The sequence below is a fragment of the Salvia splendens genome, chromosome 4 (genome assembly GCF_004379255.2).
Source record: "Salvia splendens isolate huo1 chromosome 4, SspV2, whole genome shotgun sequence".
NCBI lineage: Eukaryota > Viridiplantae > Streptophyta > Magnoliopsida > Lamiales > Lamiaceae > Salvia > Salvia splendens.
The window spans coordinates 1,654,446-1,767,705 of NC_056035.1; the positions used below are offsets into that span (position 1 = coordinate 1,654,446).

Consider the following 113,260-nt stretch of genomic DNA (forward strand, 5'->3'; position numbering starts at 1 on the left):
ACATTTTATTTTGATATTATTCACGGGTTGGGGGTCTGCCTAAACCTCCCGCCCACAAAGGACGTCTTTGTTAAAAAAAACGTTAATGTATCATTTTCAACAATCTATTAGTTATTTTTTCCTCGTTGAATGTATCATTTGCACAAAGTGATAATTTTTTGGGTGCAAGTAATTTCATATTTTCAAGTACTCCTAAGTGATTACAAGTTTTTAAATTTCGAGATAAACTATACAAATGTAAACAGTAATATTTTTTCATTCCCAAGATCTATTGCTTGCCATTGACATTATTATACATTATCCTTTGTATTGGTTTTGCTAGCGATTGCAATTCTATTTAGATTTTTTTTTAATATCTTTATTTTTTTTTATGTGGGACGGAAGAATAGGAATTGAACACACTATTAAGCAAAGAAAAGGTGATTTCATTACTTCAAAGCAAGTTGCTTAACATAATTTTGTCAAGGAATTTACATAAGCATTCTGTTATATTCTATGAAGAAAACAAACCATGTAGACAAGAGGTTTTTATATGTTGACAAAGATGCATAATTTCAGCCTGTCATAGTAATATTCATATCCTAAAATTCAAAATCTTCTTGAACTTGAGAACATGACTTCTGCATTCTAACGGCACTGAAGCTACTTCTTGACGCCATTATCTCGTCCAACGAAAGGCGTTTCTTCGGGCCCGATTCGGGCCTCTGCTTCGGGGCGCTATACGACCTCAGCTTCGCCCTAAACGATTGTGTGTTCACCATGTAGTTAGGGCGGTTCGAGTACGGCCTAAATAAGCCGTCCCCGCACACGCTCTTTGGCGGCGTGACCGGGATGTGGGCCCGGCCCGAGCACGAGAATCTCGGGGTGTTCTGGGCGGTCCGGAACTTGTAGTCCTCCGTGACGAATCCCCAATCGAAATCTTGTGGGTGGCGGCAATCGGGGATGGACAAGCGGGCCGGGACCGGATACGGGAGAGGCGACGATACTGCTTGGTAGCATTGATCGTCGCCATACTCGGACATGGACCCGTTCATCCTTCGAGACCTCGATCTCGGGCCGCAAGTGTCGATTTCGACAATTTTTGGGCTATCATCAAATGAGTTAACAGAAGGGTCATAGGAACCTGCGACCCTTCTGCTGTAAAACTCACCTCGATTTTCATCAAATCGGCTCTGAAAAGTTCACCAAAAGGGAAACCTTAGTAAATCGACATAATCGCTTAATATCTCATAAAAATTTATATCGGGCCGTGTTTATTCTTACCACAGGCTTTCTCGGTTGTGTCTCGAGTTGGTACCGGTAGTCATTGCCGATCGAACGACGGGCCCGTTGCGATCGTACAGCGGCTTGGGCCCGAAACAGAGCTTGCATGCTATGAAGTGTTGCAGCTGCACGCTTCCTCACAAGGTAACCTCTAACTAGAGCTTGCAACTTCACCAGCCCTTTTAGGGCCCGTAACGCTTTTCGGGCCTATTCAAAATTCCAAAATCAGACAAATTAGCAACACAAAAATCCAATTGAGATACACCAAAAATAGCAATGGTTTTAGAACAAAAAATTCAAACTGCAAGAATTCAAATTTCAAAAATTGGAACTGCCTAGACAATGATGCATGAAGATGACAGTCAAATAAATGAAATAATCAGAATAGGACAGCACATAAACATTCTGTTTGATTACAGTGTTACTAATTTTGCTTATATTTCAAGAAACCAACAAAATATAAACAAAATACTGTATCATATTCTCTCAAGCATTTAAATCAGTATAACAACAAATAACACCAACCAATTAAATTTTGTTGGAACATTCCAAAATATCAAGAAATCAGTACAAACATTTGAAAATAAAATAACATACCAAAAATCCTCTAAACACAGTTTGAATCTTGGCAGCAGCCAATCTCTCTCTGCCACCTGTATACAAGCCTCCTCCTTTCCCTTGGCTGGTCAGCCGGACCACCGCCACGGCGGCCTGAGCGGCGGCGACGGCAGCATCAGCCGCGGCGGCCGTGGCCGCCGCGACCGCTATAGCATGCTTATTCTGGTCCTTCTCAGTGCCGCCAATGTAGGATCTCAACCAAGCCGAGTCGGCCGCCGGAATATCCACCGGAATCTGATTGAATCCGCCGGAATCCTTGCCGGACTTGGCAAAACTCCACCTTTTCTTCTCTCTCTTATCGCCGCCGTTGCTTTCAACGTTTTCTTTATCTCTCTTCATCCCAAGAAGCCCTTTGAGCCACTTTGTAGCCTTCCCCATTTTCTTTTTTCAGTGTTTTAGCTTCAAACAATGCTGAATTGTACAAAAATGGCAGAATGTTATGTAAAGATTGAATCTTTATGAGAGAGAGAGAGAGGGACACTCAGAATCTTTACTTATAAGCAGAGGCAGAGCATAATACAGAGGTGTGGGGGGGAAATGGCTTTTACAAATGGCATCAAAACCTTAAACTTAAAAAATAGTGAGAGAAATGATAAAGATTGGATTTTTATATTTGGGTTTTTCGTTTTTTTTGCATTTGTGATTTAATTTTTGAAAATAATTATCCTCTCTGACCCGACCTCGTGAGGAACGGTATTACAAGACAAAAAGGCATCACAGAAAGAAACGATTTTTAAAATAGCAATAATCATGATAAAATTCAAATAAAATTAGAAAATTTGAAATGCAATAATCATAGTATTGAACAACTTGAAAGCCCAACCAATGAGAAGCTCATGTTCAATCATTTCTCTCACAACTACATATTCAAGAAGACAACTCAAATGTTCCTTAAAAGTCACTCAAACAGATAAACACACCTTTTTCAAATTCAAACAGCCACTCAATATTTCCAACCAGAAGCCCACAAAACATATAGAATCTCTCTCTCTTACAACTTCATGGAGCAACGTGCGAAAAAATATGAGAAAAAACACCAATATTTGTAGATCTTGTAAACTAACATTAATATATGGACAGACCCCTTTTCATGTAAAGTAAACAGAAATCGCTAAAATAAAGTCTTTAATTGGTTGAATCTGACCAAAACTAGCAGTGCCCTTATCCCATATCACTTTCAGCTTTTATGTAGCCTTTTTTCGAAGCTTTTAAATAGCTGGAATAAATAAAGAAATCGGTGGTGGAGAAAAAAGGGTCTCTGTTCTTGAAAAAATAAATGCTTGTTTTTTGGTCTTCAATAATAAAAGCACTTACCACATTAAAGCATTGAAATCTTGATGGGTTCTTGCTGAAAGAGATGGGTATTTTGAGAGGGTGTAGTTTAAATTTTGATTTTTGGGGTTGATTTTGGAGAGGAATCTGTGCCTCTTTATAGTGCCGGAAATCAGTATTGGGATGTGGTTGTTTTGGTGGAGTTTTGAAGAATTGTCAAATCTTTTAGAAATGAGAATTATAGTGTAATTAAGAGTGGTATTAAGGTTTTGATTTGAATGTGGCGATGTAACGACTATTTTTCTGAAATTTATGGAGTATTTTATTTTGTTATCTCTTTATGAAATGTGTAGATGCTTATTTGTGAATTTTATTACCTTCCTATGTGTGTGTTCTAAATTAGAATATTTTAATTTGATGACTGGTATCATTGACAACATGGATCCTTGTTATATTTCGAGGAACGAAACAATACAAATGGCGCGGGGTAATGAACGTCACTTAAGGCCATCCACAACGTTGTTCCTATATCGTTCCTAAATCGTTCCTTAAACCACCATTTGAGGGTCCCACTGTACTTATTTACTTCATTCCTTAACTAAGGAACGGAACCTGCAACCCTCCGTTTCTTATCCGTTCCTTAAATTACTATTCATTAAATTTCATTTTTTATTTTTATTTCCAACCCAATTCAATTTAAATAAACACACTTTAATAAAAAACAAACACACTTTATTAAAAAACACACATTAAAAAAAATTAAAACTTAAACTTAAAAAAAATAAAAAAAACACACACTTCAACGCGGGAAAATAAAAAAAACTACTCCGCCGGCGAATCATCCTCCGGAGGCGGTCGAGGTTTAGGGGGAGTCGGAAGGCCAAGTTGTGCTACCATAGCAACAATTCCGTTCCACCAGGCCGTGAATTGGGCATACGAGAAGCGGGAAGGGTCCGCCATTGTGGCGGTTATGTACGCCACCATAAGTGTGTCCGAGCCTCCCCGCGAGCCCGATCCCGAGGCTGACTGGCTTGATTCGCCTCGGCCCTTCCTCGCTCTAGCCGCCTTCGCCGCCTTCGTCCCTTGCGGCCGACGGCGTCTACGGCTGGATCCCCCGTATTCGCCGGGCGTTGGATCCCCCGTACCCCCAAACACCTACGGTTCACCCTCGCTGGCCACACCGGTGTCACCAGACGAGTAGTTGCCGGTCGCCGTGTGCTTCGTGCGCTTTGAGGTTGATCCCGAGCTCGAGCGGACACCGCCGGCCCACCTTTCCTCGTCCTTGACGAGTTGCCAAATATCAACATATTTGAACTATAGCCCGGTGTCCTGGTAGAAGACGCGCAAAGCCGCCCTCAGAATGTCGGCGCCCGAAGCTCCGCTTTGGTAGTTCGCCTCTTCGGCCGAGTAGATGCCGCAAAATTTTTTGACATGTACGTCGACTCGGCCAAAGTGAGCACGGAGCATTGTATATTTGCGCTTCCGGGCCCCTTTCGGCTTAGTCTGGTGGTAGACATCGCGGACCTTTTCCCAGAAGCACTTGGCGGCTTGTTGATTCCCGACGATGGGATCGTACGAGACGGTGAGCCAGGCGGTGCACACCGCCTTTGTTTCTTCGTTGCTGTACGGATGCCGGCCCAGATCCTCCGGTTCCTCCTCCTCCGCCTCAGACGCAGCCCTGGAGCTTTCACCGCCTCGGCCTCCTCCCTGGGTGGGTTCAACAGGGATATTCTCCCGAATCTGGGACAAACCCTGAGAAAGCCGCGAGCCGGGTGGTCGTGCGTAGGCATCCACATCGAAAGTGGGTGGTTGGTACCCACCCGGCGTCGCCGACCCCTGGGTGCCCGGCGTCGACGACCCAGAACCACCAAGTGTGTTGTACATGGTCTGCCAATCGCCGAACGCGTTGAGATCCCACCCACCGGAGCCGTCACCGCCGTAGTTGCCGTCACCGGACATTTTGTGTAGAGATTGAATATGAAAATTGGAGAGGAAATGATGTTGGTTGTGTGTGAAATGAGAATGAAGTAGGAGTGTTTATAGAATAAGAAAATAAAAATAAAAATAAAAATAATAAAAAAAAGTTAAAAAACGGTAATATTACCGTTATAAAAAAAATTTAAAAAATCAATTTTTTTTTAAAAAAAATAATTATTGCGTCAGCAGGTGACGTGTCTCACTCGCGGGTCGGCGAGTGGGACTCACGCACGCCGCGGGGAGCGCCACTTCGTCGAAGCGCGTGGCGGCACAGACCGTGCCGCGTTTCATTCCGTCGGCACCCGGCACGGAATTGGAACGGAACCGGGACGAAACCATGCGCCGCAACGCGTTCCGGGGCGAAACCGTTCCGGCGGAACGGCACGCGGAACGCCGGCGGCCCGTGTTGCGGGTGCTTTAATAGAGTGAAGCTGCCCGCGTTGCGGGTGCTCTAATAGAGTGAAGGAGGATGGGGAATCACTCAAATCACTCCATACTCTGCCCATCCGCAGCCAATGAAAAGTAGCCGTGATGCCCACACGCTACACGTGCGAGTGGACATCAATTTTTCCAATTTTTTTTTCTTTTCAAGTGAAATTTTGGTTTTTTACAACTATTTATTTCCTAAGATCGATTACAAATATGATTTAGTTGAACAAATTTGGATGCACTTTTGTCATGATGGTAAATAATAAAGATTTCAATTACGTAATTTTGACCTCCAATAATGTATAAGGATTTTAGAGCATCCACATCCGTGCTCTTACCAATGAGTACGGATGTGGGCCCGGACCCACTTTTACTCCCTGCTCATAGGCAAGAGCACAATACCAACATCCGTGCTCTTCCGCAAGAACAAGCTCAAGGGTCCCACCATTCTATTATTCAATTTAAATAAAAACATTTTCGCAATATTAAAATGCATTAAAATTACCCAGAATAATATTACAAATTATAAAAAAATTAAAAATTACATAATTAAAATCCTAAAAATTAAAATTACATAATTAAAATACTAAAAATTGAAATTGAGAGAGTTGTTTGGTGTATAGTGTCATTTTTTATGTTTGAAATGAGAGTATTTATAGATGAAAGTATGAATTTTGGGGTAAAAATAATGAAAAAATAAATTAAAAGTGTGGAAAATGGATATATTTTATTAGGAAGTGGGAAAATATTTTTTTATTAAATCTGAATTTTTCAGCATTTTTTAATTTTTTTAAAATAATAAAAAAATTGATAAACCAACGGGCCTATCAGAGCATGCCACGTCGACGCCCCGTGCTCTCGCCGTTGGCACGGATGTGCTCTATGCATAGAGCAGCGCCCTGCAGTCGGCAAGAGCACAGCGGCGGACAGGGCTTGTCCTTGCTGACGGCAAGAGCACGTCCGTCGACAAGGACACCGCTGTGGATGCTCTTAATTTGATGAATTTTGTATTTTAATGGATTTTGTATTTTTAATTAAATTGCATATTTTAATTTAAATATGCTATATAATGAATATAAGAATAAGAAATAAATGAGAAATACTAATTCTAGCATAAGGTAATTGATGAAAGGTTGTAGATGCGAATGTTATATCTTTAAGAATAATGACAAAAATGATGTGTGGTCCTACTAATAGATAGATAGTAATTAACTATTGGATTAACTACTGGATAATAAGATTAGAACATTCGTAATAAGAGTTGTGTGACACGTTTTAGTAAGATGGACTAATCGATTTCCTTCCGAAAAGAAAAGCTTGATAATATATTCGTAAGAGAACTACAAATTTTAATTTTTGGATATTGCACTGATATTATCCACATGTCATATTTTTTAAAATATCACCATATGTACATAAACATCGATATAATCTTATTGAAAGAACTTTTGCAATATTTAAGACTTTTCCAAAAAAGGTCAAGTTATTGGCTCATCATATTTTATTTTATGTTATATTATTATTTCTTATTTTGACTATTTAAGATAATTGCAAAAAAAAATGAAAAGATAAAATATTTTATTTCAGTTCAGAATTATATTTCATCCATCTCACTTTAGGAGTCTCATTTGAGTCCGACACAGTTTTAAGAAATGTAAAGGAAAAATTAGTGAAAATATATTGGAATGTGAATCATACATATTAGTTTTATAATAAAATGAGAGTAGAAAAATATTAGTAAAATGTGGGGCTTATTATCATTTATGTAATATTACAATCGGGACTCCTAAAGTGGGACATCCCAAAAATGTTAAATCAGGATTTGCTAAAATGGGGCGGAGGGAGTATAATACACTAAAAATAAAATAAAAAAAAACTGTAATTTAAATAGCAATGCCTAAATTTTTTAAAATTAAATGTTGGGAAAATGGAGTGTATAAAGGGGAAACTCGTGAACAAATTTATGCCAACTTCAAGGTTACAAAATTAAGTGGCTGTGTACTATGGTTATGGTATGTTTGACCAGTTACATCCAAATTTAAATACCATATTAATCATGATGTTTGTTAGGGCCTTATGGGATAATCATTTGGAATTGGATCCCCTCTATTATACGGTGGGAATAAAAATAGATGATGATAAATATATATAAGTTGTATTTTTATAATTCAAATTTGTCCATGCGTATTACTTACTTTAAAATGAGTTAACATGCTACTTACATAATCATCTTTCTGCGGTAATTTAGAAAAATAATATCCTTTTATCATAAATCTAACTAAAAATCGTGATTGAATTTTCTTCTTTCAAATTTATGTCAGTAGTATTTAATTGAACCCAAATTGGGCCGACTACTCATGTGTGGTTAGGCCCACAATGGGAAAAAAAGATTGTTCGGTGATGTACGTTATTCTTCAGTGATTATTAATGTCTCACTATTATATATCGGCCCAATTCCATATAATCTGTTGTGTGAATATCGATTTTTACGCCACTATGTTTATAAATAATTACTCAATAATCTTTTGTGATTCATGGATCGTGTGATTGAAAAAATTACAACATTTTAATATGGAAATTATACATATTTCATTAAAATATCAATTATAATAAAACTAGTTGGATTCAATTTTAAATTTTGAAGCAATTATTATTGGTGAACAATCAGATTTTGGATCGTATTTTGCCCAATCCATTTTTTATCCGAAAATCCAAAACGTTATGATGAATGAATTTGATCCGACCTATCAGATTAGAAAATCCAAAATTACATAAACACATATAAAATTACATAAATAAAAAAAATTCAAATTTTTTGAAAATCTGATATCAAAATGTGAAAATCTAATACCAACAACCCTTAGACCATCCACAATGCCACCCAGCGGCATTGGGCGTTCTATTGCAGTCGCCCAGCGGGCGAATGGAGAGAGAAACCGCGCAGCGCTGGGCGGTCGCGTGGCGCTGGGCGGTCCGCTCGGCGCTATTGCAGCGCCCGGATCGCCCAGCGCACCGCCTAGCGCGAATTTTTTTTTTTTTCCGAAACACTATATATACGCGCTTTGCTCGTCATTTTCATTCGCACCACTTGTTTTAACGAGTACTCTCTATATCTTAATTTCTGTACAAGATCAACAAGGGAAATGGATCTCAACAACGAGCCTAGTTCCGGGAGTAGCGAGTCACAAACTCCGTCGATCCCCGTAGGAAGTGGATGAGGTCAGATGTCCGGGTACTACAACATGTACCCGTGGCAGCAGATGTATTCCGGGATGCCAACGGGGGGGAGTCCGCAGGGGGGGTTTCCGGCGGTACCGGGGTGGGCACCACCGGGATGCAGATGATGCCCGGGGGGGTACCGCCGACACAGGGGACTCCGGGGGTAGTACCGGCTACACAGTGGACTTATGGGGGGTCCCCGGCGACGGCGGGGGATGTCTATCGCCCCAGTTTAGATTTTTCGACTGGTTCATCGCACACATCGACCCAAACGCCCAGAGCGGGTGCGTGGCGCCCCCGCGAAGAAGGGCAAGAAGAAGGTCGGCGAGTCGTCGCAGCCGGGTGAGGATGAGGTACGGAGGAGGTGGACGGACGAGGAGAACGTCGCGCTCTGCAAGGCGTGGGTGAGTGTTTGCGACGATCCTCTCGTTTGGAACGAGCAGAGGATCGTCAACATGTGGGGCAAGATAGCAGCAGCCAACATGAGATTTTGCCCGGAGGGGAGGCCACGCAACGGGGAGGATTGCCGGAAGGCCTGGAACTGAATCAGGGGTGCGGTCTCCCGATTTTCGGGTTTGTACACCAACGCACTCCGCATGATGAGCAGTGGCCAAACGGAGGATGACTGCAGGAGAATAGCTAAGAAAGCCTTCCCACTGAAGGGGGTATATAAGGACTTCACCTACTGGAACTGCTATCTTGTGCTGAACGAGTCCGAGAAGTTCCGAGTAGGTGTCGACTCTGGCTGGCCGAAAAAGCAACGACTGAACTACACCGGCGATTTCAGCGGCAGCAGCGGTGGTTCCCACGACCTCCCCGAGACGACGCAGGAATTCCCCACGCCGCGTTCGGTCGGTGGCCGACCTCGCCCGATGGGGCGCAAGCGCGCTCAGCGGGAGGCGAGGGGGAACGCCGGGGCTTCCCAGGAGGTCCAGTCGGCATCCCCCCTTGGCCAATCCACCGAGGATCTCAAATTCTTCGCTCGACCCCAAACGCGCGCTCAGTTGATCAAGACGATGGCCGAATGGCGGGTGGCGACAGATCCCGTGGAGAAGAGCGTGCTTCAAACCTTGCTCATGAGCCTGCAGGACGAGTTGGAGGCGGCACGGAGGGAGACCGGCGGCGGCGGTGGTGGCGGCGGCAGCGATGGTGGCGATAGCGACAGAGGCGGCGACGACGGAGACGAGGAGTGAATTGGCACTCCTTTTTATTATTGTATTTTTTTAAAAAATTAATGTATTTTTTTAAATTATTGTACTTTTTTAAATTTTAATAGTATTATTAAACTTTTCCCGTATATGTCTCGTAAATTAAATTTCGTATATTGTGTGATTGTTAATTATTTCATTTTGTATATATTTGTTAATAGTGATGTGGATATTATGTGGCTAGGCTATGGCTGGGCTATTGCTGGGCTATTTGCTTGTTTTGATGATGTGGCAGGAGGATTTTTAGTACTGATGATGTGGCAGTGGCTAGGCTATGGCTGGGCTATTGCTGGGCTATTACTATTGTGGATGGTCTTAGAATTGTTCAACACAAATGTTTAAAAGGGTTGTGACCAAAATATATTTTTCTCGCCTTAAAAAAATCCAAATCAAATTTTATATTTCAATTTAATTTAGATCGGATTTTTAAATTTCAAATATTTTGGTTGGCTATTATGTATTTACAAATACAACTATCTTTATTAAATTTTTTGCAATAGGTGTGTTGGTAAAATAGCATTATTTTAGTCATAATAACTAGGGGTAGGAAAAAATACTAAAAAATACCGTACCAAAAAAATGCTGAAAATACCAATTTTCGGTATACCGCAATTTTTGTTGCGGTATCATACTGTACCGGAATCTTTCGGTATGGTAAAAATATCAATTTTCATATAAGTGGTATACCGAATATTCGATATATAATGAGGATTAGGTATATATCGAATCCTTGGTGCATACCGAAAAATCGGCACGTGTTTGAAATGTTATTTACATTATATATAAAATAGAATTAAAAAATAAAAATCTCTAAAAAAATCATACTTTTAAACATTTTGTGTATAAAATAGATTTTTTTAAATAACGGTGCGTAATACCGCAATAACGGTAAGGTAACTGTATCGATATATCGAAAATTCGGTATGATATCTGTATGATATTTTATCATATCACAGTTTTCGGTAAAGTACGCAGTATGACGTTCTCGAAAAAGTGTACCGACCCACCCCTAATAATATCGATAAAACTTGTTCAATGCATCAAAATTACACTATTAATACTAGAAATACGTTTTACTAATTTCGTGGAAAATGAATGTTCGAAAGAAAAAGTTGGAAGTCAACACAGTCACAATAATTAATAGTATTAATTATAAAGAACTTTAGTATTACTATAATTTATGGAAAATATATATTTGTCATCATAGTATACGTAAGGTAAAAAGTTAGTGAACTCTAAACTCACAAGGAAAAAACTAATTTACTATATCACCCTTTTGCGGAAAAACCCAATTCTGATTAACGGGATTCAAATACCAACAATACCCTTGAACAGTATAGATTCCGAGTAATCCGACGCGTCAATTTCCGTTTATACCCTTATTATGGAACTAATTAGGAGTAGCGAAAGAGAGAAATATAAACAGTGGTGAGCACTAAAATATAGAAATAAACAAATATCTTTCCCATTACTTTCAACTCAAATCGCCGCTGTTACTTCAACCGGCGAAGCTCCTTTACCCCTTCAATTTCTCTAGATTTCTCTGTCTAGGGTTTATCTAATAGATCTATCACTCTTTTTTTCTCAAATTTTCGGAATTTTGTTTGGATTTCTAGGGTTATTTGTTCGGTTTTGGTATTGATAGTTTAGGGATTTTGGGGTCCGAGGAGCATTCGGAATACTGCGATCTGAGTTTGGATTGAAGGTAACGGTTCTACGAGGCAAATTTCCTGGTGTTTTGGGTTTTTACCGATCGTGGGTTTAAGGCTTTGGATCGGTAGTTAGGGTTTTGGCTGTTGGTGTCGCTTGATTAGGGGTGAGATTAGTTTTTTGATAGGATTAGGTTTTTGAGGTAGAGATATGGTTGAGTCGGATTGTTTGAAGTCACCTCCGCCAGCAGAGAAAATGCAGCCGCCAAAGCAGTGGGTAGTGGCCAAGCCCTTGTCGCTAGCTGGTCCCATTGATGCGGATATTCAGAGGAGTAGGGAGTTGGAGAAGGTTTGTTGCACTATTTACATACTGCCTGACTTCAATTTGTTGTGGCTGGTTAAGCCTTGTGGGATTATCATGTTGTTTCTGTTTGATTATAGTTTTTGGTGGAGTCGGGGCTTTACGAGAGTGCGGAAGAATCTGCCAAAAGGGAAGTGGTTCTTGCGCGACTTAAGCAGGTAATGTTGGAAATAAACGCTATCAATGCAGCTTCAGTTAATCTAATGTGCATTGGATTATTTTCCATAGAACTATTAGAGTTTTCCTCTAGAGCAAGGTATTCCGTACTGCCATGTGTATTATAATTGTGGTGCTATATTTAGTAAAGGTAGTAGAAAGGACTTTGGGTGTAGTGTACTATTTAAATCCCTGAAATTGTATTGTAGTTCTGGTTGTACATAAACAATTGCTCTGGTAGATCCCTTCAGTCATAATCAGACTTTCTAGGATTATTTCCTTTGGGCCTATAGCTTTTGAGTTGTATTTTGAATTCTTGAAGAACTAGAGTTAGTGCAATATTTGTTGTAGACCTGTAAACTGTTTACCTGAATACAGTTGCAACTTGTGGTGCAATTTGACTGGTATGGTGTACTCCCTCCGTCCCACAATAATTGTCACTCTTTTCCATTTTGGTCCGTCCCACAATAATTGTCACACTTCATTTTTACCATAAATGTTAAGTAGGTCCCACATTCCACTAACTACTTCACTCACATTTTATTATAAAACCAATATAAAAAAGTGGAACCAACATTCCACTAATTTTTCCAACTAACTTTTCTTTACATTTCTTAAAACCCGTGCCCACAATAAGAGTGACAATTATTGTGGGATGGGGGGAGTAGTGGTTTAGGAGCCCCTGGCTAGAAGACTGCTTACCATCTAAAGTAGACTAAATTATACACATCAGTGAAGGGTTCTGGCTTTACAAATGGACAGAAGTAGATGTTTATGTATTCAGTTTGTTGACAAATATAAGTTTTTCTTGCTTTAATAAATACTCCCTCCATCTACCATTAGAAGTCCCGATTTACCATTTTAGTGCGTCCGCCATTAGGAGTCCTAGTTCACTTTTACTATAAATGGTAGGTAGACCCTACATTCCACTAACTCATTCCATTCAAATTTTATTATAAAACTAATATATTAAAATGGGTCTCACATTCAACTATCTTTTTCCATCCACTTTCCTTTATATTTCTTAAATCCCATGCGGAACTCAAATGGGACTCCCAATGGCAGTCGGAGGGAGTAACTTAAAAGTGATTCAAGCAAATTCCCAATCCATTGTTCCCCCTTTATAGCAGTACGGACCTTGTAATGTCTGTAGGAAGAAAAGAGATGAAATCTAGTAGCTGTGGAATTTTCATATAGTTGATTATTATCAACATGAGTTGATGCAAGTTTATATTTCCCAGATCCAACTATTGGATGTTGAATAAGGCATTACTTTAACATCTAGTTTTAAGTTTGTTGATACAGGTTCCTGTGATAATTTCTAAGTTTCCTTCATTAATAATCCTTATTCCAAGGTTACCTTATTATATTCTTAATTCTCTATTGTAGATTGTGAAAGATTGGGTGAAAGGGCTTACCCGGTTGAGGGGGTACACCGATCAAATGGTGGAAGATGCCAATGCTGTTATTTTTACTTTTGGTTCTTATAGACTTGGTGTAAGTAGCTTACATACATTATTGGATATTTTCATCATCTACAACATGTTATTTACACTTGAAGCTGGAGTATTTTCCTTTTGCTTCTTTTTATGAGATGTCTTGGTGTAAGGGGCTTGTAACTTTTGAAAATGTTTGTGAAAAATGCCGTATTTTCAACTACAAGTAATTGAATGCAGTTTGCTTGAGTGGCTTTATAAACATAGCGATCAATTGCAGAGATTAAAATATAATAATTGCAACTATCAGAGGTTTGAAGTTTAATATATCCTAAACCAATTTGGGATTAAACAATAGTAAGATCTTACTCAAAATTATGCTGGCTGTGTATCTGATGCATTACAGTTAGGGGTATGTTATTATTTATTGATTTTTATTTGCATATTTTATCATTTTGGAATTCTAGATATTATATAATGTAGATCTTGGTAGTGCTTTTAATCCTTAAATTACTTTCTAATTGATCTTCTGCTTCATGTTTTTCAATTTATATATTGAGGATTTGGGTGTCTTTTGCTAAGTTTTGGTTTATATAACAGGTTCATGGACCTGGTGCGGACATTGATACATTGTGTATTGGACCATCCTATGTTAACCGGGAGGTACAGTGTCAAGATTTTACTATCCTGGAGCTGGTCTTTAAATGTATTGTATGAGCTCATCGGAATATTTTGTTTACAGGAAGACTTCTTTTTTGTACTTCATAACATTTTGGCTGAAACGGAAGAAGTTTCTGAACTTCAACCAGTACCTGATGCTCACGTCCCTGTTATGAAATTCAAGCTTGATGGAATATCAATTGATCTTCTGTACGCAAGTATTTCACTGTTGGTTGTTCCAGATGTGAGTGTTTTAAGTTTTATGCATCAAAATAGTTACAAATTTCTCATTTGTGCATGCTTTTAATACTACAGGAATTCTAAAAATAGGCCTTTTGCTTCCTAATGTAAAAAACCAGGCTTATTACATCAGTCAGACAAGTGTGATTCTGCTTGGAAAGTTTTTTTTTAATGTCATTCTTATGTGGGTGACTGTGCTATTGTTCCAGAAGTGTTTAGTTTATTTTTAATGTCATTCTAGTTACATACTTGCTACCACAAGATGAATTTCATTCTGATTAGTTTAATATGAATGTATGCAGGATTTGGACATCTCAAATATCTCTGTGTTGCATGACATAGACGAACCAACTGTTCGTAGTCTTAATGGATGCCGAGTAGCTGATCAAATCCTCAGAGTTGTTCCAAATGTTGAGGTACCTATACTAATAAACATGGATGTGGTCTACCAATCGCCTTATTCTCATATCTTATTATCATGCAATCTCAGAACTTCCGGATTACTCTGCGATGCCTAAAGTTCTGGGCTAAGAGACGTGGTGTTTATTCAAATGTAAGTTGTGTTTTCTTTAGAATACCTAATGTAGCACAGTTGCCATGAAATAGTTGGTATCTGTTAATGCCTGCAATGTATCCCTTTCCTTTCATTTCAGGTGATGGGATTTCTTGGTGGTGTGAACTGGGCTATTCTTGTTGCTCGATTATGCCAGTTTTATCCAAAAGCCAATCCTAGCATGCTAGTTTCTCGGTTCTTCAGGGTGTATACAATGTGGCGCTGGCCAAATCCTGTGATGCTTTGTGAAATTGAGGATAATGAACTTGGATATTCTGTATGGGATCCTCGTAAGAATCCTTGGGATCGAACTCATCTCATGCCAATCATAACCCCTTCCTACCCATGCATGAATTCCAGTTACAATGTTTCATCCAGTACTCGTCGGGTTATGGCAGAACAGTTCCAGTTTGCTAAAAAGATCTGTGAGGTAGGATACTCTTGTACCTTTTTTATGCCGTCGTTTTGCAGTTTAATATTGGTCTCTTACAACTGCCGCCCTGTAATCATATGTCTTTGATTTGCATCCACAGGATATTGAGCTGAATAAGTTGCGATGGAATGCTTTATTCGAACCATATTTATTCTTCGAGAGCTATAAAAATTATCTACAGGTCGACATCATTGCTTCTGATCTTGATGACTTGCGATCTTGGAGAGGTTGGGTTGAATCCCGTCTGAGACAGCTAACTTTGATGGTAATGTTTCTCTTGTTTTGATTTCCTAGAAATTTCATTATTGTGGTTATTTTTATGTATTTTACAAGAACCCTGGGGCTGTTTCGTAAGTTTCATCGAGGTTTTTCTTCTCCTATTTGTGGTTTCCAATGGACATGTGCAGATAGAGCGCGATACAACTGGGAAGTTACAATGTCATCCTTACCCACATGATTATGTTGATTCCTCAAAGCAGTGTGCACATTGTGTCTTTTTCATGGGTTTACAAAGGAAGCAAGGAGAGGCTATTAAAGAAGGCCAGCAGTTTGATATCCGTCAGACTGTTGATGAATTTAGACATCAAATAAACTCATACATGTACTGGAAGCCTGGGATGGATATATATGTTTCTCATGTTCGTAGAAAGCAAATTCCCTCTTATGTATTTCCAGAGGGCTACAAAAGAATTCGACATACGAGATCAATAAGTCAGCAACAAGTGGATAAGAATTCTAGTGAAGGTAATGAGGGCTGCAGGACAGACTCTGCTGAGAGGATCCCAAAACGAAAGAGGAGCTGTGATGGATCAGAGCTGGAGGGAAGTCCTGAGAAGAGACCCTCCATTAGTCCTCAGAGGCAGGTTTCAGCCTCACCGGAGTATATTTGTTCGGGAGATTCATTGAGAGGCAGTTGCACTCCGGTATTGGAAACAACAAAGGGGAGCCCATCGGTGATTGTAGAATCTATGCCTAACAATGAAATGGCCAAAGTAGTCCCTGTGGTTATGGAGGATGTGCAAACCAGATGTAATGGAAATGTCTTGCAATTTGATGATTGCAATAAAGAGATGAGTTCAATCCCAATGCAGATGCAGTCAAGCCAGGGGATGCGATGTACAGAGTTTTCTGATGTTACTAGCATCTCAAGTTCTGGCACTGCTCAATATATGAGTAACAGTACGGATACGGAGATTGATAATGAAGGATCTTTACTAATTAGATCAAGTGAGGTTAGTGCACAGCTGCTTATGGATAATGGATGTCAGAATGGTGCTTCTGTTCTTGTGAATGGACTAAGAGAGAAGCTACAGGTTTTGGATATAAGTTTCTTTGTTCATTTATTTTAATATGCATGAGCTATGCTGTTTTGTACTTGAATTTGATATGATTTATGATGTGCCCATTTATTCTGACACAGTCTTGGGTTATTGTTTATTTCAAATTCAAATTTTTCATGTGCTGAAGTTATGCTAGTCTTGACTAGTGTTAGTATGGTATCTATATTCTCAACATTTCTAACAGTCACATGTGCATGATTTTCCATGAACCACATTGTGGAATTCTATTGAATCATTATGTTATATATTACTATTATTTTGTCATTTATTTGCATAACAGATTTGATACTTGTTTGCTTTGTTTTCACATGAAGCCTGATGGGCCGCTCGCGATGGTTCTCAAATCTGGAGATGGAGTTGGGTCAGAACCTGTTGAGAAGAATGTCATGAGGCATGTTTATTGAAATTTTAAAATTACATATCCCTTTTAATTACCTCTATACAATACCGTCTTTATGCTACTCTGGCTGTGTTACTTTTGTCTATTAATGCAGCAACAGGCTGAGCCTCACTTCAACTGCCTGAATGTAAAGATGATATGAAGGCTTTTCAATTCACTGCCTAAATGAAGGTTAAGTTACCTGGATTGGTGTCACATGACTGAAAGCCAGCAGCTCGGGTAAGTACCATATTCATTGCTGGCTTTCATATGTTTCTTAATGTTTCCAGGCATGAAATCTAGGAAGGAAACCGAGTAGCGTCAATCTGAGGAAAACCACCACCCCCTGGACATTTTGAATTCCTTATTTATAGTTTTTCGGATTAGAGGGCTCCATGGTGCAAAGTGATTCCGTTACCTCTAGAAAGGGATTGATCTTATACCGACTTCGTTAACTATGTGAAGATTTGTATTTGCATGGTTGTTGAAGGTTCTGCTATATTATTATACCGTTACCAAAGAGAGAGAGAGAGTTCGTTTGTTTGTTCTAGAGAATTTTTTTATGAAGTGTTAGGGTGTGGAGTATTTCATTTCATTGTTAGTTGATAAGGATTTCACCTTACTTTCCTTGTAATTAATCCTCTAGAATTGAATCTGTACATCGATAACATATGAAGACTTGTTCGTCATCTTCTGTATATCGTTTTACTTAGCACGGCTACTTGTGTGTTACGGGCCACATTCCACCAGACGTCAATATGTTTCTGCCAGCCAAAGTCCAGAAACTCGGCCAACGGAAGCCACACGATGGGGAGTTTATGTTTAAACATAAAGGTCTAACTTATCCCACATCTTCCTTTACTTTTACATAATCTTGCAATTGAGAATCATTGAGAAATAAAAATTACCCCTTCAGAAAGTTTTCATTTATAGGTATTCAAACAAACAGATATCAACAATCAAACGGAACTTTTTTTAAAAATTACATACAAAACCAGATGTCCAAAGCAGAGAAGAAGGTCCAAATTTTTTACATACAGGCTTTGAGTTACACCTTCACTACAAAACCCAGAAATGGCCAAATGTTTCAACAGCATAAACAGTTATATGGTCTCCAGAAAAAACACAAAAAAATGAGTCCGAGTCCGAAAAACGTTGATGCTAAACACAAAATAGACATCCTCGCTACATTTAATTGTTCATGGAGATCTTTCCCTGTTTAGGTCCACCTACAATAGCAACATCGATCCAAAAATGGCACCCGTTAAAACCAAGCTTCGATGGATATCTCACTTATGATTTTTTCATGACAAGGAGTTTGATGTCAGTAGGGAGTAGAATGCTCACGAGACAATGCAGACAGTTCTGAGCTTTTCAGCACGCGAAGCCTTTTCACTGTTGAGACGAACATGCTAACAATAACAGAAAATTTTCATAAGTATGAAAGTAAGCATTTGGAATGTAACCATAAATATTCATTTTCGAAGGCAATCACAAGATCTCTATGAGTTGTTAGTCACATTAATGTTGCAATGAGATTGGTTTGAAAATATATACCAAAGAGTTTCAGACAATAACTTGACAATGTTAGAAGCATTTGTCTGATTCAAACACATTAAAGAATCAAACAAAAGCAAAGGAATTTAAGCTGCATAAGAATCCAAGTGAAAAACATTACTCTATATCAAATCTGCTTCATCTCATACTATATAAAACTAAATTAAATCAAGCCAAATGTGACAGAGGAATAAACACAATAAACAAAATTAAGGGATACTATCCATGGATGCAAAGATGCTTACTGCCAAGGAACATCACCAACAAGCATCCTGTCACCTTCATGATCCTCATACACGAGGGTATATTCTCCGCTCCCGTCCAATAAGCCTCCGATCTTCTCCACTCCATCGCCCTCGTCTTTGATCCCACCACTGCACAATTTCTTCTGCACTGCAAATGGATCAAACAAACAACAAGCTCATTTGAATCATTCATTATTCAGTTGTAGCATTGCTCAAACCGACTTGTATTAGTTTGAACAAAGGCCGACCTGCAAGAAGGCCCCTGAAGAGCTCATCAACTGCAAATGACAGCTTTTCATAAGTATTGTATGATTTCAGATCAACTTTCCTCCCAATGGGGATACCATCCATGTTGATCTTCACAAAGGGGGTTCTTGGGCAGTTTTCGACAGTCGAAACCTTTCTCGGAGCACCATCAGGTGAGTCTGAAGCTTGTTTGGAGGAACTGCCGCTGGCAATGTTTTTTCTGAATGAACGAATTGGAGGCCATCCCACCACTGACGCAGGTGCAGTTCTTTTTTTGCATCATTAGGAAAAGGATATAGTTAATCAATCAACTACTCCATATTAAATCCAAAGCATGAAAAATCCATTTTATAATAACACAATTCCAACATTGAATAAAAAGATCATGGGATATTGCCAATAATCTTGAAAATGGTTTGCATCATTAGGAAAAAAATAGAGTTAATTAATCAACTGTGATAAATCCTAAGCATGAAAGATTCAATTTTTCATAATACTACAATGAATTACAAGATCATTAGCCAAGAATCTTGAAAAATGGATAGGGTTTTGATCCTTTTCACAGAAGGGGAATATGGGAATTCAAGGAGAAAGGGAAAGCACAATAATTCAATAAACGAGGAAGGTAAAACAAATCTGGTAAATGCATGGACCACAAGATACATGAACAATTAAATGCAGGGAGAGAGAGAGAAAAGAGAAAGAAAGTGAATATACTCTTGCACAAAAGGCAAAAACTACAGGCAAAATGGAAGATAAAGGTGAGAACACCTTTTCTGAGCAGTGTTGTGCACAGCTGTATTTGCTACTGAAAATGCCTTAGTTTCTGCTGCTGCTGCTGCTGCTGCTCTATTGCTACAGAGCTGTGAGGATTCCCTTCTGACAGGATGGAGATATGAAGTTTGGAGGTGCTGCTGCTGCTGCTGCTGCCATGGAGATGGAGGTTTCAAGACTGTATTTTGAGGACAAGGGCCTAGAGAGAAAAGTCCATCTCTCTCTCTAGAGATGGTGGCGTAGCTTTCTTCAAAGCTCCATTCTCCTCCCGGTGGAGCAAGCCTTAGCTCAAGCTTTTTCTCCTCTGAAGTCCCATGGCTTCTTTCCACTGCGCTTTTACCCACCCATTCTCCTCCTTTCGCAATCAAATCCAGCAGCTGAGGACACCCTTCATCTTCCCTTGAATAATCCTCCATTAACAGAGAGAGAGAGAGAGAGAGAGAGAAGTGTGTGTGTGACTATATGAGAAGCTATGCAGACGAGATCACAACAAGCAGTCAATAACACAGTAAAGATCGGAGCTTTAAAAGGGATTGGAGAGAAGGGCTTAAAGTAATGAGAGCCCACATTTGAGAGGAAGCCACAACCGATCTTCTTCGAAGACAGCACGATGAAAAGCGGCTGGTTGCGGACTTTTGGCGAACAGAGCGTCGTCAAGGACAAGAAGGGAGCTTTTTGGAGAAAAAGAAATGATGGAAATGGAAGGAAAGGGGCCTCAAGCGGAAAGAGATGCAATATACAATCATGTTTTGATATATATATATATATATATGGCACACTTTTGAGCGCAGTGAGGCTGTTGATTTCTCTTTCCCTCTCTTGAAACCTTTACAGAGACATGAGAAAGGGAAGACAGAGAGAGAGGAAGAGAGGAGACAAGAGAAATACAAGTAGAGAGATTCTCTTGTAAAGAAGTAGGTCTATAACAGGAAACGGAATTAGAACGAAATGCACGCAACCAACTATGTAACGTTGTCTGATGCGGCAAGCAAAAGCGTGCTGACTTTCACCTCTATCTTCAAGACAATACTCCAATTAAAATATATATAATGACAAAACTTCCTTAGTAATTCAGCACAGTACCCTAAGAACATGCTTACTTATCTTGATCACGACTCCAACTTTAACTACAAACAAATTCAAGATTAATGAATTGGGGATATAATTGAGCTAGTATTAAACCACCCCTTTTAATTTTGTGGTAAAAAGTTAAAGATCTTTAATCCCTTCTACTTTGATGCTATCACATTTACCCTCCAAAAATGGGTTAATAGCTCAAATACGATGCTACCCCCCATAGTTCCCAACATCTTAAATGCTTGCCACTCTCTCGTATTTTGTTGCGCATCTTAAATTAAAGAGTACTGCTAAATGGTCATATTATGGCCAACATAAAATTAAAATATTAATAAAAAAGTGTAGATTTATTGCTGATTAACTTTAATTTATTTCATCTAGAAAGTAGCGATTTGTTTTGGACTATATTATCCTTGAACATTAACACCATAAATAACAAAGAGAAATGTAACCATCTTTTCAATTCTTTTATGTTGATTTCATATCCCTTTTTATATTTTATTTACTATTATTTTGTATTTTTATTTAAATTTAGTGTAAAATTAATTTTAAATTATACTATAAATATCTAATGATATTATAATTTCAATTTTTACTAATTATTTTTGTTCTCCTTTATATAAAATAAGTCAATTATTAATAATTAGTATTTACATAATTATAACAAAATATATGTAAATATTATACTAGTATACATTATAAAAAAAGTAATTCACGTTTTTAGAGGGGATCATGTTTCAATATTAAAAGTGTACTTAGAAAATATCTTATTCTGGAAACATAAATTATACAATTGGAAATTACTTAATTGAACATCCATTAAATAAATTAAAATCCAAGATAATTTATAAAGCTAAGTTATGACAAAGACTCATATATAGTTTATAATCAGTTTAAAACATTCAACAATCAATTAATCGAAAATGAGTAATATACCGAGATAAGTAAATTAATCATAGTTCAGTTTCAACTTTGATCACTAATTTAATTACATGTTTCAATGAATATAATTTATAAGTAATTTATACTATAATTGTTTAATTCAATGTTTACAACAAAAATATTATTAAAGATATTTTTTAATACAACTAAGTACGTTAATTCGTGTTCTTAAAAAATAATCTTTTTGTAGTGTATGAATCATTATAGTTGTGAATATCACCATTTTAAATTTATAAGTCAAATTAATTATCGATAATTTAATTTACTATTACCCGTGTATCTTGTTAATTAGGAAATCAATTTTAGTAGTATGTAATATTTTTATTGAGTTATATAATATCATATCATGCTATAATACTATTGTATTATGTAAAAATAAAATATTACTACTATAAAACTTAGAGTAGTCTATCACATGGCATCAACTACCAAAACTCATCCATTAAGCTCATTTCATCCCTCATTTCTTACAATTAAATAAAAATCTACTCTATAGAAAAAACATAACAAGTTAGGAGTTTAATTTTAAATTAAAACTTATATAGACAAAATATCATTACATAGCACCCCCATCCCCCATCACACGTTAACTATGATGTCACAACCAATTATTGATTATCTCACAAATTAATTCATAAAATATTTAATATTTATATATGATATCACAACTTCTTTAATCTTACTTTTAATTCGATCTTCATCTTGGTCATTTTAATAGTACTATTAATTTGATTGCATAAAATATTTTTATTAGGATCAAAGGAAATGAATGGTTTGTGGAGAGAAAAGAATATGTTAGTTATGAAGAAAATAAGAGCTCTTAATAGTATATACCTTCCCCGTCTCCTAAAAATAAGAATTTTTTAAATGGAACGTGTTTTAATGCAAAATTAAAAATAAGAGATAGAAATAAAAATGTGTTAAAGGAAAATAGATATCATAAGAAATTTCCTCAAATAGAAAGTTTCTATTTTTCAGGAACGGCGGATTAAAAAGGAATATTTTTTTTATTTATGGGGACGGAAGGAGGAATTTAATCAATGATAGTTTTATTATCAATAGTAATAATACTACTATTATTCAATCTAATACACAAATGATCATGTACCTTATAATAATAGCAACATAATTAATAATAACAATAATAATACATTGAATTATGTAATAAGAAATTTTAGTATACAAATAAATAGTATAATGGTTATGAAGCTATATTACTATATATTTCAATGATTAATAATAAATATTTATTGTTATAAATAAATTCAATCCGTATAAATTTTTAGTTTCTCAAATTTAAAACAAACAATGCATGTGGCTGCATAGCATAATTATTAACTGGATAATACACGTAATATTTAAATAAATAATACATTATATAAAAATATATTAGTAAAAATAAAAACTGAAAGAAGTTGAAAATAAAAGAAATATTAATAATGGATTATGGAATTGAAACTTACTTAGTGCAATTAAGTAGAAGGGTAATAGTGTAACATTGTTTGAGCATTAAATAAGGTCAGTGGCGGATCTAGGGGGGGGGGGGCAGGAGGGGGCGGTCGCCCCCTCCGTGCGACTATTTTCCCCTTATCGGGACGTAAAATTACCATGTCCGCCCCCTCCGTTTGCCTCCGGCGTCACCCCGAACAACGAAAAGAATAGCCATGTCCTCACTCAATCAAGCTAATACTATATATTCCGCCCCCTCCGATTCCGGATCCTGGATCCGCCACTGAATAAGGTAATTAAATGATTCCTATTCATAATATTTATATTTACTAAAATCCATAGCTGCATAGCATTTCCCTAAATAAAATGAGTCATTATTTTTAAGCAGAAAAAATCAATTTTTTTAATCTTTGTATACCAAACATGTGAAGGTAAAATTGAGAGAGAGAGATTTGGAGGCAGTGTAATAAAAACATGCAGATGCTATGATATTGTCTGCTAGCTACTCTCCTCCGTCCACAGCCAACTAGAGCTAAAGATACGGTGTGTGCACGGCCTACGGTATGGGTCAAAAGTCAACCATTGCATTTACACCATCTTTTTTTTTATCAAAATGACAATCATCATTATTCATTCCATTTTTTTATTCGTTTTACTAAATCGTGGTTGTGGGAAATGGAAAAAGTACGAAGCCAACTTGGTTCAATCGTATTCTAATTTTTGGTTTTCACATTTGATTAATATTCCAAATTCATTATTCCATTACAATACATTTTGACGTGATACGGATTTTAGTCATAGTCATTTTTAGATTGTGCTTTTTGTATATGGAGAAAGAATCCAACTTTGTTTAATAGTTACTGTATTGGTTTTGTGATAAATAGGGGTGTAAAATGAAAGTAAAATGTGAAGAAAAGGTCAAAAATGAGAAATTTAAAAATATTGTGGGATATTTAAAATAACAAAGTGTGCGGTTTTGGGCTGAAAATTCTTATGAAATTGTTAGGACTATTAATCAATCTCGAACCCATTATCATCGTTATTTATGTGTTACCTATCATTTTTTTATAAGTCGACAGTTGAAGATTCAACTTTTTTGGTTATAAATTTTTATAGCAACTACTTTAAATATGAAAAATGATTTCACTTGGTTTGTGGGCCTACAAGAAGTTGGGCCAAATAAGACTAATATAAAGTACTACTATTTCAATACTATTACTGTGTGCAGTAGTAATTAATTGTATTAATTGTTAGTGCTATGACTCTTTCATACTCCCTCCGCCTTGCGGTAGGGGAGACATTTTCTTTTTCGGCATGCGATTTTAAAAAAATTATATTAAAGTGGATTAAGTAAATAAATAATAAAGTAGAAAATGAAAAAAATAGAGAGATGAAGAAAGAATAAGTAAGAGAAAGTAAAGTAAATGAGAAGAAATGTGTTGATTTTTACTAAAAAGGAAAATGACTACTATTATAGAACGTACCAAAATGGTAAAATGATTGTACTACTGTAAAACAGATGAAGTATTTAATAGGTTCCCTTGCTTTTATGAATTTGTCTCCTATTTATCTCCGTGTATTTTCATTTTTTATTGATTGGTTCTAATAGTTCTGATTGGTAGAAAAGCACTAGCAATTGAGATTATACTAGAGGCAGTGTAATATCAAACACTATTTTTAGTCCAATAGGTAGGCTTGTTTGCTTATTGTTCCCCTAAAGTCAAGCAACTTGACTTCCACCCTATTATAAAGTGTCATCACATAAAAAAATATATAAAAACATTGATAAATTTTATTTCCATTAGGTGAGACATTTCTTTTCAATGCATTATTGAAGAAATTAGTGTTTGTATAGTTAAGTGGAGAAAGAATAAAGTAAATATTAGAAGAATTGATTTTTGTCAAAAAAAAAAGAGATACGAACGGAGAGGAATAGCCAATCTCTGAAAGAACATGAAACCATTATGTTTCAAAATAAGTACGAGAAAGGGTTGGGGGCAATGAAGTAGGTAAGTGGTTGGATTTTATGTGTCGTTCCAATCACGGCTGGATACGCTAACGTGTCTTGGATGATCCACATATCAGGGTCAGGCACGGATGAATATTTTATCACGATGGGTCTCACCTAAAGAAGATCTGGCGCCATTTGCTATCACTTTAATGGAATGCTCAACAGCCCTAATCGGTCTTTCATGGAGATTGAGGACCCAATTAATACAACCTCTCGACCATGTCTTCTTGATCAATATGTACGTCTGCGTGTCATATCGTAACGTCTGAAGATCTTACAATAAGAAAGGTTGTAAAAGAAGTAAGAACACCTTCCGACCAGACCTTACTATAGACAACATCATAGATCCAACTCAATCTTTTACACCAACGTATCGTACTCTCTCGACCAGGTCATCCAAAAGACCGCCAAATCTTTCAAAAAAGAAATACGAATCTTCTAAAGATAAAGATTTAGAAATAATTTCAGAAACATATCTGATGTAGAATTAAAGCAATTACAAAACAATAGAGTCCTTGAAACCAATTTTGGTTTTATCTTATAAACATATGAAAATTACATCAAGTCATAGAAACCCAAATTCTTCTCCTTTATTCTGAATAAATATGATGAAGGGTTCATCATATTGTTCTTGAATATCGTATAATATGATACATTGCATCTACAAAGGAATAAATAAAAAATTAACACACAAAAGTAAAAAAGCGTTGTTTCAACTTATTTTATTTGATATAAGCTATGATTAGGGGTTTAAGAAGTCGGATTAGATTTGGTTTTGATAATGACAACACATCTTTTAATATTTGAATACATATAGTGCTATTTCTTTTTTCTCATGCGTGCATGACTCATCACAATCGGTTTTATTCGTTAGAGAGAATTGTAATTATAATCTCTCTTTCACCTTCAAATTAACACCACTAATCATGATATACATGCCACATAGACCACATATAAATAATTGAGTTCTCATGGTGTACAAAACGATATATTTCAGTGTTTCTTAAAACAATATTATTTTATTATAATAAATAAACACTTATTAAATAACGTCATTTTGAGCATTAATGAAAGATGTCATTTTATATATACATTTGGAATAGTTATGGAAAAACTGAACTTAGTGATAAAATGTTCTCTTTTTAAATCTATTGAAACTGATCAAAATCTGATCAGATTTGGTAATTTAAATTACTACAATCACTATAGGCAATTTGTAACCAAGATAATATGACAATATGAAATAAATAAATAAAAAGGTGGGAGTTTGATGTATAATTATGAGATATAATAGTACAATATCGAAATTGTGGAGACGAAATACTAAACCAATCTTTTTAGAAAAAGCAACCAAATAAAGGTAAAAATAAACACTGATCCATGTATATATACTCCCATCAACACTTGACACCAAGGAACTATATACTCAAGAAAACTATTTATAGTTACCAGCCAATCAAAATTGCCCATGCCCATATTGTAGCAATGATATCAAAATTTTAAAGTGAAAATAAGTCCACTCATATAGTCATACTATAAAGGAACATGAAAAGATCTTGAAACGTAGATGAATGGATATAATGGGGTCCAAATTCCTTTGAAAAAACGTGGGAAATTGAATCTAGACATGATGGATAAAGGTATGGCGACTAAATACCCTCATAAAGAATTATGGGAAAGAATTAAATGTTTTAGATAAATAATGCAAATTTTATAAAGATCTCAACTAACCACAAAGAAGGTATAGTTGAATATTGTCAGTGGACTTTTATATGGGTTGTGGATTAAATAGACCCAAGGTTGATTTATTGGGCTAGGCCCAATGTGCTGAGCCCTTTAGCGCAGTGACCTTTCCTCTCCACCGTTTGATTGCTGCCATGTCTTACCTTAACCCAGATCTGGATCCTACACCGTTGGATGTGGGGCTGTGTTAGATATGTGAGAGGAGTATGACGGTTTGTGTATTCATTCTTCCAAGATTCTTCTCTCTACTCTCACTCTCTAGTCAGCGACTTCTCTCTTCTCTTTCACTCCTCTCTTCTTCTCCGATTGATTCTCCGGTGGTTTCATTTGAGTCTCTCGCTGTTCCTCGGTGCGATTGAAGGTAGTGTTTAACCGGCGAAGGCAACTACTTCGGTTGCTGGTGTGTATGAGATCTAGGGTTTGGTGTGTGAGGGTTTTTGTTAAGGATCAACTGCCTTAGGGCGTCGAGTTGTCCCCTCAATCAAGAAACGTATCCGCAATTGTCGAGCGCCCAATAGGTTTGGGTCGGCGACGATTCCGGAGAAGAGATGCTGAGCGCGAGATAGATTCTCGTCGGCAGCGAAGAACGATGTTTCTTGATGCACAATTCAATTGAGCCAAAATTATATTTTCATAGATAATTGAATGAAGATCGAAGGCTCTATTTAAACTAAAACCCTAGGGTTGGTTCGACCTAATCCTAATACGTTTGGGAAAGAACCAACTAAGAAAACCTAAACGGGGCTTATAACTGGCCCGACTCGCTAAGCAAATAAAAATAATAGTAATTCTAAAGTCAATAAAATAAAAGAGAAAAAAAGGAAATTAAAAACATCGGCCCTTTCGACGCCTATCGCGACTCAGCTCGCGTACTTCCTTGGGGCCTTGATGCGGTCCCTTGGCCTTAACGTCCGAGTTGATTGTGTTACTTGCTTCTGTTGTTGCTGCTGCGGGGCTGCCTCGGTGTGCTCTGCTTCTCCCGGATCACCGTTAGGCGAGCTCGTATCAACCCCCCCGGGCTTAACCGACTCCTTGACCTCAAGGTGGAGAGATGGAAAATGCCTCCGAATCACTTCCAAAGGCTCCCACGACGGGGACCCTGAACCATTTGACCACCGCACCAAAACGTGCTCAACCGCCTTGCCGTCATGCCACATTATCTGGGACTCCACGAATTCTATCGGGTACACAATTGGGCGGCCTCCCACATACTCCGATGGCAGCGGAACGTGCAATCCCGACCCCTCACCGGCCACAAATTCCCGGAGGAGGCTGACATGAAACACATCGTGTATTCGACTCCCCTCCGGAAGACGCAACCGATACGCCACTGGCCCTACCTGCTCCAAGACTTCAAATGGACCGTAGTAGCGTCTCGCGAATTGCCCCACGCCGGCGACGGATGTCCCCACCACGGTCACGCCGGCCGTGGTTGAAGGTCCAAGGGAGATCGTCGTCAGGCGGCCCACCATCACGTCTGGAACGAAAATCGTCGATGTCCGGATCGTCCGAAGCATACGGTGGATCCGGCTCACGACTGCGGCTTGTCTCCAATTTTGCCAATCTTAATTCAACTTCATCAAAACGAGATAAAATCTTCGCAAACCCCAGCGACATGGCGTCGCCGGGAGTTCCGCCGTCTGGCGATTCACGCTGAGGTATGCGTGATCCGCCATCCCCTGCGCGGTTGACCGTCGGAACACGTCGCGAGGAGTCGCCGATCAAAATCTGGGCGTTGCCGCCAGTGAGGAGGCCGGCTGGCGGAACGCGATCGTCGACGCTTTCCATGTTGAGTACACAATGAAGGCACCAGTTGTTAAGGATCAACTGCCTTAGGGCGTCGAGTTGTCCCCTCAATCAAGAAACGTATCCGCAATTGTCGAGCGCCCAATAGGTTTGGGTCGGCGACGATTCCGGAGAAGAGATGCTGAGCGCGAGATAGATTCTCGTCGGCAGCGGAGAACGATGTTTCTTGATGCACAATTCAATTGAGCCAAAATTATATTTTCATAGATACTTGAATGAAGATCGAAGGCTCTATTTAAACTAAAACCCTAGGGTTGGTTCGACCTAATCCTAATACGTTTGGGAAAGAACCAACTAAGAAAACCCAAACGGGGCTTATAACTGGCCCGACTCGCTAAGCAAATAAAAATAATAGTAATTCTAAAGTCAATAAAATAAAAGAGAAAAAAAGGAAATTAAAAACATCGGCCCTTTCGACGCCTATCGCGACTCAGCTCGCGTACTTCCTTGGGGCCTTGATGCGGTCCCTTGGCCTTAACGTCCGAGTTGATTGTGTTACTTGCTTCTGTTGTTGCTGCTGCGGGGCTGCCTCGGTGTGCTCTGCTTCTCCCGGATCACCGTTAGGCGAGCTCGTATCAGTTTTGGTGTGAGATTGTGTTCCGTGGCTCTAGATCTAGTGTGAAGGAGTTGTGTAGTGTTGATCCCGACAGTGAGAGGTGAATCTCTGGTAGGATTTGACGGTGCTCCCTTGGACCTAGACTCTGGTTGAATAGATCTGAACTGTTGGCGGGTGGCTGAGCCAAACACTGTGATCTATTCGGTTTTCTATGTGTTTCTTGTTCGTTTCAGTTGTAATATCTTAGATCCGAGAGGATCTTGTTTGTTATTACTAACTTGTTTCTTTAAGTGTGCATGCTGCAATTTAGTCAAGGGACTAGCTAGGGTTTCTGTCATGACTTGTAATAAACTTGTAATCTTGATTAAATCAGCCGCGGAGTTGAGAGTTTGACTGAGCTCTCTTATACAAGAACAAAGAGATCTCGGTAATTAGTGAATCTGGACTGGTCTGATCTCTACAGGTATATTTAAATAAAAATATGTATGAAAAATTAAGGTAGTTACCCATATTCCCCTCAATTATGACTTAAGGTATGGTCTATGGACTTTCCTTGCAAAAGTTAAAAGATTAAATTAATTGGATTTAATGTGTAGTATATTATACTAATTAAAAGGACTAGTTGCAAATTGCAAAGTCAAGTAGTTTACGAAGCTAGTGCCCTTTATTTGCCACACCTTTTCCTCCTTCCAAGTTCCTTCAATTGGAATATATCACACTTCGTATGCGGTGTAAAAGATTAAAAACAAATGGTTTTTTAATAAATAGTGTATATGTACATATTATTGATTAAATGAGAGCTACATAACATCCATATTAAGAAATCGTGACACCTAAAATGGACACACATATAGTCTAACGCCTAAAATGGACACACATGTAGTCTAATCAACCCATGTTTACTCGATTTGGTAGGGACAAAAAAACTATATAAGAGGAGACTTTACCCAGTATACAGTACACCATATAATTGGATTTTTTTGCATATTTTATACTTAAAATCAGTTCATAAATATTAATTAAAATTATAATAATTGATATATTGCATCTTTATCTTTTATAGTAACTTGAGAAAACATTAGTAACTTTTTAAAATTAAATATTTTCATATAGGATAATATAATTAATGATAAAATCAATTTAAATAAAGATATTTAAAGGTATTATATATGTATACATTTATGACTATCTTTACTCATAACAAAATATAACACCGAAATCATTTTAATCCTACCGAAACTTTTTAAATGTGAGTTCCTCAGGAATATTTTTCCTTAAATATAAATAAAGTGGGGTGTGGTTTGGACTGAAAACTGGGCCTAGAATTAACTTGCCCATATCAGCCCATGATCACATTAAATTTTGGCAAACTGAAACTAACTGAAACTATTTATAATTACGATCAATTTAGTATTTTTAGTTTTTTACTAACTCAATAATGTAATCCTATTATAAAAAAGTTGTTTGGTCGTGATGTGAAACAAGAGTAATCATTGATTTATGGAATTTGTAGATTTTGGAATTACATTAGATTTATTGAAGGACTTAAATAATACTAGTATAGTAAGGAGTAGCAGTTGTTATTTGGGCCTAAACGACAAATTATTGAGTTAAGTTCAGTCCACGTGTAGGCCCACTCAGTGAAGTGACTCATAGATGTTGCCTACTCCCTGGATAAAAACATGGCAAATCATAAAAAAAAATTACCATGAATTTTGTTCAAAATCAGACAAACCACAACTTTAAAAATCGCCAGTAAAAATAATAAATTCTAGCATTTTCTCATGCTGAAATATTCTGATTTACTATTTATAATAGTATGTTGTTAATTTGATGCACATGTATTGAAAAAAATGATAAAATTCATATGCAGTCTTCTCGTAGAGATTTTCAATGTCGCATTTCCAAATTAGATTCCGTAGGAAAAAATGTTAAATTCATGAATTTTACGGTTGTTTTTTAAAGTTGCAGAGGCGGATAATAATTTGATCAAACTTCATGATTTTCTCACCTCCTAAAAAATAGGGCAAATTGCCGAAAAAAAATTGATTTATCTCACAACTTAATATAATCAACTAGAAAAACCTCGAAGTTTTGATTTGTTTATAGCCGAAACAAGCTGTACATCATATATCACGTTCCAATAACTTAGTAGCCTTAAACAACCAACGATATCTCATAGATCATATCACATTCCATCAATTTAGTAGCCTTTATCACATAAATCTAAATTCACTATCAAAGCTACTACATTTTCCAACTAAAAATCGAAAAAATTTATTATTATACTTGCAAATACACACTACTCAACTACCAAATCTTCATGGATACCACAAAGAACATCATCCACATTTTATTCTTCTGATCATTTGCATAGAGAAGCCAAAATCCTACGAGGAGGGGTGAACGGCTTTCGAGCGTGAAGAACAGCCAGATTATCGATCAACAACACGTCGCCTTTTCGCCACGGAATAGCGACGCTTTCCTCCTCCAAGATCCTCAGGCAATCGTAGATTATGTGATCTGGCAACGGCTCTCCGCTGCCAAAAATCACTGCCTTCTTTGGATCGTTTCGCTTGTCCTCCCACCCCGTGTAGGCAGCCACCATGCTATTGAACCACGTCTTCCGCTGCTGCCTCGTCTCGTCCTCCTTGATGGCCGGGATCGGCCCCATTATCGTCTTCGCCCCGTCCTCTGTCCACTCCACCTTCATGTTAAGCTTTGCTGCCCTGTTATAAATGAAAGCTAAATTTGTAATTTCATAAAGTGAAAAAAAAATAGTGGATCGAAAGGTCATTATGTTTTTGGTGTACACTAAAGTAAACTAGATTATATTGCAAGGGCGTACACAAAATAAATTTAGTGTAGACTGTGATTTTAGAATTTGATTTTGAGATTTCGAAAAGACAATTTTATGTTTTGTGGCCCCGACATTACTTGTGTGATATCAACAGTACCTTTCCTCGGCCACGGCCTTATCTGCGGTCATAAACGTAGATTTCCATCCACGGCCGATTGGGGAGGAAGGGTCATCCTCCTCCCCAAGAACTCGTGTGTAAATCACGCCATGCTTCTCTAACTTGTCCACGAACTCCGGGTGTTTCTCTTTCATTCTTTCGTATACGACGTGACTAGGAACGATTGGCGTTTCTCCGCCGGAGACGGGCTCTGTTTCGCAGAAGAAAAACAGCTTTGTAGGGTACTTTGGCACCTTGTGATCAAACAACAACAAAATGGATCAATTATAGTACACTCTTTTCATTTACTTGATCAACTTGATTTTCAAATTATATTTTTAAAATATCATAAACTTTGCAAAGTTGTTTAATTATATTAAAAATTGATATAAGTAGAAAAAATTGAGATATCACTGGTAAGGTTGGAAAAATTGAATATAAATTCAATAGGTTTCCAAAATTAGGATGAAATTGATAAAAATAATAAAAATCATGATAGATTCGATCATTAGCCATAAAATAAATTACTGATGAAGTTATAATTAAATTGAAAAATAAAAACTAACCTGAGCCATTTCATGGTGGAAAGGGATTTTCTGATCCGGCGGCGATTCATTAGCGGTGAAGACACGGCCGACGACGTTAGTCCTGGGGGCGGCGCCGCCGACATACGGCAGCTCCTCGTACCCGAAAGCTTCGACGACGTCGTTGAAGTCGGAGGCCGTGGCTATCGAATCAAATCCACGGAACAAAATCGCCCCGTGTTTGTGGAGAAGCGAGTCCAGCCACGGCCTCTGCTCCTTAACGGCCGCTGTCAAAGCGGCCGCTGCGGCAGCAGGAGTTAACACGGCGGGGAATATAACTCCGCCGTGGCTCTTCTGCTCCGGGATCTTCGCTTCGGCGAATGGTGAGGAGTTCGTAGGCATTTTTGGTGAATTTTGGATTGATTTGTTTGGTGTTATTATTGATTTTTGATTTACTATGCGAATTAATTGATACAGTTGGTGATGGTGAAAGCTTTTATTAATGAGATTGAGAGATCAATCATGCATATATATTTGTTTTTTTCTTTTTTTGATTTAATTTATTTTATTTTTTTGCATTGTTGTGATGTGTTTATGGACGGAAAAGCAGCCAGATTCCATCATATAATAAATTATAATTTGACTAGTAGGATTGGAATAGTATAGAGAAAAATTTCAACATAACTTCTTTTATTGTGGTCATTTATGAGGTAATATTCAGTTACTATTAATTAATTTATTTTAGTACTTATCCGTTATTTATATTTAATTAGTTAGAACTTCATATTATAATTAAATCAGGAAATATTGTCAAAATGGAGAAATTAATAAGTAGTGGTTAAAAAAACTACTACTCCATGTTTAACAATGCTTCCACGTCTTGGAAAAAAGTGTACGTTTTAAGACGTTCTACAAACTATTGCTCACTTTTTAAGTTCCATTTTCTAAATTTGTTTATAATTTACACTTGTTTTACATAACTATACTCCATAAAAACCAATCATGCCTCATTGTTACTACATTAACGAACGTAAAAATAATAAAATGACCTCTTTTCACTCACAAAATAACTAAACAACTTTTATTAAAAACTTGTATCATATCTATACTCATGAAACACAATCGTACAACGGCCATAAACCAAGTCACACAAAATTGTACATTATAGCATATCCAACAAGGAGAGGTAAATGAAAGAAGTATAATACCTTCTCATAAAGTGAAATATATCATTCCAAAAAGTAACACGATCCAAAAGAAAAAGATATATAAGAAGGTAAATCTTTTTTTTAATAATAAAATAATAGTACAAAATGCATTAAAAAATAACTTCTCAAATATGGGGAGAATGATTTTCATGAAAAGAAAACAAATATGGTAGTTATAAGATTTCACCTCTCCATTAATGGAGAGGTAAAGATACATTTTCAAAATGGAAAAATGTATAATACATTCTCATATACCCCTCCCCTTAGAAAATGATTTTTCATGGAAAAAAGGTAAATATGATAGTTATATGACTTTATCTCTTTATTTACCTCTCCCCTTGGAGATGCTCTTACTATTGTTGAATGGTCGAGTACTTTTATGCATACATTATTTTAATTTATGAATGCGTCTTTTAATCCACATCATCAACGATTTTACCAAAACTTACATTACATTTTATATTTTAAGATTATATTTTAAATCTTATATTCATTCTATTCACAATTAATAATTCATTTTTAAAATTTGGATATCTACTAAAATTAAGGTATTTCTGTTTTTGATAATATAATTAATTCTTTTTTTTCCTTTCCTATTTATCAGTGTCGTTTATATATAAAATCCCCGCGCAGAGTAAAAATTTGAATTAAGAGAGAGAAAACACACTTCAGTTACCGTTGGAGTAACCACCTCACACACACAAACGCGCATGAAAGAAGAAGAGAAAATGCCGAAGAACGCCGGCGAATCGCAATCGAAATCAAAGATGAGGCTGAAATCGATGAGGAAGCCGCTGCGAGACGTTTCTAACGCCAAGGGAGCCATTAAATCTGCCAGTATTTACAACAAAATCTCCAAAGATGGCGGTGGAAAAGCGGGAGGCGATTCACTCGATCGCCTTCTCCTCGTACACTCCGATATATCCACCCTCCTACGACAGGTAGCGAACCGTATCTTGTGGAAATGTTTTGGTTGATGATAATTTGGGCGTTCTTTCAGATTTGGCTGTTCAATTGTTTTTATGAGGCTTAGGGCATTATGTGGTTCATTTTGTATGGCAATTTAGTGATTCTGTGATGATAAGCTTCAATTACAACCAGATTTCACTGTTGTGAGTGGCTTTACCTTTGTTAGACGCTCTTGATGTTTTGTTAACTTCTGACTGGATAATGCTTTAAGATGACAATTAGTCCCCTTTCCATTGGTTACTGTTCTTTTTAGGTGGTAGTTTTGTTTTTTTTCAGCTAATGGTCATAGTTCCAGAGCTTCTAATTTCTTAATTAATGTCAACTGCTTTAGTTTCCTTAAGTGGATTCTATAGTATACAAGAATTCCTAAAGTATATAGGTTGGGTGATTATATTCTTATGAATGTTTGGATTAAATTATGTAAAGTAGGGCTGACAGTGCAATGGAAGGAATTCAAGGAGCATGTTTGAAATTTGAGGAGGAAGAGACTCGATTGCTCTTGCATCATATTGTAGTCATAAATCAATTGCAAATCAATGGTCCTTTTATTTCATCAGATCCATTATAAGCATTTGGTATGTGTGTTTGTCTAGTAATCAGAGTAGAAGATGTGAATTGATTAGAGCATCAGTTTTTGGTAGAGAAAACCTTTTGATACAAGTGAAAGCAGATCTATCCACCGTCTGCCCTCTATTTCACCTCTGCCCTCGATTTGTAGGCAGATGTTCCCTATTCAGCTGTAGAGTCAACAAAACTATCTTTGCAGTATGGCTTTTCCAGAGAACTAGGTGGCTATGTAGAATCTCTACCATCTTCATGGTGGCAGATATTATTCTCCCAATTGATTCATGGGTGGTCGTTGGAAGTTTACATGTTACAGTTCTACCTATGATGTGATTTGTTATACCACGAGATAAATGATTACCACCAATCCGTATGTAACAGGGTTATTTAGTGTATAAAATGGTCCATATGCCAAGTATCTTATTGGTGAAGATGAGAGTGTTCACTTTAACTCATTGTTTGGCAGATAGATGAGCTAGTCGCCGAAGCACTCAAGTTGAAAGGCAATGGTAGAAGGGATGAGATCAAACACTTTGCAGAGGCCTTGTCTGATATGCAGACTTCCTTAAAGGTAAATGTGTTGTTTGATTTTCTGATTTTGACACATTTCATTCAATGTTCCAATTTTTGAGTGTTTAATTCTGCAGCCATGGGTTTCCATATTTCAAAAGGCTGTTCTCAGCCAATCCACAGTGCCAGAGAAAAATTCAGCGCAGCCAGTTGAGACAGAGGCACTTAATGTCTTAAAAGAAAGTACAAATACTGCCGCTGAAAGCCCTGAAGAAACCAAGTTGGAGTCACTTGTCTCTCCATCACCCCTTGTATCGTGGCGGGCTGGATGCAACACTGAAAGTGGCAGACAGTTGTTCCTACTCACACCAATGCCTCAGAAGAAAGCTGTTTCGTCCAAATTTCCTGCATCGTTGCTTCATGAAGTTGAAAAGATTCCATTGGGTGAAGCTGCCCACCTAGTATCTCTTTCTGATGCAGTGCGAAACTTGGGTAATGATCTCAATGAAGGTATATCAGCCAAGCCAACTCCAAAAGTGGCTTTGGATACAGAAGTGACTAAAGCTGCAGTAGACAAACTAGTCACTGATTGTGCTTCACCAGAAAAGGCTTCAAGTACGAATTATTCTCTTTTTGTCATGACTCCTTGCATGAAAATGTCACCACCGAAGTCCTGCATACTGATTGAGCCTGTATCAGCCTTCTCCAGAAAGAAATTCCAGGCAGTCCATAAATCTACACCTTTTCCTACCCGAGTCCACAGCTTCAGTGATTCCCAGGATTCTGAATCCTCCAGCGATCAATCTTCAGGTGACCTGAAGCTGAAGTATCCCGAGCTCTATGGAATAAGAAAAGAAAATACGCAGATGAAAATGGCAGCAGAAGATTCACCAAACTGGATTGTCTCACCTCCTAAAACCTGTGCTGTAATGGATCCTTCCAACGAGCCATCATTTAAAAATGAAGCTGATCACTGCTTGCCATCGAAAACTAGTGTAGTGAGTAATCAGGTAGCTCACTTCCCCACCATGAAGACGAAAGAGTGTCAAGGTAGCCATGCCACTACCTCAAAGAGTAAACTGCAAGGTATATGTCTCTTCCATTTGCTTATTCAACTATTCAAACATACATAACAAACTCAAAATTCCAATCGAAGTTAATTCACCCTCACCTTGCAGATGCTATTCGTACGCTTGATTTAGCTGAAGTCACACCGATGATGAAGGCACCTATGAGCAGCATGCGAATGGGAAGGCATCCCGGGGAGAACACTTTGAAGAAGGAACTGTGGATGAAATTTGAAGCAGCAAGTAGTCTTGATTTTTGTTTCAATGGCTCTCTTATCCAAGATTCTACCAAGAAAGGATTTCTTGACATTTTGGACGAGGTGTCTGATGCATAAGTATTGTTGGGATGAGGTTAATTCAGTGCTGCTGTAAAGATATGATCATGTATGTACTATTACTTGCAAATGTTGCAGTTTGGTGTAGTTGCTGAAGTTTTGTGATGATTGGTCAGCAAAATTTCTTCATAGAGTATTAATTAAGAAGAAAAAAGAATATTATCAAATTGACAGGATTAGTTGTTTAGTTACAAAAATGAGTTTAAAGCAATTGTGTAGAGTATTTATTTATTTAACATATGAGTAAAAAACATTGTACTATAATATTTTACATTTCGAATAATTTATTATAAAAGGGGTTATTACCAAATTGCAGGTATTTATCTTTTTTTTATAATGATTTATGAGAATTTTAGTTTTTATTTATTTTTATTTTTTTATATACTAGTATCTCCAAATCAAAGTCAAAACTTGAGTGAACTCATCGTAGAAATTTTAAACCATTTTTTAAATATCTTTAAAATATAGTATGTACAATAAGTAAATAACAGTAAATCGACTTGAATAAAATTAACCCGATTTATTTAAAATTTAGCAGCAAAAATATGTTCGTTGATTAAGAAATTATAAATATTAGAGTACTTTTTTATTTCCATTTAGAGCATCCACAATAGGAATAGCCCAGCAATAGCCCAGCAATAGCCCAGCCACTGCCACATCAGCAGCACTAAAAATCCTCCTGCCACATCATCAAAACAAGCAAATAGCCCAGCAATAGCCTAGCCATAGCCCAGCCACATAATATCCACATCACTATTAACAAATATATACAAAATGAAATAATTAACAATCACACAATATGCGAAATTTAATTTACGACACAAAAACGAGAAAATTCACTAATATTAATAAAATTTAAAAAGTACATTAATTAAAAAAAATTACATAATTAAAAAAAACTAACGGCGGTCAATCCTCCGTGCCCATAACTCTTCAATTAAATCCTTTTGGAGTCGAATATGAGCCGCCGTTTGGCGCATGTCGGCATGTGCTTGTAAGAGGCCGGCTTCATCGTTAGGTACCCCACTCCGTACGTTGGGGGCGGCCACGCCGTGGCTTGGACCGGCTTCATTTTCGTCGTTGACCCAATTGGTCAGTTCGCCACCTTCATCTTCGACAATCATGTTGTGCATGATAATACATGCGTACATGATGTCAGCAATGCATTGGACATCCCACATACGCGTTGGACCCTTAATTGCCCCCCATCGAGACTGGAGCACACCAAATGCGCGCTCCACGTCCTTGCGCGCCGACTCCTGCCGTGCCGCAAAGTAGGCCTTCTTCTCATCTCCTGGGCATCGGATCGTCTTCACAAAGACGGGCCACCTAGGGTATATCCCATCCGCCAAGTAGTAGCCCATATCATGTTGGCTGCCGTTGGCGACAAAACTGATGGCCGGACCGACGCCCTGACACTGCTCGTTGAAAAGTGGCGACGAGTTGAGGACGTTGAGGTCGTTGTTCGAACCAGCTATCCCAAAATACGCGTGCCAAATCCAAAGCCGGTAATCAGCTACGGCCTCCAGGATCATCGTGGGATTCTTTCCCTTGTAGCCGGACGTGTAGAACCCCTTCCAGGCTGTGGGACAGTTCTTCCACTCCCAATGCATACAATCAATGCTGCCTAACATACCCGGGAACCCATGCTGACTCCCGTGCATCCGCAACAGATCTTGGCAGTCTTCGGGGGTAGGCTTTCGCAGATACTGTTCACCGAATACTTCTATCACTCCCAGACAGAAATTCTTCAGACATTGCAGGGCAGTCGTCTCACCGATGTAGAGATACTCGTCCCACATGTCTGCCGCGCCTCCGTAGGCCAACTGCCGGATTGCCGCAGTGCACTTTTGAATAGGTGTGTGGCCGGGTCTGCCAGACGCATCGTGTCTGAAGCGGAAATACAGATATCGAGACTCCAAAGCGTTGACAATACGCATAAACAGGTCCCTGGTCATCCTAAAACGACGCCTGAAAAGGTTGGCGGTGAACCGAGGCTCCTGTGCGAAGTAGTCTTCGTATAGGCGCTGATGTGCAGCTACGTGATCCCGATCAATCACACTGCGGCGGTGGACCACGGGGGGAGGTCGAGGTATCGCCGGCTGCAAGGCACTTTCCATCCATTGGTTTATCGCGTTGGTCGTATAGGCGTCCAACGCCTCGGCCATACGACGTTCGTACTCCTCAGCATCCCCTCCGTTACCACCACTACTACCACCAGCGTTACTCATTTTGCGTTGTTGATCTTGAACAGAAATTAAGATAGAGAGAGTACTCGTTAAAACAAGTGGTGCGAATGAAAATGCCGAGCAAAGCGCGTATATATAGTGTTTCGGAAAAAAAAAAAATTAAATTTCGCGCTGGGCGGTGCGCTGGACGATCCGGGAGCTGCAATAGCGCCGAACGGACCGCCCAGCCGACCGCCGAGCGCCACGCCACCGCCCAGCGCTGCGCGGTTTCTCTCTCCACTCAGCCGCTGGGCGGCTGCAATAGACCGCCCAGCGAACCGCCCAGCGCCGGCGCTCGGCTGGGCGGTCGCTGGGCGCCTATTGTGGATGGTCTTAGAGCATTGTATAAATAGAGGAATCGTTAAAAACCTTCACTACCGGCGATAGCAGCAGAACTCCTTAAACCCTCTCTCTCTCTCTCAGTTCATACTCACACACAATGGGCGAATCAGTTCCATGGATTAAGTACATCGAATTGTACGTTAGCTCCACCGCCACTCCGTCCGAGCAGGTGAATTCTCCGATTAATTGGTGATAAATATGCATATCGATCATTATATTCCGATTACTTGCGAAACAGTTGGCTATCTCCTTACAGTCTACCTATTGACAAAATCTTTGCTAATATTTAAGAATAAGAATTCAAGAGCTTAATCATACTGAATAAACTCCCCTTTTCTGTGAAAATTACTCGCTCACATTACTTTCTGAAAATTGTGCTCTGTTGGAACTCTGCTACTGTTAATTACTGACTTTTACTGATGTAATCGCTTTGTGCTGTGAAATTGGACCACAGGCTGCCAGTGTGGATGAAGTTGCCACTTTGCTGAAGAAGGGAATTTTTAGTCTAGAAACACTTGTAAGCTCTTTCGTTACGATTTTGCTTGTGTTTGTAGATCAACATTATCTTTATTGAAGCTTTGGTATTGAATAAACTATAATGTTTACTCAAAGTTGCTTCCAAATAACACTGTTTCTGATCTATAGGTTAAGGAGATGGAGATGTATTTGACTACTACCGATAGCATTGTCCGCTCTAGAGGTAATTGTGTCTTTGTGTCATCATTGGTTTTGTCCAGTTTTGTCTACTCACCTATACCTGTGGTGTTATTGTACATGACTGTGTGATGATATCTGCGGATTTCCGAACAATATTTACTTTCTGGATAGTTTGGAGTTGGTGCACTTTATTTGTTTGTTGTGAAGGTGTCTTTGTCCTTTATAGATCAAATGTATATATCCTAGCCTTTGATTTTGGAAATTCCAATTCAAGGTTGAGTAGATGTAGTTCTGGAGAAAAAGAACTATCTAATGGCATTTATTCCTGTGCACTTACAAGGTTTTAGAATTAGCAATTTGGTGCAGATAACCCTCAATCTCACTTTAAGATGCATATATGGATGAGAATGGTTGTATTTTCTCTGATGCACTAACCTGAAGTTTTCTAGGTTTTAAGTTGAGTGGGCTTTCATTTTATCTGGTTTTTCACTACACAAGTTCCTTCCCTTGGCAGAATATGTTTGCATTGTAACCTGGGATTGTTTTGTTGACTCATCTCTTTTTCTTCTTCTTATTTTATTTTATTGTATAAATGTTGTATCAAACATATATCTTTCCATCATTCAGGGAATCTCCTCCTTGCTGAACTGTTGGATAAACTAGCATCAAAGCCCTTAAGTAGCAGTTCAATACATAGCCTAGTAGGATTCTTCACAGAAAGACTGGTAAGTGGACAAATGAGAAGCACTAATCTACCTGCTACATTTGTAGTTTACATATTTTAATTCATTATTCCGGAAACATTGTTTTTTCCCCAAATTTTTATTTATTTGATCAAGTGCCTTATTAGTTGCGTTGCGGAAGGGACTTGGTAGTAGTATTGGCTTTCTCAAAGAATGCCGTTGCTTCATATTACCAACTCTTCTAGGATCCACCTTCCCCTAGAAATTATAATTTGTACGCAGTTGCAAGTATAGATTGATAGTTTGACTTGGACAATAATGTGACAGTTTCTTGATATTTTGTTGATATAACTATGGGTTCATAAGTTTTGTGGTGGGGCTTTTCAATCAGTCAATATGAAAGGCAGATAATATTTTCATATATCAGGCAGACTGGAAAGCATTACGTGGTGCACTTGTGGGCTGCTTGGCTTTATTGAGGAGAACAGCGGATGTTGGCAATGTCACTGATTCTGATGCAAAGGCTGTTGCTGACTCTTATCTCCAAAACCTCCAGGTCCAGTCCTTTGGCCAACATGATAGGAAGGTAAGTCTCGGTATGATGAGATATATCTACTTTAGTACTTTTTGGTTCTCATGCTAAAGATTATGCTAATTTTCTTTCATGCATCATATTCATTGCAGCTAAGCTTTCAACTCTTGGAATGCTTATTAAATCACTATCCGGGTGCAATAGGGGATTTGGTAAAGCTCATTTTACCTTCTCCCTATGTTCTTCTATTTTCGTCATCTTAAAATTTTAATGCTGAATCTGTCTTCATTGGACTGTGAGCAACCTTTATGTGTTTGTTGCAAGGATAAAAAGCAAGTGGTGGAAATCATTTCTCACCCCAGCTTTCCTTATATACTCACTACCTCCTTTAATGCTTTCAATCACGTTCCTTAATGTGAATACACACCCTAACACTCAAATCCCAATGCTCGAGCATTATCCATTATCAACTTGGTGCTTGGTAGTACCATGAGCAATATCTTGTTAAAAAATTAAGATGGTGGTTTCCTGAAACCTTGTAGATTGAAGGACACCAATGAGGTTCTCTTGCACGTGAAATTTCCCAGTAGTTTGACTAAGGTTCCGAACAATTCCACAGAACAGTTTGACTAAACCCTTAAGTTGAATAGTTTCTCTAAAGATTTGGATTTCTAATGTTTTTAATAATCATTTTGACTTGTTCACTGAATCAAGCATCAAACTTGGTCTGATATGCTGTGTGAATCATAGCTCATTTCTGTTGGAATTATAATGATATCACATGTACCATGTGGTTCTTGTTCTTTTAGCTTATCTTTTTATTTTACTGCTCCAAGTAGTGCTAACTGTGTGGTTAACAATAACTTAACTTTGCCTGTTCCTTTTTTTATACAGGGAGATAACCTTGTTTATGGAATCTGTGAGGCTGTTGACGGGGAAAAAGATCCTGAGTGCTTATTTCTTGTCTTTCATATAGTGGAATGTCTTGGACAGATATATCCCGATCCTTCTGGTCCTTTAGCAAATTATGCTGAGGATATGTTCGAAATTTTAGGAAGTTATTTCCCCATCCATTTCACACATGTGAGTGACCTCTTTATTCTATTTTCTCATTCCTCATCATATTTGTCGTAAAGCATTACATTTCATAACCTTATAATTTTGATTTGTCATAGGTTTTATAGCATGGTTTGAGAAGAGCGGCATCTAAACTATTTTTGAACAAATTGGGAGGAGTTTAAAATATGCTTTAAACATTATTTGGTAGAGCTGACTAAAGATAGAAGGATGTGTTGCACTCCTTTTGCATATTTTTGAGTGCACACTGTTTCCCAAATTTTTTAATTCATAATCTCATATTAGGAAATACATCACTCATTTGACCACACCTTGGGAATGTATGTCTTAGAGTCTGTCAGGTGCTATTAGGACAGAAGGCTATTTTTTCATTTTCCCCTCCCCCCAATCTTTTATATGTTTTCACTCTATTCTGATTTGATTTTCAATATTTGTCCAGCCAAATGGTGAGGATGATGACACAAAGAGAGAAGAACTATCGAGGGCATTAATGGTGAGCAATTTGTTTCATGGTACTATGTGGTCGCAGCCAAAGCTGAAATTACTAAAACAGTCTGCTCTTCCTGAAGATGTTTATAAAGAAAATTTAGACACTTACTTGTATTCTGATGTCTTTCAGTTGTCATTTGCTTCTACACCTCTTTTTGAACCTTTTTCTATCCCGTTGCTGTTAGAGAAACTTTCATCTTCTCTTCCGTCAACTAAGGTCGGTCTTCAATTCAATGCATCTCTGCAACCTTTTTATATGTCTGAAATATATTTCACTTAATTTGGTGGATGCCTACGTGTTTATCTGCAGGTGGAGTCATTTAAGTATCTTAGCTATTGCACATTAAAGTATGGACCTGAAAGGATGGCAAGCCACGCTGAAGTTCTTTGGTCTTCTGTAAAATATGCCATATATATGTCACCTCAGTGTACTCCGACTAAGGATTCTGAATTATTCGGTGGAATGGGCTTTAAGGATAGTGATGTTATGATGCAGGCTTTTGTACTCCTGCAGGAAGTTATTCAACAATATGGTGATTTCATTAGTTTAGTTTTAGGTGACAATGACATAAATGCCTTCTTAAATTCCCTGAATCAGTATAACGAGATGGATGATATTCCTTCACTAGCAAAACAGAGATTGCATGTGGTAGGTCATATTCTGTCCATCTGTGCTAAACCCTCACCTGCTTTGTGCAATAAAGTCTTTAACAGTTGCTTTCCGCTCCTCATGGAAAGTCTGGGGCTTTCAGTTGAAAAATCAATAAATGGCTACCTAGATGAAGATTGTTCCCCTCCAGCCAAATTTAATCTTGCAGCTATTTATCTCTGCACAGAACTTCTTGCAGCATGCAGATATGTGGCTGTCTCCCTCGACAGTTCTACCCCAGCCCTTGAATTTTCTCAACAGACATGGTCTACCATGCTTAACAATTCCTGTAAACCACTAGTGAAAACATTCTTTTCTCTCTTAAGATCAACGGAAGCTGATCAAAGAGCAAGTTCTGGTGTTTACTTTGGAGGTTAGCTATTTTCTCTGAATGCTGTCACTTTTTATGATAGGAAGAACATGTTAAGGTTCTTAGAGGATGTAAAATATCTTACTTGTGATTTCATTTTCAATGACAATTCTTTTTTATATTTATTTCTACTAAATTGAGTAGACCTGAAATTTGAAATTTTTGGGGAGTCATATTTACTTACCTTGTTGGAAGGATGGATCTGCCAAAGATTCCTTCTTTGTGGAGTGCGTTCCCTATCTGTATGAGAACCCAACTTCTTTTTATCATGATTCTTTTGAAAAATGACCTCCACTTATTATATATAGGTATGCTCATGTTGTAAACATAACATGGTTTTTTCTTGTAATGCTATTTATTTATTTATTTATTTATTTTGTTGTGAATAACTGCAGTTAAGGGCCTGGAAATTTTGGCTACATTTCCAGAAAGCTTCCTTCTGGCGTCAAACTCCTTATACGACAATATATTGTCAGAATTTGTCAGAACAGTTACTTCTGGCAGCCACGAGACATTCTTGTGGACATTGACTTTGAAGGCACTGACAGAAATTGGCCTTTTTGCCAATAAACATCCAGAATCTGCAAAATCTGTGATCTTTGAGAAAATTGTTGTAGAAAAATTTGTCTCCCTGATACCTTCTGGTGAATCAACTATGCCTTCATCACTCAAACTGAAAGCTGCTTTTGAAATCGGTGGAACAAGGAAGGAGTTCATGTTCAAAGTTGTTCACGCGTTATCTGCAGCCATATATACCAATTTCTCAGCTGCTTATGTAAGTATCTACGTTTTCCTGCCAAGCATTAGGTATTTTTTTCCACAGAAGTGCACCTTATAGTTTTGCATCATCATATATCCTGGTGGTTTGAATATTTGTAGAGTTTTGTATGCTTCTTCAAAGCATAAATTATCACTGAATAGATTATAATCCTTCTATAGGTGTGCATGTGGTTAATGATGACATTGTGTTGGTTCTTCATATCCTGTATTCTTTCTTATTATTTTCATATTTTGTATTTGCTCCTGTAAAACTTTGTTCAACATTAATCCAAACAGGATGAAGGGAATCATGAATCTGGAAAATTGATGATCCAGCTTCTTGATACTTACACCGAAAAGGTGCTTCCATGGTGAGTGAATTTTTGGTAATCAATTTCCAATTCAGTATTTTGTTTCCTTGATTCTTATCTTATTATCTATTGAACACAAAACTGAATTTAAGTTTCAGTGTGGCGGGGAATGAAAACAATTAAGTTTCAAGAACTAAATCAATTGCCTTCTGAGTTGTGATTTCGTATCTAACTTTTTAGTGGACATGTTTCTTGACTTGGACCCAGGTTTCTTAAGATTGGAGGCTTTGAGGAAATCCCGCTGAATTTTGCTCTCGGTATCTGGGAGAAGATTGAACATACTATGTACTTAAACCTCAGTGCCCTGGAAATTGCTATGGTAAGGCAGCCAAATTAAAGTTGGATCTCTCCAGCCTGTTTTATTTCTTGTATTATACCACTAGATAAATTGGATTTTGTTTTATTAGGGAGCAGGTTATAAGGATCTTCTCAGTGCAATAATGACTGCAATGAAGAAGGCTGTTGGTAGTTGTTCGAAAGAAAGCCAGGAAATAATCATTAATAAAGCCTTTGGAGTACTTTCTTCAAGTACTAGTTTTGGGTTTGAATCTGGCAGTTCTCTTGTAAAGGAGGAAGATGTGAAGCAAAATCTCAATCCCAGCGACTCTTCCTGTAAACATGAGTGGCTTACTTCATTATTTGCTTCAGTCATTATAGCTCTCCGCCCTCAAACAAGTATACCAAACGGAAAAATGATTATACAGCTGTTCATAAAAAGCCTCCTTAACGGACATGTTCCATCTGCTCATGCACTGGGTTCTTTAGTTAATAAACTCCCTTTGGAGATCAACGGAATGAACTGTTCCGAAAATCTGACTCTGAACAAGGCACTGGACATGATATCTCCTACTTTTACGGGGATTTCTCACCATGATAAAGTCTCTCAAAATAATGGCAGTGGAGTTGATTTCAGTAGTTTAAGATTGAATACCTTAAGAATGCAATCCGGGATTAACACCGCAATTGGATTGGCATGGATTGGTAAAGGATTACTTATGAGGGGGCATGAAAAGGTAAAAGATATAACCATGGCTTTATTGAGTTTGTTGATGTTGGATCGTGAAGGTGTAGACTCAAAAGAGCTCCAAATTATTGATGTAGAAGACATGCATCAGCTGAGAACAACTGCGGCTGATGCATTTCATATCATTATGAGTGACTCTGGAGAATGCCTGAATCGAGCGTATCATGCAACCATACGACCGCTCTACAAGCAACGTTTTTTCAGCACCATCATGCCAATTTTTTTGTCCTTGTTGATCAAATCTGATGCATCGCTTGTCAGGTATGAATCATGATAGGAAATGACTTGAAATATGCAGTCATTTTTTTTTCTTTTCTTTTTGAGGTTCGTGAAACGTCTTGCCATCTTCACCTCTCAGGAACCACTTAAAAGTTGGGTTTCTCTGAAGTTTGTTTTTAGTTTAACGAGTTGATTTGGTTTGGATTATCTTCACTGTTACATCTAACAAAAATGTATATGATCATGTACTCTCCCCCTTTAGGTGGTTTACTAGTTTTCAATGCATATATTTTGTTAAAGTATGATTCAAACTTAGTTGAACTGAATGTGGCATCTATTTTTCTGTCTTGATCTAGCCCTACATACACTTCCAGATCTATGCTATATAGAGCCTTTGCACACGTTGTGTCTGATACTCCCTTGATTGCTGTTTTGGCTGAATCCAAAAAGGTCAGCGATATTAGTTCACTTACCATCTCCAGTTTTGTGATACTATCCTTCAATATATCTTATTGAGGTGTATGACCTTTCACACAGATTGTCCCTATTTTATTGGAATGCTTGTCCGTGCTGAGCAAGGATGTGGCGAACAAGGATATTATTTACAATGTTTTACTTGTCATATCAGGAATATTGCTTGAGAAAAATGGTGAGAACATACATATCTTCTCCATTCAACATGGCATGAACTGGAGGGCTTATTATTTTATCATTACCATTCGAACATGTTTGTTTGTTTTATGGAAATTTGTATTGCTTACTGCTAAAAAGATACTGATTTGTGATCTTATTATACTCTTGTTCTCGTGTATCGGTTGAAATGCATTTTGATTGTCAATTATGTCTAATTTTTCTTGCACTCATTGCCACAGGACAAGAAGCTGCAGTAGAAAATGCACCTATCATTATAAACCTGCTTATTGATCTCACAACATTCCAACACATGATGGTAATAAACATTCTTCCTTAGCTGCTGTTAACTTTCTGAATCTTGTCGTATAAAGCTGTTTATTTGTTTCCCATAAAGCTACCAATCCATGCACTTGTGAAATCAAATTTCAAAATGTTTTCAGGCTATTCGAGAAACAGCAATACAGTGTCTCGTTGCTATGACTGAGCTTCCCTACACTAGAATTTATCCTTTGAGAACTAAGGTATGAATATTCTTACACTCAGGTGCACACATCGAAATCTCAAGGTGACAACTATAGCACTAGTGATGCGTATAACTTTTCTCGTCACTACAAACTTTCCAGTAACAAAATCATTTCTCAATGCAAGGTTTTACAAGCGACATCAAAGGCACTTGATGATCCTAAGAGGATTGTTCGTCAAGAGGCTGTCAGATGTCGACAATCTTGGTAAGTAAAATGTAGTATTTTCACTCACTTGTAGTAATTTTTATTCTAATATCAGATTTTTCGATGATTGATGTTTTCTTTTTCTTCCCCGTGTTCGTTTGTAGGGCTTCAATTGCGTCAAGAACTCTTCGCTTCTAAAACTAAGGGTATTTTTGTAGCTGAGATATTGTTACAAGTAAGAAGCTTTGTCGCTGATAGTATTCTTGTGGTGTAACAGTAACAGTAATTTTGTGTAGATTTCATGAGAACTCAAATTTTGAGAATAATACATCTTAAAATATTAGATATAATTCAATTTTTTGGATTATTTATTTGAATAAACAGACAAAATCAAAAATCCATATCTAGAAAATAAAGAAAGCAGATGTGATCCGAAAATTCGAACCAAATTTAATATTATTTCAATTTGGTTCGATTATTTGAATTACAAATATTCTGCTCCCCCTCAAAATTTATGAAACAGTATCAGAATCCTGCAAATTCCAAAGTTTTAAGTAGCAAACATTCATTAAAGAGGAAGAAAGAGGCCTCCCTCCATCTTCTAAAGGAATGGAATTCTCATCGCTCGGTGTCGGCTGAAGCTTCTGCTCCTTCCTTGTCATCCGACTGTACAGATTCGTGCTTGGCAGCCGCCTGCAACACCCTGCTTTGGATGTCAGATGATGAAGGCGACGTGGGCAGTCCATCGCCGTTGCTTCCCTCCTTGCCCGCTGCCCATGAGATTGCCCGGCCGCCTAGTCTCACTGGAGTTAGCAGCAGCCTGAGGATGAACTCCAAAATTACAATAATTTTTGTGCTATCAAATGATATACATAACACTTTCTCTCGAATATCAAAGTTTCACGCGTAGGAACACAGTGAAGTAAGGCAGTATACCTCACGTCCTGCTTCAAATCTTCTACGTTCTCGTATGAAGCAACTCGTCGGATTAGGCTCTGGCCCAGACCAATAACACCGATAAACTGCAGAGTCGTCTCCCATTCTGCAGGAAGGGAGAAGAATTGTTAAACTTGACATGACAAATGAAATGATATACAGCCATTTAACATTACTTTAACAGAAGGTCCAAGCACAGCTTAATCTCGAGGAAAACTGAGGCCACCAACGATCGAAAAACAAATTTGTGGCCGAATGAAGTGGTTTCACTCGTACAAATGATGTACTGAGGCTACAGTCTATAACTTCGTCCAAAATACACCTGACTCTGTTCCTGATTCCACGCATTTACATGTTTTTGGATATTATTCTTCGTTTACAAACCTGGAACTGTTTTTCACCAAATTCTTCTAAGTTGTGGTGAAATATTCAACTCCATAGAGATTCATGCATTGTTAGCCATCGAAAGTTTCTACCTTCTTCAGTTAAAACGGTCATAATCAGCTTCTGTTTTCTCGATAGTTGATCAAACGATGAATAACAGTTTATAATTCTTAAAAAATACTACATGGAAGATGAAAGCACATTACCTACTATTGAATAGATGGCTGCAGCAAAACCCTACACGTGAAGAATTGGGCTAGTCAATCACTCCACGCCAATATTAAAAGGATAGAATCATTTATAAGGGAGATTAAAATGTCGATACGAGCCATCATTAATTTGAAAGGACGAGAAATGTCTTCTTTGTCGTATGTAACTCAAAAGCTGATTTACCGATTTAAAAGACAGAACAAATCCTTACCACTCCATACCCAATGGTTTTCAACGGAGTTGGCTTAATTTCCTCCAATATCGCTTCAGCCTCCTACATAAATCCAGCCGAGAAGTCACAAAGTTGGTAGAGGAACACATCGACAAGAGCATCTTCGAAAATTACTTTCACATGATGCATAAAAAGATGGAAACTGATACATGTTTGCAACATGTCAGCCAAAACAAGAGGTCAGAGTCCAGAAGGATCCTATTCCATGCGTTTTTAGCTCATTCGGGATAAGAACTGACAAGCGCAAATCACTTGGATCGCCCAAAGTACAAGTCGGAAAACGTATTCACACTTGCTCTTACATTATTACTAAATTTAAAATGTAAAATCTTCATTTTGACACATCTTCTGCTTCAGAGAGAAGGCAGGCGAAAGACTTACCTCATTAAGTATTGTAAATGCTGTCTCGGGTTTTGCCATCTTAATACGTAACCCGTTTTTAACCCAAGCCCGAAAGCCACCTTTGACAATATAAGGTTTCTGTTGTATGAAAAAAACATTAAAAAAATGAATGGAAATAATATTACAGCCTTTGTAAAGTGTAACAATGAGAGAATATAAGCTGAATGTCATTTTTGTATGATCTTAAAATACCGAAACTATTAGCTTTTGCTGGTCATACTTGCCTTAGTCCCAAGCTTTCTCAGTGATCTCGCGACGCCCTTAGAGAAAGTTCCATCAGCATCCATAACTAAAACTTTAGACCTTTCCTGCAAGTAAAGAAGTCGAAAAGAATAATTTCTTGCCAATCCTATTTCAGTAAAGGACAGGATTGGAAAAGGAAAAATATTCGCGGACAAGCTTCATACATCAACTATGTTAAGGTTACGGATAACGGCAGCTAGCAATGTGTATTCAATATCTCTTCCCCCCTTCAGCAACTTCTTCATGGAGCGATCAACCTGCGTATTTATGTAAAAGTAGAAAGATATTTAAGTGCATATATCTCACCATCAATAGCCTATTAATCTATCTTTCCCAATAACAAGATCTTAACTAGAGAAAATTGATGAGAGAAAAGGTGCATTTACCTCAGGAAGTGTCACGCTGGCATATCGAAATCGAGCTGCCCTTCGAAGATCAGGAACGCCATCTCTTTCCTTGAAATTCTTTGCAGGCAAATCAATAAAACAAGTTAACATAAGAACTACTAACTTTAGAAAGAGACAACCATGTGACAATTTATAAACAATGACAATAAGACGATGAAGAATCTCCTACCTCAGGTCGAATGTCTACAAGAACAGCATTTTCATTCCCTTGTACGAGCTCCAGAGCCGACTTAGGAGACATATCTCCTGCATATCCACTATATTTTACTATCCTATAAGAAGCCCTGCACAAAACCGATAAGAAATGTGATTTCTGTTCATTTTGTGATAGATTGTCAAGAAAGGATCAAAAACAAAAATAAAATGACAAAACAAGGTTTATACCATAGAGTCACCGAGAGTCCAAGGAAAAGAACAAAAGGAACGAGTGGATCATTAGGGTCGAGGCCAAGACTTTCTTCAAATCCCTCCACTGACATGTAAACCTTTGCATCAAATTTTTGAAGTATGATGTAATTAGATAACAGGAATGCAGCACTTTTTTGAAACCGAATCATTCATTTACACGAGAAGCCAGTTTTTTCCCAACAAATAAGCATACTTGTACCTGATGAAGTGCAGTTCCAACAGGATATAGTACTTTCTCTACTCTTTCTTCGGATACACCAAATGCTTCTCGGACTTGTGGAGGGAGATATCCCTTCACGAAACTGTAAGCATATGCGACAGCTTTCCCCCCTCGTATCAAAGAGTCTTCACCTACAACAATTGTTCCCCTTAAAACATCAAGTGCAAAAGGCCCGGCTCTGCCCGATGCTTCCTTCAACTCACTAGATAGTCCAGACAACATACCACCGGGCGACTGTGATCCTGCAGATTTTTTGACAAACAAGATAATCTCATCGATGGAATCGCTAACTGCTCGATTGGTATTTTTCAGAACACTTTCTCCTATCTTAGATGCATCAGCAGCAGATTCGCGCAAAATGGAAACAATATCAGACAATTTTGCCTCCAGATACGATAGTGAATCTTCATCCATGTCGAATGAATGAGATAGCAGATGAGAAGGCTGCACAACTGATTCAACAGGAAGCGCCTCGGCATTATCAACTGTGTTCATGAGAAAATCCACTTGCTGGTCATCTACAAACGTGATGTTATCTGATCCTAGACAGTGTGCTCCATCTTTCACCCTAACTCGGTAACTGCTCAGCCCGCATTGTCTTAAATTTTGCAATCCAGATCGATGTAACGACCGAGAAGCAGACAGAAACAGTTTAGAGTTTCCAACATTGTTAAGGTAAAGACATGAATTAGAGGAAGCTAAGTCAAGACTAAAGCAGTTGGAATCAAATCTCATCCCATGTGGAGAAAAGGATTTCAATCCTTCACAAACACAAATCTGCACAAGAATATGCAATTTTTAATAAATAAAACCCTTGTCATAAATTTCATTTAAGAGCTGTTTTTCAATTACTCAGCCATTGCAATTTCAATCAAACTTATGAATGTGAGAAAACCCAGATTCTAGTCATAAAGCGTAGACGGAGATCATACAAAAAAAGGATTTAACATACGACACAATCAACTGATAACTGATTCAGTTAAAAAGATTGTACATTTCAGTTCCAAAAAACACACGCACAAGTTTTGACCTTTGTTGGGGAAAGCGGCAGCATTGGATGTTGACTCAAACACTCCTGCAAATTCACTTAATCCCCCGTTTTGAGTTCACTAAACCCGAGAAATGGGAAATGAAAAATCTGTTATTGTTAAGGCAACCGACCAAGAGTAGATGCTGCAAGAATTGAAGCAAAGTGATGCGCCGTCTTTTTCTGCTTTAAAAGTGATTATATATTTCATTGTTGGGAAGGTAATTATCAAAACTTAGATTGAACTAGTATTTCTTTTAGATTTAATTTTGATCTTTACCAATCAAAATCGGCTTTTTTACCAATCAAAATCATGGCTAGAATTTCATTGTTCTTCCCCCAGTAATTCTCACGATTTATTTTGTACTCCCTCACTGCCTAAAAATAATCTTGTTTTAATAAAAAAAATACACTTAGTAAAGTTGGAAAAAGTGATTTGAGTAGTTTAAGTGAAAAATAAATAATTAGTGGAGAAAAAGTGATCATTTGATTAGTGAATAGTTTTGGGAGATTATTTATTTTGGCCAGTTGAAACAACCGATCAATTTTACAATTTCAATTTTAAAGAAGGAATCACAACATTGGTCTCAATCAGACAAACTGGCATTTCAACACACAACCAAATCAATTCCATTCAGTAGAGCATAACAAAAACTCTTGAGTTCTTGCATAATAAGATGACAAGAAACTAGAGAGGAAAAATTGCTATGTCATACATTTCTAAACATCTCAATAATTGTGGCATCTCAGACATCCTGGAAAAATGCAGCTGATGCTGAAAATCAAACGAGGAATCCGGAGACAAACTTATATGCAGATTAAGGCCTCCACTTGATTTTAGAGATTTGGACAGATCAGTGAGGCCCAGATCAGCCAAAGTAGTTTGATCAGTCGTCTCTCATGTCAGTCTTTCGCCTGGCCTGAGATGCCAGCCGGACATCTCTTTCTCGCTCAAATTCCCGGTAATCAGCACGCTGCAAGAAAGAAACTTTGTCCAGATACTGATTTGAACTTTTCTTGTATGCATCGAGTTCATCTTCCATGCCTTTGTTTTCTTCCTTGAACTCACCCCAGTCCATCTTTGTCTTGTCAAGGACACTGAGTTTAGGTTTCTTTTTGATCTGTTCTAGAACAGCATCAACAGCTGACACAGTACCGGCTACACCTTTCCCTTTCTCAGCTGCCTCTTTCGAGGTAGCATCAACGAGTTTCCTTACTTCAATTTCCTCACCAGCAAAGTCTCGAACTTCAGTAACCTACCAAATTGACATATTACACAATCTAGTAAATGATACAAAGTGAAGGAACAAATGTTGCGATATAAATATCTGATGAAGTTCTGATCCATCAAACACAGCATTTAACTTTTACAAAGATCTTCTAAAGTGATCATATGATGATGTGGAAAGTAATAGTTGAAACTTGAAACGCCCAAGTAAAAAACATGATTAGAACCTACGTAGTGGAATTCGTAGAAAAGATTCTAGAGCAGAAAAACAAACCTCCACTTTTCCCCTTCCTGTAGTCGCTGAAGCAGCGGCAGCATCCCTAACTGCTGAAAGAGCGGCAGCAGCAAGTTTTTTTGCTTCCTCACTGGAACTATTCTCACTTGTTATGGCACGCTTTCCCAACCCTTGTACAGGAGATGGAGTCTTAGTTGATCCCAAACCGAGATAATTCATCCAACTCTGTAAGATAGGGCGGGTGAGGAGATTCCTCACTGTCAAAGGTTTTAGTCTAGTTAAACAAATTTTCCTCACAATTTACTTGAAGAAACAAACTTCCCCAAAATCAGCACCACGACCCCCTCACTATTTGGGGACTCTCTGTAACATAAGTATTGTTTTGCTCTTTATGACCATTATTGTACAGAGATCAATCAATGGAGTTGATTTCAACGTAATAAACAAAATACACAAGAAGTAGCATAGTAGTTCGTGGCTATTGAATTGTAAAATGACAACAGCAAATGATTGTGTGAAGACTGAAAGACAACTAATGTGCAATTTTGCAAGTGGTTTGATTAAGCTGTCACATATCTAGATATTCTAATTTTTGCCTAGCAAAGATGGATGAGTGTAGTAGTAGAGCAGTTTCTCACCGTTGACGACTTCTGCACGGGACTTCCTCGAGCAGACTTGCTTGTGTTCGGACTGCGGATATCCAGAATACCTTTAAGAGGTTTAGAAGGCACACCTTTATTCATTTGCTGCCACACAGCATCTACACGAGCTTTTCTCTCTGTCATCAAAAGACACAGATAAATTAAATCAGTTTGTCTCAGAGAATCTCTAATGCAAGATAATGAAGCTAATACCATAGGTTAAAACAACAGGAGATAAGAGTTTGGACAAAGAGAAACAGCTCTGCTATGTACTAACCCATTTCTTCAGGCTGAGCCTCTGAAACTGGAGCAACTTCTTGTTTGGCCTCCGTACGACACTCCTCCATCTTTTACTACACATTGCGAGATAAAAATTAGGATATCTGTGAGTGACAGTTGAATCAAGCCATTTGATGTTGTAATTACAATTCAACAACCACAAATTACTATACTACTTCCTGTGTATTTTGCTCAATGCATACAGATCAAATTCAAATCAGCTCCATGGACCGATTTCTGTACAATAATGGTCATAGAGAGAGAGAGACAGAGCTTACGTTACAGAGCAGAGCCGCCGGAGAAGAGGCTTCGTGGCGGTTGAAGGAGAGGAGAGGAGAGGCGAGACGGCGGTGGTGGGGCGGCGGCGCGGCGCAGCGCAACGGCAAAAGAAATTAGGGCAGAAAGAGAGAGAGCGGAAATTGGGAATTGATGAGACGGAGCAGTGATACAGTGACTGTGAGAGAACTAAAGTAAAAAAAAAAGTAATAATAGAAAAATTATTTATTGACAGAATACCCTTAATTAACCAAAAATAGAATTGTATAACGTGGAAAGTGGGAATATATTCAATAAAAAGAAGAGCTGACTAAGTCAAGGACATAAAGGCATCCGCGCAAAAGGAAAAATGTGCAAGCTGTCTCGCTCCATTTTTTCATTCAAAACATTAGATAAATGAGAGGATAATTTTTTTAATATTTAATTAAATTCTATTTTCTTCGCATCATCTATCTAATTAATATTAATTCAAATCAATAATACTTTTTATTAGTTTATCAATAATCCAATCGTATCATTATATATTTATTAGTTTATCAATAATCCCAAACCCGAGTCTGAGGAAGCAAGTGGGTCGAATTGATCTAATGTGACTAAAATATCTTGTGAAACGGGCTATTTCCCAAACCTGAGTCAAGCGTGCTGAAGGGGCCGGGAAATGGGCTTTGATTGGGCCAAACTCCTCCATAGCTTTAAGCCGAGATGCGGAGATTCTAGCCAGTGAAGTGACTGTTTGATGAAATGCTTGACTGAACTGTTTGATGAAATGCTTATTAAGGCCTATAATTTATTTGAGCTTCCCTTTTCACTTTTTAGGACTATTTCTCAAACCGGAGTCCAAGTGTGAAATGAAGCGAAACAGTGAGAAAGAAGGTGGGTCAAATATCGCTTGTTAAAATACTCTCTCTATAAGTCATTTATAGTTTCATTTTGACTCGACATAGATTTTAAGAAACGATTTGACTTTTATGAAGAAAAATGGAAAAATGGGTTAGTTGAATATTGGCCACAGTTTTATATTATTGGTTTTATAATAACATGTGAGTGTAATGATTTAGGTGAATGGTGAAGCCCACTTACTTCGAACGGAAAAAAGATAAATGAAACTTTCAATTGCAGACACCCCGAAGTGCAAAAGGTTAAATTTGCCGATTAATGTTATTATTCTGACACCTTTCATTTGTCCACCTTACCTTGAGTGATATATGTGTTCTTTTGCTCGTTTTCATATAATATCTTGCACATCTCACACAACAAGGAAATACCAAAATACTCCCAAAAATTTGGAGTAGGAGAGAACAATAGATGCGCCCAAAAATTTGAATTTAAAAAGTTAAAACCAAACACAAAACACTCTCCATCGAATTGCTGATAACTTTATCTAATACAGTGGTTAGTCAGCATGTCGCTAAATCCTAATGACCACTCTAGTACATGCCTGGTAAGTCCTTGGGTTCGCCACAAGTGCGAACTCAACGAGTCACCGTGTGACTCCCGACGGAATCCCATAAATTTTTCTATATCCGATTTTTTTTAACAAAAATTGACAAAAAATAAAATTTTGAGATATTCTAAGAACGAAACAAACAAACATAAACAGCTATAAGCAACACCAAAATAACCAAATAAATCCACAAAACACAAACCATAGATTTTATGAATTTCATTATGCAAAAGGTTGTGTTACGCAGACATTCTTGACCAAATAATTTAAATTTTGAGAAAACCCAAAATCTCGTCTGAGCATTCGCATGCCGATTTTCCCAATGATCAATAACCGTCATGAAGTTTATTTCTTATATCTAAGCTAGATTCATACATAAACATCTGAGTGGATTTAGTAAACAAAGCGGAAGTTGTAACAATTGATGGCTCATGGCTTTGTAAATACCATCAACCTGCTCAGTGTAAGAAACACTGCCATCGGCGGAGCTCATGTCTTTCTGCGTGTAGGAATAAGGAACATCGCAAGTGCCCCTCGTCCCGACATACCGTACTCCTCTCAGGTACAGCAACCGAATTCGAAGCCATAACTGATGTGGTGGTGGTGTCCGCCCACTGGAGAGCGGGGTTTATATTGAAAGAGACTTTGATCGCTCCTTCCGCAATAAAGGGCAGGCAAGCTTTGATGGTGGTTTCCACCCCAGCTGTTAAAGAAAAGCTACGGCTAAAACTATAAGATTTCTGGTCTTGATACGTAACCTGAACAGCCATAGTAGCCTCTTGTCTGCCGGTGTTGGTGACAATGGATGCACCTGCCACGTAAGGCAGCTCGCCGTATATCCTAGCGTCCTGCATCCGATATCTGACGTTGTAGACGTTTCTTTGGGACACGAGCTCTTGCACCACCAGTCTTGCTTCTCTGGTGGTGGAGAAGACGAGAGCAGTATTGGTTGTTGCTGGCGTTGCGGAGTGCAATGGTGTTGTTGTTTTGTACTTTGACCGGCCAGAAGAGAGTGTGGCGGTTGTTGAAGGAAGACTGATCGGAATCGGCCCATATCCAGCTAGGACCGCTCCTCCAAAACAGCTCGCCAAATTTACCAACAGACACCCACTGGTCGGAACGTGAACCAAGTAAAACGTATTTGGAGGCTCACCAGGCGCCTGGAACAACCTGCATGAAGGCTCCGTAACGTCTTCCTTGGGCTGCTTTGATTCAGCAACGACGACGTTGCAGTTGTCCCTCTTCGACCAATACCTGTTGGAATTACTGAATCGGAGGTGAACGTATTTGGGGTTTCTTATTGTTGCTCGTTCCACCTCTATCTTCACGAGCGTGCTGAACACACTCTGCTCCCCAAGAGTTACTGACCTCTCTTTTTCGTTGTAGTATGAATGACCTCTACTAGGATTACTAATTGTTTTAATGGCGATGGAATCTGGAAGCATGAAGCGCCTACGAAAATTCCGTCGGTAACTTTGAGACTGTTGGCAAATGAATAACAAACAAGTCTAATACGCAATAAACAAGCTCATGGAAGATAGAGACAAGAGAAGAGAGCTACCCAAGTTGGGTTGATCTGGCTCCACAAATCGCCGGGAAGTTCAGGAGGTTTCGGTTTTGAAGATAGAGACAAGAGAAGAGAGCTACTCACACAAACTTATACCACTGCTCTATATTCTTTGAACTTTTTCTATATTCTTTAATCTTTTCTATATTCTCTAAACTTTTCTATGTTCCTTAATCTTATCTTTTATTCTTTAATCTTTAAAATATTCTTCAAAGTTATTAATGATGAAAAAAGTGAACGCAGGTGTATAGTTGCGGCACATCAAAAAATAAGTTAGTGCTAAAGGTCTTAAGAATAAAACTTTAAAACGGGCTATTTTCCAAACTCGAGTGTAGCATGAAATGAGTTCTTGGGCCCAAGCTATGTGGGTTGTGTTCGAGGGCCTCTAATGGGCTTTGACTGGGCTAAAGTCCATTACTCTAATCCAACGACATTTTTAGCTCAGAAAGTGTTTGATGAAATGCTTGGATGAATATTGTTCGATGAAATGCTTGGATGAATATTGTTCGATGAAATGCTTGGATGAATAAACACTCAACAACTTGGAGGAATCAAATTGATAATAAAGAATGAACAATCTTATTGATGAGCTACAGTTGATATTCGTAGTTTCCGTTACAAGTCAGAAGTTTATCTATGAAGCGAGCTTGCATATCAGAAATTAATTGCATGACGGATATTGATGATTGGGAAAAACGGCATGGGATATTCAGAAGAAGGCCGGAGCGGATTTGACAACAAAGTGGAAGTTGTAAGAACTGATGCCTTTGTAAATACCATCAACCTGCTCAGTGTAAGAAACCGTGCCATCGGTGGAGCTCTTGTCTTGCTGCGTGCAAGAATAAGGAACATCGCCTGCTTGTAAAAAGCTAAGGCCCAATAATATATTTGGGCTTAGAAAGTACAACCTCGTTCACCTTAAAGAGTTTGAGGGAGGGTGGTGACAAATGAAAAACAAGCGATAGTGTAAAGAGTCAGAGTAAATTTTTAACCGACGTCTTAAATTCGTCGATAGATATTTTGCAGACATTGTCTTTGTCGCCGCGGGCTATCCTTCCATTATAATTCTAGGAGTTTATTGACGGAAAAAATCGTCGGTAAAGCTCAACAAAATTTGATGAAATAAGGAAAAAGACTATTATATTTATCCAACGATAAAAACAAAGGATTAGGAGAGAAGATTACCAAAACTGATAAGTGGAAATGCAAAAGGGTTCAATCTTGTTTGTGTGATTCTTTGTGGAAATGCATCCACTCTATTTATAGATGATGAAGTAATTAGTATACTTATAGTAATATCAGCTTGTATAAATTTGATTGGTGGAAAGCTGTATTCAAAGATAAGATAGATGCAAACCGTAGAAAGATAGATAAATACATGCGAGTTTGTATAAATTTGAAGGTATCAAAAGATGAGATAAATGTATTCCTACAAAGATAGTAAAAGACAAATCTTGATAACTCCATGAAAGGCGCATATTAAAAGGAAATCTTAGATTTTAAGACGACCATATATTCTGAAAAAATAATCCAGCGCATAAAAAACGTTTTCAAATCTAGGGCCTTATATTCTGAATACGCATTCAAAAATATTTTCAACGTTTTTATGAATTACATATAAAAACTACAATAAATTCGAATCTAAATTTTTTGAACTCACCCACTTGTGCTAGGAAAAATATGGACTATACTTGCTTTTTCCATGATTAAATTTCTACTAACTCACTTCATTCACATTCTATTATGCAACCAATATAAAAAAGTAAACTCCATATTTCACTATTTTTTTCAGACCCACAATTCTTTACATTTCTTTAAAAAAAAGTCCAAATGCTATTGTTAAAAGTGACCATTATTGGGCCCTTATTGTGCCAATAGACTGAAACACGATGGGCTTCACCTCTGATCTTGTGCATTTTTTATATATGTTGATTCAAAACCGTAGTATAGATATGAATTGTTTAATTTTTTACCATCTTCACTTCGTCGAGTCTAGAGTCATTAATTTATATTCCTATTATTTGATGCTAGTAAGAATTGTTTATCTATTGCATATGTTGTTGCTGAGGAAAGAAAAAATGAGCAAGCTGTCTCGTTCCATCATTTTCTTTGTTTTAAATATCAGCTGCGAACCAGTGGTCCGATTCATGTCTTTAAACCAATGAAGCTTTCAACCGTTTTGGACCGGGTAAACCGGCCAGTTAGGGCGGAAACCGCCAACCGATTGGGCCCGTTTGTCCAGTATTTACAATTTTTTTGAAAAATATTGCTTTTGAGAGGAGTCGAATACATGTACCTCTTGGACAAGTGACAAAGGCATTTGCCACTCCACCACAAGATCCTACTTGACACCAATGGATATCAATTTTTATCAAATTAACTAATTATTCATGTTTATTAATACATTCTTACAAAATAATTAACTTATTTTACATATAACATATAAAATATCAAAAACAAATTTATCTATATTACCTAATAATTTATGTTTAGTCTTTTATAATTACATTTTATTATTCACTAAATTTTTATATATAAATTTGGATATATTTGTATAATATATTTTGGAGTTGTGAACATTGTCGAACTAATTTTAAAGACTGAACTAGAGACCAAATTAGGGTCATTAGAAGTTTTTTGATGAGATGCGTTGATGTGTAAATTATTTCGGTCTTCATTACAAGCTCATTTTACTTCATTCTAGTAGGTTTATTACTTCATTCCGATACGTAATACCTTGAAAATAAATACTTCTGTCCCATTAGAAATGAAACGTTTTCCTTTTTGGTCTGTCCCATTAAAATGTAACATTACTCTCTCTACTTTTTCTTCTCTCTTACTTTACTCTCTCTTCATTAACTCACAAAACAAGATTACGTAAAATCATGTGCCGAAATGCAAATGTTGCATATTTAATGGGGTGGAGGGAGTACTACATTATGGTTTTACTTACCTCCAGTAGATTTTGAAATGATTTAACACATGCTTCATTCGATGTCATTGAACTAAGTTTTTACTTTATTCACTTTAAAAAATACAATTCATTCTAGTAGGTTTATTATTTCATTAAAAAACGTTATTACTTCATTGGACAAGTTTTTTACTTCATTCTAGTAGGACTTTAAATGCTTCTACACATACTTTATTCAATTAGTTTATACAACATTATAGGTGCTTATTACTCCATTCGATTAGGCTATCATTTCATTTTGTTATCACCACATTTCGGGACGGTCACAACTAGTCGGTGGAAAATGTTCCTTTCTAATTTGTAGATGTCAGTTTGTTTGTGTGAAAATTGGTAGGTGGAAAGCTGTATTCAAATAAATGGGTGGAATTCCAAACCCGGGTCGAGCATGAGGTTCAACTTGGCCCAGGCATCTAATGGGCTTTAATTATCCAACTATTGGTTAAGCGACAAATGGCCCAATTCTTTTTATTTAGTGGACAAGTGGAGCAAAGGCCCACTTTATTCAACAATTTACATTCACGTAATCAGTCTTCAAACATCAAACTAATATAAAATTCTATTTTTATTCAATTATCGGCATTAAAGCCATTTATATAACAAAGTTGTGCTCTCCGTCTCTAATGTTTATAATGACCAATTTGTTGAAATGATATTAGCTACTCTCTCCTTCTCCGATCATAAGTGGAGCATTTCATTTTTAGAACGGATAAGTAAAGACATTGATGTTTCTATTTTAAGAAATATTTCATTTAAAAAAAAAGGAAAATGTATTAGAAGAGTATATCATTACCATTCTCATAGTATTAGATCATTGCTGTTGGATTATTGGCACTCCAACTGCTTGATAGGATGCGTGAATGCAAATTTTCTTACCCAAACCAAATAGTTGTCATTTTGGTTCGATTCGTGGTTGTGTTATTAATGTTTATTGATTTCAGATCATATTTTGTTCAATTCATTTGATTTGGTTCGAATTTTTCACTCACTTTTGTTTTCAATTTTTTTTTCAAATATGTTCGATTTAAGGAAGAAAGAGATGGTGAGGGCTGTGGCTGGCTGGCGGCGTTGTCTGACGACTGCCATCGCGAAAGGGGCACAGGTTCTTGCGCTACTACCCTTAATTCTGTTTTAAGAGGGTTACGCAAATTCATAACTTGTTAAAGCATAAATAAAAATGAAAAGTGGCACGTGTCGAGCTATCGATTCCCGAACGAGTCCATTCCAAGAATTTTATCTTCGTCAAGCCGAGATGCGGATATTCTAGCCACTTGAGTGAATAGTGTCTGATGAAATGCTTGACTGAATACTCAACGTCCAATTCGGCACCATCAACGGACGAGCAGCCCGGTGACGCCACACCTGCTCCGATCAAGGCCCAGCGATGCACAAAGAACACGGCCCAAGATCCACTAGTTATTCGAATGGTTCGTGCAAAGACAGAGCAGTGAGTGAATAGTGTTTGATGAAATGCTTGGATGAATACTGTTTGATAAAATGCTTGGATGAATAAACACTCAACAACTTGGAGGAATCAAATTGATAATAAAGAAACACCAATCTTATTGATGAACTACAGTTGATATTCGTATTTTCCGTTACATGTCAGAAGTTTATGTATTAAGCTAGCTTGCATATCAGAAATCAACTGCATGACGGTTATTGATGATTGGGAAAAACGGCACTGGATATTCAGAACAAGGCCGGAGCGGATTTGACAACAAAGTGGAAGTTGTAAGAACTGATGCCTTTGTAAATACCATCAACCTGCTCAGTGTAAGAAACCGTGCCATCGGTGGAGCTCTTGTCTTGCTGCGTGTAAGAATAAGGAACATCACAGGTGCCCTTCGTCCCGACATATTCAATTACCGCAGTACTCCTTGCAGGCACAGGAACCGAACCCGAAGCCATAACTGATGTCGTAGTCGTTGTGGCATTATCCCACTGGAGAGTGGTGTTTATCTCGAAAGAGACTGAGATCTCTCCTTCCACGATGAAGGGCACGCCGGTTTTGAAGGTGGTTTCCACCCCTGCAGTTAAAGACAAGCTACGGCTAAAAGTATAAGATTTCTCGTCTTGATACGTAATCTGAACACTGAACAGCCATAGCAGCCTCATGGTCGCTGGAGTTAGTAAGCACGGATGTGCCAGCAACGTAAGGCACCTCGTCGTGTATCCTGGCGTCCTGCATCCGATATACGACGTTGTAGATGTTTCTCTGGGACACTAGCTCTTGCACCACCAGTCTTGCTTCCTTGGTGATGTTTTGGACGTCCGCGTTTAACATGTCGCTCTTCCCTTCGGCGGAGAGACGTGCGCAGTAATTGTTGTTGCCAGCGTTGCGGAGTGCAATGGTGTTGTTCTCGTCTACTTTGACGGGCCAGAAGTGAGTGTCGTTGTCGTCGATGGAAGACTGATCGGAATCGGCCCATATCCAGTTTGGGCTGCGCCTCCAGAACTGGCTATCCCAGTGATCTGACGTTATCCGGACATGTCCGTCGGGCATCAACGACACGCGATGGCCTGACGCCTCCTCATTAGGATCATCGGATGAGAACTGCAGGTAGTTGTACCCATCCCAGGACCTTCCTTCAAGGAACCTGAACATGCATGGTCTAAATTATGATATTGAACCTTAATTTATTAAAATCTGTGACGCAGAAAGACGTATAAGAATGACTGAACTATGAGGTTATCAAAGACAGTCTAATCACTTGAAACGATATTAATATTATAAAATAAAAAACCACAGTCAAAACAAAGACATCCGCTATTTATAAGCGTATACGATACCCTAGAAACTCAAAAAACAGTAAATTATCTTTTCTGCCTCCTAAATGATGTCAGATGGCCAAAATCAATTTAAATTTCAAGTCATTCTAACACAGAACGTTTTTTACATGTTTTAGATGTTGCCAACACCTATTGCTGGAACTGCATCAATCTGACTCGACTAGTAATCAATTTTCGCTGTGTATCATTAGATGATGACAATAATACGTAGCAGTACCTGCCGTTATCCCCTTTGAAAGCCACGTGGGCAGGCAGTTTCACCAATGTACTCCAATCCACAAAAGTTAGGAAATCGTACGAATCTAGGGCGTTTACCTGCACGAAAACGCCCCAGTACTCCGTATCTACCAACAGGCGCCCGCCGGTCTGAACGTGATTAAAGTAAAACGCACCTGCCGCCTCACCAGGCGCCTGAACCACCTCGAACAACGTGCATGAAGGATCCGTTGTGTCTTCCACGGGCTGCTTTAATTCAGCAACGATGCCGTTGCCGTTCGCTCTCTGCGACCAATACCTGTTGAAATTACTGAATCGGAGGTGAACGTAGTTGGGGTTGCTTGTTGCTTGTTCGACTTCAATCTTCACGAGCGTGCTGAACACACTCTGCTCCCCAATAGTTACTGAACTTCCACTTCCACTTTCGTTGAAGTATAAATGCCCTTTATCAGGATAACTAGCTGTTTTAATGGCGATGAGCTTTGGAAGCATGAAGGCCATGATAGGTCACCTACTTGTAAACATATATACATGCAATCAATCAGTAACTAGTATTAATATTTCTGACAGAAAACAATAAGAAGAATAGCTAAGTGTTACAGTTACTTAGGAAGAAGAAATAATTAAAAAAAAAACTTTGATGAAATAAGAAAAAGACCATGTATCCAATGATTAAGAGTTGAAAAAAAAGGATTAGGAGAGAGGATTACCGAAAAAGGATTAGGAGAGAGTTGAAAAAGGCTTAATTTGCTTCAACCTTGTTTGTGTGATTCTTAGTGGAAAAGCATCCTCTCTATTTATAGATGAAGTAAGTAGGCATGCTTTTAATGTCGCTGCTGAGGAGTTTGTTGCAGTTGGGAAACGCAAATTTATCCGTAAAAAGCAGTTGGAATAAATTGTTTAAAAATTCTTTAAAATTTGTTTTAACTTTAGAAAAAGTTAGAACCCTTTATTTTAGAAAAAAGTTAGAACCCTTTATTTACACCATCTGTCCGCCTTTAATTGTCCAATTTTTCATTTTCGTCACTATTTTATTACTTTTGACAATGGACCCACTTTCCATTATATTTTTAAAACTTATTTTATGTCAAACCGAGACTATTATTGGTGGATGGAGGGAGTATTAGTTTTACGTGAGTCAGTGGAATATACGTTTACTTGCTAGGCCTGTTCATTTTAATTGATATGGATAGCCTAAAATATTATCTTGATGAGATTAATCACTGTTTAACCATGTAATTTTTTGACAATTGCTGTTGTTCAACATTCAATAATTAAACCTGTAACAGATTTAGCAGCTTTATTTTATTATTTAATTAAACGGCGATAAGGAGTGTTCTGCCTAAAATGTCCTCACCCAAAAAATTCACATCCCGCCACCTCCAAATTCGCAGGGCAAATATGGTATATGTCCCTCATTTCTAGGCACAACTCTCAATGCAAGAATATAATACCACCAAAATGTCGAGAATTCAAATAATGGTATTTGTGGCTCAAACAGTGCGGGCCCAAATCTATTTCTCGGGCTGACTTCAAAATCAATAAGAAACATGAACAAAGGTTTAAGCCCAGAAATACACCCTTTTCTGCCTATATATAGCAACTTGAACAGGCCCTAAAAATAGTACTTCCACCGTCCACGAAAAATAGAGCACATTTAAAAAATGAAAATTTTCAACAACTTCTCTCTTATTTTTTTCCCTTCTTTCTTACTAATAATATGGACTCCACATTCCACTAACACTATTTCTCTCTTACTTTTTTCCTTCTCTCTTACTTTACCAATTCCACATTAAAATCCGTGCCATTCATAATGTGTCATATTTTTCATGGACGGATGGAGTATAAATGAAATGAGATATTTAATGATGGACGGATGGAGTAATATACCATTCCGCCCCATAAAAATAGAAATTCTTTCCATTTTGACATATCCTATAAAAATAGTCCACTTCTATTTTTAGTAACGTTTTTTCTCTTTAATGAGCATCCTCTACTACCAATATATATTTCAATTACTTTGTTTTTCTATCTTTCTTACTTTACTAGTGATTGTTCATTAAATTATGTGCGGTCTCAAAAGTCTATAGTTCTATGGGACAAATGAAGTATAAATATTAGACACATATTCTACTAACATTTTCACTTATTTTGATCAAACAAAATATTAGGGCATTTACAATGGGAGAAAGAGAGGGGAGCAGCGCTGCTCCGGAGAGGCGCGACCATCCACTCGCAATGCCCATTGTAGGTGACAGGCCACGCGGAAGTGTGAATTTTGATTTCTTTTTTCCTTTTTTTGATATCCGTAAAAAGCAGTTGGAATAAATTAGATGGGATAAATCAGATCCGTCCGCGAATAAAAGACCATTTTATCATTTTGAGGCGCATGCCAATAAAAAATACATTTGTCTTTTTTTTATTTTTAATAAGTGAATTTCAAGTCTATTAACTCATTTTAGGTTGTCACGGGTTGTAATGAATAATTAGTAAAATAAGAGAGAATGAGAAAATGTAAATTGTTATGAGTTTTAATGGATAATTGATAAGGTAAGAGAGAATGAGAAAAAGTAGTTGAAATTGTATTGTGGAGATAGTGGGGCCCATAAATGACAAAGTAAAAGAGAAGAAGAAAAAGACCGTCATAAATAGATATCACCTACTATATCTATGGGACAAACGGAAAAAGATATATGGCATACTTCTACGTAATGGAAGGAGTATAAAATAGATAAAAATTTGAAAATCCTTATTCTGAAAAATTCGTATAACAGTATCTCATATTTCAAAAAGTCAGTGAATTTAATTCCAAATTAGTTAGAGATATAGCGAAAACAAAAAGTACTTTTGCAACGGTACTTCGTATTGGCGAATGTTCTTCATTACTCCCTCCGTCCCACATAATTTGGGACACTTTGATCGGGCACGGGTTTTAAGAAATGTAATGAAAAGTGAGTTGAAAAAGTTAGTGGAATGTGGGTCCCACTTTTATATATTAGTTTTATAAATAAATGTGAGTAGGAATGAGTTAGTGGAATGTGAGGTCCACTATCAAAAATGATAAAAGTGAAATGAGTCAAATTATGTGAGACGGCCCAAAATGAAAAACTGGGTCAAATTATGTGGGACGGAGGGAGTATTATTTTAACCTTCTCAACGTAACAGCAGAAACAGTTAAGAGAAGTTGTAAATGGATTCATCACCTGGCAACGGTGACAGCCCACGGTGTGACGTGCTGGTCCTCCGATAGAAATCCTCCACGCCATCACCACCGGCGGATTTCAAGTCCTTTTCAGTCACCGGCGACTTAGCCGCCGGAACATTCTCTCTCATCCCATTCAAATTGCTCTCCATCAAAAAACGACATTACCATCTCCCGGTTTTCGATTCGAGCTCGCAGCAGCCGCCACCGCCAACGGAGCTCCGATCCTTCTCCGAATCAAGCTCTTCGAAACGCCGTAAACAGCAACACTCTGCACGGGATCAAACAAAAACAAATTCATAAATCGGAGAAGAAAAAACAGGCATTAGTAGTGGTGAAGGAAATCAAATTTGCAGAAATCAAATTTGAATATTTTTATTTGTTTCTGCTTTAAATACCTAAAAATCATGTCTTTAGAGCATCTCCAGCCCTCACATAGCCTTCACACTGCCACATCATCAGCACTACAATTCTCCTGCCACATCAGCTTGCCACATCAACTGGACATCAAATAGCCCTCACATAGCCTTCACACTACCTATCCACATCACTAATAACAATTATATAATTTAATTTACACTCGTATCAACATACGGAATTTAATTTACGAGACAAATACGGAAAATTCGAATAATAATATTAAAATTTCAAAAAGTACAATAATTTAAAAAAAATACATTTAAAAAAATTACATTTAAAAAAATTACATAAATTTACATAAAAACTAACGCCTTGCAATCCTCCGCGCCCACAACTCTTCAACTAAATCCTTTTGGAGTCGAATATGAGCCTCCGTCTGACGCATATCGGCATGTGCTTGGAGGAGGGCTTCTTCATCGTGAGGTACCCCACCTCGTACGTTGGCGGTGGCGACGTCGTGGCTTGGACCGGCCTCATTATCGTCGTTGGCCCAATCAGTCAGTTGTACACCTTCATCTTCGACAATCATGTTGTGCATAATAATACAGGCGTACATAATATCAGCAATGCAGTCGACATTCCACAAACGCGTTGGTCCCTTAACTGCAGCCCATCGAGCCTGAAGCACACCAAATGCGCGCTCCACGTCCTTTCGCGCCGACTCCTGCCGCGTCGCAAAGTAGGCCTTCTTCGCATATGATGCGCACCGGATCGTCTTCACAAAGACGGGCCACCTAGGGTATATCCCATCCGCCAAGTAGTAGCCCATATCATGCTGGTTGCCGTTGGCGACAAAACTGATGGTCGGACCGACGCCCTGGCACTGCTCGTTGAAAAGGGGCGACGAGTTGAGGACGTTTAGGTCGTTGTTCGAACCGGCTATCCCAAAATACGCATGCCAAATCCACAACCGGTAATCAGCTACGGCCTCGAGGATCATCGTGAGATTTTTTCCCTTGTAGCCGGTCGTGTAAAACCCCTTCCAGGCAGCGGGACAGTTCTTCCACTCCCAATGCATACAATCTATGCTGCCTAACATTCCCGGGAACCCATGCTGATCCCCGTGCATCCGCAGCAGATTCCGGCAATCTTCGGGGGTAGGCTTTCGGAGATACTGATCACCGAATACTTCGATCACGCCCTGACAGAAATACTTCATACATTCGATGGCAGTCGTCTCACCGATGTGGAGGTATTCGTCCCACATGTCTGCCGCGGTGCCGTAGGCCAACTGCCTGATTGCCGCAGTGCACTTTTGAATAGGGGTGTGGCCGGGTCTGCCAGCCGCATTGTGCCTGAAGCGGAAATACAGATATCGCTGCTCCAAAGCGTTAACAATACGCATAAACAAGTCCCGCCTCATCCTAAAACGACGCCTGAAATGGTTGGCGTTAAAACGCGGCTCCTCTGCGAAGTAATCTGTGAACAGACGCTGATGTGCAGCTTCATGATCACGATCAACCACTTGTCGACGGTGGACAACTGGTCGTGGGCGAGGTGCCGCCGGCTGCATATAACTCTGCATCCATCGATCAACCTCACGGCTCGTATAAGCATCTAGCTCTTCGTTCATCATTTGCTCGTACTCATCCGCATCCACACCACTACCACCGGCATTACTCATTTCTTAAATTGATCTTGAACAGAAAGTAAGGTAGAGAGAGAGTACTCGTTAAAACAAGTGGTGCGAATGAAAATGACGTTCAAAGCGCGTATATATAGTGTTTTCAAAAGAAAAATAAAATAAAAAATAAAATCTGACGCCGGTTTGACGCCGATCCGGGACCCACAATGACGGCGTCGGAACCGGCGTCGGAACCGGCGTCATCGCGCGAATCGGCATGGCCACGCCGATTTCGCCGACGCCGGTTCCAATGGTTCGGCGTCAGAACCGGCGTCGGCGAAAAATCGGCGTCGCGATTTTGACGCCGTTACTGGAGATGCTCTTATGGCCCTATTAAATTTGGCACTTTCTCCGATATAGAATAAGTAAAGTTGATCAAAATCAAATGCTCTTTTGACAATCCATTTTTGTAGGAACATATCGTAATAAAAGTATAAAACCAACTTACTCTTGACTTGTTCTAGTTAACAAAATAATGAATAATTTGGACTTTGTCCGATTAATCTTGCCAGATTAAGATTTCTCCTTTAAATTCGTTCGTCAGCCAAACTTAAATGAAGTTTTTATATAGAATTACTACAGCTCAGCTTGCAAGATACTGAATAAATCTTATTCACAGCCTTTTGAAATAATATTAATTGTATCTTTCATTTCTTATCACATCTTTTCATCTACTAAATTTAGTCCATATCCAAATCTAACCTTTTCTATGATCAATATTTTAACCAAATTTGCCTCAATTATTTTGATACTTTATCAATTTTATATTAAAAATTGTGTTATCTATAAAAAAAAATTTAGTGGACATTGGATATTAATCTATATAGTTATTTTGTTTGTCGGGATCTCTTACTTTAAATATTTGGTCACTAATTTGTAACTTTATCCATAAATGACGGATTTAGAAAACGAAAATTATAGGATCAGACACGGTAAATAAGTTTTTTTGTCGACCTTTACTTGCAATGCATGCATGCACTATCACACCATCAAATCCATGATAACTCCGAAAATAAAATCAAATAGAGGTTTCCCATATCCCATAGACCCATACCCCACATGAATCGTCTTGCATCATAGTAATTGATTAACAATTATTTTGGGCGTTTGTCTAAACAAATATGTATTTCTCACCAAATCCCTTCCTAAGTCAGAATTATTTAATTAATGGTACAAGTTAGACAATAGTAATATTATTACGTCTTAAAATTAATAAGCAGACCCCCTCCCTCTAATAACCTAAAATTAATGGTACAAGTTCAACTTCGATTTAATTTTCATTGATTACTTGTGGGGTCTCATCCATTTATCATGAGGACTTTAGATTATGTGACCACAAATATTACTATAAATTATATAAACAGATGCGATTTAAACTATGGTAAAGATAAAAGGTAGCCAAAATTACACTTTCACATTTTCATTTGAAAATACAAATTATTTCGAATATTATATCTATACTACATTGGCATACCCGCCTACCAACTTATGGTGCTCATTAATCACAATTATTTTTAAGTGTTTATTAAATAAAAATGGATATTTATGATTAGCTATGTCCACACAAGTAGTTTGATTTCAATCCCCATAATGATTTTCCACCAAAATATTGATAAATTATGAAGGTTTTGCATATGCATTAATGGCATAAAAAGAAACATATACTAGTTCTATTTTTTGCATCAAAACTATTACTAGTAAACACTATGTTCAAATACTAGTAAAATAAACCATTTCTTGGAAAACATTGCTACAAATGTTGAGTAATGAGATGGTTTTTTTCATTCATCATCTCTTTTGGAAATTGAGTGTTTTGAGACAATAAGCATACATGAAGGCAAAGAAGAGTGTGAAACCTACCAACACCACACCAACTTCTCCCATGAAGTCCAGCTTGTATCCAAAATGCTCTTCAACATAGCTCTTTACACTTGTTTTAAGGGCGGTCGCAGCCTCCACTCTCACCTCGTCCTGCACGTCCCCATACTGAGACACGATCAGCCCGTACACTGTCCACGCCATCGGACATATCCAGTAGTACCAAATCCACCATGTTGGAATGTTCTGCCATTTACCAAAAATTGTCAAGTAATGCTATTAGAGGATTAGTCTAGTTTTGAAGGACGTTGTACTTACTGGTCCGGGTATGAAGAAGCCGGAGAAGAGGTTGAAAACGTAGTAGAAGGCGTTGGAGAAGACTGCAGCCTGGTGAAGGTTTGGCGTGGCGGAGACAGTCATCATCCCGTAGTATGTGAAGTAGAGGAAGGAGAAGAAGTTGACGAAGAAGAACCAGAGGAACTTGGTAGGCTCCCACTCAAAGCTCACCATGGCGTATACTATCAATGTGTAGTATGTGGTTTGCACAAACACATAGGGTATCTCTGTGATCACCTGTGGTTTATGGATTAACGCGTGTTAGATTAGCATAAAGCGTCGTTTCAAGGCCTAAAATGATGTATGGTTGTTGAACTTGACCTGTGCCATTGCATAAGGCAAGACAGAGTACATCCCTGCAGCCCTCTCTCTGTAGAAAATTGTCCTCTCGATGGAGACTACTGGCTGAACCGTTGCACAGTTGTTTATCCCGAGAAACATCGCTGCTGCGTACATGGCTCCTATAACCGTTGTGAGATCATTGCTGTTTTCTCTGAAAAATTGAAACAGGTGTGTCATGCTTGATTATTGTCAAGTTGTTGGATTCGGAGACGAACCTCTTTGTTCCTACTCTCCAGAATATCGATCCGATTAGTAATGCAGCAGCGAGTGAGAAGAAAAATCTTGAAAGATTGTAGTCAGGATTTCTCCAGTAAGTCCATTTTAGCTTCCAGAGGATTAGTTTGAATTGGCTTAGTGTTGATTGTGAATATTGTGAAGGAAAGTGTAGATCTTTTGAATTCTGAGGTGGAGATTTTAAATCTTGAACTAAGGCCTTGTTTTGTCTGTGAAAAAACCAGATAATAGTAAGTATGTTTGTTACATTATGTGAAATAAATTGTGTCTAAATTGATAATAGACTTACTGATATAAATATGTTGATTTGTAGTGGTGTCCAAAATCAATACCAAGCCTCGTTTCTATTGCATCTGAGCTCACTTCATTCACCCACGCTGCTGGATTACGTTGCTCCTCGATTTTGGGAACTCCGGGCACTGCCTGCATTAGGTTGAGTTCTTGGTATAGTTATAGCAAGAAAAAGTGTTGTATCAGTTTGATGTACCTCAAAGTAATCTATGACGTTTCGTGATTGTTGGCCAAGGGGTCCTGCGTATATGACTCGGCCGCCTCGTTTCATGAGAAGCAACTAATGGATTTAGCATAGGTGTTAGGACAGATGAAATTTACTTTTTTTACATTTTGAAAGTTTGATTGTGTTTGTGTTTATTGTTTACCTCATCGAAGGCTTCGAATAGGTCGATCCCGGGCTGGTGTATCGTGCAGACAACAGTCCTGCCCGTGTCCACGGTGTTCCTCACAGTTCTCATGACAATGGCTGCTGCTCTTGCATCCAAACCAGAAGTTGGCTCATCCATGAATATGATGGAGGGATTGGCCACGAGCTCGACTGCTATGGTGAGTCTCTTTCTCTGCTCTGTCGAGAGTCCAGTTACACCGGGGATCCCTACTATCGCGTCCTTGAGATTATCCAGCTCGACTAGACGCATGACTTCGCTCACGAAAATCTGTCATTACAAGAGCAGATAGGATTAGCAAGATTTTTTTTCCTTCTCTTTCCGAAATGAAATGTGGAGGGAGACGTCGCTCTTGCCATTTTCTCGTTGTTGCTAACGTCTCGAGGGAGCCTAAGAAAAGCAGAATACATCAAGGACTCATGGACGGTTACTTGAGGCGAGTGGATGTCTTTCTGCTCGCAGTACCCTGAGATTCTTGCAAAAGTTTCTTGCTTCTTTGGGAATCCGGATATTCTGATGTCGCCTTCAATATAGCCGCGAGTCTTTCTCCCGGAAAGAACATCCATAAGCGTGGTTTTTCCTGCTCCGCTCACGCCCATCAACGCTGTCAAAACACCGGGCCTAAATGAGCCGGTTAGCTCATGGAGTAGTTGGAGTTTCCCCTCAGCTGCTCCTTTTTCTTGCATTACCTGTGGCCTATGTTAGTTTATGCCGTGATCAGCTATGAAAATCGAAGATGGAGGAGTCGGACGAGGCTTCTTACTGGGGGCATATCTACGTAGTAATTCACATCTTCAAACGACATGGCTAAAGGCGTGAAGGGCAGGACCATTCCCCTCTTATCTGCATCTGTTGTTACCTTTTTATCAGTTGTCTCTTGGTAAAATTCCTCTGTTGTTGCCTGCTCTTGAGATATTATACCTTGTTGCTTCTCGAAAGCTACCATAGTCGAGAAACGGAGAAGTGAGCTGCCGGAAAAGGGGGAGAAATCTTGAACAGAAGCAGTAGGACGTACAGTTTAGGTACATGAGAGCAATCACAAACAATATGTTGAAGATGGCTGTGAATCCCAAGAGAGCACCTATGCCTATCCAGTACCATTTCTCGTCTTGGAAAACATCGAACTGCTTCAAAACCGACACTCCCAATCGCGTGACATTATCTGAGGCCTGCCATAAAACCAAGATTTTGATGCGTTGGGTCATAACCACCATTCATACTTGTGTGGTAACACTCACCAGCTTGTTCATCCATCTTGAGGCGAACATCTCGTTCACTGCAACGGAGTTGTACCCGTAGCTCAGAGGCGAAATCCAGTAACCCCATCTCCACCAGATTGGAATTTGATCTGCATGAAGATCCAAGTTTTTTAGTATTGCTATGCTTTGCTTTAGTCCTTTAGACAGTTGGACTCACCGAGAGGGACGATGAAGCCTCCCAAGAGGAACACAAGCAGAAGAGTAAGCGAGCCACCGGTTTTGGAGATGACCATCGTCCTGCATATTGCCGCGATGAGCCTAAACATCCCGGCAGCCATTTGTTGGATACAAAACACCCACAACAGCTGCTTCAAGAATCTGAAAAACAACAATTTGCTTATCATAACTCTCTCTTCAACATTTTTTCCAAGAATTGTGTGTTTGTGTACCTGGATACTTGAGGGGCGAATCCGATTGTGTGATAAGTCGTGGCCGTCCACACGAAAGATTCAATCAAGGATATCGGTATCCTCAGCAGAAGATGTGGTATGGCAAAAACCCAAGTTGGATGAAACAGTAAATCCCTTTGCTTGTAAAAAACAGGAAGCCTCTGTATAGTGAGTGAGATCTCCACGTATCCGTTGAACGTGTTGATGATCATGCCAAACACGAGTGCTCCCATGTAGACGGCCCCATCCTCTTTGCTCCCAGCACGCATTCCAGTCCTCAAGAACACAGTTGAAGCAATCAATGCCACAACAACAATTTGGACAGTTTTGGAAACATATAAGAAAGAGTTCCTCTTTATCAGAAGCCACTCCTTGACAAAGTTCGCCTCGAGAAGCACTCTCCAAGGCACCAATCTCTTGTCATAAACTAGAGCTGATTTAGGACTCCGTCTCCTGTCAAAAGGGGTAGACAGCTCTCGTTGAAGCCGGATGCCTACACGGAATTTCTTGAATCTCTCTGCGAATTCACTAACTGACACGTATCTGTATAACGTTGTATCCACCCAATACTGCTTCTGATCCTTCTTTGATGTCACCTATCACAACAAATATACATATATAATGATTTATGACAAAAGAGGTTATACCTTCAGTCATTTGAGGGACTAATCATAATACCTCTTGGAGGAAATCAGCAACTCCCTTTCTTTGAGGACATTGGAAGCCATTCACTTCGAAGAACTCAAGAACGTGCTGTCTCGTGCCGTGGTAGACCGTGTGGCCCTCAGACAAGAGGATGATTTCATCAAATAAGTTGAATGTCTCGGGATCTGGCTGAAGGAGGGACATCAGTATGGTGGCCTCAGTGTGGTGTGCTATCTGCTGCATACACTTCACCACCTGAAACGTAGTCGAGCTGTCTAGGCCGGTCGATATTTCATCCATGAACATCACTTTGGATGGCCCAACAATCATCTCCCCTATTTAAAAAAAAAAACAAGGTGAGAACAGAAGTAATGTAGCTTAGTTTCCTCATTTCCTATGCTCATTCTTCGCCTGAATACCTATCGTGAGGCGCTTCTTCTGGCCGCCTGAGATCCCCCGGAGCATCTGATCCCCAACGATAGTGTCCCGACACTCCTCAAGTCCGAGTACCTTCCACCATAGGTGATGAAATGATAAACAAATGACAGCATGTTCTTGAAAATATTAGTGTTACAAAATCACCTTATTTCACCTTTACCTTGAGAACATAGTCTGTGATATCACTACTTCCATCTTCGTTTTCGCTTCTCGTGATCTCCTTCAAGAAATCTATTTACAAAACTCAAACTAATCAACTTTCCATAAAAGGAAAAAAAATTAGTTAAATTGTTTCAAGACATACCATATCTTGATCCACCCCCCTGGCATTTTGCTGAAAAGCCTAGTGTCTCTCCCACAGTCATCTCGGCCACATGAACGTCGTTCTGGCTGACGTACGCTGCTGTCTTCTGTGGGACGAATTCGCACAGCTTGTGCCCATTGTAGGTGATTTCACCACTTGCCTGTTCACAAGTTCAAGTAAGACTAGACTTCAAGTAAATGTGGATTTTTACATGGTTCGACACAGACCTTCAAGCCGGAGCTTAGCCTGCCTGCAAGAGCCAACAAAAGGGTTGTTTTTCCACACGAAGGCGGTCCTAATAGAAGAGTCATCCTACACAACACCAAATGAAAATCAGCACAGTTGAATTCAAACATGATAAGTATATGCAAATATAAATCACACACACACACACACCTTGAGGGCTTAATGATGCCAGAAGTGTGTTTAAGTATGTGAAGCTTTGCTCTATCAGCCAGCTTCATCCCTAAGCAACTCAGGGCTGCTTCTGTAATGTTACGAGCAGCGTTTGGCAATGTAGGGAGAGCTCTTTCGCCCACAAAGCAATCCGCCTCAACGGCTAAGTTCTCAAACCTCACTTCCACACCACCAAGTTCAGCCCCTTCTCTGCAAAACATACAACAAAAAAGTAAAAATTCATTCATTTAAAAAAAAAGATATGTCCTAACCACTAACTCACTCATCATTTCCACTTTTGATTTTCCTCAACATCTTCTCATTATATTCCTCAGCAGCTACAGCATTGTTACTCGCCTTGCCTTGATCAGTACTTGTGTGATTTTCCACCTCGTTCTTCATCTCCTTCTTCTTCGTTCGTCAAATCTTTTCAAGATGAAAATAAAGGAAAATTAACAAAAAAGTGTGCATGATTGAGATGAAGTTGCATGCTTCTGGTGGAATGTCACTTTCTGTTTAAGCATAGATTTTATTATAAAAAGAGAAGAGAATTCATCTTCATTCCATCCATGATTGAGCATTTGAGTTCTATATAGTTATAAGACACAAGACTTTTGTTTAAATTTTTTTTTTGTCATGATTTGTTTTGCTATAATTTTCTGAAATACTAACATGCATGCTTTTATTTTGGTTGTCGGAAATGAATATTTAGCTGTTATGTAAATAAAGGTATTTTAAATAAATTAAATTCATTGATTCTTTATAATACCCTTGTGCTATGCTAATACACATCCATAAAAACATAGAGTTGGACAAAATATCATCCTTATTATGTCAGAAACAAAGATGGCCTTACGAAAATGTCTCGTTTTTCATTCATCATCTTTTGATTTAAATAAAATATGATAATGATAATTTATTGAGGGTCCGCTATTTTGGTGTTCTCAGGGATTATTTAATAGGTAAATATTCTTTTGAGCAATTATTAATTAGTTTCATAGGATCTGTAATCTGTTATCTTGATTTGGAATAATTTGGTGTCTAGGAGCTTCAAGATTCAAAGGTGTAGAATGAGATTAAAAGTATCTTTTTATTTCTATTATCGTCTTTAGAATTAAATAAATGTAATCACCATTTTTTGTATAAAAATCATACTAGTACATATTTGGGCCCAATTGTTATACATAATTGGGCTATATAGTATCATGATCTTTCTTAGGCCCAGCCCAAGATCTTTTTTTCAGTTTTTTTTTTCGAGTTATTTTGAGCTAGAATTAACATAATACATTGTATTTTTTAATTGTTTATTGACAGATGATCATTTTGCCCATTTTCAAATTTATCTTGAAGCTCAGTAGGTAGGTCATAACTCATGAGTGTCCATGTTATATTAATTCAATTAAGTTGAATCTTAAGTAGTTACTATATAAATAAAAATGAGTTCTTGAAATGGAGTTGTGTGTGTGTGTGTTATGTAAATATGCATTGTAATCCATTGTTGTTTGAAACTCAAGATGGCATGTTTTAATAATTGTCATATTTAGCTTTTGTTTTTATTTATCAATACCTTTTATTTTCTGGTTCCCTAAAAATGAAGAAATTGACTTGTTAGAAATATTGAATATAATGTATGAACTGGTAAAAATTGAAAAGGTCATAAAATATGATTTCTTGAAACTTAAGTTGTCAATCTCTCCTCTTTGGAAGGAAAAAGAGGACAACAAACTTAGTTATTAATGCATCATCTCATTTGGAAATTGAGTGTTTTGAGACAATAAGAATACATGAAGGCAAAGAAGAGTGTGAAACCTACCAACACCACACCAACTTCTCCCATGAAGTCCAGCTTGTATCCAAAATGCTCTTCAACATAGCTCCTTACACTTGTTTTAAGGGCCGTCGCCTCCACTCTCACCTCGTCCTCCACGTCCCCATACTGAGACACGATCAATCCGTACACTGTCCACGCCATTGGACAAATCCAGTAGTACCAAATCCACCATGCTGGAATGTTCTGCCATTTCAATGAGGAAGCCAAAAAAAAGTTAAATCTTTTTAGTCCAGTAATGCTATTACTAGTTTTGAAAGACGTTATACTTACTGGTCCAGGTACGTAGAAGCCGGAGAAGAGGTTGAAAAAGGAGTAGAATGCATTGGAGAAGACTGCAGCAAGGTGAAGGTTGGGCGTGGCGGAGACATTCATCATCCCAAAGTATGTGAAGTAGAGAAAGGAGAAGAAGTTGACGAAGAAGAGCCAGAGGAACTTAACAGGCTCACACTCGAATCTCACCATGGCGTATACTATCAGTGTGTAGTATGTGGTTTGCACAAACACATAGGGTATCTCTGTGATCACCTGTGGTTTGTTGATCAACGCGTGTTAGATTAGCATAACACATTGTTATAAGGCCTAAAATGAAGTGTGGTTGTTAAACTTGACCTGTGCCATTGCATACTGTAGGACAGAGTACATCCCTGCAGCTCTCTCTCTGTAGAAAACTGTCCTCTCGATGGAGACTGCTGGCTGCACCGTTGCACAGTTGTTTATTCCGAGAAATATCGCTGCTGCATACATGGCTCCTATAACTGTTGTGAGATCATTGCTGTTTTCCCTGAAAGAAATGTGCCATGATTTAGTACCGTTTTGTTTAATGAATATTGTTGGAGTTTTTGGATTTGGATACGAACCTCTTTGTTCCTACTCTCCCGAATATCGATCTAATAAGTAACGCAGAAGCGAGTGTGATGAAAAATCTCGAAAGATTGTAGTCAGGATTTCTCCAGTAAGTCAATTTCAGCTTCCAGAGGATTAGTTTGAACTGGATTATGTTGCTCCTCGATTTTGGGAACTCCAGGCACTGCCTGCATCAGGTAGAGTTCTTGGTATAGTTATAGCAAGAAAAGGTGTTGTGTAAGTTTGTGTACCTCGAAGTAATCTACGACGTTTTGTGATTGTTGGCCGAGGGGTCCTGCGTAGATGACTCGTCCGCCTCTTTTCATGAGAAACAACTGATGGATTTAGCATAGGTGTCAGGACAGATGAAAATTTCTTTTTATTATGTGTAAATAAATCAAATTGAGTGAATATAACGTACAAGCAGTACTCGGGTATACCCGAGGGATACAGCCAACTAGCCTAAGCTAACCAGCCGGGGAAGGGGGAGTGAACCGAATACAAAAGAACTTGGGCATACCCAAGGGCTTATACCAAGCCAATATACAGCACCTCCATATATTGAAGGTTTGATTATGTTTGATGTTTATTGTTTACCTCATCGAAGGCTTCGAGCAGGTCGATACCGGGATGGTGTATCGTGCAGACAACGGTCCTTCCTGTGTCCACGGTGTTCCTCACAGTTCTCATGACAATGGCTGCTGCTCTTGCATCCAAACCTGAATTTGGCTCATCCATGAATATGATGGAGGGATTGGCCACGAGCTCGACTGCTATGGTGAGTCTCTTTCTCTGCTCTGTCGAGAGTCCAGTTACACCGGGGATCCCTACTATCGCGTCCTTGAGGTTATCCAGCTCGACTAGACACATGACTTCGCTCACGAAAATCTGTCATTACAAGAGCAGATAGGATCAGCAAGACTTTCCTTTTCTCTCTTTCCTAAATGAAATGTGGAGGGAGACGTCGCTCTTGCCATTTTCTTGTCGTCGCCAATGTCTTGAGAGAGCATAAGGAAAGCAGAATACACCAGGGACTCATGGACGGTTACTTGAGGTGAATGGATGTCATTCTGTTCACAGTATCCCGAAATTCTTGCAAAAGTTTCTTGCGTCTTTGGGAAACCAGATATTCTAATGTCGCCTTCTATATAGCCGCGGGTCTTTCTCCCAGAAAGAACATCCATAAGCGTAGTTTTTCCTGCTCCGCTCACGCCCATCAGCGCTGTCAAAACACCCGACCTGAAGGAGCCTGTTAGCTCATGAAGTAGTTGGAGTTTCCCCTCAGCTGCTCCTTTTTCTTGCATAACCTGTGGCCTATGTTAGTTTATGCCATGATCAGCTATGAAAATCGAAGATGGAGGAGTCGGACGAGGCTTCTTACTGTGGGCATATCTACGTAGTAGTTCACATCTTCAAACGACATGGCCAAAGGCGTGAAGGGCAGAACCATCCCCCTCTTATCTGCATCTGTTGTTGAACTTGATTGGAATAATGAGTCCATTGAATCACTTGGTGTATGCTTTGGTACCATTTTATCAGTTTTCTCTTGGTATAATTCCTCAGTTTTTGCCTGCTCTTGAGATATTATACCTTGTGGCTTCTCGAAAGCTACCATAGTTCGAAAAACGTATATGTGAGCTAGCATAAAAGGATAAGGATTCTTCAACAGAAGCAGTAGGACTTGCAGTTTAGGTACATGAGAGCAATCACAAAAAATAGGTTGAAGATGGATGTGAGTCCGAAAAGAGCACCTATGCCAATCCAGTACCACTTCTCGTCTTGGAAAACATCGAACTGCTTCAAAACCGACACTCCCAATCGCGTTACATTGTCTGAGGCCTGATATAAAACCAAGATTTTGATGCGTTGGGTCATAACCAACATTCATACTTGTGTAGGAACACTCACCAGCTTGTCCATCCATCTTGAGGCGAACATCTCGTTCACTGCAACGGAGTTGTATCCGTAGCTAAGAGGCGAAATCCAGTATCCCCATCTCCACCAGACTGGAATTTAATCTGCATGTAGATCCAAGTTTTCTCAATCTATGTTTTGCTTTAGTCCTTCAGATAGTATTTAAGCAGTTGAACTGACCGAGAGGCACGATGAAGCCTCCCAAGAGGAACACGAGCAGAAGAGTAAGCGAGCCACCGGTTTTGGAAATGACCATCGTCCTGCATATCCCAGCGATGAGCCTAAACATCCCGGCAGCCATTTGTTGGATACAAAACACCCACAACAGCTGCTTCAAGAATCTGAGAAACAACAATTTGCTTATCATAACTCTCTATTCAACATTTTTTTAAGAAGTGTGTGTTTTCATCTTAATTTCATGTATACCTGGATAATTGAGGGGCGAATCCGATCGTGTAGTAAGTCGTAGCCGTCCACACGAAAGATTCAAACAAGGATATCGGTGTCCTCAGCAGAAGATGTGGTATGGCAAAGGCCCAAGTTGGATGAAACAGAAGGTCCATTTGCTTGTAAAGGACAGGAAGTCTCTGTATAGTGAGTGAGAGTTCTACGTATCCGTTGAACGTGTTGATGATCATGCCAAACACAAGCGCTCCAATGTAGCCCGCTCCATCCTCTTCGTTCCCAGTGTGCATTCCAGTCCTCAAGAACACAGTTGATGCAATCAATGCCACAACAAAAATTTGGACAATCTTGGAAACATAGAAGAAAGAGTTCCTCTTTATCAGAAGCCACTCCTTGGCAAAGTTCGCCTCGAGAAGCACTCTCCGAGGCACCAATCTCTTGTCATAAACTAGAGCTGATTTAGGACTCCGGCTTCTGTCAAAAGGGACAGACAGCTCTCGTTGAAGCTGAACGCCAACGTGACAATGCTTGAATATCTCTGCGAATTCACTAACTGAGACGTATATGTATAACGTCGTTGTATCCACCCAATACTGCTTCTGATCCTTCTTTGATGTCACCTATCACAACAAATGCACATATATTAGTATGATTTATGACAAAAAAAGGTTACAGCTTTAGTCATTTGAGGGACAAAATATAGTACCTCTTGGAGGAAATCAGCAACTCCCTTTCTTTGGGGACATTGGAAGCCATTCACTTCGAAGAACTCAAGAACATGTTGTCTCAGGCCGTGGTAGGCCGTGTGGCCCTCGGACAAGAGGATGATGTCATCAAATAAGTTGAATGTCTCAGGATCTGGCTGAAGGAGGGACATCAGTATGGTGGCCTCAGTGTGGTGTGCTATCTGCTGCATACACTTCACCACCTGAAACGTAGTCGAGCTGTCTAGGCCGATCGATATTTCATCCATGAACATCACTTTGGATCGCCCAACAATCATCTCCCCTATTAAAAAACAAGTTAAAAACCGAATTAATGTAGCTTAGTATCCTCCTTTTCCTATGTTCATTCTTCGACTGAATACCTGTCGTTAGGCGCTGCTTCTGTCCGCCTGAGATCCCCCGTAGCATCTGATCCCCAACGATGGTGTCCCGACACTCATCAAGTCCGAGTACCTGACACCATAGGTAATAATTTAGTACTACTACAATATAATCTCCATTCTCAAAGCTGCGCGAATTCGTCCCACAGAAGACAGCAGCGTACGTCGGCCAGAACGACGTTCATGTAGCCGAGATGACTGTGGGAGAGACACTAGGCTTTTCATCAAAATGCCAGGGGGTGGATCAAGATACGGTATGTCTTGAAACAATTTAACTAATTTTTTGTTCCTTTTATGGAAAGTTGATTAGTTTGAGTTTTGTAAATAGACTTCTTGAAGGAGATCACAAGAAGCGAAAACGAAGATGGAAGTAGGTGATTTCACCACTTGCCTGTTCACAGGTATGAAGGGTGGACTCAGAGTAAGACTATAACAAGACTGTCGAATTTTTACATGATTGGACACGAACCTTCAGGGTGGAGCTTAGCCGGCCAGCAAGAGCCAACAAAAGGGTTGTTTTTCCACACGAAGGCGGTCCTAAAAGAAGGGTCATCCTACCACATCACCAAATGAAAATCAGCAAAAGTTGAATTTCAAACATGATAAGTATATAAAACACACACCTTGAGGGCTTAATGATGCCAGAAGTGTGTTTTAGTATGTGAAGCTTTGCTCTATCAGCCAGCTTCACCCCAAAGCAACTCAAGGCTGCTTCTGCAATGTTACGAGCAGCGTTTGGCAGCGTAGGGAGAGCCCTTTCGCCCACAAAGCAATCCGCCTCAACGGTTAAGTCCTCAAACCTCACTTCCACACCACCAAGTTCAGTCCCTTCTCTGCAAAACATACAAAAAAAAAGTAAAAATTCATTCATTTTTGAAAGAAAATAAGTTGTCACAACCATAAACTAACTAACTCATCAATCCCATTTGTGATTTTCCACAATATCTTCTCATTATCTTCCTCAACAGCCACAGCATTGTTACTCGCCTCGTCTTGAGCAGTCCTCGTGTGATTTTCCACCTCGTTCTTCATCTCCTTCGTCCCCGTCTCTTCAACTAAAATTAAGCAACAAATTAAATGAATGAGAATCAACCAAATTAAACGTGTGCATGCTTTTGGTGAAAGTCACGTACTTGGTTGAAGCATGATTTTATTACTTTAAAGGAGGAGAAAATGCATCATCATTCTATCCATGATTTAGACTAAGGGGTAGTATCACCTATTTATATTAGTAATATATATATAGTGATTAAACACAAGGTTTTTGTTTATTATTTCTGAAATAATAAAATACTATTATATGCTTGGATTTTACTTGTCGGAAATGGTATATAAATAATGTAATACGGAGTACTTTGTAATTTATACTATAACTGATAGGCCAAGAATCCTATGTGGAACAAGAAATCTTTATTCCAAGACGGCCTCTATCATAGTCTCGTTCATTATCTATCTTAATTTCTTTTTCTACTTTTGTAGTCTAAATAATTGTATTAATTAATTTATTCAAAAGTTGGGGGTTAGTTGGAATATATTATAAATTATTTTTTTCTATTATTTATATTTTTTTTTCCTCAGCCATTAATAAATTACTTAAATATATAAATTAAATATTTATATATCTTGTTTTCTTGTATCTATTACTAGTAGTAGTACATAGTGTCGTGCTGAATTCAATATTCATCTTACTAGTAGTATTTCGTAAAATTTGTTGTAAAAATAAAATTAATTACTACTATTATTTGAAAAAATATAATTAATGTTTATCACTTATTTGATAATCTAATAGATGTCTATCACTGAAAGTAAAAATTTTAAATGCACATATAGTACTTATGAAATAATTAATCTTAATATTAATTATTCGTATTAAACAGTTAGTACAAAATAAAATATAAATGTAACGGTCAAACTCCAACTAAATTGGTTAACTAGTACTACTCCAGTTCATAAATTAATTAATATTATTATATTTTTATTAAAAAGAATTAATATAAGTCTTTAGACTTTAAAAAGGGGAGAGGGAAAATAGGTGAGAAGATGGAGGAGAGAAGTTAAAAATAGCACCAAGTATTGTATGTGGGAAAAATATCGAAATATATGTTTTATCGTATTAGAAAATACAGAAAATTCGGTATTTTTAGTGTACCGTGATTTTTGTTCAATATGATATCTTACCGAAAGATTTCAGTAAGATAACAGTATGAATTTTCATATATCACGGCGTACTAAAGGTCGATATATATCATAAACTATAGTATATACCGTAAATTAAGGTATATGCCGTAATTATAGTATATACTGAAAAAATGATATATACCACAGACGCAGTATATACTGCGGTATATACCCATAAATATACATATAATTATATTTAATATATATAATGTATTTATAAATTATACTCTATCGATTTCCTAAAAGTAGAAACTCTTTTTATTTTGGTCTATTTCATAAAAAATAGAAATTTCTATTTTAGGAAACCTTTTTTTTTATGAGACGAGACTTATTTTCCACTAGCGCGTTTTGTCTATCTCTCTTAGTTTATCAATTTTATACTAAAACTTGTGTTATACTGTCAAAAGTTCATATTTTTAGGAAATGGATGGAGTAAAATTTATTGTCAAGCACTCCCTTAGGCAAAAGTAGTAAATATTGAAAAAATGGTATTTACCGATCAGTGTAATCATAATAAATGAAAACAATAGAATAAGTCTTATTCGTATAATTTAATTCTACTTTATCCTACAACCTAAAGACCAAAACAAACTAATAATGATGCTGATTGTGAAAATAAAGTAGGTATCATTAATTGTACATTAATAAAAAATATAAGTAAAATGAAAGATAACAAGCAACAAACAAAGATAATTGCACTATTATCATTGAAGAGAATCTCCCTTTCTCAAAATAATTGACGACGAAGTTTAACGCTGTTCAATACGTGTGTAAATTATCTATAAAACTAAAAAAAAAAAGTATTTTTTCACACATTATTAAATTCTAGAATCTGAGTGATTGAGCGACTGACTCAGTGAACACACACAGAGAGATGGCAGATGAAGATAATTCACCTGAATTCACATTAGATGAGGTGACTGCTTAATTCTGAAATGCCATTTTTTCATTTTTAATATTTGTAAAGATTATACCTTTGCTGTTAAGATGTCCTAAAACCATGATTGATTACCCAATCTCATTTTTCTGTTGTTTTCTCAACATTATAATCCTTTGCATGCTGGCTGAACTATCAACAACCAAGATCATTTTTCTCACTAATTTGGAGTTGCTTTTCGTTTTTCTGCATTTTATTTTTGTGGGGTTTGGGAAAAATGAGTTCTTGCAATGCTGAAAATATCAACAATCAAGATCATTATTTTCCAGACTGATTGTTTTTCTTTTATCTGCATTTTCTTTTTCTGGGGTTTGGGAAAAATGAGTTCTTGCAAGGCTGAAAATGGGCGGCTAAAGATGGCGAGGATCATAAGCTGGTGCCATTGCAGCTCGGCAGGGCTCGGAGCTTGCTGCAGCTGTTATGAGGGCGACGAATCGACCCGTGCATGCGATCGGGTTTTCGACAGCATATTTTGATGGAATGAGTGATTTTAGAATCCTTCAAATACGCAATCATGTAAATTATCAGCCACTCCAATCGGGTAAGGGTCCTGGTTAAAAATATAAAAAAGTGGATGTAAAAATGTGAATCTTATTTTTATAAATTAGTTTATAATGATAAATGAGCCCATAGTTAAGAACATGATGAAAAAACTAGAACACTTGTTAAAGGGCAAGGGGACTTTAGACACATTTGATTTGACAAAAGATTATTACAAAAACAAGACGTTAGTTAGTCTACATTTAGCAAATCAAACCTACAAAAGATCCTAAAACTACCTTCTGTACTGCCCCTAATCGCCGCAAAACTCCTTGTGTGGTTCCGATGTTCACGCCGTTCAACCTCATGCGTCGCGCCGTCTAAGAAACTGTACGCCCATAGCAAACTGACGAAATGAACAGATTTTTTGCCCATTTTTCCTGCAACGAACCAGATTCGGTTAACATGTTTGATGGATGTATGGGTGTTACTAGAAATGGCGGCAGACCAACCTTGATGTGTGTGGTCGGAAACGTGGTTGTACGCAGCGTCTCCTGTGATTCATCTACCGGCATTCTTCTCGGCACACTTAGGATAAAAGCTGTCTGGTCGGGAGTTGCTGCTGTTGCAGTTATACGGTATCCCTGACCCCAACGTTGGTGGATACCCTCGCTCGGGTAGTGAAAATCAAGCTCCACAACCTATATCGAATTCAGTGATGTAAATTAAGAAATGCCACAAGCTTAAAATACAATGCGAGATGACTAAAGTAGGAAACCTGTTTCGAAAATCCAGCACCACGGGTCATAACCACACCCCATTTAGTCTCTGACGTAGCCATGGAGGTCACGGAGAAACCTTCGCTCCACTTTTTGCTTATCCACTTGAACGGAAACGACTCACTGACTTTGTAGGATTGTTGCACATAACGAGTCCCTGAATTCGATCAATGACCTAAATGAACATATATACAAATACATCGCAAAAACTGAACATTTAGCCACAGGCTAAAACTTCACCTTTTGACATAACAACCAAGGAACTACCGTTGGTAGCTCCAGCGATTGCACTGATGTAGAACTTCTTTTCCCATTGTTTTATTATCCATTCCTGTAAGCAGATTAAAGTTAGTGTTCATGCACCAACATCTTCAAATAGAATCAAACAAAAATGAGAGCATATATTCATCATAAGTGCTTAAACTGCCACCAGAATGTACCTTGTCAAGAAAAAAAGGCGACAGTTGATATATTTGAGAGGTGAAGCCTGTACCGGCATCCATTACCAATGCCCACATATTTTGGCACGATGCTGTGCAACTGATGAATAAGCCATCTTCGTTCCCCTTAGCAACAAGCTGTGAAAACCTTGCATCCGTCACATTATAGTGATATCTTCAATATAAACCAAGAAACAAAAATTTTGTAACTGAGACAAGAGCAAGCAAAATACTAATAAACATGGAAACTAACTGGTGAATTACGTTCTAAAGAAAAATACAAGATGCATCAAGTGAGAACATATACCTTTGTTTCAAAGGTTTACGAGCATTATAAATGCTAACCCACTGTAATGCAGGCGACCCCAGTCGGACTTTCTTCTTAGGCTGTTTATCTTCCTCATCTTCAAAAGGCAGCCTACCTCGTTTTTGACCAACCTGATATATAAGCTTAATTTCCAACAAAGACAGAGAGGAATTAGACAAACGAAACTATGTAATTGAGATATAGCAGATTAAGTGACAATAGGCACCTTCTGTGCACCCTCAGTTTTGATAGGTCTGATATCTGGATTTGGTCCAACTAACCCATCAAAGAGAGAGATACATTTTGCATAATTAGGTTCCTCGTCAAACTTCAAATTTACCACATATTCCACGAACGATTTGAAAGGCTGTGGAAAGAAGCAGCAAAGCGCTTCTGGCGATGTCGCCATTTTCTTCTTGCAAACGAGAAATCCTTTGTTTTCACCCTATTGAAAAGAAGACCATATCAGGAGGAAAAAGAATGCTGACATAAGTAAATGTCTGGAACGTCCCAAATCAAAACTTTGAACACCATTGGTAGAAAAAAGAAGACCTGCAATCCTTGCCAAGGCAGACGTCCTTGCAAAAGAAAGACCAGTGTATAAACAAGAGATTCTAAATCATCTCTCCGACTCTCTGCTCTACCTAAATGAGCATGAACACTGGCATACCGAACAGTACCCCTGAAACCCATATTCAGACTCTAAAGATCAGTAAAACCTAAAGGGGAATTGCAAGCAGAGAAATAGAAAAATGTCAAGCATGTATGAACCTGAAAATATCCGGGCGTTGATCATATTCAACATGCAGGCCAGTATTACCATTTCTCCATCTAGTAGCTGATGAAGTCGCTATTAGAAACAAAATATGCCCAAAACAATAAAAGTAGATATTTCATTAAGGATGTGCAAGACATTTACCTAAACCAAGATCAACCAGGAATAACTTTTTTTCATCAGGACTTCCTACAGCACCAAGCAAGAAGTTCTCAGGCTTCACATCCCCATGAACATACCTGCCATTTTTGGCATATAAGCAAAGTAACAATTAGTAAGTCTGTCTTTGAAAGTTAAGTTATCTTTACATACAAGTACCTTGATATCTATTACTGCAGACATTGATGAGATTCACAGAGAAAACATCTACTGTAAAATGCTTACATACTTTGCTAGCAAAAGTAAGTACCCAGCCATTCCACCACTACTAGCTTCCTTCACCTAATAGAAAGTACCAAACTATGTATATATCCTATGATAGCTATGGATACTAAGCCATCATCGGAACAGCATATATTTGGTCATAAGAATCTCAAAACAAATATGAACAGTGAGCCCTATAGAAACAGTAAAATAATAATGTTACATACAATAAACTATCATTGGAATGATGCCTACAAATTATAATTATAATCATTATTCATACAACTACTTCAAACCGGGCGAAAAAGGAACTATTCTAACACTTACACTTACCATGAAATAAGATAATTGCGGTAACAAGTAATACAACTAACAAGATAGAAAATTATCTTATGAACTTTCCCAGATGAAACAAGCCACTGCTAATACACTTAAACCAGACATGCAAAACATGTAGTCCCTCTGTCCGCCATAAGCGAGCCACTTCTTTTGGGCATGGGATTTAAGGAATTGATATTTAAAGAGTTAAAGTGAAGAGATTAAAGTATGAGAGAGGGAAAAGTAGAGTGAAAAGAATAAAGTAGGTGGGAAAATAAAGTAAGAGATATGATTTTTTGCTTAAAAGGGAAATGACTCACTTATAATGGATCGTCCCAAAAAGGAAAGTGACTCGCTTATGGTGGGACGGAGCGAGTATTACGTTTATGCAGACAAAGAAAGTAAAGTAACAAAGGAGAAACCACACTTGCACATGGAGATGAAATCTCACCCTCTGGCGTGAATTTTCTCTAATATAGAAATTGATTCGATGGCAATGCAAGCCACCATTTCAACCGACATAGGCATACTGCAATTTGACAAGTTACAAGTTTGATAAGATTACAACATATAGGATAATCAAAAAAAAGAAAAAAACCAAGAATGTACTTATTCTGAGAATTATTATTGCAAATATCCCACAGGCTTGGTCCGAGAATGTCCATTACCTGTCCAACCCAAGTGCTACTTAAAAATTAGAACCGGTAAGAAAAAGTAAATGAAAAACGAGACCATGCAACATGCTTACCATGATATAATATTCACCCTGTCGGCCTTTGTAGTGGACTCTTGGAACACCGTGGCTTCCTCCTAAAGTACTGTGAGTGATGCAGTAGAAAAGATAAGATCAGAGATACATCCACCATCTAATTGACGCAGAAGAAATAGAAATCCTTACTTGTAAACTTGCCACTCATGAGGTGGACCATGGTTACATCCTTTACTGTTGCGATGTTCAAATTTTAAGGCCACCTATGGAGACCATTCAAAAAAATTTAGAATTTGGAGTAAGAAAATATTTGGTCAAGTATAAAATCACACAAATCAAATGCATGCATATGTACCTCTATAGCTCCAGGACCCGTCCTTACATTAACATTACCACCAGTGATGCGGCGACCAAGATACACTTGTCCAAACCCTCCCTTTCCCAGCTTTTTTTCAAGTCTGTATGTTGGTGAACCACCAACCTGAACCTACATAATTCAAACATGGAATCAAACTGATCACTACATGATGAGATAAGAAGATTGTCCCATTCGCATTAGGCCAGAAACATTGTACTTTGTATATATATTAATCAATAGGGGTGCGTTACCTTGCTATCTTTTTAAGTTGTTAACTCTGCTAACTCATCAACACAAACACAGTGTATTAAAAATGTCAACACGATGACATTAAAATGTCTACACATAATGTCAACATAGTATATTGAAATATCAACAAAATTATGTATTGACATTTTAATGTCATCGTGTCGACATTTTTAGTACAATGCGTTGATGAGTTAGCAGAGTTAGCAACTTAAGAAAGTTAGCAATTGATCACAATCCTTAATCAATAACTGTATGCATATTTTTATAACATGAGCACAGATTGTTAAAGTTTCACATTCGGAAGTCATAGATTCAAAAGATAGTACCCAGGCACCACTCTGCTAGCATCAACCAAAACTAAATGATGAAGTAACAAGTACAATGCAGAAACACATTCATACCGAAACACCATTTGTAACATTGTGAGCCTATAGGTCACTGCTTTAAAACCATTTCAAGAGGACAGACAATAGCCACATGAAAACGGCTGATGTATTAGCAAACTGTATACCAATGCTTTTTGAACCTTTCCAGTTAAAAATCATATCATTGTCCTCCAGGCACCAGTATTAAATAAAACTGGCCATAATTTGCCAACCTGCATAGACTGAAAGTAGTGAAAAATCATGCATTTTTTATAACATTGATAGCGCTAGATGGCTCTGCATCATCTGAATATTGTACTTAACTATCAATGCCTTTAATAAATATAGTACTTCAAGATTCAGTTTTCATCAATTAGATGGTGTTTCATCATCCTAATATTTTATTCATCCTAATCAATGCCTCTCAAGATTCCAATTTTTCCCACAATTTCACAAAAACTGAAATAACCAATTCCATCACCAGCATGTTTCACAAGAATCTAGAATCAGATAGAAGCTTGTGCTTTTCCGAGAAGGTGTGTGCGCAGTGTGAGGGCCCCACCCTGCATTTCTAAAGAGGGTGAATGTTTCCATGTGCCTCTTTCCAGATGTTATTCACATAAAAAAATGACATACATAAATGGCAACACACTGAAATCAACAAGTACCCGAAACGCATTAAACATTAACAGTTTCAAATACCAAATGCAATCTGACGTAAATATTAAATCTTCAATTTCCTCAGCCAATAAAAAGCTTGAAACTTTTAGTTAAATATAACAATCTATCATACCGAAAAACATGCATGCAGAAACCACCATTATCATCATCTGGAACAAGAAAGACACCATGAACTACAACGAGAATTCAAATTCTCACCTTCTCAGGAAGGGGCGTGGAGGGTAAATCATCATCAGCCACATTTTCCCTCTCTGGGCTTTTGCCGCCGCTATCCATTGATTTCACTCCGACCTCCTCCGGAACCAGCTTATCCTCTTCAACCACCTTCACTTCAAGCGCTGCTGCTGCTGCTGCTGCTGCTGCCGCCGCTTTCCTCCTCCTCGTACGCGTAGCTATCGCTGCGTTTTCCCCTTCCGGCTTCCCTCTTTTCTCACTATCCTGATTCTGATTATCGCCAACGTTCTTGTCGCCCTTATACGCCACTGGCTGGTCCTGCTGCTTCCGCTTACCTCTGCCCAATCCGCCACGCAGTGCCCGCATCGTTCATCCTCCAATTTTCAGCATACACTCCCTGAATTAAAAGAAATTGAACCTAAGAAAACAGCCACGTCTCAATTCCGGCGAGAAATCAATCTGTGTGACTACATGCTGACGTTGTTTCACTATCCATTCAACCGGAATAGGGCTTAATCAGATACTCACATTTCACAGAAGCAATACATACCAGAAATCGGAATTGAATTGCGAAACAAAGCGGCGATCGTCGAAATGTACTGAGAAAGGCGATATTTGAACAGCTAGGGTTTTGAAACGGAGCGCGAAAACTAAGTGATTGGATTTTTCAGAGAAACCAACAGTAGTCGATTTTGCTTTTTCTGGAGAGGGAATTGTGTGTACGAAATTTTTTGGAAACGTGTTTATACATTTAATAAAAATTAAAATACCATTAAATTAGCTCCCAACCGTCTGAACGATTCGCAGAATTGGCATATTAAGGAAGTTTAGAGCATCTCCAGTGGGCGGATGTCCCATTCGGACATCCACTAGGACATTTCAAAAACACCTCCTGCCACGTCACTAGGATTTCTCATCCCACTGCCATGTCACTAGGACATCCCCTGCACAATCCGCCCTTCCCATCGCCCTTCACACTAGGACTTCCCGTAATAAAAAAATTCACAATAATGTAATTACGTAAAAACGGAATTATAATTTTGACACGGAATACGGGAAAGTAAAATACGGGCAAAAATACATAGTCACAAAATACGGGCAAAAATACGTAGTTCAACGAGCCATATATATAGAGTTTTTTTTTAAAAAAAAATTAATTACCGGACATCTGACTCGGACGTCCGACCCACTCTACAATGGCGGACGTCCGCCCGCCCGTCGCCCGCACGTCCGAGGACACCCGACGTCCTCACGGGACGTCCGTATCCGACCTTCGACGCCACAATGGCGGACGTCCCAGTCGCCCGTCGCGGACGTCCGACCGGACGTCCGCCATTGGAGATGCTCTTAGGGAAGGAGAATAACGGTAAATGACGAAAAAACCCTTGTTGACACTATGTGTAAATCTAGAGCGAAGCCAGGAGCGAATATGAAAGACCAACGTATGTGGAATTAGCCAATCTGGGCCCTCCACGTGTCTTTTTTTGTTTTTTCCAATTTTAATTAGAATTTTTGTTTTCTAAATTTAGACAAATTTTGTTATTTTCCGCAAACATTAAAAATATTGGTGCTAATTTCATACGTGGGTCATTCTTCAAAATCCAATATATGAGACATATTTTATCGTATTAGACCCATGTTATACAAAATCGAATTTATGAGTTGGCGAATTTATGAATTGGGTTTCGAGACAATGTCAATTCAAACTAAGTCACATATTCATGGCTAGCCAATTAAGATCAAAATCAATCGAAAAAATTGCGTTTGGGTCGGATTGGGAAATTTACACATTTTCAAAAGTTTGTATTTTGAAAACTAATTTTAAAATTCTTGGAAAATATCAAAATTTTCCCAAAGTTCATGATTTAAAAAAAAACTTTTTAATTACAATAAGTATTCGATTTTTTAATCATAGATTTGATGTTTTACTATAAAATGTCTTATTCACAATAAAAATGCATTTAGTGAGTATAAAATTGAATACTACTTCCTTTGTATCCCAACGTATGACCTAGTTTTTCTATTTTAATTCATCGTTTATTCATTATCTCACTTTATTTTTACTACTTTTGATATAATATACCTCAAATTCCACTAACCCATTTTATTCACATTTTTTACAATACTAATATATAAAAAAATTACATTTGATTAACTTTTTTAATTTACTATCATTTACCATTCTTACAATCGTGTCAAGTTAAATAGAGACAAATATTGAAGGTTAGAGAAATACTAATGTATAATTTTATATGTTAGAGAAATACTAATGTATAATTTTTTTTCCATTTTATACTTGAATTTATATATTGGGTTTCAATGGAGATAATGAACCTGATCCGGCCCGAATAAAATGTGGGTTGCACTTGAATTTTTTAATGGCCGATACCGTGAAAAACGGGTGGGCTTGGGCCGATAATGGACGATTGTACTTTTCAAAAATAATACAAATTCAATTTAAAGAGAGGTTTAAATTATTGTAAGGAAAAGTTGGATAACAGCGATGGTATTTGTTCAGAAATAAACAAATGGATTTTATTATTGGATAAAAGTGCTGTTTGTTTAATTAAAATAAATAAATTTGTTACTCCCTCCGTCCCTGAAAATTTGTCACTTATTTCCATTTTCGTCTATCCCTAAAAATTTATCACCTTTCACTTTTATCATTTTTTGTAGTGGACATCAACTTCCACTAACTCATTCTCACTCACATTATATTATAAAACTAATACATAAAAGTATGACCTACATGCCACTAACTTTTTCAACTCACTTTCTATTACATTTCTTAAAACCCGTGCCGGATCAAATGATGACGAATTTTAAGGGACGGATGGAGTATAATTTTCCGATAGAAGCTAACAAAAGAACAATTATATATGGACAAAAAGCCGAGTTTAATCCAAATAACAGTAAGAATCATATTGGGCCGAAAATACATCTGCAAAAGCCCATAAACATTTGAATCCATTTTTCCTTTCAGACTTCACTCTCAATACATCTGCAAAAGCCCTATGATTTTAGCCAATAACTATATCTCACTTAGAGGATTTAGCGTTGTTAATAGAATAGATAATTCGATTACACTAATAAATACATTTAATCAATACTTTGAGCCATTAAAATGGACAACAAAGATTATCATTTCATTTCTTCTTCCGGAGTTAAATGTCTATATCTATTTTATCTCCTTAAACATATTAAAACTTTGAACCATTAGCTTATCAATTGGATAATATGTAATGATAATTTCATATTACGGATATATATTAATAAGTTCCGAACACCAACAAAAGCCCGTCTAGCTCAGTTGGTAGAGCGCAAGGCTCTTAACCTTGTGGTCGTGGGTTCGAGCCCCACGGTGGGCGCACTATATTTGTTATTTTTTTGTCATGGTCTTATTTGTGGGCTTCCTAAATGGGGCCATTTATGTACTCTAAATTAAAATAAATTTACTGTAGATTTTCATGATCTAAAGTTCTTAAAATAACCAATCATATACTCCATGGTTTATTAATAAAACTTAAAGCAAAACAAGAATACTTGATGAGATTATTGAAGTGGAAAATGTGAAGGGCAATCCTAAAAAATGTGTGTTGATTTTGTTTCCCGAATTTTTTGTATTGGTTGTTGACCTACTTTCTATTCTAAGAAAAAAAAACATTGTTTCTTTTGCTTTTGTTGGTTTGTGTTGTTAGTTGTATAGGCCTCATTGAATAAATTCCTAACAAATTCAAATACTACTAACGAATATATAAAACCCATTTCTAAAAAAAAAATTTAAATAAAGTCATAAGTGTAGTGGAGACATAAGTAGTTCACTTTAAGAACAACAATTTTAACATTAAAATTATAGTAGTAGATTTAGTGCAATGGGTGATAGATTGCAAAAGTGCACTAAAATCTGTCGTATCCAAATAAACATTACATATATACACTTCAATAAAAAAAAAAACATATACAACTTCGAAAATAAAAAATAAACTTCTCTTTAAATCAGTGTATTTCCTTTATGAAAAAAAACAAACAAATACACAAATTAGTGCAACACTAATGATTTCTGCCCATGAAACATAAATCCAAAAGGAAAGTGCCCCTATTTTAAGGTACAAGTGGAAGTGTGTGGGACTTAAGTCGAAACATTACTAGTAAAATAAAATAAAAAGCCCTTAATCACCTTTAGTAAAGCAAATAGAGCAATAAAAAAGCAAAACTAGCATATTAGCATTAAAATTTAGGTCTTGTAAGATTCCATTATTGAGTGTCACAATAAAATGGGTTGGGAGGTATTTTTAAGTGAATTTCAATTTGAGCAACCTTTAAACATAATTACAATTGATAATGTTGTTCATGTGATTCAAGTTTTAGGACGATTGAGATAAATCATGTGTTACAATGTCAATTTACATGACATATGCATAAATTAAAATTAACAATTCAATGTGCATCAATTATATCCTAAGTGGATATAAAGTATTGATATTTAAGTACTTTCCGTATGTTCAATTAAATAGGGTGATTGATTTTTGGATAAGAGGACCTGCAAAATGTGTGCACAACTTTTGAATTATTTGAATTTTGTTTGGTTGCTTTGCATAATGTACAATCATCCCATTTGTGAAGAATCAAAGTACAACCCACAAAAGTTTCTTTGCAATAAATCCAGCAAATGATAATCATAAATAGCAAAAAAAAACTGAAAATCCACAAAAAATTGAGTAATAATTAAATCAAAATTCTTAACTACGTCAATTGGTATTTTTCGATAATTTAAATGTACCATTCATCTACTAGAATGGTTTTATCAAGAGTAAAAAACGTTAGACTTATTACAAATGGAGTATTTAATATCATGAATATTCAGAAGTTAGAGCATCTCCAATAACCGGCGTCACCACCGCGACGCCGATTTTTCGCCCACGCCGGTTTGACGCCAAACCATTGGAACCGGCGTGGGCGAAATCGGCGTCAAAATCGGCGTCGCCATGCCGATTCCCGCGCTGACGCCGGTTCCGACGCCGATCCTCACGGGCGCCATTGTGCGTCCCGGATCGGCGCCAAACCGGCGTCGGATTAAATTTTTTTTTTTTTTTCGAAAACACTATATATACGCGCGTTGAACCTCATTTTCATTCGCACCACTTGTTTTAACGAGTACTCTCTCTCTACCTTACTTTCTGTACAAGATCAATAACGAGCAATGGAGAACAACTACGAAGGTACTCCAGTTAATCCCGGGGGATGGTCTCAGACTCCCCCGCCTCCCGGTGTAGGGTCTCAGACGCCCCCGACTCCCGGGGCAGGGTCCCATACTTCCCCGGCTCCTGGGGGAGGTGGTTGGCCTCCGATGAGCGGGTACTACAACATGTACCCGTGGCAGCATATGATTCCGGGGTGGGCACCCGGCATGCAGCCCCCTATGCAGATGATGCCGGGGTGGGCACCCGGCATGCAGCCACCGGCGCAACAGATGATTCCCCCGGCGCAGGGGACGCACGGGGGGACAACGCCTATCGGCCGACTTTTGATTTTTCCACCGGTTCTTCGCACACATCGACCCCAACGGATGCACAGTATACGGAGACCTTCTCCTTAGCGGACTTGGGTTTTGATATTAACGAGGTTTCGGAAACTCTCATTCAAAGCCAGGGAGTAGGGCGGGGTAAGAAGAAGGGCAAGGCGAAGAAGGTCGGCGAGTCGTCGCAGCCCCAAGCCGAAATCCGGGGCCGGAGAAAGTGGACAGACGCGGAGAACGTTGCGGTTGCCAAGGCGTGGGTGAGTGTCTGCGACGATCCTCTGGTTTCGAACAACCAGAGGATCGTCAACTTGTGGGCCAAGATAGCCGCAGCCTACAGGGCATTTTGCCCTGAAGGGAGACCGTGCACCGGGGAGGAGGTCCGGAAGTGCTGGGACCGAATCAGGGCTGGCGTCTCTCGATTTTCGGGTTTGTACGCCAACGCCCTCCGCATGCAGACCAGTGGCCAAACAGAGGAAGACTGCAGGAGGATTGCGGAGAGAGCCTACCCCGATCCGGATAAGAAGTACTATGAGTTCACCTACTGGAACTGCTACATTGTGCTCAACGAGTCGGAAAAATTCTGGGCAGGCGTCGACGCTGGCTGGGCGAAGAGGCAGAGACTGAACTATACCGGAGATTATAGCGGCAGCAACGGTGGTTCGTCAGACCTCCCTGAGACGGCCCAGGAGGTCCCGACTCCTCGGTCGTTCGGTCGCCGACCTCGCCCAGTTGGGCAAAGGCGGGCGCAGCAGGTTGCGAGGGGGGGCACCCCGAGTTCCCAGGACGTCCATTCGGCATCCCCCCTCGGCAGGTATACCGAGGAGCTCAAATTCTTCGCGCGCCAACAAACGCGCGCTCAAATAGTGAAGACCTTAGCCGACTTCCAAGCGGCGGTGGACCCCGAGGTGAAGGATTTTCTTCGTGTATTGCTCCAGAGCCAGCGTGAAGAATTGGAGGCGATGAGGAGGGACACTGGCGGGAATAGCCGCGGCGTAGGTGGCGACGGAGGCGGCGGCGACGACGGTGAAGAAGCGCTGGGCGACGACGGAGACGAGGACGGCGGCGATGAGTGATTTTGTTTTACTTTTTTAAATTAATGTACTTTTTAATTTTTGTACTTTTTTTATATTATTGTACTTTTTTAAAATTAATGTACTTTTTAAATTTTAATATTATTATTCGAATTTTTCGTATTTGTCTCGTAAATTAAATTCCGTATGTTGATACAAGTGTAAATTAAATTATATAATTGTTATTAGTGATGTGGATAGGTAGTGTGAAGGCTATGTGAGGGCTATTTGATGTCCAGTTGATGTGGCAAGCTGATGTGGCAGGAGAATTGTAGTGCTGATTATGTGGCAGTGTGAAGGCTATTTGATGGCTATTTGACGTCCAGTGCTATTGGAGATGCTCTTATATGCATAGGAAACCTGAGGAATCATGAAGTATAGTATTTCATAAAATAAATTGTAATAAAAGCAATGAGAGTAAGACTTTTAATTTGTGCATTCTAAGAGTTCAATAATTGAGCACTAACCCCCACCAACACTCCAACTTTTTCTTACTTTTCTTTGGGTAACTTTTCAATTTTCATGGACTTTGCATTTTGTCAGAGTGTCATTATTTAACCACAATATGACTTGTTAGATTTAAATAAGATTAATTCATTTTCTAGTAATTTAGTAGTAAGAATCATTTAATTCAACCAAATAGTTAGTATTATTTAAATTTAAAATAATTTTTTTATAGACTGGCCGCTAGCGTAGATTTATTGAGTAAATATATTTTGCCGCACGAAGTGAACGAATAAAGTAAGAGTTTTTACTCTAACAGAAGGTATATTTAAAAAAAACCAAAATGTTGTCATTTTACTAGTTATTATTTTTTCAAAATTATGCGGGGATATATATATATACTTTAATCTATTGAATTAAGTCATATCAATCCACCTTTCAGTATTTCTATTGATTTTGGCATTCATAATTTCCTAGTTAATTACTCACATATATACTAAACACGCATTCGAATGTTTACGTGTCGGTATATTTCATGATCAACTTAGCTATCATAATTATTAATTACATAATTAACAAGATATTATTGATAAAATAATATTTCATCTGAAGTTTGTCATTTCAATTATTACACATTAATCATTATTAACTTTTCACAGTATGGACATACCCCCATTACTGTGGTACAGTACTACTCCACATATTTGTTACTACTTATATCATATCAGTCATCTTTTTATTACATTAATACCATCAGAAGGCAGAAGTAAACTTCATGTTCTATAATCACTAATTATTGTGTACGAGTACATAATATTAGAGAAATTAAAAGGAGTTAGATTTAAAAAATGAAGCTTTTAGGAAAAGCAACTATAATAGATTTCATAGTATTGCACCAATTTCCCACTTCAAAAGCTCTTGATTTTTTAGAACTATGACAATATGAAATTATGACCACACACTACTGCAATCTACTAGATATTTCATTGCATTTCATATTTCATTACTCTATTTATTTATTAGGACTTCATTAATAGTTTAGAAACTAGAGCTAACTCACACCTTTTCTTTTATACTGAGTGTAATCTAGAAACTGATAAGTATAGTCTATTAAAAATGGTGACAATCCAAACAGATCAACACACCTTACCAAAATAAAAACATAGTATAATCTAAATAAACAATTAAAAAAACAACTAATAAACGATAATATCAGGTCGGTCTATTGAGTTTTGCAAAAAAATCAATCTTCCAACACTGAACATATCCAAACAATGTTCACATAATACACAAATCCCTCTAAAATAAGGGAATTTTAAAAACATATATTCACGTATATGAGTATAAGAAATGTCAAAAGAGATTTTTGTTTGATAATTAGTGAGAAATGATTTTGAAATGACAACAAAATCAATTATTTTCAGCCAAAACATGTCAGGAACCTTTTAGTTATACATATTAAATTAGGCATCTCAAATTGGGTACCCGCGGATACTCGACTCGAAATTTTCGGGTACCCGATCCCGAAATTCCCAAAATCCAATACCCGATACCCGACACGAATTTGATTTCGGGTACCCGGATACCCGACTCGGGTATCTAGCCCCGAAAAATTGGGTATCCAGTCCTGATTGTAACTTTGATTTTTTTTTTTGAAAATTAACTACAAAGTTTTACAATTCATTTATATTATTTAGTTTAATACAAAGTTGAAGTAGTATTCAAGACATAAAAACTATAAATGTTTAGACATACAAAATTATTGTAGTAGTTCGAATTTAAGAGAAAAATAACTACAAACTATGAGAAATACAAAATTCATAAGTTATAGTAACATATTACTAACATCTTTAATCCATCCACAATAAGAAAATAAATTACATTAATAAATTAAATTAGTACATATTAACATCTTTAAATTACATATTAACATCTTTCATCCATCCACATGTAATTAAGAAATTAAATTAAATTATATCTTTCATCCATCCACAATAAGAAATTGACATATTAACATCTTTCATCCATCCACATGTAATTAAGAAATTAAATTATATTTAATTATAATAAAAATATAATTTGTTAATTTAAAAAAATCGGATAATTCGGGTTTACCCGATACCCAATCATCCAAAATTCTCACTACCCGATCCCGATCCGATACCATACCCGAAAAATTAGGTTTCGAGTATCCAATTATCCAATCTTTTCGGGTTTGGATATCGGGTATTCAATTGCCTATATGAAATGAATTATGGGAACTGAGAAATCAAATTTATAGCAAAACATTTCAAAGTACTATTAAATTGGTTTCCAGTTTCCTAAAATAATTAAATTCCGCAGTTCCCTTAATGCCTAAGACTATATAGTAATCATTGTAGTAATCATTGGACTATATTGTCATGAGTCCTACTCTTTTTACATGTGGCTCAAAAATTAGCTCCAATATTTTTGTAGAGAAAATTATACTCCTATTATTTTATGGACAACATGATTACATGACTAAGATATATACATAGGTCAATATAAATATATTATATGTGTCACATCATAAGTTTGTGGTATGTGATCTATTAACATAAATCTAGAACAGGAAAAGCATTGGTGATTACTTTAATCAAATTTTGGATAAATAATTACCTAAATTATCTCCTAAAGTAATCTAGATACACTTAGATCCATTTCTAATATGCTCTCATTTTGAATCTAGAAAAATAGACACATCTTATTGATATCTCATTCTAACTAAAGATGAGATTATCGTGGGAGCTTCAATTCATCCTTTGACAAATTACAAAATCGATGAGTTTATAGTAAATAAACTTTGAAAAGAAAAATAATTAGAAAGAAAGTTTGCTTTATCAAAAGATGTAACCATAGTGAAAGAGAGGAAAATTTGTGTAATAAAGTGGCTCCAAACAATGGGTGAAAAAAGCAACTTCCAAAGTGTGACAAATGTCATATCCAAATCTCATACACCTAAGCTTTTGGCATTTATTTCTTCAATTTTCTTCCTATATATTTTTCCATATAAAGTTTTTAATTTGGGAAAATATTTGTCCAACTGAAAATGAAATCTCAACGCAGCATGTCACTTCTCCACGCCACGTACGTGTCCATGCAAAATGTGCTTTTACAAAAATATAAACCTAAGAAATCAGTTATAAAGAAAAAATGAAAGCAACTGATAATTTAAATAATTTATGGAGTATAATTTATGTACATGTCAATTCTCTACAATGTATAGCAAGAAAAGGGGGAGCCACAACTATTTCTGGAAAATAAATTAGGAAAAAATTAAGGGTTATTTTAGTGAGTTTACTATTTATGAATTAGACAAAAATTACGAATTTAAATTTATTTTTAATTTTTTTTAATACGAAATGAACCATGAATGCAGTTGGTGATGCAGAAGAAGAACATAAATTATTTAAGTAAAGATTCAGAATAAATATTTGAGGTATATATATATGGAATGTTACCACGAATAAAGTCAAAGATTTGAAGAAGTACTCTCCAATGATACAAATCAATATGATTGATTTTGTACCTTTCGTTGAATGGTCAGATTTTGCAGTGCGCAAACAAACACAATTCACTTCTTCTAATTAATTATAAAGTGGAGTTAATAATTGAGAATTAACCAAGCTCCCAAATTTATAACATACATAATTTTGTATAGGTTGTAAAGTTTGTGATCGTGAATCTTTATGATATTTCTTATGTTAAACTTAGCTTAATTAAGTTAACTTGAACACATCAATCTTACTGTGTCTTGGTGGATAGTCTATTATTCTTTTGTCGTTCTTATACTTTTTCGTTTCAGTTTGAACTTAATTGTACTATGCTCACTTATTCTTTATTGCTCACGTATATGTTGTGTCATGATGGATGGTTTAATTATCTTTCATCGTTCCTGGGATTTTTTTCGTTTCAACTTGAACTTGGATGCACCTGTTCACTGATTATTCTTTCATTTTATAAAAAATAAAATTTCTTCAATTCAATTAAAATTAAAAATAATTAAATAAAAAAGTGACAGCAAGGCAAGATATACACTTTACCTAAGTGGAATCAAGACTGGTCAGTCAGTGATTTGCCTTTGTCGTATCCCACTTGTTAAAACAAATTTTCCCACCAGAATTTTATGCATATTCATGGAGCCAACTATTCTAAATAAATTTATCAAGCTTAATTTAAATCTAAGTCTAATTTTTCTTCTTCTTCTTTTATAATTGAATTGTTCTCCACTAAACAAATTACTGTGAATATCTAGGGAAATTCAATTTTTTTTTATTGGATCTTTGATAAAAAAAGATTGAGTAGGTAGAAATTTTCTCCTTTCTCCATTTCTTTCGTTATTATTTATATCCGGACCTGCTTATAAACTATCTCGAAGTTCTTCTATTTTATTATTCTGTAGCTCGTAAAACTTTTGACTTTTAACATTTTATGGAGTACTAGTATTTTAAAAAAATTCACCTTTTCAGATTTTAGCAAATAATCTCACAAAGCAATATATTGGCTGTCTAAATGCCTTTTCACACAACCAAAAACACAACTTTTTAAAAAAATATTTTCCCTCTTTATTTCAACTAAATTCGGCATTATTGCATGTACACTAACACCATGCACCAAAATCCAAAATCAGAAACCACAAATTAAAAAAAAAAGCCCAAAATATTTCTTAAAACAAAAAAAAGGTCAATACGAAAGCGGCGATTTGCAGCTCTGCCGCTTCAAATCGCTGTAAAACTTCATAATAAACCTCTCCGCCGCCTCATCGACGTGATTATCCTCCTCCGCATTACACAGCGGGAACGGCGAATCCGTGATCCGCAGCTGCCGCACCATCGGGCTCGGTCCGAACCCCGGAAGCGCCGGAGACGCCGCGGCGCCGTTCATCATCTCCAGCGCCGCCGCCAGCAGCTCCGCGTCGATCGGCGCCGGGGCGGCGGCTCGCTTCCCCCCGCTTGAAGGGGGGGAAATTGAAGGAGGGGCTGGTGCCGCAGCTGAACTCGTACTCCTGAATCGGCCGGGCCGCGGCGGAGGAGTGGTGGAAAATTAGGTTTTGTATGACTGCTTTTCCGGCGATTTTGCCGCGCTTCATCATCAGGCTGAGATCGGCGAGGAGCTTGGCTTTGGAGATGCCTTTTCGCAGCATGAAGTAGAGAACTCGGACGATTTTCCAGAATTTCTTTGCTGTGATTGGCAGATTTTGCTCCATTTTTATTATTTTGAATGTTTAGAGTGAGAGAGAAGGGGAGATGAATTGTTTGTTTGAATGATTGTGTGAGAGGGGAGATTGGTATTTGAAGAGAGAGATGGAGGGCTATAGTGGGTTGTACGTGAAGGGGCGGGCTTTGGAGAGTTGTACGTTGGGTAAAGTGAGGTAAGGTTGCACGGAACGTTGAAGTTGTTGTACTCGTACATAATTATTTGGTGATTAATAATGGGAGCGCCTGTGGTTTGGAATTTGTTTGGTACTACTAGTATTATTTAGTTTTGAAATAATAAGTTATATAGGACGTTACGTACATTGTGGATCATGCATTTCATCTTTCTACTTTCTTGATTCAGGTATGTGTATATATATATAGTACTCCATATAATTCTTAATGCAAATATAGTTTACAATTTATACTAGGAAGTATGTGACATATATATGGAAAGATATATTGAGAAAAATATTATGGCAGACATAATACAAGAATGGTATATGCTATTTTTCTAAAATCACTTTAATTAATAGTAACTTTTAGGGCATGTTTGGTTATCTGGATTCTGTCCGCGAAAGTAATCTGATTCCCTAATTTTTAAATTCCTGTGTTTGTTTCGGTTTTTAACCAAACTGGAAAAGTAATCAGAATCCCGATAACAAGGAAAGTTAGTACAACTTTTCAAGATTCTGAATCCTAACTTTTCTTAGGTATTTTTTTCCAGTTTTGGGATTCTTACATATTTAACACAATAATATAGTTTTATTATTATTATTATTATTATTATTATTATTTATTAATTAAAATATTTTAAAAATAATTTAAAATTTATAAATTACACTTAATTTCTGTATATTAAATAACTATAATTAAAATTAACATAATTATAACTATATTATTATAATATTTATATATAATTGTTATCATAATAATAATTAATAATTTACTAAATGATTAAATATAATTATATAATATAAATCACATAATAAAAATTTATTATTTTATAAATTTATAATTTATCAATAAAGTCGTTGAAATTTTAAATTATAAAATTTATTCAATTATAATATTCATAAATATAATAATAATAATAATAATAATAATAATTATTATTATTATAATCATTTATGATTATAATACTACATGTAACTATAATTATAATTATATTATTGTATATTATGATGGATAATCCATATTTAAACTATTCATCATAATAATAAATATAATAATATAATTATTATCACTTGTAATTAATAATTTATTAAAATACTTTATATTATTATTATTCTTTTTTGTAAATAAAAATAATAATGACTATGTTTTTAGTATGGTAATTAAATAAAATATGAAATTTAAGATCTTGATATTTTCCAAACACAGGAAAGTAAAGTTATTAGGAATCATATTCCGGGGATTCATTTTCTAAGGAATCATTTTTCTTACTTTTCTGTCAATCAAACATGGCCTTAGGTGATTTAATAATACAAGCATGGGCGGATCCACCTTAACATAAGGTGGGGCAAATGCCCCTCCTCAAATATTTTTAACATATACTATTTTGTCAATTTTGCATTTTTTTTAAAAAAATTCTTTATATTTGCCCCTTCTCAAATTTCCGTTACATATAATTTTGTCCCGACAATTTATATTCCTGGATTCGCCCCTGAATACAAGAATGGTATAAATATTATGGTAGACATAATATAAGAATGGTATATGCTCTGTTTTCTAAAATCACTTTAATTAATAGTAACTTTTAGGTGATTTAATAATACAAGAATGGTATATGCTATGTTTAGTAACTTTAAGGTGATTTGAATAATTATTGATAAGGATTTTTACATAACAATTTATATATAATTCGGATTGATTAAAGTAGGGGGCCTGGGGCTTAGCCAGCTAGTGATGAGAACTATTCGTGAGCATTGTTCTCCTATAATCGCTATTACCTCATTTTTTTGTTTTGTTCATTTAAGTATCATAAAAAATTATTAGAGATGTCAATATTTTTACAAAAATATAAGTTTGATTTGTTCCTTTATTCATTTGTTTAGAATTTTACAGAAAATAGGTAAATCTAGTTTTAGTTTAATGTAATTTGTACAAATTAATTAATGACATAAATAATTATTTTTAAAATATTAGCAAACTAAAAGAAAAAACTAATATTAACATCGATTCAAGGAGAATAATGGTCACATTAAATATGTGAGTATACTATAAGCTATAAGGGCACCCGCAACGCGTGCCGCCGGCGTTCCGCGTGCCGTTCCGCTCCCATTCCGTTCCCATTCCGTTCCGCGTGCCGACGGCACGGAACTCGGCACGGTTTGTGCCGCCACGCGCTCGGGCGACGTGGCGCTCCCCGCTTCGTGCGTGCTTCCCACTCGCCGGCCCGCGAGTGGGACACGTCAGCGATGACGCAATAATTATTTTTTTTAAAATATATTTTTATAAATTTTTTTTAAACGGTCATATTACCGTTTTTTTAACTTTTTTTAATTTTTTTATTTTTATTTTCTTATTCTATAAATACACCTAATTTATTACATTTCACACACAACTACACATCTACTCTTCCTAAACCAACATCAATTCCTCTCCAATTTTCTATTTCAATCTCCTTCACAAAATGTCCGGCGACGGGAATTACGGCGGTGGCGGCTCCGGTGGGTGGGATCTCAACGCGTTCGGCGATTGGGAGACCATGTACAACACACTAGGTGGTTCCGGGTCGTCGACGCCGGGTGGGTACCAACCACCCACTTTCGATGTGGATGCCTACGCTCGACCACCCGGCTCGCGGCTTTCTCAGGGTTTGTCCCAGATTCGGGAGGATATCCCCGTAGAACCCACCCAGGGAGGAAGCCGAGGCGGTGGAAGCTCTAGGGCTGCGTCTGAGGCACCCGAGGAGGAGGAGGAGGAGGAACTGGAGGATCTGGGCCGGCATCCGTACAACAACGAAGAAACTAAGGCGGTGTACACCGCCTGGCTCACCGTCTCGTACGATCCCATCGTCGGGAACCAACAAGCCGCCAAGTGCTTCTGGGAAAAGGTCCGTGATGTCTACCACCAGACTAAGCCGAAAGGGGTCCGGAAGCGCAAATATACAATGCTCCGTGCTCACTTTGGCCGAGTCGACGCACTGGCCAAAAAATTTTGCGGCATCTACTCGCTCGAAGCGGCGAACTACCAAAGCGGAGCTTCGGGCGCCGACATTCTGAGGGCGGCTTTGCGCGTCTTCTACCAGGACACCGGTCTACAGTTCAAATATGTTGATATTTGGCAGCTCGTCAAGGATGAGGAAAGGTGGGCCGGCGGTGTCCGCTCGAGCTCGGGCTCAACCTCAAAGCGCACGAAGCACACGACGAGCGGCCACTACTCGTCTGGTGACACCGGTGAGGCCAGCGAGGGTACACCGCAGGTGTTTGGGGGTACAGGGGATCCAACGCCCGACGAATACGGGGGATCCAGCCGTGGGCGCCGTCGGCCGCAAGGGACGAAGGCGGCGAAGACGGCTAGAGCGAGGAAGGGCCGAGGCGAATCAAGCCAGTCGGCCTCGGGATCGGGCTCGCGGGGAGGCTCGGACACACTTATGGTGGCGTACATGACCGCCACAATGGCGGACACTTCCCGCTTCTCGTACGCCCAATTCACGGCCTGGTGGAACGGAATTGTGTATATGGCATCACAACTTGGCCTTCCGACTCCCCCTCAACCTCGATCGCCTCCGGAGGATGATTCGCCGGCGGAGTAGTTTTTTTATTTTCCCACGTTTAATCGTGTGTTTTTTATTTTGTGTTTTTTATGTTTTTAGGATTTTAATTGTGTGCTTTTTTTATTTTTTTTAAGTTTAAGTTGAATTTTTTTTTAATGTTGTGTGTTTTTTAATAAAGTGTGTTTATTTTTTATTAAAGTGTGTTTATTTAAATTGAATTGGGTTGGAAATAAAAAAAAATGAAATTGAATGAATAGTAATTTAAGGAACGGTTAAGGAACGGTTAAGGAACGAAGGGTTGCAGGTTCCGTTCCTTAGTTAAGGAATGGAGTAAAAAAGTACAGTGGGGACCCTCAAATAGTGGTTTAAGGAACGGTATAGGAACAACGTTGTGGATGGCCTAAACTATGTGTGCGTCTCCATTAATGAAAATATAGTAAGAGAATAAATAAGTTGTTATGCATTAAATTAGGACAAATAGTTATTGATCAATCAGAGTCATGACTACAACCTATTCATAGTGGTGAACAGTTTCTATATTAATTTCACGAACACTTGCGATTTGCGAATTTTAAATTAAAACTTTGTAATACTATTTAGTTCTATTTTGAAACCTTGAGGCCACCCGCAACGCGTCACGCGGGTGGCTCGTAACCCGTCACGTCGGTACGAGACGGCGGCGAGACGCGTTGCAGCATCCCGTCCCGCGATGGCGAGCCGTCTCGCCACGCGCCAGCGCGACGTGGCGCGCTCTGGCGCCATGCGTGACGCCCACTCGCCGGCCAGCGAGTGGGCATCGTCACGCAGACGCAATAAATTATTTTTTTAAATTTGAATTTAAAAAAAAATAAAAAAAAATCGAAAAACGGTAATATTACCGTTATTATTACCGTTTTTTCTTTTTTCTTTTTTTACTTTTTTTTACTCTATAAATACTCCTAATGCATCCTCATTTCACACGCAAATACACATATATTCTTCCCAAATCATCTCCATTTCCTCTCCAATTTTCATCTAACCTCTTATCACAAAATGTCCGGCGACGGAAACTCAGGCGGTGGCAGCTCCGACGGGTTTGACATCAACGCGTTCGGCGACTGGGGGGCATGTACAATGTCCTGGGTGGTAGTTCCGGTTCGTCGACGCCGGGGGGTACCAACCACCCCATTTTGATGTGGATGCATATGCTCGTCCCTTAGCCCCGAGGTATTCGCAGGGATTATCCCAGATTCGGAAGGATTATTCGGCTGAACCCACTCCGGAAGGAGGCAGTGGAGGCAGCCGAGGCGGTGGAGGAGGCCGAGGCGGTGGAAGCTCCAGGTCGGAGGCAGAGGCGGACGAGGAGGAGTAGTTTTTTTATTTTCTATAAATTTGTATTTTAAATTATGTAATTTTTTATTTTTTTAGAATTTTAATTATGTGTTTTTTTTTATTTTTTTGAATTTTAAGTTGTATTTTTATTTTATGTTGTAATTTTATTTTATTTAATGAAGTGTGTTTTTATTAATTGAATTTGTTGGAAATAAAAATAAAATGAAATTGAATGAATAGTAATTTAAGAGACGGTTAAGGGACGGATAAGAGATGGAGGGTTGCAGGTTCCGTCCCTTAGTTAAGAGATGGAGTAAAAAAGTACAGTGGTGCCCAAGAATAGTAATTTAAGAGACGGTTAAGGGACGAATAAGAGACAGTGTTGCGGATGGTCTGAGAGATCTACAAGCTAGAAGAAGCCAACTACGACTAAATTTTTCGATTATGTTCAATAAAATACATCAATTTTAAAAGAGGAGTATATACAATAAGTAAGATACTCCATCTGTCTCATAGTAGATGTCACACGTTCCTTTTTAATTTATCTCATAAAAGATGTCACATTTCCTCTTTTAAAAAAGTTCCTTCTCACATCAATTATAAAATTATATTTTCTCTCACCACTTAATACACAAAATAACATCTTCTAAAATCTCGTGCAATCTCCCAAGTGTGATATCTACTATGGGATGGAGGGATTACTATTTTTTAAGTATCTGCTCTTTTCAATATATGCTGATCATGTTGTTGGCTCTAAGTCAATGATATTCAATACTACTAGTACTATTAATGAGCTCGATAGTTTAGTTTGGAGAATGCAAACTTAAATGTGAAAAAATCATTTAAAATTATATTGTTTGACGTGCTTAAATTTTAATCAAAAATTGAAACACTAAATTGTTAGATTCTAATAATCTCGGAAAACCCAAACTACTATAGTAGCATCACGAATCAATCTCAAGTTATTTAATTGCCAGACATATATAAATCTGACAGAATGGTCATACAAATGGTTTAAGACATTGAGCCATAAATTCAGAAAATGTCCAGACTCTAAATATATAATTATTCCTGAAAAATATTATAGTTGCTCAGCATTGATATGTTTGAGACTTTTTATTTATTAGTGGGTTTTCTAATATAAAAGGATTTAAATAAATTATCCTGTTATATATGTTTGTATATATAAATGTCAATCCTTTTTTAGTTACATGTTACGTACTAAGTTTATACTTAAAAGTTGATTGATAAATAGTAAGTACAGTATTTACAAAACAAAATTCTACCTTCGAATCTTGCATGTCTTTAGAAATATATTCTCTGCAAAAAAAAGGAGAGTTTATTTTGTTTATATTATCAAAGTGTGGATTACCCAGTTTGGTCGTGACATTATTAAAATTAATCTAAACATGATTTGAGACTTATTACTAATTAATTATATAACACCTTTAAAATTAACAAAAAGAAATAACTGTAATTGTAAGGATTCGCGCGCCTTTATTTTTGTCGACGAAGATCCACTCCCACTAATTAACTAAACATGAAGATTTATTATAGTATTAAATGATTTTTTCTACGTGTTCTTGTTTTCAATTCTATAGTATTCACGTCATTCGTTACAATAAATATCTAAGAATATCTATGTCAAAATAAAATATTTGATATCTATATACATATTTTTCCATATCTAAAAACTTCAATTAATATCATTCGTTTAGTGCAATTAATTTCATCTTAAATAAAATGAATTTCGTTTTAGTATTTTTCATTTTCACGATAAAAAAACCAATCACGCCCTTTCATTTATTTTTTTAATATATATTTATAATATTTTTTAGCCACGAAGGTCTGCATGCAAGTGTGAAGTTTCAAGTTTTTTTTCTTACAGGTTCATATTTCTTTCAAACCATATGAATTTATAGTTCATATAATTGGCAATGTCCAATATAAATAATTAAATATTCCTAGACACAAAAACACATCATATTTTTATCAGAACTTGTTTAATTATCAATTATATTAGGTGTCAACTGGATATTGTCGAGATATTTTTTTACTAAACCTGTCAAGATATTTGAAGATCTAATGTCATGCCAACCCCAAATCGGTTGGACAAAGATACTCGTATATTGCAGTTTACACTTGTCTACAATTAATAAAAAAAATGAAACCAGTAAATTTTAATTTATATAGACTTTTTCCATATCTTACAATATAAAATCAAGAATATTAATTAATTTAAAATAAATTAATATATTATTATATAGTTTCCCTTTTGTAATTATTTAGAAGAAGGTTAACCTTTTCAAATTAACGATATGCAAATTTAGGGCAAAAAATTAACCTTTTCTATTGAATATTAGCAAAATTATCTTCAAATCAAATTGAAAATCACATTTGAATTCATCAAAAAATCACAATTAACATTACCATATAATTAATTAGTTAGTTCTGCCATATAGAATCATTATCATGTCTGACTGAAATTAAAAAAGAATTGGAATCAAGAAATTAATAATAAGGTGGTCCATGATTAATGATTGAAGCCAATTAAATTAGCAAATGTGAAATGTATTTGTAAGCCTAGTAGTAGAAGAATAGTAGAACAAGTCATAATTGTGTGCTGCTCTTTTTGCCCCACATTTTCCTTTGCCATTAAGTTCTTCCCATTCCTAGTAACCAATTACGTCTTCTCACGACACTAATTTAAATATATGGAAACATTACGCAATGATATTCAAATTTGGGTAGATTGTTAAATCTAGATTACTTTTTGTGATTTTGACGTACTAATATTCAATGGATTTAGAGTAGTGCTAATGCCTAAAACCTAGTACATAATAAGTGTGTACACATAACTGACATGAGTTAGTCATCTTGTGATTTTCTTATAGTCGAATCATTTGCACATATTCCTTCTCATTCCTTTCTCTAATTTCAACCTTCTTAATTATTTATTCCATTAAAATTGATCTTCATTTGCAATGTTTAGTAGTATGTGTTAAATATGATATCGAAAATTTCAACAAAATTAAATATAAACAAATTAAAAAATATACTATAGTGTGGTAGGGCTTAAGCCCTCTTCACTTGTAAATCAATTGCGCCGATTGTACATGTCAAAATACATAGATTAATCTTTATTTTAAATTTGAAAAAGTAAAAAGTGAACCTCAAACATATAGTGTGGATATAAAACCTATATATGTTAGTCCCACCTTTATATACTGTTTATTTTCGAATGAAATGTGCTTTAAATATGGTCGAAGGACTAAGCCTCACTTACTAAAAATAGTTAAAAATTAACGAGGCACATGATGACGAACAGATTGAAAAGGAAATATGAGATATATATATTCACAAATGGAGGGGATACTTTGTTAATAATGAGAATCATTTGCAGAGAGTAATTTCTATTAAATTATTTTTTAATTTAAAAGTATAAAAGATTAATAATGATTCCTCGTTTATTCTGTGATCAAAATTATTTTTATTTACATTATGGTCGCGATGACTCGAAATTCCGAACTATTAATTAGATGAAAAACACCTTACCATCTAAGTGACATGCTTCATCCTCGAATTATGAACTTACAAAGAAAAGTATTACTATAATCCCCACGAGTCCAATTCAACAATAACGAAACAATGTATTTGACTCTATTTTTTCTTTCGAATCGTGTGGTCTGTTTTTGTTAGATTAGGGGTTTATAAGCACTTACAAATATTATAAATACATCTTAATTGGACGGAAAGTGCTTTAAGGACCAATTTACACATGATTAAATATTAAGTTAATTGTGACCAATTTTGTGCATAGTATTCCAATCACAAAATAATTACTAGTATTTTAAGCCAAGAAATATCAAGAAAACATCCAATCATCTATAAAAAAACCACCCACTTTGTCTCTATTTTGTCTCTTCGTTTTATCATTTTATACCAAAATTTCTAACAACTTAGCAAATCGAGTCGTATATTCTTGACATACATAGTCAAACGAAAAAAAGTTTGTGCTGCAATAATTTTCAATCACTTAAATTTTTTTGAACTTGTCTATTCGCTACAAAGCAGAAAATAATTCTTATATAAAATCAAATTCAAGTGAGTTAGTGCATTTTTTGTAACTAGC

General features: G+C 37.5%; 12 protein-coding genes, 1 non-coding gene and 1 pseudogene across 24 annotated transcripts; 4 read left to right on the forward strand and 10 right to left on the reverse strand.

The window, feature by feature from the left end:
* Nucleotides 1-404: 404 nt before the first annotated feature.
* Nucleotides 405-3,331, reverse strand: LOC121799134 (protein IQ-DOMAIN 25-like). 2 transcript variants are annotated; one of them, XM_042198474.1, is made up of 4 exons: nt 3,196-3,331; nt 1,861-2,292; nt 1,264-1,470; nt 405-1,172 (listed from the first exon to the last, which is right to left on the reverse strand). In XM_042198474.1, exons 2-4 carry the CDS (start codon nt 2,257-2,259, stop codon nt 582-584), a joined length of 1,197 nt encoding a protein of 398 aa, XP_042054408.1. In that variant the 5' UTR covers nt 2,260-2,292; nt 3,196-3,331; the 3' UTR covers nt 405-581. The 2 variants fall into 2 exon arrangements, with proteins under 2 accessions (XP_042054408.1, XP_042054409.1); XM_042198475.1 differs by lacking the exon at nt 3,196-3,331 and adding an exon at nt 2,802-2,965.
* Nucleotides 3,332-11,427: 8,096 nt separating this feature from the next.
* LOC121797805 (nuclear poly(A) polymerase 4-like) lies at nt 11,428-17,882 on the forward strand. Of its 4 annotated transcripts, none has more exons than XM_042196528.1 (12): nt 11,428-11,984; nt 12,077-12,154; nt 13,542-13,649; nt 14,189-14,251; nt 14,331-14,492; nt 14,791-14,904; nt 14,979-15,041; nt 15,142-15,471; nt 15,575-15,739; nt 15,882-16,787; nt 17,129-17,205; nt 17,309-17,882. In XM_042196528.1, exons 1-12 carry the CDS (start codon nt 11,847-11,849, stop codon nt 17,337-17,339), a joined length of 2,235 nt encoding a protein of 744 aa, XP_042052462.1. In that variant the 5' UTR covers nt 11,428-11,846; the 3' UTR covers nt 17,340-17,882. The 4 variants fall into 4 exon arrangements, with proteins under 4 accessions (XP_042052462.1, XP_042052464.1, XP_042052465.1 ...); XM_042196530.1 differs by having other exon boundaries at nt 17,315-17,882; XM_042196531.1 differs by having other exon boundaries at nt 15,882-16,706.
* Nucleotides 17,883-18,143: 261 nt separating this feature from the next.
* Nucleotides 18,144-21,006, reverse strand: LOC121797806 (auxin-responsive protein IAA26-like). The gene is made up of 5 exons (XM_042196533.1): nt 20,013-21,006; nt 19,244-19,509; nt 18,996-19,143; nt 18,541-18,605; nt 18,144-18,422 (listed from the first exon to the last, which is right to left on the reverse strand). The coding sequence occupies exons 1-5, from the start codon at nt 20,429-20,431 to the stop codon at nt 18,385-18,387; spliced, it is 936 nt and encodes a 311-aa protein (XP_042052467.1). The 5' UTR covers nt 20,432-21,006; the 3' UTR covers nt 18,144-18,384.
* Nucleotides 21,007-31,756: 10,750 nt separating this feature from the next.
* On the reverse strand, nt 31,757-33,557 carry LOC121801637 (clavaminate synthase-like protein At3g21360). The gene is made up of 3 exons (XM_042201171.1): nt 33,123-33,557; nt 32,557-32,810; nt 31,757-32,328 (listed from the first exon to the last, which is right to left on the reverse strand). Exons 1-3 carry the CDS (start codon nt 33,480-33,482, stop codon nt 31,965-31,967), a joined length of 978 nt encoding a protein of 325 aa, XP_042057105.1. The 5' UTR covers nt 33,483-33,557; the 3' UTR covers nt 31,757-31,964.
* Nucleotides 33,558-34,955: 1,398 nt separating this feature from the next.
* Nucleotides 34,956-37,940, forward strand: LOC121799377. 2 transcript variants are annotated; one of them, XM_042198727.1, is made up of 5 exons: nt 34,956-35,229; nt 36,288-36,392; nt 36,469-36,946; nt 37,031-37,417; nt 37,510-37,940. In XM_042198727.1, the coding sequence occupies exons 1-5, from the start codon at nt 34,999-35,001 to the stop codon at nt 37,731-37,733; spliced, it is 1,425 nt and encodes a 474-aa protein (XP_042054661.1). In that variant the 5' UTR covers nt 34,956-34,998; the 3' UTR covers nt 37,734-37,940. The 2 variants fall into 2 exon arrangements, with proteins under 2 accessions (XP_042054661.1, XP_042054660.1); XM_042198726.1 differs by having other exon boundaries at nt 36,469-37,417.
* A 2,408-nt stretch (nt 37,941-40,348) lies between these two features.
* LOC121797807 (MMS19 nucleotide excision repair protein homolog) lies at nt 40,349-48,801 on the forward strand. Its single transcript, XM_042196534.1, has 20 exons — nt 40,349-40,472; nt 40,758-40,820; nt 40,949-41,003; nt 41,588-41,685; nt 42,071-42,229; nt 42,328-42,387; nt 43,070-43,258; nt 43,692-43,745; nt 43,872-43,958; nt 44,052-44,763; nt 45,156-45,535; nt 45,817-45,890; nt 46,098-46,209; nt 46,298-47,175; nt 47,490-47,583; nt 47,671-47,782; nt 48,006-48,082; nt 48,207-48,287; nt 48,415-48,494; nt 48,599-48,801. Exons 1-20 carry the CDS (start codon nt 40,401-40,403, stop codon nt 48,630-48,632), a joined length of 3,471 nt encoding a protein of 1,156 aa, XP_042052468.1. The 5' UTR covers nt 40,349-40,400; the 3' UTR covers nt 48,633-48,801.
* Nucleotides 48,802-48,846: 45 nt separating this feature from the next.
* LOC121797808 lies at nt 48,847-53,165 on the reverse strand. 4 transcript variants are annotated; one of them, XR_006049965.1, is made up of 13 exons: nt 52,907-53,165; nt 51,856-52,653; nt 51,633-51,733; nt 51,418-51,532; nt 51,228-51,305; nt 51,006-51,098; nt 50,823-50,906; nt 50,578-50,676; nt 50,176-50,238; nt 49,961-49,991; nt 49,547-49,849; nt 49,371-49,476; nt 49,219-49,254 (listed from the first exon to the last, which is right to left on the reverse strand). XR_006049965.1 is itself a non-coding variant. In XM_042196535.1 (12 exons), exons 1-12 carry the CDS (start codon nt 52,928-52,930, stop codon nt 49,053-49,055), a joined length of 1,794 nt encoding a protein of 597 aa, XP_042052469.1. In that variant the 5' UTR covers nt 52,931-53,161; the 3' UTR covers nt 48,847-49,052. The 4 variants fall into 4 exon arrangements, 2 of the variants coding, with proteins under 2 accessions (XP_042052469.1, XP_042052470.1); XM_042196535.1 differs by lacking the exon at nt 49,547-49,849 and having other exon boundaries at nt 48,847-49,254; nt 52,907-53,161; XM_042196536.1 differs by lacking the exon at nt 49,547-49,849 and having other exon boundaries at nt 48,847-49,254; nt 52,897-53,161.
* A 344-nt stretch (nt 53,166-53,509) lies between these two features.
* On the reverse strand, nt 53,510-55,754 carry LOC121801612 (craniofacial development protein 1-like). Its single transcript, XM_042201139.1, has 5 exons — nt 55,565-55,754; nt 55,285-55,360; nt 55,005-55,144; nt 54,406-54,591; nt 53,510-54,159 (listed from the first exon to the last, which is right to left on the reverse strand). The coding sequence occupies exons 2-5, from the start codon at nt 55,352-55,354 to the stop codon at nt 53,791-53,793; spliced, it is 765 nt and encodes a 254-aa protein (XP_042057073.1). The 5' UTR covers nt 55,355-55,360; nt 55,565-55,754; the 3' UTR covers nt 53,510-53,790.
* A 1,480-nt stretch (nt 55,755-57,234) lies between these two features.
* LOC121799296 lies at nt 57,235-58,614 on the reverse strand. Its single transcript, XM_042198617.1, has 2 exons — nt 58,568-58,614; nt 57,235-58,487 (listed from the first exon to the last, which is right to left on the reverse strand). The coding sequence occupies exon 2, from the start codon at nt 58,449-58,451 to the stop codon at nt 57,465-57,467; it is 987 nt and encodes a 328-aa protein (XP_042054551.1). The 5' UTR covers nt 58,452-58,487; nt 58,568-58,614; the 3' UTR covers nt 57,235-57,464.
* A 4,466-nt stretch (nt 58,615-63,080) lies between these two features.
* LOC121799381 lies at nt 63,081-65,322 on the reverse strand. The gene is made up of 3 exons (XM_042198740.1): nt 65,261-65,322; nt 64,552-65,061; nt 63,081-64,141 (listed from the first exon to the last, which is right to left on the reverse strand). Exons 2-3 carry the CDS (start codon nt 65,049-65,051, stop codon nt 63,595-63,597), a joined length of 1,047 nt encoding a protein of 348 aa, XP_042054674.1. The 5' UTR covers nt 65,052-65,061; nt 65,261-65,322; the 3' UTR covers nt 63,081-63,594.
* Nucleotides 65,323-71,584: 6,262 nt separating this feature from the next.
* LOC121799005 (ABC transporter G family member 29-like) lies at nt 71,585-76,750 on the reverse strand. The gene is made up of 19 exons (XM_042198308.1): nt 76,638-76,750; nt 76,469-76,553; nt 76,242-76,401; nt 76,098-76,168; nt 75,919-76,009; nt 75,533-75,834; nt 74,855-75,450; nt 74,623-74,783; nt 74,439-74,554; nt 74,222-74,375; nt 73,970-74,145; nt 73,563-73,895; nt 73,186-73,476; nt 73,014-73,097; nt 72,816-72,949; nt 72,508-72,735; nt 72,272-72,443; nt 71,933-72,187; nt 71,585-71,860 (listed from the first exon to the last, which is right to left on the reverse strand). The coding sequence occupies exons 1-19, from the start codon at nt 76,703-76,705 to the stop codon at nt 71,585-71,587; spliced, it is 3,753 nt and encodes a 1,250-aa protein (XP_042054242.1). The 5' UTR covers nt 76,706-76,750.
* Nucleotides 76,751-78,378: 1,628 nt separating this feature from the next.
* On the reverse strand, nt 78,379-83,767 carry LOC121799928 (annotated as a pseudogene).
* A 2,363-nt stretch (nt 83,768-86,130) lies between these two features.
* Nucleotides 86,131-92,631, reverse strand: LOC121797811 (casein kinase 1-like protein HD16). 4 transcript variants are annotated; one of them, XR_006049966.1, is made up of 18 exons: nt 92,399-92,631; nt 91,873-92,245; nt 90,377-90,508; nt 90,211-90,284; nt 90,061-90,130; nt 89,922-89,980; nt 89,764-89,841; nt 88,776-88,870; nt 88,628-88,694; nt 88,409-88,538; nt 88,083-88,301; nt 87,857-87,999; nt 87,550-87,724; nt 87,350-87,440; nt 87,109-87,266; nt 86,843-87,031; nt 86,630-86,770; nt 86,131-86,400 (listed from the first exon to the last, which is right to left on the reverse strand). XR_006049966.1 is itself a non-coding variant. In XM_042196540.1 (17 exons), the coding sequence occupies exons 2-17, from the start codon at nt 92,212-92,214 to the stop codon at nt 86,711-86,713; spliced, it is 2,055 nt and encodes a 684-aa protein (XP_042052474.1). In that variant the 5' UTR covers nt 92,215-92,245; nt 92,399-92,631; the 3' UTR covers nt 86,432-86,710. The 4 variants fall into 4 exon arrangements, 3 of the variants coding, with proteins under 3 accessions (XP_042052474.1, XP_042052472.1, XP_042052473.1); XM_042196540.1 differs by lacking the exon at nt 86,131-86,400 and having other exon boundaries at nt 86,432-86,770; nt 87,550-87,697; XM_042196538.1 differs by lacking the exon at nt 86,131-86,400 and having other exon boundaries at nt 86,432-86,770.
* A 2,512-nt stretch (nt 92,632-95,143) lies between these two features.
* TRNAK-CUU lies at nt 95,144-95,216 on the forward strand. Its single transcript has one exon. It is a non-coding gene; the product is annotated as a tRNA-Lys (tRNA).
* Nucleotides 95,217-113,260: the final 18,044 nt, after the last annotated feature.

Excerpts from the sequence above, each read along its gene's own strand:
- LOC121797806 (XM_042196533.1), bottom strand. The coding sequence starts at position 20,431 with ATGGAGGATTATTCAAGGGAAGATGAAGGGTGTCCTCAGCTGCTGGAT. Across the intron at positions 19,510-20,012 it reads CACAACACTGCTCAGAAAAG|AACTGCACCTGCGTCAGTGG; the intron begins GTGTTCTCACCT and ends ATGCAAAAAAAG. Across the intron at positions 18,423-18,540 it reads AGAACTGTCTGCATTGTCTC|GTGGACCTAAACAGGGAAAG; the intron begins GTGAGCATTCTA and ends TTGCTATTGTAG.
- LOC121797811 (XM_042196538.1), bottom strand. The coding sequence starts at position 92,214 with ATGCGGGCACTGCGTGGCGGATTGGGCAGAGGTAAGCGGAAGCAGCAG. Across the intron at positions 90,285-90,376 it reads CGGGTCCTGGAGCTATAGAG|GTGGCCTTAAAATTTGAACA; the intron begins GTACATATGCAT and ends TGGTCTCCATAG. Across the intron at positions 88,302-88,408 it reads TGCCTTGGCAAGGATTGCAG|GGTGAAAACAAAGGATTTCT; the intron begins GTCTTCTTTTTT and ends TCTTTTCAATAG.
- LOC121801637 (XM_042201171.1), bottom strand. The coding sequence starts at position 33,482 with ATGCCTACGAACTCCTCACCATTCGCCGAAGCGAAGATCCCGGAGCAG. Across the intron at positions 32,811-33,122 it reads TCCACCATGAAATGGCTCAG|GTGCCAAAGTACCCTACAAA; the intron begins GTTAGTTTTTAT and ends TTTGATCACAAG. Across the intron at positions 32,329-32,556 it reads AAGGCCGTGGCCGAGGAAAG|GGCAGCAAAGCTTAACATGA; the intron begins GTACTGTTGATA and ends CATTTATAACAG.
- LOC121799381 (XM_042198740.1), bottom strand. The coding sequence starts at position 65,051 with ATGGCCTTCATGCTTCCAAAGCTCATCGCCATTAAAACAGCTAGTTAT. Across the intron at positions 64,142-64,551 it reads TTCAAAGGGGATAACGGCAG|GTTCCTTGAAGGAAGGTCCT; the intron begins GTACTGCTACGT and ends ATGCATGTTCAG.
- LOC121797807 (XM_042196534.1), top strand. The coding sequence starts at position 40,401 with ATGGGCGAATCAGTTCCATGGATTAAGTACATCGAATTGTACGTTAGC. Across the intron at positions 43,959-44,051 it reads CTTCTCTTCCGTCAACTAAG|GTGGAGTCATTTAAGTATCT; the intron begins GTCGGTCTTCAA and ends GTTTATCTGCAG. Across the intron at positions 46,210-46,297 it reads GTGCCCTGGAAATTGCTATG|GGAGCAGGTTATAAGGATCT; the intron begins GTAAGGCAGCCA and ends TTGTTTTATTAG.
- LOC121799005 (XM_042198308.1), bottom strand. The coding sequence starts at position 76,705 with ATGAAGCTGGCTGATAGAGCAAAGCTTCACATACTTAAACACACTTCT. Across the intron at positions 73,477-73,562 it reads TTAGCAACAACGAGAAAATG|ATTTTCGTGAGCGAAGTCAT; the intron begins GCAAGAGCGACG and ends TTGTAATGACAG. Across the intron at positions 72,444-72,507 it reads TGGAGAGTAGGAACAAAGAG|AGAAAACAGCAATGATCTCA; the intron begins GTTCGTCTCCGA and ends TCAATTTTTCAG.
- LOC121799134 (XM_042198474.1), bottom strand. The coding sequence starts at position 2,259 with ATGGGGAAGGCTACAAAGTGGCTCAAAGGGCTTCTTGGGATGAAGAGA. Across the intron at positions 1,471-1,860 it reads CTGTGTTTAGAGGATTTTTG|GCCCGAAAAGCGTTACGGGC; the intron begins GTATGTTATTTT and ends AATTTTGAATAG. Across the intron at positions 1,173-1,263 it reads CACAACCGAGAAAGCCTGTG|AGCCGATTTGATGAAAATCG; the intron begins GTAAGAATAAAC and ends TGAACTTTTCAG.
- LOC121799377 (XM_042198726.1), top strand. The coding sequence starts at position 34,999 with ATGAAAGAAGAAGAGAAAATGCCGAAGAACGCCGGCGAATCGCAATCG. Across the intron at positions 35,230-36,287 it reads TATCCACCCTCCTACGACAG|ATAGATGAGCTAGTCGCCGA; the intron begins GTAGCGAACCGT and ends ATTGTTTGGCAG. Across the intron at positions 37,418-37,509 it reads CTCAAAGAGTAAACTGCAAG|ATGCTATTCGTACGCTTGAT; the intron begins GTATATGTCTCT and ends CTCACCTTGCAG.
- LOC121797805 (XM_042196528.1), top strand. The coding sequence starts at position 11,847 with ATGGTTGAGTCGGATTGTTTGAAGTCACCTCCGCCAGCAGAGAAAATG. Across the intron at positions 13,650-14,188 it reads TTGGTTCTTATAGACTTGGT|GTTCATGGACCTGGTGCGGA; the intron begins GTAAGTAGCTTA and ends TTTATATAACAG. Across the intron at positions 14,493-14,790 it reads CACTGTTGGTTGTTCCAGAT|GATTTGGACATCTCAAATAT; the intron begins GTGAGTGTTTTA and ends GAATGTATGCAG.
- LOC121801612 (XM_042201139.1), bottom strand. The coding sequence starts at position 55,354 with ATGGAGGAGTGTCGTACGGAGGCCAAACAAGAAGTTGCTCCAGTTTCA. Across the intron at positions 55,145-55,284 it reads GGCTCAGCCTGAAGAAATGG|AGAGAAAAGCTCGTGTAGAT; the intron begins GTTAGTACATAG and ends TTTTGATGACAG. Across the intron at positions 54,160-54,405 it reads CAGGAAGGGGAAAAGTGGAG|GTTACTGAAGTTCGAGACTT; the intron begins GTTTGTTTTTCT and ends TCAATTTGGTAG.
- LOC121797808 (XM_042196535.1), bottom strand. The coding sequence starts at position 52,930 with ATGCTGCCGCTTTCCCCAACAAAG. Across the intron at positions 50,239-50,577 it reads CATTTACAATACTTAATGAG|GAGGCTGAAGCGATATTGGA; the intron begins GTAAGTCTTTCG and ends GGATTTATGTAG. Across the intron at positions 49,255-49,370 it reads GATTTGAAGCAGGACGTGAG|GCTGCTGCTAACTCCAGTGA; the intron begins GTATACTGCCTT and ends GTTCATCCTCAG.
- LOC121799296 (XM_042198617.1), bottom strand. The coding sequence starts at position 58,451 with ATGCTTCCAGATTCCATCGCCATTAAAACAATTAGTAATCCTAGTAGA.